This window comes from Mustela erminea, chromosome 2 (genome assembly GCF_009829155.1).
Source record: "Mustela erminea isolate mMusErm1 chromosome 2, mMusErm1.Pri, whole genome shotgun sequence".
Lineage (NCBI taxonomy): Eukaryota > Metazoa > Chordata > Mammalia > Carnivora > Mustelidae > Mustela > Mustela erminea.
Window position 1 is genome coordinate 40,561,855 of NC_045615.1, and position 144,179 is coordinate 40,706,033.

At 38.3% G+C, this 144,179-nt stretch overlaps 1 protein-coding gene and 1 pseudogene across 5 annotated transcripts; one reads left to right on the forward strand and one right to left on the reverse strand.

The window, feature by feature from the left end:
• Nucleotides 1-12,891: 12,891 nt before the first annotated feature.
• GUCY1A1 (guanylate cyclase 1 soluble subunit alpha 1) lies at nt 12,892-75,446 on the reverse strand. Of its 5 annotated transcripts, none has more exons than XM_032332709.1 (9): nt 75,146-75,446; nt 42,602-42,960; nt 38,962-39,023; nt 35,489-35,547; nt 33,421-34,130; nt 31,370-31,855; nt 27,690-27,833; nt 24,012-24,166; nt 12,892-14,901 (listed from the first exon to the last, which is right to left on the reverse strand). In XM_032332709.1, exons 2-9 carry the CDS (start codon nt 42,854-42,856, stop codon nt 14,700-14,702), a joined length of 2,073 nt encoding a protein of 690 aa, XP_032188600.1. In that variant the 5' UTR covers nt 42,857-42,960; nt 75,146-75,446; the 3' UTR covers nt 12,892-14,699. The 5 variants fall into 5 exon arrangements, with proteins under 5 accessions (XP_032188600.1, XP_032188601.1, XP_032188599.1 ...); XM_032332710.1 differs by lacking the exon at nt 75,146-75,446 and adding an exon at nt 74,881-74,979; XM_032332708.1 differs by lacking the exon at nt 75,146-75,446 and adding an exon at nt 74,829-74,907.
• A 17,037-nt stretch (nt 75,447-92,483) lies between these two features.
• On the forward strand, nt 92,484-93,010 carry LOC116583139 (annotated as a pseudogene).
• Nucleotides 93,011-144,179: the final 51,169 nt, after the last annotated feature.

The window sequence follows — 144,179 nt, forward strand, 5'->3', positions numbered from 1 at the left end:
TGCATATCCCTTGCCTCCGTAAATATCACTATGGTCCAGGAAGTAGGGGAACTGTGGGTTGAAATGTTTTCCAAGCAATCCCTGGGGCTAGAGAAATTTTAGTTGTTAGCACACCTTGACACCTAGAGGTAAACCTTAAGTGACCCCAACCGGTTGGGAACAACTATAATAGGTTACTAGGACTGAAAATGCTGATAAAAATTTCTTGAGAATTTTGTGTAAAATATAGATCCTTGGGCCCCAATCCTGCTACTCTAATTGTTAGGTCTGTGATTGTTTCCCTGAGATTCTGCAACTTGAGCAAGCATCCTATTCCTCCAACGATTCTAAAGCAAGTGGTCCACTGTCTGGATTCCAGGTGAAGTTTAATGCATGGTCCTCTTGGTCTCCTCTCACTTGCTATCAGGCTTGAAAAATGAAAGACACCCAATGTTCAGGGAACACCTTGTGAAAAACTATAAGAGATTCCTATGCAGGCTGTGTCGGCCACAGGAAAATTCTGTACAGACTATTTCCAGCTCCTGTTAGCGGTTGTTATATGAGATTTCTGCTCTTAGTGTAAAACTTGCCCTGGAAAAAAAAAAATTGCCCTTAGTGTGCAAATGATTGAGTGGGAGAACATGCAAGAACTGATTAGCCAGAGCATCTGATTAAAGGAGAATGAACCCCTCCAGAGTTCCTTCATAGCCTATGCTGTAGCAAAAAGTGGTGACACCCATTATCTGTATAAACAATCTATGAGTCAGAGACATTTCCTTGCCTTTGCTGGGTGATAACAGGACTCATTATTTGAATTTCTCTTTTAGCATGCCCTAAGAGCCCCCACCTGGAACCAACAGGGAGGGTGGCTTTTGCTCCTCACTCAGATGTATTTCATCTGAGATAAAGGGTTCTAGGCCCTGGTCCAATAGGTTCAGCAGATAATGGACCCGGTCCAGAGAGCATCATCAATTGTCCTGTTCTGGGAGAGGGATGAGGGGATATTTTGTTCTTCCCCTGGAGGCTTCATCGTCACCTATTTTCAGTGCTACATTGCTTCCAGATCTGAAGGTGGGCCTGTCGGGGCCCAAAACATTCAATCTCCTGACCATGTGGAACTGCCAAATAACATGTGGTACAAAGTGCAGAACACTGCCCAGTACTAAGTAGCTCCTCCATAAATCTGGGTACCAGGAACTGTGCTGATCACACATGTGATCAGTTTCTTCCACTTCCTTGCAGTGAGGCTGGTCATGTCACTTAGTTGAAGCTAACAAAATGTGAACAGAAGGGACATGTGTCACGTCCAAGACCAAGTATAACAACCTGCCACACAAACATTTTCATTTTCTTTCCCCATGTGTCCAATGGCTGTCTATGCTAAGGGTGTTGCTGAAGATGAGAGGGTTGTCCATCTGGGCCTTGAATGACTAGTGAAGCATCACCCCCCCACCCCACCCAATTTTTTAAGAGATAAACAGCTCATGTGGGCTACTAACATTTTAGGTTTTATTTATTTGAGGGTTAGCCTACTTTAAATAATACAGTACTAGCTGAGGGCTCGCATACTTGACTGCTCACTCTAGTAATACTTGTGCCTCCTGTATCATATACAGGCTTCACAGGACAGGAAGCTGAGGAAATTATTTGCTTTATACACTGTCCATCCAAATGGGTGTGGGACTATGCCTTACCCTTGGGTTAAGAATCAAGATTCCAGTTATGAAGATTACTGCTTCCGTAAACAGGAAGACAAGGTGTAATGTGGACCTTATCTGGTCTCAAAATCATCAGGCAGAAATACCATCATGAGTCATCATGTTCAAGTTATTGACACAACAATTCTGTGGGGACTGAATCCAAAAGTTAATTAATGTTTGTACTACTGGGCCAGCTCTAGGATGCAAAGCTATCACACTGTGCCATCTACAATTTAAATAAAGACACACAGCTATCTCATATCAGAACTATGAGAGAACAGTACTAACATAAATACCACTTTATAGAAACTGTATTCTCGACAACTACATACAGTTCTGGAGACCATACATGAAATCACATTTAGAAGTATCAAGGGTAGATATTTAATGAAATCCTAATATGAGCTATGAGTTATAAAGGAAAGACTCTTTTGACACAGTGAACATTACATTTTATCATAATTTTCTTAAAGCAGGTATGCTATCCTATCCTATGCTATGCAACAGCCACGTCGCTAAAGCCCACTGAGTTGGCTAAGTAATAGAAAATGAGGGACAGATTGGATACATTTCAGACAAAAGGAATGCTGGGGAATGCAGTGAGCTGGCGAATATCTTTCTAGACCAAATGAGGCAGCTACTACTAAGGGACAACCTTTCATTAACAGGATAGATTGTGGGCCAGTAATGCTAAGTATGCTGAAATTCCTTAGTGAGATCTATGATCTAGATTTCTATGCAGAATCATCTAATTTTTAAATTTTGGCATTCTGTTCTAACCTTTTCCTACTGGCAAGCTAACAAGTTAGCCTGAGGAAGTTCCAAGGATGCTGGCAGAAGACATCACACTCTTGGGACAGTGATTAGGAATTGTGACTAAGGACGGTATTACCCATAGCAATGTCAACAATCGGTTTCTTGAGTTCCAGTTCCCACAGGATAATGCACAGTGGGCTAGGAGGCCCTTGGGCATGCAGTGGGTTATATTATGACCTAGGAACTTTGACTTTAGGGAATCTGAGTATTTTATCCTGGACTGTAGGCATGCCTCCCTCTGCTCTAGAGGGAGATACTATTTGTACCTTCTGAGGTAGTTTGCAATACAAATGACCTTGAAAAAGGTACTGGGGAAAAAAAGGCAGTCAGAGCCTCTACTCATAAGATACACATAAGCATGAGGTGCATAGAAAATTATCTCACAACAATATTCACTGCTAGTTTCTTTTTTTTTTTTTAAGGTTTTACTTATTTATTTGACAGACAGAGATCACAAGTAGGCAGAGAGACAGGCAGAGAAGGGGCAGGGGAAGCAAGCTCCCTGCTGAGTGAGGAGCCCAATGCAGGGCTCGATCCCAAGACCCTGGGATCATGACCTGAGCTGAAGGCAGAGGCTTTAACCCCCTGAGCCACCCAGGTGCCCCTCATTGCTAGTTTCCAATCCATCTTGGCTTCTGGTGAATTTTATAAGTATAACACCCTGATTGATCTTATTGAAAGAACTGAGTCCAATTCTGTTCAATTTGGTTCACACAACATTTAATTATAGTTAGTATCAACAGCACTCTAAGCAGCAGAATGAGGCCATGCTGAATACTGACCTCAGCCTTGCACCGGCATCCCAGACCCAAACAGCTGAACAAGCCCCATAAACCACCAAGTCTAATTTAGAAGGCCAAGTGGCCTTCTCTTCAAGTTTCTGTAGTGACCTCTCCACTTGGTCATGTTAGAGATTGCATGGACTCCTGTTTGACCTGCAAGGGGATTTTTGGGGCAATTTTGTCATCATTCATAATCACCCAGACCAGTGAGGCTGGGTGTGAAGCCTTCAAAGGTGTACGTGGTGACTTTGACTTCAGCTAACGTTGGGAGAAATTTTACTGCGCTATTCTAACTGTATGACTCCTGTCTGTTTCCAGGGTATGCATAAATAATTAGCCTGTTATCCCTCCAGGAAGCTTCCCTGAGTAATCAAGGATGGGCCCACTTTGGAAAGATCTCTGTACTCCTCTGCAGGTGTCTACTCTTGGTATTGCAGGGTGCCATATTCCTTCCTTATTACCCCTTACCCCTACAGTACAAATCACTGTTTTCAGAACAAAGGAAAATTAATTCTGGGCTTCCACATGAGGGGCACAGTGCCAGGTGGCATGTGGCACCCCCTGGAAAGAAAATGATTTTGTTTACTGTTCTTGGAATCTCTCAAGTGAAACCTACTTTAGTCAGGGGAAACAGGTCGATAAAGCTTCCTCTGTGGCTTCCCAAAAAGCTAGTAGATTGTGGGGTTCCCAGTTCAATTTGAACACATAAGTCTATTCTTTGTTTGTGGAAGCATTGAGTGCCTTTGGCCCAATTTGTCCCATAAATCCATGCCATCAGCCAATGGTATTCATTTGGGCCATGATATGACTGAGTAGCGGCTACAGGAACGGGGTGGGAAAGATGGTTTGTGTAGGATATGCATGGGCTGGAGTCATCCTCTGTGTCTGACGGATTCGGTAATGTTAAGGGAACGGTAATTAATTCATGTTTAGAGTTGTCTCCTAGGAAATGGCAGGCCAGTAGTCAGCAACATTTAAGGCATTTAAAACAGTTTGGAGCCAAATTAAAGCATTTTCTTTTATGAGGAAGGATCCACGGGTGGCTCTGGATGATAAAGATCATTAATACACTTCCCTTGGCCCACATCTCCTGGGGATCAATGTGTTTACGCCCCAGGGGCCATGGTTTTTGCTCCTCCTTCATCACCATGAATCTGGATCCTATTTGAGTAGCTATAACTTCACCTTTTGTAAATCTTTCCCTAATTTCATCCATACCATTCACCTGGAAAGGCTAGATGGTGAAAGACAAGTGCATTTTTAAATATAATTTAGAGAAATTGATTGAATTCTCCCCTTTGGCCTATATGGGGACTTCGTAAAAATTACACTCAATCAAGACGTTGTCCTCTGATATAGGACCATATTAACCCCACAAGGGAAACCAAGTAGCCAAACCTAAATTCAGTCTGAATTTCCTAGGTCCCAAGGTATCTGGGCTACCAGCCTGGAGGCTAGGAAGCTATGATGGCCTGGGATTTCTGTTAGGAACAGAAAGATCATGGCCAGGGTAAAGTCAGAGCCAAAGTCCTGAATTTTTAAATTAGGTCTCTTTGGCAGCTCCTTCTCCTTTTCATTCTGCTCATTACTCAAGAAGCAGCCTAGAAGAGATGATTCCTTTCTTGAGACAACCACGTCCAGTAATGAAACTTCCTTATTAAGGTGTGTAAACCAAGAGGAGGTGTGGGAGCAGAGTCAAAAAGATTTTAGTCAATTTTCGAGAAGTTCATTCTAGTGGTCAATGATACAAGTACTTGAATATACAAGTACATTCTAGTATCAATGATACAATGATACTCAAATGGTCAATGACACAAGGAGTTGAATAATCACCAGCAGCAGATTGTTGAGTAGCTTTTGCCATAAAAAGTACAGCATTGTTACACTGTAAATGTTCCAAGAAAGCTAAGACAATACAGAATGTATTTCCAAGAGCTACAATAATGTGACTGCTGTGAGCTGATCCAGCTGGAACGCAACTGTGATCCAAAAAAAGTGTCAACATTGGATCCGTGATGCTATCTATGATGCATCATGGATAGCTTCATGAAGGGATGGAAGGTCTGAAACAAGTTGCTGAGCTTGGCCTGTGATGATGAGCATGTTGCCATGTTCACTACGATGATGGATCCAGGGTGCTGAAGGTGGAAGTGTGAATGGTGCAGTTTCATTCAGTCTCTGCATTCTGTTCCATATTTTTAGAGAATTGGTTCTTATCACAGGCATTTACAGGAATGATTCAGCAATTGTGATTTGTTTGACTGTTCGTGGCCGCAGAGACGGGTATCTTTAGTCTGCTAATATATAGCAGTTTAAAGAGCTAGGCCAATAGCAACAACCCAGGAATTATTAAAACTCTACCAGGGCACCAGCAGATTTTAGTTTAGTTGAACCATCAGCGAGCTAGGCCCAGACACGTAGGAAACCTTTGGGGACCAAGGGCTCCGCTGATGTAGCTGTGCTCTAAGCAGCAGACTAGGATATGAGGTTTCCCCTGTGGTGACAGTTGCCACGTTCCCATGGAAAGCTGGGGTTAGGCTGGCTGCATGCTTGGACATCCTGTTTCTATTTACCAAGTGAAGCTGGTGAGCCATCCTCACCTTGTTAATCACTGAGTCTGAGTCAACGTATTCTGAAGTGGGGATATCAGGCTGGACAGTCTCAAGACCCTCATGGGTAAGGCATTCTGTTTTGACAAGAACCTAGTAGCAAACCAATAGAGGCTTGAGAGTAAGAGTTGTTTAGTAGCTCTGTCAGGGATGCAACGAGTCTCAACCTCAGAGAGGACTTCTGGGGAAGGCTGACTCCTCTAACCAGAGGCTGTACTCAACAAAACTGTCAGAGGAGAGACTTGTAGCTCAGAGATGTGGTTCAAGTTGCAGGGCACCAAATTACTAGAACTTAACCACGTGCTGCTTTTACTGATCTGGAGAATTCCTTCTGGCATTTAAGGAACAAGGAAGTATGATCATATAATGCATCAATTCCTACTATACATTCAAACATTGATGTGACAATAATGCACTGAATTAGCCTGAAAGGCCCCAAACACAAGGCACATTTGTTTCCCTTCTCCACTATGATTCCTGCCTGAATATCATTAATTGAATTCACTGCCCCATTCTAGCAAGGACAGGTAGGATGGTGACTTGTGTACAACACAGGTATAAATTTTTTATTTCCTTTTTTAACCTTCCCTAAAGACTCCCAACGCTCAAATATTTAGATCGGTGCTTATGACCTTTGACTCTCCATGGTTGCGGGGAGACTTTGGTGTCACCCGTAATTGTCTTTCTCCTTAAAGCTGCCGAGGTCAGAGTAGAGAAGGATGGGTAAAGGGGTAAAGAGGGAAAGAGTGGCTGTAATCCCTAAGCGAGGAGCATTTGCTTTTAGTTTGGAGCAACACAGAGCCAGCTCATGGCTTAACAGTGAACTTCCAAAGTCTGACCTGGACTAGCCTGACTGGGAGGAGGAATTCTCACTGGGAGGAGTACAAGCAACAACCAAGACACTGTTCAGGCAACTGGCTTTGAACATTCTTTCTGATACTTGACATACAAATTTCTCCCTACTTCTTCCTCACTAGCAGACAACAAAATGGAGGACCATTTATCACTCTGCTGAACATATGATTTGTTTACCATACTTGTCACCAATTCCCAGAGACTCTTCTCTCTAACCCTGTGGATCAGCCCACAAGACCTTCATACTCACTCTTCCAGGAAGTCGTATCTCTGTCAGCATCCCATTTGCCTTGCTGAACCTGTCAATAACTATGAGGAGTGAGATTTTACTTTGGTTACAAATTAACAAGTTAAACTGCCACAGTTTCATGGATGTTGGCAGAAGACACAAGATTCCTGGGTCAGAGATTAAAGACTTCACTTCTCACAACAATGATAGCAGACAGAGAGAATCAACTTGCTCTTGCACTGGTTCCCTGGACCCCAGTTTCCACAAGACAATGTAAAAAGAACCAAGTGACCTGCACACACAATGGGTTGCATTATAGGAAAGACACCCTGAGTTCAGGAACACAAATTTTTATAACAGTTACTAAATATGCCTGTCTTTTTGCTCAAGGGAAACTTCATCTTGATTTTCTAAGGCAGTTTCCTCTACAAACATCCTGAAAAGATAGTGTAGACCCAAGGCAGATTGTACTCTTTTTTTCTCTACAAAATACAAAGGCACTGATGGAAAATTGTTTTTTAGCAGAATGTAGCTAAGACAAATTGTCCCCAGAGCTTGTGCTACTAACCATTACAATTGGATAGGCAGAAGAGAGTTTTGTTCTTAAATTCAGGTTTTTGTTTTGTTTACAAGTTGATTTGATGGGTGATTTGAAAACTTGGGTATGGATTTTGCAGAAAATAGGAGCTTTACATATCTAAAGAAATGTGTTTTGGTTATGTTAGTGCCGTATTTGACAGTAACTTTTTGAAAAGGGGTAACAGTTGTTTGTCCTGTTTTTCCACATTATTGTGTTGGAAGTTTCTTATATCTGTAACAGCAAGACCTACATCAGAACAAATGTGTTTGTGTGACTTGGAACAACATTGCCTTTACTTGACCTGACAGTTCATTTTTTCTTTTTCTTTTTTTTAAAGATTTTATTTATTTATTTGGCAGACAGAGATAACAAGTAGGCAGAGAGGCAGGCAGAGGGCGGGGAGAAGCAGGCTCCCTGCTAAGCAGAGAGCTCGATGTGGGGCTTCATTCCAGGACCCTGGGATCATGACCTGAGCGAAAGGCAGAGGCTTTAACCCACTGAGCCACCCAGGCACCCCTCATTTTTTTCTTTTTAAACAGCACTCATTTTAAATTTTAGAAACGTTTTTATTTAACACTTTTCTTGTAATATTTATGTGGCAGCAATATCTAACAAGCTTCTGAGACACAGGATAGCTTTTTGATAGACTTTGCAACTCTGCCAGAAGCCAAACTCAAAATAGATGTGTTATTTCAAGCGACTATGAAAGTAATAATAAAAGGAGTGTTATTAGTTTCAAGGTTTTCAATGCAAGGTCCAACAGTGATTCTATTTGACACAGAAGGAAAATGAAAAAAAATATGTAAATTAGAAAAAAAATTGGGATACCTGTAGCAACACATGTTTACCAAAACCTGGAGAAAAATAGGTTGATATGTTAAATATTTGATAAAAAGAAAACTTTAGTTGCCTATATGTGAAGCCCCATGAATCATTCCATAGAACAGGACCAACTAAACTAATTCCCTTTATTTTTAAAAAATCAAGTGGTTTCACCTAAAGTAAAAGTCACTGATTTCTCCTAGTTACACACTCATTTTACTTTATTTTTTTAATTTTATTTTTTTTAATATTTTAAAAGATTTTATTTATTTGACAGAGAGAGATGCAAATAGATGAGGGAACACAAGAAGAGGGAGGGGCAGAGGAAGAAGCAGGCTTTCCGCTGAGCAGGGAGCCCAGTGCAGGACTAGATCCTAGGACCCTGAGATCATGACCTGAGCTAAAGACAGACACTTAACTACTGAGCCACCCTGGCACCCTATTTTATTTTATAATTTTTATTTATTTATTTGACAGAGAGAGCACAAGCAGGTGGACTAGCAGGTAGAGGGAGAAGCAGGCTCCCCACTGAGCAAGGAGCTCAATGTGTGTGGGGCTGGATCCCAGGACTCTGGGATCACGACCTGAGCCAAAGGCAGTGGCTTAACCGACCCAGCCATCCAGGCGCCCCTACACTTCTCATTTTGAATATTATTCACATTTTTTCCTTTCTTGATAATAAGTTCTAAAATTTGAGGGTTATGCTACTTCATAGGGATGTTCTAGCTCTAGAATCCAGGGAGCACTCCCAAACTCTGGGAATACAGATAAGGTCATATGTACAGTTTTGGAAGGATAATGGTCTGTATCCTTCATCTTTTATCCTGTATTCATAGTGATAATGTGACTCAGTGAAAATGAAGACCCACTAGCCTATTGTAGCAGTTTCCAAAGTAAAATATAAAGATAATTCACTGGGGCTAAGTGAAGAAAATGCTAGCATTTTTATTTGTATTCATGCTCATTTAGACAATAAAATAAGCTTCACCACTACATCAGATTGAGGGCACCATATTTTATTTATAAATCACAAATCTTAGTAATATTTACATTTATGCTTATGTATATGTAATATATTGTCAGTCTGCTAAAATATTTTACGGATAGTGTGCAGGTATCCAAAGATTGAAGAACATTGCTCTAGATGAGTGAATATCAAGTTGTCATAAGATTTTGCAAGGCATCTTTAATTAACATGTGGGAGGAGGTTAAGGAACAGTACATTCTCAAATACTAACATATTTTTATTCACTTCAACTTTCCAAGACACAATTTGTTTGGAAAAGAAGGTAGCTTATTGTAACTGAACTGTGCCTAGATGCTGCATATCCCTGCTTCACTGGGCATTGCTATTACTGAAGGCATAGAATTCCATGACCACTGTCACTGTAACTTTCCAGAAGGCTTCAGTTTTGCCCCTCTTATTCCCGCTGTGTAATACCTGATTGTCCAATTGCTGTAGGTGCATTTTTGTTCCACTTTGTTTTAATTTTCTCTGGGACTACTTCAGAGATCTTTCTTCAATACAAATGGATTTCAGACAAAACTACTATCTTAGTAGATACTTTCAAGTTTGGACATTACAATTACAGAAAGTCTTTTTTCTGCCAAGCAAATTTCTTCACAATCTGTAAGGTTTATTTGCAATGTAATATTTTGACATTAAATACTAAAAAAACTGAAAGGCAAAATCTTCTACTAGAATATCTGAGAAGTCCTAGACCTGCCATTTAAATTTTGTCCTGATTTTTATTCCAGTTTTAAATCTAAAATATTAGCATTTTCCTGAAATGAAGTTCATTATGGTGGAAAAAGAGTCTGCACTAATGTGAAGCCTGGGTGGCTCAGTGGGTTAAAGCCTCTGTCTTCAGCTCATATCATGATCCCAGGGTCCTGGGATTGAGCCCTGCAACAGACTCTCTGCTCAGTGGGGGAACCTGCATCCCCCTCTCTCTCTGCCTGCCTCTCTGCCTACTTATGATCTCTGTTTGTCAAATAAATAAGTAAAATCTTAAAAAAGAAAGAAAGAAAGTCTGCACTAATGATAAAAGAAACCTGGCTTTTAGGATATCACCTCCACCCCCCCGACCAAAAAAAAAAAAAAAAGAATATCACCTTTTTCCTCCTTTTGCTTGGTTTGTTTTTATTTTTTGAAATGAGAATCTATGCATTTATGATTCTATGCTATTTCAAAAATATATACATTATTTATTTATTTATTTATGCAGGCACTGAATAGAAGAAATGGGCACAGGTAGGAGAATAGCTTTTGATGAAAGAGTGCATAGGTTGTGTGAGCTATAGTCAAAACAGATGCAGGTGTGATAGGTTAAGAGCAAAGCTGCTTCATAGGAAATGTATAGATGGCAACAAAATGTAAAATGTTTGAAGTGGCTGAAAGAAAGAATACCAAATGATTGCACATCATCAACATAATAAAAGGAGCGCTTAAAAGGAAGCCAACTTTGTCTAAAATCTGGAAGCACACATACTAAGAACAGAAGGAAACTGAGTTCAACAAAGACAAAGAAGGACTAATTACTCCCATAAGCATATGCTTTTCAGGACAAGTGTGATTCTTCCCTTTCTCACTAGAGAATGCAAAGATTCCCCAGACTTTGCGAAGAAGCCTAACCACAAATGTACATTTTAACGCTGTAAACTTTGATTAAAGTACATTTTGGTGTTCTCTCCATGATAAAGCAAGTTGGCCCTGCTTTTAGCTTGTATTTAGACAAGGGATGGCACTTGTCTATGGTGTTTGCAGCTTTGCATTCTTGCTTTGCAGAAGACGGTTAAGTCCATCAACACAGGGATTGCAGCACCCCGGCTTAGCTCCTCGCAGTAACCGCCTTCCCATCTCACACACAGGTCATATCCCCAGTCTTCTACCCTTCAGCTCTACCTTCACTGAACTCTCCAGGCACAGCCACTTAAGAGTGAAGCAGCACCAAGGTGCGCAGACAAAATACACTTCATGCTTTATTGTTCAGTGAAGGTGAATAATCGGTCAAGCCACCCCAATGAGTATGTGCAAGAGATTCCTTTCCACTTTTTAATAATGCTTATCTAGGTAAAACCCATGCACTTAAACCTACTACAATAATTCATTAATCCATTCTTCTTGGGACCGTTAACTGTTGTTTCAACAGAGACTTGAAAGTTGCGTTAAGGTGTCATAAAACCCCATGCCTGGGTGGCTCAGTTGGTTAGGCGACTGCCTTCAGCTCAGCTCTTGATCCTGGATTCCCAGAATCGAATCCTGCATCGGGCTCCCTGCAAGTCTGCTTCTCCCTCTGACCTGGCCCCTTCTCATGCTCTCTCTTTCATTTTCTCTCTCTCAAAGAAATATATAAAATCTTTAGGAAAAAAAGTGTCTTATTAAAAAAAAAAAAGCATTATATAGCCCCAGAATAGCCCCAGACTTCACTGGGGCTTTGCATGTAAAGCTCTAGTTGGGCACCTTCGCATTTGGGAAGTCTCAGGGAGCCATGTCTAACCCTCAGACACCATGTGGAGTAGACACTCCCCTTCGTTCACCTCATTCATTTGCTAGACCCACCATACAACACTCTGTTCCATTCTATGACTGCTTCTGACTTAACCATAGGACATGCTCCGAAGGGTCTGCCTGAGCTTGACTGGCAATATGAGGGAGAAGTAATTTGGAGGAAAGGTTAGTAAAATGTTAAAGCAACTTTTCCTTCCTTCCCATCAAAGGCTCTGAAGGACTAATGGCCTTTAGAGTAATACGAAATTCCATACCAGACATGCCAGCTTTACGCTCATGCCTGTTTTCAAACCCAGGAAAAAGCATGAATCATTTTCTTTTGGGATATAGAAGGAACGAGAAGCCATGGATGGAAACAGTAAGACCAGAACAGAAGAAATTATTCCTGGAATTCCAGATATTTGGAGAAACAGACTGATTGGGAAGCACTCTTAGGACCTACATTTCTTTATAGAATAGTTAACCTGGCAACAATATTCAGGACCCGCATCCCCCAACTCTGCCCAAAACCCTCTGTCCATTCTTTCCTCCATCCTCATTTCCATTCCTAGCTTCAGAGCTGCATGTTGGATCCCTTACTTTCCTTGAAAACTTACCCTGTAGGCAGTCTGTCTCTGGCTACATTCAGAGGTCTAGATTAGAAAATGTATCCATAGTTGCTACCCTCCAAAGTGGATAAGCTTGAGAGAAAAAAGGGAGTCCTTAATTTTTTTTTTTTTTTTTTTTTTGGCATCCACACTATGAATTTTGAATAGATCCTATCATGGAAATGTATGTTCATCATAAGAGCCATAAAGTATTCCATAATTAATGAGCCTTTGTAGGCTGGCCTGGGGTATCCATCACAGATGATTTAATTTCTCTGTGAAATTACATTTTTGGTAACTTTTATTTAGATAAGATTTCAAAGTTATGGACTAGTTACAGGAATAGTACAGGGAATTCCCATATAGCTTTTACTCAACGTTGTTTACATTGTATGTGTGTATACAGAGAAAATATTTTTTATGAATTTTAATTAACTTACAAACTTAGAACACAAATTATTACTAAATTGGGGTCTGTTTAAAAATTTGATAAGGAAGATCAAATTTTATGCTTTTTAATTTCCTTTAATTCATATCTTTTTTTTGTAACTTTAAGGGTTCAGTTACAGAAAGAAAAATGTATTTAAGTCTTTATTTTTCTTTTAAACATGTTTACTAACTCCATATAATTGTGAGTCTATAACTCTATTTTCCCAAGGCCTATGGCACTTTCGAATAATAGGATTGGTATTTAACAAGCTACAGTCAGTGCTTCAAGATCCTGGGCTATCATTTAGTACATAAATTGTCATATAGCTCTCATAGTAAACCTGGGATACTAGAGGCCAAACAATAATGACTTTTTATTCCTGAGGTCACCAGGCTAGTGTATCTAAACTCTACAAGTACTGATTTAAAAATTATAATGTTCATCTTTCTCTTGTTTTGAAATCGAGCTCTTTTTAAAAATCAGATCCGTATCCCAACCCAAACTTGCAGGTTATTTAGCTCTTCAGAGAACTTAGACTAGTATTATTAAAAACAGAAGTTCCAACTCCAGAAAAATGTTTAAGAATTTTCTTAATGAAACCATAGCATCATCTTCTTCATCAATACTAACATTCTCTTCAAAAAAAGATTGAGATCATTCAACTAGAGTTAAAAAAATTCACAAATGTGTACTTTGAGAAAAAAACTTGATGACTCTTAGGACATCTGTACACACCAAAGTGTCCAACACAAATTTAAAAATAAGCTATTAGCAAAAAGAACAAGTCTCATTTCCCACTTCTGAACTTAGGTTTTCTCACTGGAACTTTGTACAGCTCAGCATGGCAATGCAGGATGTCTGCTGATATAAATCCAAATTTCTGGGTGTGTGTCCTTAAATGTTTTACTTCTGGACATTATGGTATATCCATATCCCTCTTTACTCTCATGTTGATTCTCATTAAATTAAATTAGAATGATATTATTGCATTTTAATATAGGCTATAACCCTCATTTATCCCAAATATCATGACACAAAAATGAATTACTAGGAATTAAACTACTAATAAGAATTAATATAGCCTTCACCAAAGTGCAGAATAGAAAAATGTCAAACAAAAGGTAGTATTTATTGATATGACACATTACATTATGGCAGATATTTTTATAAAACAAACTTTGATATTTATAGAAGAACTACTTTATAGTCATATTGCATCTAACCCATAATTGCTTATTTCCTTAAAAAAAAAAAGTGCAACAGAAAAAAATACCCAACCTATTTTGTTACATACACCAACAGTGAAATGAAGAAATATAATAAAATGCAGAGCTGAAAGGTTCAAAGAGCTAATGGTACTAAAGACTCTAATTTCTATTTGGAAAGCTTTTGTGGGGGCACACTATCACAAATGCACTTTCACAACCACGGCATTCCACCAGGACACAAGACTACAGGTCACTCCATCGGACCGTGCAGGTCAGGGCACTACACCTATCTGACATATGTACAATATGCTAAATTGTGAGTACAGGTGATAAGTGATGGAGATAGTAACAGAAATATCCCCCAGAGGTCATTTTTGAGGTTCCTTTCCTTTTTTTTTTTCTTCTGAAGACTTGAAGTGTTGAAGTGAATACATTTTTATCATGTTAAGTGGAAGAGAAAGTAGATTGTGATTTAGCTCCTAAAATTTTAATACTGTTCTTAGTCATCCGCAATCATAAAGTGCTTTCAGAGATTCCGCACCTGCTCATAGGAGTCAAAACCCAAAGACTAATAAGCAGATATGTATTTTGCTAATCTATTCCTGAGGCTTTGCCCAAGAAATTGGCATTGCCATCTTCGACATCTTTCTTCTGGAACCACGGTTTTGAATTTGTTACTGGTTGATAAGCTTCCAGAAAATGACAGATTCCAGGAATTTCACTGGGGAAGTTTGGTGGAAGTTCCTCCCTTGATCGAGGGGTAAACACAAAACCAGGGCAGTCTTTGAGTAATCTGAAAAGATTAAAATAAAAATATTAAAATTAGAATCTAATACAGATGTAACCGTCTACTCAAGAAAAAACAACTTAACTAAATCAATATTCCTGACAAACAGATCTTCCTTGACTTATGATAGGGTTACATCTTCATAAGTTGAAAATGTCATAAACTGAAAATACTATAAATTGAAAATGCATTTCATACACCTAACCTAGGAACATCATAGCTTGGCCTGGCCTGCCGTAATGTGTTCAGAACACTTTTTTTTTTTTTTTAATATTTTATTTATTTATTTGACACAGAGAAAGAGAGAGAAAGAGTACAAGCAGGGGGAGCAGCACAGGCAAAGGGAGAAGCAGACTACCCACTGATCAAAGAACCTGATGTGGGACTCGATCCAGGACCCTGAGATCATGACCTGAGCCAAAGGCAGCTGCTTAACCAACTGAGCCACCCAGGCATCCCTGTGCTCAGAACACTTACAGTAGCCTGCAGTTGGGCAAAATCCTCTAATACATGGTCTATTTAATAATAAAGTGTTTAATAGCTCATGTAATTTATTTAATATTTTATTGAAAGTGAAAAACAGAATAGTTAAGTTTATCAGCTGTTCATCCTCCTGATTGTGAACAAGCCTGTCATGTGGCATATCATTAGTTAGGGAAAAGATCAAAATTTGAAATTCAAACTATGGTTTCTACTGAATGCATATGGTTTTCCCACCACTGTAAAGTTAAAAAATCATTAAGTTGCACCATCGAAAGCTGGGGACTGTCTGTATTAATAAACCAACCATTTTCAGTGTGATTGGCAGAAAGATCCCAATGATTTTAAAAATATCTTCACAGAAGAACAAAGAAGAATTGATTCACAAAAACAAAAGAAAATTCTCCAAATAATGTATTTCACTCACATTAGGAAATATATAAAATATTTTTGTAAAGATAAAATCAATAATTAATATAACAGTAAATCCACAGTAGTGGGAAAAAATGCAAAATAATCCAAAAGTCTAATAATAGCAAAAAAACCCCAACCCCATCCATAAAAATAGTGTTCTAGAATAAGGCTTCCTAAGTTGAAAGAGAAAAGACATTGTTCATTTATTGGCTCATTTATTTTGTATATATGATGGGGAAGTAATCTAGGATAAGAGGTTGTGAAAGAAAAGTTCTGTATAAGATATATTACATATAGAAGCCTGGCGGCTCAGTCTTTAAACGTCTGCCTTTGGCTCAGGTCTTGATCCCAGGGTCCTAGGATGGAGCCCCACATAGGGCTCCTTGCTCTGTGGGAGCCTGCTTCTCCTCCTCCCACTCCCCCTACTTGTGTTCCTCTCTTGCTATGTCTCTCCTTGTCAAATAAATAAATGAAAATCTTTAAAAAAAGATATACACACACACACACACACACACACACACACACCATATATATAATGTGATATATATTTCTATATATAATGTGACATACATATATATGATATGAAAATAACATGTGAATCTCTCGATAGAATTTTTATGAATTGTAGTTTAGTAAGACTAAAAGGAAATTTAATTATACAAATTAACACTCTTCTTACTGTCTGGTATTTGAAATATTTCTTCTTATATTTATCTGTTTACCACATTTTATTATTTGCTATTAACTACTTGTCCACTGCAGTAAACTCACTTTATTGTATTTGCTCAGTTTTTTAAAAGGTTTTTATTTATATCCCAAGTAGTTAACATACAGTGTAATATTAGTTTCAGGTGCATAATATAGTGATTCAACACTTCCATACAACAACTGGTGTTCATCACAAGTACACTCTTTAATCCCCATCACCTATTTCCCCCACTCCCCCAACGACCTCCCCTCTGGTAACCAACAGTTTGGTCTCTGTGGTTAAGGGTCTGTGTCTTGGCTTGCCTGTGTCTTGGCTTGCCTGAGAGAGAAAGGCTCTCTCTCTCTTTCTTTTCCCCTTTGCTCGTTTGTTTTGTTTCTTAAATTCCACATACAAGTTAAATGCATTTTAAGTTCCAATCCTACTAATGAAGTTACTTGTTCCTCTTTCTATTTCCTTCCTTAGCTTTCTGTCAAAAGCAAACTTTTTTTTTATTTTTTTAAAGATTTTATTTATTTATTCATGAAAGACAGAGAGAGAGAGAGAGATTGAGTCAGAGGCGAAGGGAGAAGCAGGCTCCCCGCTGAGCAGGGAGCCCGATGCAAGGCTAGAGCCCAGGACTAGATCCTGGGTCATGCGCTGAGCCAAAGACAGACGCCCAACCATCTGAGCCACACAGGTGCCCCAAATGCAAACTTAGTAAGCATTTCTCTAACCTATTATTCAGGTATATGTATTCAGGACAGGAAATGTTGGTAGTTCTGAGCCCTAAACCAACTTCCACAGAAAACCACATATTATACATTCCCGACCAGACCATGACCTCCGCCTCATCAGCTTGTGACGTCATGCCTTAATGTAACAGAAGATGGCGCTGCATTAGATTTGGTACCGTGACACCCTATGTACTGAAGAAACTAACCAAATAGAAATCTACGTTTCAAAAATGGCAGAACTCAAGTAGAGAAGAACATGTGAATATTCAATTAGCTAATTTTAAAAAGCTTCATCAATAAATATGCAATCTGCAAAATAATTAATGAAATGATGCTTTAGTCATGATCCATAAATATCTGCATGCCTATTATTTATAAGACATAATATTTGGTAATACATAATAAGAAGTTTCTAATTTCATAGTATTAAAAGTATAAGCTTCAAAGTCTGGTGGCTCTAGGCTGAGGTAGCAGCAAAGATGTCTGTTTTCTAACCTTTAAGATGGAGTAAAAATAGTACAGTTCTCTTAGGACAGCTGTGAAGATTAAATAGATTAAACATGATGGGATAAACGTCAATTAGTTATAAGTTCACACTCATCATATTGGTAACATCTGGGGAACAGAAACCTTCATATACTGTTGGTGGGATATAAATTGGGAAGACCAATTTGGACAGCGAATGGATGGTTAGTGAAGCTGGGCTGGACGTAGCCTATGGTCTGGCAATCTGTGGGGTGTAGTATAGCTCTCCACGGCTTATTCAAGCTCTAGAGTACACAGACCTGTACTGCTAGACGTGGCTCAAACTGGCCTATGAGAGCCAACTGCTAAACATTCAGGGATTTTTATTGGACAATTAAACCATCTGTGGCTGAAACCTGCTGTGGTGGGAGTACGTACGCCACAGAAATGGGTCAATGCTAAAAATCAAAGACTCTCCACTTTCCTCCTAATGCTGGTTTACCCGCAAAATGCTGCATTAGGACCAGCTTAACTGAATGAACTAAGTTTACAATTCATCAAAAAAAAAAAATCTCAAAAACATAATAGGCAGCAGATTTAAGGCAAGTCGTGAAAGGATATGGACAAGTCCGACGGGCATCTGTTTTTCTCTGGTCTTGTTTTTCTACCTGGAGGAACCTAAATGAGAGTGACACTCTTGGCCTCTCTCTGCCCACTTTCTTTCCTGGTAGTGAGTTTGGGAGAAGCTGCTGAGCCTGCTCTTCTCGGTGCCTTCCTGCCTCTCTTTGGGAGCCCTCCTATCTGTGGGAAATGTATGCTCTCAGCTGCTCCTACAAACCCTAAGGGGCACAGAGTCCAGCCTGTGAGACAGCGTGGGTTGCGGGGAGAGGGGGAAAATTTTCTTTCTTTCTTTCTTTCTTTTTTTTTTTTTTTTTTAATATAACAGGGATCTGGGGGGCCCTGGGTGGTTCAGTGGGTTAAGCCTCTGCCTGCTTTGTCTCAGGTCATGATTTCAGGGTCCTGGGATCGAGCCCCGCATCAGGCTCTCTGCTCAGTGGGGAGTCTGCTTCCCCCTCTCTCTCTGCCAACTTGTGATCTTTCTCTCTGTCAAGTAAATAAATAAATAAAATCTTAAAATAAAACAGGGATCTGAAAGAAAAATGACAGAATACTGACATTTATTAAATATTAGTATTGGTCACATGGGTGGCCATGGGTGTCATATTTTCTTTTTTTTAAATTTTTATTTCTGTAGGTTTAAAATGTTTAAAAATTACTTATAAAGTGCATAAAACTATAAAGGTTTGATAAATAACAATATATAAAATTAAGACCTTTCTTTTTTCTGTCTATATCAACCCAGACTTTCCTAATGAATATGGTGATTATAATCATAACCTTATGTTTAAATGTATGTAAAATATTCAGCACTTGGAAGTGGCTTTAAAGTATACCATTTGAATTTAAGTGCCTTGGCTCACGAAGACTCCTCTGAAAAGCTCTGTGTTTAGGACTGTACAGCCTGTCTTCTGAATACAAATTCTATCCTTCTTAAAGAAACTTACAGGTAAACACAATTAGAGTGTCACGGAGTTAGAAATGTTCATTAAATCATCTTTAAGAAAAAATCAGATTTTTTTTTTTACAGATTTATTTATTTATTTGAGAGTGACAGAGAGCATGCAGGGAAGAGGGGCAGAGGGAGAAAAGAATCTTAGGCAGGGACCGTGCTCAGCGTGGAACCTGATGTGGGGCTCAATATCCAGACTCTGAGATCACCACCCTGAGATCACAACCTGAGCTGAGACTCAGAGTCGGATGCTTAATCATCTGTGCCACCCTGGTGTACCAAAAAGATCAGAATTTTTAAGGAAAAGAGGTTGGAAAACTAATACCACTTAGATGACAGTCTGATGGAGGCCAGAGCCAAGAAAAGCAACAAAAGTTTCAGGGCAGATATCCACATATGGTGGGAGTTTCCTTTACTCTCTCTTGACCACATACCATTTTCCCCAAATTGTTGTATTAACTCTCCTTTTTTCTGTCAGCTCTCCAGAATCTCTTTCTTCTCTTTGTTCCTTCCTTTACAGAACTGAAGTCTTGTCTTTTATTAGGTTTTCAGATCTTTCTTGCAAACAGCAGTTCCTGGTTGTACTCCCCACCCACCCCGGGCAGTATCCATTTATATCCCTCAGCCGCCATTTTTGTCTTTAATGATCCCTGGATCACCACATAAACCTGTCTCATTAATCCACTGACCTGAAACTTGGACAATATTTAGTCTCGTCCCAGTTTTCTGCACTTCAGTGAGATCAAACAAGAGGGCAGAACATTGTCCCTGAAAATAAAACTCCTGGTCCCATTTAGAATGGAGGAATGTGTAACTGTCGTAACACAGCAACATTCTAAATTACTAATTAGACCCGGGAGTGAAAGGTAAGATTTGAAGTTGAGGATTTTGGAGGATTTTTTGTGCGTGTGGGGTACGTATTCTGTGTCCTGAATTTACAAGTTTTATAAGTGTACCAAGGATACAGTTACATGTGTACATATAATTTTTTTTGACAAATGTCACCCCAGATTTCAACTGTGAAGTTCTCCAAAGAAATAATTAGGTTTTATATTTGTACCACTTCTAGTGGAGTCTACTGTTTGTCCCAAACTTTGATAGAACTGGAATTATGTCTCTATTTCACAATCCAGTTGTTAAATTTCACAAAGCCTGCACTTTTGATTGAAATTTATATTATCAATTCTAAATTTCCCTATCATTTGGGGAAAAAATAAGATAGTTTTTAGAAGAAAGACTTTTAAAATGTGGCTAAACGTATTTCACATTAAATACTTATTTCTTGCCTAAATAAAGCATTTTAACTACCACTTGCCCTTTAGAGAAGACATATATATTTCTTATATGAAAGCAAGAGGTAAGTAAATTAAAAAAGGAAAAAAAAATACCTTATGTGTCTACAAAAGATAGAAAGAAATTTAGTAAAAACACTGATGTTCAGTATCGATTAAATTTTCATTATCCTTTATAGATGTGCATAAAAATACATACTAAGAAATAATAAAAAAAACACAAAAATGTGAATAGTTACTGTCTCTGGATAGTGAGATTATCAACTGTTTTTATTTCCTTTGTAACTTTCTGACATTGTAAATTTTCTAAAATGAGAGAGCATATATTACTATTATAATCAAAAAATAATTTATTAAAAGGAAGGTGGCACTATGTATGGTGTAAAATCTTGTACGTGCATGTCCAGTAATATTGCCTATATGATGAACCTAAGCATTTAAGCTATGAGCCTTCTCCTGTTGCTGAAAACGTATATCGAAGTGTCATAATATTCTGTTGGAAGACACGAGATCTTAAAGTACATTTTGGGAGTAAAAAGAGTAGCAGATATCAATGTCTCCTATCAAGATTTAAGACAACCAGACTTTGAAAAATGAAACAAAGGAAGAATTTGAAAAAGTTTTGTCTTGTAATTCCTGAAAACAATTAAAATAGAAGAACTAGAAAATACCCTTTTTTCTATGTGAAGGTTTGGTTTTAAGGATACATACACACCCAAGGACTCCTCATGGTGTCCATACACATATATCACATTATTGAACACTCAATAGCAGTAAATGACAAGAAACTACTCAAGTTATCTCAGGACTATCAGCCTCACTTCCTCCAGAAAGCAGAGTCATATCCTCTAAGGACTTGAGTTCCTCTCCTTACATGGCTTATCTGGGAAGACTCTGAGGCTATTACTATTACAACTATCTCCAAGGACTTTTCCAATTCTCATGCTAGAGTGACTCATTTTCATATCAAAGAGTGGTCCGTCAATCAATAAATACTTATTGCTTTCCTACCGCCTCCCAGGTACTGATCTGGGAACTGGGGCTATGAAGTGTAGACCACCAGAGGCTGACACACTCTGAGGGGAGGCAGGCAATAAACACGGAAAGAAAACACCATTTCAGACACAGGTGTGAGCTAAGAAGATGAAAAAATAAAATAACGTGAGGCGTGTGAGGCTAAAGTTGTTCCTCTAGCTATGGCAGTTAACTAACCAGTGTCTCTTTGAAGGGGTGACATTCGACTTAAGCTCTAATTATGAGGAAGAAGATGACGCAGGATGATCCAGGGAACAAGTAGAAAGCAGAGGCACAGCCAGTATCCTCAATTCAGGAATGGGTGTAGCAAGTCTGAAGGGAAAAAGGAAGGCCAGGGTGGCAGGGTGGCAGTGAGCGAAGGAGAAAGTGGAAGAAAATAAAGTGACACAACACAGGCTGGCAGGACACTGATCAAAGAGGACATTTTGGTCTCATTTGGTAACATACTTCAATTTTATTCTGGCTGCAATGGGAAGCCATTGCCGGGGTTTTGACGCAGGAGTGACGAGACTGGGTTTATAGTTGAGAGAGACGATCTGGCTGCTGTGTGGGGGATGGACTGCGGGGAGGAGGTGGACAAGAAAGCAAGCAGAAGAGTGAGGGTGATCCTGGGTTGGCTGGGGTGGGACAGAGGAGGGAGGCGTGCCTTGGGGTGTGGTGCGGAAGAAAGTGAAAAAAGATATATTCAGGATATAATCTGTGGGTGGATGTGGTAAGCTGCGAGGGGGAGAAAGCGATGACCGCCCTGAGATTTAGAGTCTAAGATGGTGGTGCCATTTTAAGGAGATTGATAAAGCAAGCTAGGCTGGGCGGGGAGTGGATTTCATCAGGCTACTGTATGTAGGAAATTACTGGTTCTAAGATGATCAAGATAATTTAAATTTGTCAATTAGCCATCTGAGCAGAAATATAGAATAGGATATATGAGTCTGTAGCTTAGTGAAGAATTGTGGGATGGGCTAAGAATAAAACAACAAAAAACAACAGAAAACAAACAAACAAACAAAAAACCTGTGAGTCAATAAAATTCAGACACAGAAGACAATGGGGACAGAGCTCCGGGCACTTTGAAGGTATGGTGGGGAAAAGAGCAACAACACAAAACACTGAGACGATGAAGTCAGAGTAATGAGGAAACGAGGGGCGTGTGGAGTCACAAAAGCCTAAGGAAGAAAAGTCACAAAAGCCTAAGGAAGAAAAGTCACAAAAGCCTAAGGAAGAAAATGTTCAACAGAGGGACTGCTCAAGCTATTTCAGCTGCCATTGAGATGTTGAGGAAGATAAGGGGGAGGAACTGACCATGATTTCAGCAAGGAACACGGATGACCCCATTAAGAACCATGTCAGTGGAGCGCAAGGGACACATGCTGATTGGTGTGACTCAGAGAGCCAATGGGAGGTTAAAAAAAAAAAAGATAGAGCCAGTGAGTATGAAGAACTCTTGCAATGAGTTTTGCTGGAAAAAGAACAAAAATATGGTGGCGGTGTTGGGGGTGGGTAGCCGAAATATGCTTGGAAACAAGGAAGATACTATTTTAAGAAGTCTAATAGGAAGACACGCCTGTTTTCTGATGGGAATAATCACTTCACTAGAGAAACTAATCATAGAGAGAAGCCAGGTATTTTCAGGAGACAAGTTCTTGAGAAAGCGAGAAGTGGTCACACTCAGAGCAAACTTGGGGGGATCGTCTGGAGGAGGAGCAGGCAAGATGGCGGCACTGTCACCAGAGCAAGAGTCTGTGACCAGGGCTCTGGAGGGGGTGGGTAACTAGCCTGATGGGGTCTGCCCCTGGGGGAAGGTGGTGATGCACTTATCAGATGCATTCCTGTCTTCTCTGGTGAAACAGGAAAAGAAGTTATCAACTCTAAAAAGAAAGGCTTGTGGAGTTTTCAGGAAAACGAAGATGCTATAAAATAGCTTTCTCTGAGAACAGGAATGATAACTTTCTGGGTATAGTTTGGTACGTTAGCTACCACTTATGTCTGGAACACATTTTGCCATTCAAGCTTTTCTGTTAGAACTGGATTCTTAAAATGAGATGGAACGTCTCCCCGTCTGACATCTGAGCTAAAGGCATGTTGAGGACCATGCCCTGTAAGTTGTGGGGCCCAGGCTAAATCTGGGTGGCCAGCGCCAGGAAGGTGCTGCTGTCAGAACGGCCAACCAAGTATGGAGAGCATGAATCCGTGCTTTGAGAAGAACAATGGAGGAAGATGGGACATGAGTCAAGGAGCCCCCTGGGCAACAAGCACCTCAGACTTCTCATGAGGCTGAGTAATTTTTAAAAAGGCGAGGATAGTAAAGTTACTGCTTTTCTCTTTCTTGTCAGATTATCTAAGCAAGAAAATGCTATGGAGGATAATATAAACCAATATAAAACAAGACAACAGTGTATAAGTGAAAAGAAGGGATTTCAGGCATTTAGTGCAAACTGTACCTGTATGTTGTTGGGCTGACATTGATTTTCCGTGGAACACTGCAGGACTCAAATTTGTTCGCCAAGGTGACGTTGTTTCCAAAAAGACAGTAACGAGGCATTTTAACGCCAACAACGCCAGCAAAGACTGACCCGGAGTGCAGTCCAATTCGCATCTGAAAGCCCAAAGTCACACAATGTCCTCATCATTGGTAAAACACTTCTCGATCACTGGTCCATACCAGATGAATGCCCTTCATATGATTTTACCCTCTGCTGTCCCTACACCATTCTGCTCTTCTGCAAGACATCCTGCCTGCTTCCCTCTACTCACATCCAGTTAAAAATTACTAGTACAGGGCGCCTGGGTGGCTCAGTGGGTTAAAGCCTCTGCCTTTGGCTCAGGTCATAATCTCAGGGTCCTGGGATCAAGCCCCACATCCTGCTCTCTGCTCAGCGGAGAGCCTGCTTCCTCCTCTCTCTCTCTCTCTCTCTCTCTCTGCCTACTTGTGATCACTGTCAAATAAATAAATATAATCTTTCAAAAAAATATTCCTAGTACAAAATCTGTCAGACTTCTTAACTCTTCTCCACTATGCAATTAGGTCTGTTCCACAAAGCATTTTTGTTTCAGCTGCCTTCAATGTCTGAAACATATTTCTATGCATTCCTATCACAGTCACCAGAATGACAAGGCGAAGCGTCTGTGCGCTTCTGTTTATGGGAACCTGCTCTGTCCATCAAGGGAGACAGACAGAATCCTGGCCCCCAAGGGTTGTTTCCCAGCGCACGGTCAGAGAAGGGCAGGAGATGCCACTCTTAGAATATAAAGGATAAAAAGAACTTTATGGCAAACATTTCCCCCCTCTTAATGATGAACATGAAAGGAGAAAGGAATTGTGATACTTAAGTAGAACACACCACAGACAGAGGAAGCAGAGCTGAAGTGGCTTAGACCCGCATCACTATGACTACATACACATTTTTGTTAAACCCGCCCAAATGCGTGGAAAACCAGAGTTGGGCCATATCCAGAAGTAAGGTGAGGTCTGGGATATGCTGGGGTAAAAGTTTAGGAATTCTGAAGGTTACCAGCGATTTGGAGAACAACTAAAACAATATTTTAAACTGGCATCTTTTATAAGTTCTGAATTATTGATCTCAGGGGATGTACAAATTCTGAAATCGCTGCTACAATACAGTAAGCTAAAGTCGGGATATTCTGTATGACAATTGGGTACAGCATTCATTCTTTTCAAGTCCTCTGTTCAGCTGACAATTTAAAAAAAGTTTTGTTAGGTATATGCATTTTAAACAAAGGCCAAGTACTCAACGATTTAATGTTATTCAGAATTCGGAAGACTCTAGTTTTGCCTAGTTTTACAACTGATTTTAGGTATCTGCTAAGAATGTTCCAGAATCATTTGCTTATAAAATGTCAAATCATGAATTTTGCACAATTTTCAAACAAAAGCACTATAGTATGAATTAGGAGACCTGCATCTGCCACAAAAATCTGTGACTTTCTGTGAGTCTCTTTAGGTCTTGCTCAGTGTTTCCTCATCTATAAAATACAGGATTGAACTAGTTTTAGAGTCCCTTCTTTGTCACAATTTCATCTTAATCAGCAAAGCTTAGACATCGTTACATCTGGTATTTTCTTCTTTAGGAGAATATGGTTTTCTACATGTACCAACTGATCAATATAAGCAAAAGTCTATCTTCTCTGTAAAAATACAATTTTAGTTTATAATTTAGATCAGGCGCCCCTCTTTGGGCACTCTCCTGGTTAAACCTGTTTCTCTCTCTGTACTTAGTTATTCTAGCTTTGTCTTGATAAATTTGTAAGACTTCCTTCTATTTCATAATCAATCAATCCAAACAAGGCAGAGAAAGTAAATGGCCTTTAGTTCCTCCCATGCCACCCCCCCACCTTCTCTTCCCTTCTCCCGTTCTGAATTTCACTCTCAACTCCACAACTTTCTTATCAGGGAACTCTTCATATTCACCAGCAAATTCACAAATTTCATTTCAAATTCATAAGAAAAAGATGCACAGCACGTCCTGAACGGAAAGCGGCTGGTGCAATCTTCCATTTGGGGACCACGTTTGACACAGCACATGTCTCCTCACAGATGCCTTGAGAGGAGGAAGGAGGGTACAGGAGTCCTTTTCCGAATTTACTTTGCACTGACCGACTTCCCCTGTCGCATTCGGCCCTCTGGTTTCTATCAACACTCCACCTGCAGCTTTCTAAGCCAGAGCGTGTGGACGGTAGTAAGGAAATCAGCAGTGATAGGCGCTTTATACAAATGGCATGTTGGAGACACAACATGCCTTTTGAAAAAAAAGGAAACATTTCCAATTCTTTCACTTTGATTCCATTCCATTGGGTCGTAGGGTAAGAAGGAGGGAAAAGGCTGGGTTCAACATATGGCTTCTATTATGAAGAGAGCCAAAGCTACACTTGTAAGTATTATAGTTTTTTATTTTACATTTTTTCTTTCTTTTCTCTATTATTTTATAGCATGCCAGATAGGATTCTATAGGACTTCAAAGTCCCCTTTCCTTTCATTTCTTTTTATTTTTTTTAAGATTTTATTTATCTACTTGAGAGAGAATGAGAGATAGAACAGAAACAGGGAGAGAGGAAGAAGACAAAGTGGAGCTCAATCCCAGGACCCTGGGATCATGACCTGAGCCAAAGGCAGACGCCCAACTGACTGAGCCTCCCAGGCGGCCCTCAAAATCCCATTTCTGAACATCATCAATCGAGGACTGTCTTATAAAAATTAAGTGGCAGATTCACTACAAGTAGGACAAATAAAGGTGATCTTGTATTCTCTGAAATTAATGCCTAGCATGGTCATTTTATCTTCTCATCTGCAATAAGACATTATTTTGAGATAATGCAGAAATTTTAGAGTGTTACATGTTTTGGAAAATACTGGGGTGGATTAGCAGTCAATTTTCATTAGAGTGTAATGTCCTGCCCTACAGGGGAAATGATGTTTTCTAAACTTGTCTGCATTTTCTAGATGCATTTTGGTTGGTGAATCAGATATACTTGTAAGCGATTTGGAAGCCAGGATTTCTGCTGTGACTGCACCTCTGGGGCTTCCAAGAGCATGGACAGCTGTGGCAGCCTGTGGGTTTCCTACGGCGTGCTTAGCACAGAGTCCAGCTTCCAGTCACTCGTCTTGTGAGGGTCGTGATGCAGGATTTCCATGTTACTGATTCAAATTATATTAAGTGCAGTTTTGTCCTGCAGCCAGTAATAGAGGCAGCAGCTCTCTGAGCACAGTGGTTTCCTGCTACGGCTGGGGCGGTAGAGTTCTGGAGCCAGCTTCTCCATCTCAGAAAAAGCAAGGACCCAAGTGTAGCTCTGGGAGTCCTTTTTTTTGAAGGTTTCACTTATGGATGGCTTTGTTAGTCCTCTCAGTGATTCTGCACACCCCTTAAGACCCTATCGTAAATTTCTTCCGGCTTCAACAACTTCAGAGATTTTGCTCTCTGCAACTGACCCCAACTGATGCACTATTCTTTGCATTTTTAATTATAATTTTATATATAAATTATATATAATTATATATAAATTTTATATATATAATTATAATTTTCTTTTCATCTTTAATTATAAATAATTAATAAGCATGTACTCTCCATGACATTTGCTGGACAATATATGATCTGCCTTACCTTGATAGGTTCTCCGTGGGGAGACATGACTTCATCCGAGAGCTCCATCATCTTCAGGGCCATCAGCGCTATCTGAACAGCATGGGTGTCACTTTCTTTGTGTAGTCCCCCAGCCACACAGTACGCATCGCCAATGGTCTCCACCTGCACGTAATAGATTTTCGGCATTACAAATACAAGTTCGGAAAGAATCATAGTGCGTGTCATAGAGCAGACACCGTAGTGTTTGGGCCCTCTGGAACATCAGAGTAAATCAGATACTCTCAGAAATGGCTTTCCCTTTCAGGAAATTCATCAAGTGGAGATGCCTTACATCAGGTGCTGCTCTGGAAGGCAGTGTGGTCCTGGGAGCACAATGTCAGGAGGCGGCGTCTCCTACCAGACTAGCTGAGCGTTTCACTCCCTCCACCTCATGTCAAGTGCTCTGTAGAGGCCAATGATGTAATGTAAATGATACTGCGTGTTTGTAACAGTCTACTTAAAGATATTGGAATCACTTGCCGATTTTATAGCCTCTTAGAGTACAGTGTTTTGAACAGTCGCTGCTCAATCATTTCATATGAATTTAGTAAAAATGTATGCTATAAAGCTAAGACATTCTAGTTTTTCAAAAGGATTTGGGGATTCTCATAGTAACTATAAGGGGGTCTACAGGAGTATTAGTCACGAGGGATAGAAATCAAGATGTCGAACAATGGTGCTTGGAAGGCTATTGAAAACCAAGCTGCTATATAAATTCAAAGTGTTATCATTGTCATTACTGTTGTTGTAACAGAATTTTTATCTGTCCGCAATGCTGATGGCAAAGCTACCGGTTCATTTGAATCCACAAATAATCCACCAAATCATAATCACTGCGTTTTTCTCCTCCTCTAAATACTTATTGTAACTTACTAGATCGCATCACTCCTCTTATTCAAACTTTCTAGTGTGGAGGGATGGAGATGAGAAAGGAAAAATGAGAAAGGGAGACAAACCTTCAGTGATTCTCCATGTCGCTCAGAATCAATCCTGAAACTCTTAAAATGCCTCTAACGTCCTTTTCACCTTTCTGCTAATCTCTGATTTTACTTCATCCTTTCTCTTGCTTACTTTGTCCCAGTGCCATTGACCTCCCGTTATCCCTCAAACATACCAAACATGTTCCCACTTGCTATTCCTTTGTCTTGAACAACCTCCTGCACACGGTCACTTGGCGTGCCCCTCATTTCTTCCAGTGCCCACTAAAACATTACCATGTGAGAAATACATATCCCACCTGCCCTCTGTAAAATAGCAATCACCCTTAGCTTCTGCTCTTCTCCTCAACTTTATCCAGAATAGCACACCCACTGGAATGCTAAAAGTTGACTCATTTGCTCATTGTCCCTTCTTTTCCCCAGTAGAATGTCAGCTCTCTCAAACTGCCTGTTTTACTAACTCCTAAATTACCAGTGCCCAGTATATTTGCTAACAAGTGAACCAGGTGGCAGTGCCTCTTGTAAGATTTTCTTCATCAATGAATATATAAGAAAGTGCCTAAAATAATGGCTGATGTATCTCAGGTGCCCAATAAGTGCACCTTATTTAATTAAAAGAAGTGGTGCTCTCACTCCTACTAGATGCTTATTCTCTCTGCTATCATAACACCTGTACACCTGTGTTCCCAACCAGGCATTCACCTTGTCACATGGAAATCTGGCATTGGTCAGCCCTGCCCTCCTATCCCCCACATATGAGATCTTCTCGCTCAAGTTGACCAATCCTGGATGACAGTAAATATCTGCTATAACAATCAATAAATGAAAGCTGAATAAATTGAAAAATGAAAAGAAGACGAAAAGACAATAAGCAAATGAGATTAAACGAAATCCTGGTATAAACAGGTCCTAGGGTGTGGCGGGGGAAGCTAGACTATTCCTTGGAAGCCACCACACTCACAGTCGAGCGTATGATTACACATACTGTGCATCTTACGTTTATCTCCCGGTGAAGACCCTTCCTAATCTACTCACAGCTGTCTCCAGGTATTTGCATGCAAAATCAGAAGTGAAGAGAAGGTGGAAATAAAGACAGAGCAGACGATTCACTATTTAGCTGGGGTTGTGGCTGGATTAGCTACGGAACTCTGTGACTACTATCCACATGGTAAGGAGCACAGATTCCGAATACTTGATTGGAATAACTGAATTGTTTTAGCTTCAACAAGCTGAAATTTGTAGAAGAGGGCCACTACCTCTGCTAGCCACCGTAGCAGTTGTAAGGGAGAGTGAGGCTTTCTTCTTACAATTCCGAGAGGAGACAATGTCAAGATAGAAACTATCTACAAATAACTATAGTAAATTGCACAAGAGGCCATCAAGCTTAACCTAACTAAAGCCAATTATTTTATCAGTAATTATACATGGAGTTTTGTGGGTCCCCCCCCCCCAAGGGGATCATGGCTCTGTCTGGAATTTCCTGCTGGAAATTTTTAAAAGGAAGGTTTTAAGTTGGACATCTAGACTGGAACAAAGCAGAGGCTTATGTAGTCTCATAAATAATATTTGTTTTCTCCTCATTGATGTACTTATTTCATGTTGGGTGAATCTCCAAAATGCCAGATTGTACGTGGTGAACTAAAATGGGATTCAAGCCACACAAATGAGAGGGGTGCTTTGTTCTTAATGCCAGTGGCTAGAGTAATGTGAAAGACTTTAAATTAGTAAAAAAAAAAAATAGGGGGGGGAGAGGGAGTTAATTCTAGAAACACAGAACACAAAACACAAAACTATTTCACTAGTTCTCTTATAGCCAATCAAGTTACATTTTTAAAAAAAAGGCTAGTACACATTAGGGATAATTACTTCCCTAATGAGCATCCACGTGCCTAGAGTGATGCCCAGTTTGCGGTAGACTCATCCAGTAAGTCCTGCTACATCATGAGTAACTGATACGATTTACCATCATCTTTGCAACAGGCCTGTTCCTGAAGCTTTTGGGATATAATGTATGTTATTCATGCGTATAAGCTCCATAGGTGGATATTACTTTCTCTGTTATAGAAATGAGAAAGGCTATTTCACTTTCTCAGCTTACCGAACAAGCGGAGAACTAGATTTGAAGCCAGGCCTCTCTGTGTACCTATGTCTCTGCCTTTGGCCTCAAATCTCCAATAATGCCTTAAGTCAGTGTTTTCTTCCTCTGACTCAGCCATTAAAAGCATCACATTAACTCCATACTGAGTTAACCTATTTGAAGATAATTTGTATAAGACCCATGTTTTTTTTTCTACTTTTCCTTTTACAGAGGATCACTTTTCTCCATACAAGTCATACTTGGAATGATCCCATGCTTGATAATTCAGCTCAGTTGCCACCATCAAGTGTCCCATTTACTGACTTTTAAATTGTCCCCGTTCAGGGGTCCTATGCCCCATCTTCCACTCAGCCTATCACCCCTTCACGCTATGCTTATTCTTTGAGAAGACAATGGGGGCAGTCCTTTAATGGAATAATGATCTCAGTTTCTGAGCAGATTCGGCGCTATTTCTGGCTAGAGCACACCCACAGGATTAAGGCACAATGCCTGCTCCCAGGACGCGGCTTGCAGAGAAAGCCTTTCATCTGCATGGTAACTCAGTAACTAGGGGGTCCTGGCTCTGGTGCTTTTCCTCAGCGACTTCTGCCTGTCCCATGGGCCTCGCCCTCCTCTGCCCCTACCTTGTAGACATCCAGCTCGCCGCACTGTTGGTCAAAGCGAGTGTAGAGTGCGTTGAGCATGGTGATGACCTGCAGCGGTGAGCACTGGGAACAGATGGCCGTGAACCCCACGATGTCAGAGAAAAGCATGGTGACGTCACTGAACTTCTTGGCTTGCACAACTTGCCCTTGCCACAGCTGTTGCGCAACTTCGGAGGGAAATATGGAGCACAGGAGATCCACCGTCTTCTTCTTCTCCTCCTCCAGGGCTTGGTGGGCTTGCTCGAGGGTGGCCTTCAGCTTGCCCAACCTCTTCTTCAGGCCATCTTGTGCTCTGGCCTGCTCCCCTATCAAGACTACATCCCTCAGTGCGTTGTGAATCGGGATGTCTGACAGGTAGAGCCCACGTCCTGTAAAATCTTCCAATCTGTCCACGCAGGGTGACCCCAAGAACAAGATCGCACTCGATTCAACAATGTAGATCATTTGGCCTTTGAGGTCCATAACCTGGGAAGTAAAGGCAAACCAACTGTGGTTTATTTCAGTTTCCAACATCTTTTTAGACAAAAGTTAAGGTAGAGATATGGTGATGATCTCTTTGTGTTTAAACTCGATTTTTTTTTCCCACCTGCTAAAAAGGAACAATATGCTTTCTTATAGTTCCAATTGACTGTGCATTGTAAAATGCACATGGACATTTGGAGAATGGGTAGAGTGGAGTAACTCTGCATAGAGATCATGATTTTCAATAAACCACACAAAAAAATCTTGCTTCAAGTTTTTCTCACTAGGGGGAAGGCTGATATTTCTGCTATTATTTTCTGTTAGTAGTAGCAGATAGGGTAAAGGATTGTACCAAGGAAGCCTTGAGAGATGTGAGGGGTAGGTGATCATCCTGGTTTACTGTATGAGTGAGAACAAATATGTGTAAGTGTGTTCTCTGCAGCAAAGAGTCAAAATCAACCCAGATGCCCTTCAGTAGGGGACTGGTTAAATAGAGGATAAGCATACAATGGGATTCTACACAGTCTCTGGAAAAAGGAAACAAGCCTACACACCATGACGTGGAAGAATACCCGAAATGTGTTGCTTAGTGAGAAAAAGGAAGTTGCAAATAGTATTTTGTTTTGTTTCACACACAAAAATGTATCCAATTAATGTCATTGATTTTTTGGCTGCAAGGAATACCTCTAAGTATTACCTATTTTGAGCATTTAGCTACATTGTTTTTGTGATGAAGAGTGTTAAAACTGTTTTCACTTTTGGAACAAACTGCACATCTCCTGGAATTATGCATGTTTAAAAGTTATATACATATAAGCCTGAATGTTAGCTTTGCTCGTGTAATCAACTATGATTCTGCAAACTCCTTCCTTGGACTAAATGACCACCCAGATTCTCTACCAGGAGAAAAAGCCCCACAACATTCTCTAACAATTAAAAAAGTTACTGATTTTCCAAGTCTATTAAAAATTGATTTAAAGGGGCACGTGGGTTGCTCAGTGAGTTAAAGCCTCTGCCTTTGGCTCGAATCATGGTCCTGGTGTTCTGGGATCGAGCCCCAAGTCGGGCTCTCTGCTCGGCGGAGAGATTGCTTCCCCCTCTCTCTCTGCCTGCCTCCCTGCCTACTTGTGATCTCTGTCCGTCAAATAAATAAATAAAAATCTTTTAAAAAATTGATTTAAAAATCCATTTAGTTGTCTCCTCTAAGAAACAAGCAGTTTTTGTTTGTTTCTTGCAGAATAATGCCTCTTGTTAGGTATTGACGACTAAAAACACATTTTTATATAAATATTTATCTAATTCGGTTTATAAAATACCCTGAGAGGATTTTAAAAGGTAGACCGCATCCAATAAATATTTTTGAAGTAATGAATCAAGTAACCAGCACATGAATGAAGAAAGGATGTTAAGTTTATTTCAGCCCTAAAATGCTACTAGAATTGTCTTAAACGTAATGGGTGTTTTATCAAAATATATGAAGTGATGCATATCTCTTTACTTTTTTGTTTCTAGTCCTTAAACAAGAAGTGATTTTCTTCATATGCCAACCACTATGACATTTTCCTTACCCTTGAAGATTTCTTCACAGAATTGTCCCACCTCCTCACTCGGACGACAAACTGCATGTTCAGCATAGCCATGATCCCACTAAACGTTTGGTTGATTTTGGGAGTCAGAATTTCAAAGTATTCATCAAAATTCGGCTTTCCTTGGAAGTCCTTCCTGTTCATCAGCCTTCTAATGCCATTGCCAAACTGCAGAATCGTCAAGTCCTTGTCAAACATGAAGTGGAAAGGAAAGGTCTTGCAGAAGAGGGACGCGGGGATCACCAGCGAGGACTGGGGCTTCCCCGGGGACAGGGATGGTTTGGTGCTTTTGATGTGGAGGGAGTATAACAGATAGGGCTGATTGACGAACTCGCTGCCGTCATTCCGGAAGCAGGGAGGCAGCAGGGACACCTCCACTTCGGTTTCGTACAACACGCGAGCAGCAGCCTTCATGATGCCAGGAAGAATCAGGGACGTGATTCTCTTAGGGAAAAAATAGTACACATTTAAGAAATCGTGGTCTTTATCCAGGCACAGAATGGAAGCGTCCTCAAACCTATCTCTCTTTTCTGCTTCTTGGCAGTGGCTGCTCTGTTTCAGGAGGGTGCTGAAGCTATTTAAAAAATCTTTGAGGGTTCCTCCAACCACACCTAGAATGTGTTCATCTTCCTCGTAACATATTTTGAACAGCTCTTCGCCGAGAGACTCTTTGACGATTTCCACTGGAACTCCTGAAAGCAAAGAATACATTTTCTGCCATATCTGGATCATTCTGGGAAGAGCTGCACGGTTACTACTATTTTTTAACACTGTTTGATTTGAGGATTTAGTGCCCTTTACCTCTGGTAACAAGAATTTTGACCAAAATTAACCATCTATATTCAAATTACCCACATCGATGAGTTTCCACAATTCTGGAAAATCCAAATAAAAATTCCCCATCAGTTAATTATGAAACCATGATAAATTAAGTATAATACACAACTTTTAATCTCCTTGAAGAGACTGTTGTTCTTACAAAAGAATAATCAGTACTACAGAATCAAGTTCATTTCAGAAAAAGCTCTCCCGTCATTCTGTTAATGATAAACACAGCACATTTTGATGAAGGGGCACTGTCCAAACCTGGAGGGCCTCCCGCCCTCAGTAGGAATGTTAACAGAAATGAATTTGAAATCACTGGTCATGAACCTCAATTTTACCATTTTTCTCTAGAGATGATATAAAGTCATTTAATTTTTTTTTTTAAAGCAAAACAAAATTCTTGTTTAAATGTTACTGGAATGAATATTTGTTTGGAATTCATTTACTTCCTGTAACTTCTCCTTCCCTAATCTTCCTTATTCTTTAAATTCTGTGTGTCATTTTTTTCCCCTCATCTATAATTTGGGAAAACAATAGTGCCCTTTTCATAGCACTGTTGTGATGTGTAGAGACTATTTAGAATAGTGCCCAGCTCCCGGGAAGGACTCAGTATATACTGTTAGCCATCACCATCACCATTACCATCATCATCATCATTAAATTCTTAATATCTTGTACCTTTGGAAAGATTTAACCCATTGGTCCATGTCCTCCAACTTCAAAAAGGACAGTACAACAAAGTTACTCATCTACTTCCTTCCCATAAACTAATTATTAATACTAGAACACTGCTAATCCTTTTTCCCAGGATTGCTTCCAACCTTCAAAAAATTTCTTTATTTTACTTTGTTGAATAAGATTTTTCATGAATAAATAAGGAATACTTAGTTATGTTCAAGGCCAAAGCATGTAAATGTCTATGAGTCAGCTTCCCATGCAGCCTTATCTATGTCTCAGCAAATAAACATTATAAAGAAGAGGAAATGTTTTCAGTGAAACAAAAATTCACAGCATAAAAAAGAATTACTCTTTATGTTAACACAATATATTATACTGAATACTTCATACTGGAAGTCACCAAAAATAAATATGAATATTTTAGGAGAAAATTTTAGTTCTACAGGTAAATATTTTCTACCAGTATAAAATATTAGTTTACAGGTAAAATATTAGTTCTGTAAGTATAAATACTCCCTAATTACATATACTTAAACAATTCTATTACCTGCTGCAACTGCTTGGTCTGTAATTATTTTTTCCAAGTCTTCTCTTTCCAAAGATTTCCTGAAAATATGTCAACATCTTAAATTATAAACTGACAAATGCGTGCTACAACTTCTGATTGTAACATACAGACATGACGACAGAAAATAGTTTGAGTTGCCTTTTCTGTAGAGGCAAATCTCGACTATCAAGTTTACAAGAAAGGAGCAATGACATGTGCAACCCCAAAATACACCTGATTTGGAGTGTTTCCTCATTTTTTGAAGCATATTTACCATATTTATCTTACTTTAGAAAGCTAATACTATAGAGGTTTACACTGGCAGGGAATCAGAACAGGGGATGGTAATAAAGCTGCCCAGGGTTCTTCCGATAATATAATCAAGAAGAAAAGTTCGTGCACTGATGGATTTCCCTTTTTAAGTTCCATTATCTTTCTTCTTTGCTTTCTTTCTTTCCCTCTTTCTTTTTTTTTCCAAGATTTTTAAATTTATTTATTTGACCGAGAGAGAGGGGCACAAGCTGGGGGAGCAGGAGGCGAGGGAGAAGTGGGCTGAGGGAAAAGCAGACTCTCCACTGAGCAGAAAGCCAACTGAGGGCTGGATCCCAGGACCCTGGGATCATGAACTCAGCCAAAGGCAGATGCTTAACAGACTGAGCCACCCAGACACCCCCCCACCCACCCCCGGCTATCTTCTTTTCTAAAGCAAGTATGTAACATATATTGCTGAGTTTAAGGTTCTATATATTTAACTCTCAGGCATTATTACATTGAGCTATGTGTATAAAAATTAGTAACTAAAGAAAACTATTCTTTATTCAATCACTGCACTGGTTTTTACAGCATAGAAGTTGATAATACATTTTGACCAATAAAAAGTATTAGTAATTTCCACTAGATGACTTACCGATTGATGTTTGCCTAATTAGGTTTTGATGATTTCTGACAGAGATGACTTATGATAACCAAATTGGCCAAATTACTAACACATGTTAAAAGACACCTAAGATTCTATCTGTAGTTCAGTTTGCCATTAGATAAGCCAAGCTTACAAACAGACAAAAATCTAAATTTTAAGCAGATTTCAATAAAACACAATACATGTACAGAAGTTTCAAAAGGAAATATTTTCAAGAAGGAAAACTGCTCAGTCCACTACTTTATCACATAAAGGTACATCGCTTATAATTGTTTAAAATGCTAGGTAGAAATACTTCCTTATCTAAATTGGTTGAGGCTCACTATCTAATTTTCTATTTAGTTTGTGTCTAGATATCCCCAAACCTCTCATTATATTTTATATTAATCATCTTCAGACTTGCTTATTTTTCTCATTTGCTCAATTTCTGATTTGTTTTGTTTGTTTTCCTAAAGAAATGAAAGCCTTTCTGCTCAGGGAACCCTAATTCTGCCAATTTCCTGAACCCAGGATATGAGATGTGAGCAAAACTTAGTGCAAACAGCGAATAATGCAATTAAAAATAAGTCCTCTAGCTTTACTTTCAAAAAAAAAGACTAAACTTTCATATGTGACAGCAAATGTGTGTGTGCTTGTACACACACACGTACACATACACACCCAACCCTTGCACAGATATGCTGATGTGATCAGAAGATCCCAGGAAAAGAAACAAAGCAAAAGCTCTCTGTGAAACCAACCCAGAGAGACATCACAATGATATCTGTATTAAAATTAATTCACTTAAAAGGTGGGGGGCAGAGGGCACCAGTCTTCATTTAGGGACGGTTTATTGTTTAATATATTGATTTTTTTGCTTTTCAAATAATATTATAAACAGTCCAAAGAAAGAGTTATGTTCAGTGGTTGGCAGGTTGAGACCAGTAGATATGACAGCACACTTTCTAAAACGAAGATGGGGGAAAAAAGGAAACAAAAAATATATCCACGCACTAAAAAAGCAAAGCAGAGAGAAGCCATTTAGCATATCAGCAGGAAGTCATGAGAAAAAAGTTTGTCATCTTATTTCAACAACTGAATAATTATCATTAGCACAATTTAAAAGTATGATCAGCTCTTTAAGAAATCAAGGAAGCAGTAAAAAAACTTCAGCTTTCCAAAAAAAAAAAGTTTTTTTTTTTTTTTTTTTTTTTTTTTAAGTTTTGAGGTATTTTTAAAGAGCTGCACAACTGGGAATACATCCTAACTGAACCCCTGCCGCATCCAGCTTAGGAACATTTCAGAACACAAAGCCCTGAGAATCAATTTTGAGCCAACTGGCTGCCAAGGATTTAAGCAGACAGACACAGTAGCGTAGCTACAATGACTTGGCTATCTTATCAGCTTGACTGAGAATTAAGGTCAGAGGCATTCGGGAATGCTTTTCATATCACTTGTATAAACAAAGCTTCTGTCAGACACATAGAATCACACTCTCTCCTTCTGGACTCCTCCTGACCCTTTCTTGGCTTGCCTCCTGCCTGCAGTCCGGGGCCAGTTAGTCAACAGGGAAAATGAAGGACAGATAATCCACTCCTGAGAAATAGATGAATGAATGTGTAAAATATTCCCGACAATGGCGTTGGTTTGCAAAGCTGCAATGCTCAATTCTGCGAATTTGAACACAAGTATTTATTTTATTATTTACTACTGAAACAATCCTTGAGATCCCAAGGAATCAAAAACAAGGCCAATAAAATGACCCTCCAGCAGTAAACACACTAAGATATTTATGCAAAATTAACTCTATAAAGCAGCTTAAAAAAAAAAAAACAAACCCTTATATATTAACCCTTTACAGAAAACTTTCTTCAAAAAAATTTCAAAGACGGCATGCAAGAGAAAAGTATAAAGGGAAGATAGCCAGCGCATACAAATAGAATCAAACTGGTTATGAAAATGTGGAACCACTTCCCTTAGGACTGATAAACAGCTGTTGCCTCAAGCCTCCTGAGTCAACCCCTCCCTTCTAAGCACCCTCCCAACTTTGATTCAGTCTTCAGTCTTCTCTGGCTGTGGCAGCTGAAGTTTAAAGTGTGTGGGAATTCGTTTCCCCACTCCCGCACTGGGCACTGGGACCCTTTGCCACCCCTTGGCTGTATCCTTCAGGCAGGAGTCTGTACTGATCACCTGGGACCCCTTCCTTACCTGTGAAGTACTGACATTACCTCTAGTAGGAAAGAGCATGTCTTATGGCTTGTTAAAAGCAGCAGTATAGGGAAACATGGTTAAGATCACGGACTCCGGAAAGAACAGGCTTAAAACTCAGCTCTGCCTTTTCCTGAACGGCTGTAAAATCCTAAACATTTTATATAAATCTGAGCTCAGGGATGTATTCAGTGTGAAAAATAAATGCACTAATTTTCAGATTAGTGGCAGTTAAAACACTTAGTCCAGTTTCTCCAATACCACACCGATTCAAAACATGTCATGGCCTTCACTAAGGGGTGGTTATTTGTAGTGGTATCAGTTAAGTGTCACGGGAGGGTCACACAACTAAAGTGGTTCAGTTTACCTGCTTTCTTTTATTTTGTGTTTCGCCAATGTCCTCTGAAGTGCAAGGTTCAGCCGTTCCAACTAAAAAGTGAAAAGAAAAGTTTTAAACATTCCCTTGAATAAAAATTTACTTGAAGACAGATATTTTAAAAATGTGTCCTGGAAGTTTCTATCCAGCAGAAACATGATCACTTTACTGATGAGTGTGGTGAATTTACGTTTTGGAAACGGAGACTGATTTTCTAGAAGTTTCTCAGCTCTGGGAAGAAACAATGCCCTTTAACTAATTTGAGTTTGGATGATGTGGGCTAGGCCTTACAGCCTTCGCCCTTTGTGGGTGGTCTCACTGACAGCCACAAAACAAGGTCAGGCTGAATCGGAATCCAAATAGAAGATTCCAGTGGGTAATGCCAGGTCTTCCATGAAGGAATTGTGGGCACTACTTCCGCTGGGTCAGGAAATCCTCTTGGATGTGCTGCCAAGGCTTCAATCTCAGCATGGCTCCAGCCAAGCAAATTCCTGTTCTCTTCACAAACCCTACACCCAGCCCCCCCTGCTGATTTTCTCAGCTACAAATACAAATTTATATTTCGTATTTGATTTACAGGTCCTGGCCTAGAAAACTTGAGCTATCTCTGTCTTTCCCCTTTCTCTAAACCCTTAAATCCAAGCTTTCACCAAGGCCAGCTGATCGTTGATTTGAAACAAATCTCGCATTTACCTTACTTTTTTACTATCTTGATTTCTGTGTATTTCATGAGTTTTTCCACATTGTAAGTTATTTGTATGTAAGCCTCCATACTTCATAGATACTTGATGATCTATTAATCTCTCTTAACAGCTTGTTTTCTCTAGTTGGTAAGCTGGACGTAGAGTACTGGTTAGTTAGACTGCCAATGTTTTGCATTCCATATAAAAACCATATGTATCTATATGTGTATATATAACTGTTGATCCTTTCTGTGGTAGCCCAGAGGAAAGGGAAGAATTTTCTGGTTGTGTTCCAAGTTGGGAAATTCCTTTTCCCCTAAGAACTATTTATATCCCTCTTACAGTTTCCACTGGTCGAGTGAGGCAGCAAAGTTAAGCAAAATAGAGCAAGCTTCTGTTTTAATAAAATAAGTTATGGAAAGGACTTTCAGTTTTAAAGAGCAAATCGAGCTTGGGGGGAAAAAATCTGGAATTTAGTGAAAAAAATAAAAAAAAACCGAAATGAAAATTTTGCATTGGATGAGCAATAACACATTTTCAGGTCCTTCTATTCCACAACTGGATGACATCTCTCTGTTCTAAATCGGCTAAGGACACTGTCCCCTCCCCCGCCAAAGAAAACCCCCAAACAAACTCAAAACACCATGACTGCGGAGTTAAATCTAATTATCTAAAGCAAGAACTACAATGCTGTCCAATGCTATTTTGAGTCCCTCCCTTAGGTTGCTGATAGAATTGAAACTAAACTAAACTGAGCCAAACTAAACGCTCTACCTGCTACTTACCAACAAGTTAGAGAAAATAAGCTGTTAAGAGAGATTAGCAGATCGTCAAATATTTATGAAGTATGGAGGCTTACATACAAATCTATACACATGAAAAAGAATCAGTGAAAAAAAGTTATATTTGACATGCTGATGTTTGGACAGCTGAAGTAATCCACACTGAACACCGCCCAGTCCAAACGCATCCAGCACCGGGACATTTTACTGTTAAAAGACAAATGGCCTCAGTTGTCAGAGTTCTAGTTATTAATACCAAATGTACCCATTTTACCCCCTAGAGTTCCAACAGCTTTGCCTTCCCTGCTACATGACGCTGTAGTCAAATTTTGATGTTTTTTCCTAGGAGTTCACAAACAACAGAGATTATTCTAAATGAAGAAAAAGAGAAAAGGTAAAATATCATTTAGAGTTGGTATTCAGAATGTTTTGTTTTTTTTTTTTTTTTAAAGATTTTATTTATTTGTCAGAGAGAGAGCGAGCGAGAGCGAGCACAGGCAGACAGAGTGGAAGGCAGAGTCAGAGGGAGAAGCAGGCTCCCTGCGGAGGAAGGAGCCCGATGTAGGACTCGATCCCAGGACGCTGGGATCATGACCTGAGCCGAAGGCAGCTGCTTAACCAACTGAGCCACCCAGGCGTCCCGGTATTCAGAATGTTTTTAAAAGCGATTCCAACATTTGTCTGACTTCAATGGCAGGAATTCAAATTTATCCAACAAAATAATAAAGCCAACATGGTAATGACAGGATCCAGGGAAGGCATGGAAGCTCTCCAGCTTTCCCATCCTCACCATCTGTTCATCTCTGCGCATCTCACTCTGTTCTTGGAAATGAGAGTCCCAACCACTTCCCAGAGGATGATGCCAACCGACTCGCTGAGAAGGACGACATCGCTCATCCCAGCCAAAGCTGGCTGTCTAGTAACTGGGGTGGGGTGAGAATAATGACATATTTCCGTTTCAAAGGCCATTAACCGAAGTATTATTGTGCGAATACTGTATCTGAAGTAAATTCCCTCAACTTTCTGTTCATTCTAATTTCTCCATCTTCAAGCTTTAATGCTAGTCTCTTCTTTCTCAGTCACTCTAGCCATACCGTTGGCAACAGTAGTGCTCTACCTTTCGGAAGCTGTGGGACTTTAGTCATTTAACCTCCCTAAGTCATTCTGGGACTGAAACAAGATTACCTCCGAAGTTCCTTTAAGTTTGAAAAGTCAGCAGTCCGTGTTTTTTTCAGTGCTCCGCACAAAACAGAGTGGGTGTTGGGTGAATTTAAAATGTTCAGTGAATTCTTATAGCTGGAGTCGGATCAGGTCAATGTCCAATCTCCCAGATAAAGTGAGTTTATAGAAAACTGTGAATACTGCCAGAGGGAGGAAGACATCATGAAGACTTGTCAGCTACTCTTCTTGTTAGCCCTGCAGGGGGAGAGGAGCTCTCCACATACCCTTCTATTCTAAGATATGTGACCTCATTAGGTACTGCCCTGTCCCCAGGTTCTCTTATAGGTGGATTAGCAGAAGGTGCTCCAGATATCAATGTGACACAAGGCTATGAAGCTCACAGAGCTACATCAGGAAGAGTCTAAGCTAATGGGCAAGCAAGCACAGGGCGATGATACTGACTCAAGGAAGCAGGTCAAGAACTGGCTTTTGCAGAGACCTCAGATGCAGAGCTAGAGAAGGAAAACGGAGATTTTCCCAACTCAACAAACTGGCAGCGAACATATGATGCTCTCTGTAATTAGAAGAAAATGGACAGGAGGTAAGTTATTCTTCCAGGAATTTAATTTTAAGAGAATAGGTAATAACTACCAGGCACTTATGGTATGGCAAGAGCCGTGGATTAAGTCCCTTCGTGCTCATTAACACTCTAGGAGCAGGTACTCTTATACTATCATTTCACAGACAAGGAAGATGAGGATAAGAGGAGTTAAGCAGTTGCCCAAAGTCGTAAAGTTCATCAGAGTGCAGGATCCTGCTGAAAAGAATTCAAGATCTTAAACATTTATTAAGATAAACCCAATTTAAGAAAGCGATCACTTTCAAGAAGTGTGTTTATATGTTATAGCCTTGCAAGTGAGAAAGCAAGGGTTAACATTTTCCTTAAAAAATATTCTTTTACCATTTTCACAATATCAGTAAAATCTCAAAAGTTAAAGCACTCACCTCGGGAAAAATCAGTTTGCAAATACTCTCCGCTAATGTGTGAAGATAGACTCGGCTCCTACTGGTCTTTCTTTGAGGAGAACTTCTTTGTACATTCTTCTCAAGGACATCCTGACAGATGGGCAGAGTTGCTTTGCCACTCTCTGAGCTTCCTGCTACCTCTTCTGCTGGCTCCTGGGGAACCTGCCCGGGTGCCAGTAAGGACAAAGGGCACTCCCCTGTGATCTTAAGATCCTTCAGCTTGGTGCAGAACATGGTGTTAGTAGCTGCTCAGAGTACTTCTGGGTGAGCCGTTCTTCTTACGTGGGACTGACCAATGGATGCCACTAGCAGATCAAGGATACTGGTGACTGGGGTGTCTATGGAAGTAGAAAATCAGAATAGAAAGGTAAATCATTTTGTATACTTAGGAAAACAGAAAAATATAGGTGTAAAAAAGCAAAGACGATATATTCAAGTGTCATTTTCAAGAAGAAGAAAATTCTGGTGGATATGTCAGTTACAGAATGGATGAACCATTTGGTGAAGATCTTTATTTAGTATCTGTGCATTTTAGTATACTAGTGAAATACTTGGTTTTAGTAGTTTTCAAAAGGAGCATAATTTTCTCCCAACTGTCCCTACCACAAATTACTGATTTACATTTCTATAGCCCATTTGGTCTAGTTTGATTCCACAAGAATGGAACTTTACAGTTTTATGACAAAAGCCAAGTATAAATAAATCTACATCTCAGTGCTAAGCACTACATTTTCATTATGCTCTCCTTTCTGAAAAATCAGGATAACAGAAACCAGTGTCTCCCAATATTTAAAAGAAAAAAAAAAGTGTATGTAGTGCTGCTCAAGGATATGTTTTGGGATCTGAAATTCTGAATTTCAGATGAAAAAAGATTAATTAAAATGATTACGGCAAAAGAAGATACTTGTTTCTGTAAATAGCAAAATAATTTTAAAATAGCATCAAAATTAAAAACAAATACTACTTTTTCAAAATACTCCTGGGTCTCTGGATCTGAGTCTAGATGACACTGGAATAAACTAAGAAGGCATGTCCTCCCAGAGGCCAGCTGAAATCATACGTATAGCTATTCCAACATATTTCTCTTGTTTGTGTTGATGTTGTGACCGTGAATCCCCACACACAATCCACAGCCCACTGATAATTAGTTATCTGTCTCTTGAAACTGTCTGGTTGGGAATTCAGTTTGTCAGTAATACTAATGATCTTGATTGACTGGGATCATTGTTTCCATTCTTTGAAAATTAAAACACACACACACACACACACACACACACACAAAGAGTGCAAAAGAGCCCTAGTTTACTTCCTTCCAGTGATATGGCTGGCACAGTGCTGAGGATTCTGTATTTACAGTTAAGCCTCACAGCAACCATATGGCACATTATTATTATCCCCAATGTGCCAGAGGCTCAACAATTGAGGTTATTTTCTTTCCTTTGATGTGCTGGAAAAGTGACAGAGCTAGGCTTCAAACTAGGGTCCATGAGACACCAGAGCCAATGTATTTTCTATGAACCCAAGTTCTTAGACCAGTTTCTACATCATCAGGCTTAGTTCATAAACCAGGATTCATTTAAAAATATGGTTTACAAGTTTATATTAAAAAGCAAATAAGAACATAGTTCTCCTGCTCATAGGCTGGGAGTAGCTGAATGATCCAGGATAAAGCCTTGTATTTCAGTCTTTAGAACTGGAGTACAGTGACTTCCTTTCTGTGTGCCTCAGTGCTTTTAGTATGTTGTTAACGCGTACAAGCCGTAGCTTATAATTTGTCACAGATAAGTTCTCTAATAAGTTTAGGACAATGGACAATTCATTTTCTTAACTGGAACAACTAAAGAAGCTAAATTTGTCATCTGCCTGCCCTTGGGGAGTGTCATGGATCATTAGGTATGGGGGAGGATTACGGATGCTGACAGGTCAGTAGAAGCTGCTACTACTCTCTGTTACTTGAAGTCCTCCCCCGAATCTGTGATCACATGTAATTTATGAGTCTTCAAGAAGATACAAGGAAGATCCTATCTATTCATGAGCAGGTGACATTTTTTGCTAGAATAGAATATGGAGTTCTCTCAGCAGGCTACTGAGTGACCAAAGGTAATTCAGTGACAGCGGGAATGGTTACTTGGGAGTCTGAAAGACCTAAAAATCCCAGGTTTTCAACCACATTTATTTTGAGATTCAGTTCGGAGAAAATAAATGTCACTCAGTCTTAAATGCATCTGAATCCAACTATTACTATTCACTAACTCCCACCCTCATAAATGCTTTAGATCAGTGGGCAGTGGACCTTTCTGTAAAGGGCCAGAGAGTAGATAATTTCAGTTTTGTGGGTTTTTATCAGTGATTTAATTCTTGCCATTGCTGCACGAAAGCAACCACAGCTGATATACAAAGGAGGAATGGATGTGTTCCAGTAAAGCTTTATTTGCAAGAACAGGCTATGGATTTGGCCCTCAGATTCACCCTATCAACTTGGATCAAGCCATAGGTTGCTGACTCCTGGTTTTAGAAAGCTGAGCAGGTTAACTGAAGCATGTTAATCCAAACAGAATTCTGCTATAGGGCCAGAGTCACTTTCTCATCTCCTCTACCCAATTCACTCCCCAAACATAGCAGCCTACGTGGATTCAGTTTGGTACAACTTTAAAGTAAAAAAGGCAGCATAGTGGATAATATTAAATAACTATAAAATTATAATACCATTATTTTATATTAATTTTCAGGAGGAAGAGCTATAATAACTGAGTGCCATGATTTCAGTTATATCAAAATTAACTATAATCACTAGAAGAAGAGAGTACTCAAAAAAAAAAAAAAGGAAAGAAAGAAAGAGAAAGAAAGAAATCAAGCAAGAACAACAACAAAAAAATTAGAAGACTTTAGATTGGATCTGATGAAGGTATAGAACTCCTCCCTAGAATAAGTTATTCTGGAACATATCAGAATTTCAATTTGGGACTTAGGAGTCTGTCATAAAACAGTTCATGATAAAGTCTCCCACTAAGTTTAACTTCTCATTAATGTTGAATTTCAACCCTTGTCCCCAAACCCAATATTTTGATTCTCAGCCTCCTATTCAATCTTGCTGCAAGATAAAACTCACAAGTCAACCTCGAAATTCTTTTTTCTCCTATATTGCACAACATTATAATTCCCAGAAAATGTGTCTAACACTGTTTTTTATTAAGTGAAAACAGGAACAGGAAACAAGTTGTGCTTACTTTAAGATCAGTTAAGTGTTTAGTCTCATTAAATCACATATGTATAAACAAGCTAATTAGCATTCTTCATCTGCTCAGCTGATGAAATTACATTACGAAACAGATGCACTCAGTGCTGATACCTTGGAAACCTATGCTTGTTTTGTGTTTGCCTGCTAGGAATACAGAATACGTTCTTCAACTAAACAAGTGATGATTTTCAGGTGTAACATTAGCAGTGACTTTGGAAATGGCTTGGTCAGTGGCTGATTGGGGAAGTGAGAGTAACACGGTAAGGGGAAAAAATTAATTAAAGTAATAAACTTGGTGACAAGGCCTTGGTGAGCAGTGGGATGTATGTTCGCAGAAACTTGGAGAGGTATCTGCCATCCTCAAGGTTGATGATTAAACAGCCCTCAAATGTATTAAATGTTCTCTTCCTTTTACTAGTAAGTGATTAACTCTGCTATGGTAAGAATAATGACCCAGCTGTTGGCCTCATATTAATAGCCAAGAGGTGTGATTGTTCAGGTGAGGGGCCTGTCCATGATTCCAACTCCAGAGTTACACATAAAAGTCTTGTTTTCACTCAGCATAAGTCAAGCAGAGAGAGTCTATTATCATATGGTTTCACTTATTTGTGGAGCATAACAAATATCATGGAGGACAAGGGGTGTTAGAGAGGAGAAGGGAGTTGGGGGAAATTGGATGGGGAGGTGAATCACGAGAGACTATGGACTCTGAAAAACAATCTGAGGGGTTTGAAGTGACGGGGGGCGGTGGGAGGTTGGGTTACCAGGTGGTAGGTATTATAGAGGGCACGGATTTCATGGAGCACTGGGTGTGGTGAAAAAAATGAATACTGTTATGCTGAAAAGAAATAAATTAAAAAAATTTTAAAAAAAGATTAATGAAAATATACAGACAAATAAATCTAATGTTCACACACACACACACACACACACACACACAAAAGTCTTGTTTTCTACTTATAAAAAGATCTGAAAGAAAATTCTGACACGGAAATCCTCTTTTACGACAGCAGGTCCTAAAGAGCAGATTTCAAATTAGAAACTGGGGTGGGGGGAGGAGCCTAAGAACTAAGTCTCCATAATAAAAACAAATAGTTATTATCTGATTTCCAATTTCAGGCCTAGCACCTAGCCAGGCCACAATCTGTGTGAAAGGGATGTGTTTTAAGAGCGAATTCCAAAGTCTAAATTTTTAAGAGTAGCTGAAAGAAGAGAGCTTAGAAACAAAAACTGCCTTCGTGAGGATCAAGTTTGCATCCAGCAGCACAAAGTTGTTACCGTTTTTATAAACTGGTGTCAAGCTTAATTTTCAGGTAGACCAGAAATCTAAAAACGTTTTTTTCTTCAAAAAATTGAAATAAATAAATAAAATCCCATAAATCAGCCTTTTACAATGTGTTTCTTTTCATTTTGCAGTGAGAATTATTTATAGAACTTTCCCCTGTGATCTATCAGGAAAGCAGACCAAAGTATTAGAAAAACTGGTAAGAATGTCCAAGTTACTCCCAGGACTAAGGTTTTTTTAAAAAAAAAGCAAGCCAATGTCCCTTATGGTCACACTTCTTAAAAGATCAGGACTTAGGTACCGTGTTCACTTCCTTAAAAAATAATTTATTCCTAAGTCCACAATTCCCTGGCTTTTGCTTCTGCTGCGTCACTGACACCCAGACACGATAACCTCCGAAAAGTTAAAGCTCATGAACCTTTTGGCTTTTAACATACTTGATGGATCTCAAGTGCCATTTGCCTTTTCTTTTTCATCATCTCCACTCCCACAGACTCTTTGATACTTCACCTTCATTCACTTTTCATTCTGTTCAACAGGTTATTTGTGGTGGCCTACTATGTGTCAGGCTTCTTCCAGGCACAGGGACAGAGCAGTGAATAAGGGACATGGCCTGCCCTCTTGGAGCTCACAGTCTGGCAGGAGAACTCTTTCTGACATACCAGTTCCCCAGAAAGGGGAAGGACAAGTGAGTGCTCTCAGAGCAAAATCAGGGATCCAAACCCAGTCCCGGGAGGAAGAGACATCTGAGCTGAGCTGTGACCCTGAACCAGGTGAAGAGAGTTCCAAACAGAACAGACCTAGCCATGATCTAAGAACTGAAATAATTCCAGCATGGCCAGAGCATGGGGTCAGGGAGAACAAGGTGATGGCGGAGGGAGCCAAGACAGGTAGAGGTCAGGATTGTGAAGGGCTCTCTAAACCTCGTTAAACAAAGAAAAACTATTCTAAGAGCAACCAACTGAAAGACTAAGATGTAAGAATGTGAATAGCTTAGATTGTATTTTTAAAGGATGATTTGGAATGGAGAATGGGAAATGTGTCAGAGCAACCAGGAGGGTGATCCGGTTTGGACTAAATAATGACCTTAGCATGAAAAAGTGGATCAATGCCAGAAGTATTTCAGGTAGAGAATCTACAGCCCTTAGCTACTGACTGGATATGGGAGCTGAAGCACCGTGAAGGCGTCTTCCTCTGAATTTTCTTCTCAATACTGCAGCCAAGGAAAGACTCTAGGGCTCATGGAAAGCAATCAAAGAGTCCACAATCCATTTCCCATGACTTTGGTTATTCAATCATTTTGAGCCCAGAATTTGGGTTTTCACTATTACATAACACCTTGTGGGAGTCATTGTGCTCCAACTCTTTTGCTAAAATCTCCTTTGGAAAGTAATTTCTCCTTCTTCAAAAGCCCAGAGGTGGGAAAGCTGACTCCAGTTTATGTTATACAACAGAACGTTCCCCTTCCAAGACTGCATCTGCACACCAGTGTAAGGTGTCCTCAGCTATTTTAAGAAGAGTGCAGGGTACTTACCTTGAATTTTGTAACTAGAGAGCCCATACTGCCAACCTTCCCAAAACAAAGAAGTCAACTCTAAGGACAACAGCAACCCAACTGAGGTTGGGTCAAAATGCCAGAAACCCCCCTCGCCTGATGGCAACTGCCTCCCTAAAGCTAGAAGTACCCATACAACTTATGTTTAATAATAATTATAATGAAAATAATATTTAATACTGATAATTCTAGTTTAATAAACTGTATTTTCTTCTTTTTAATGATTTATTTATTTATTTGAGAGAGGGAGAGAGAGTGTGAGGGGCAGAGCAGAGAGTGAGAGAGAGAGGCAGACTCCGCTGAGCACAGAGACACACATGGGGTTCAGTTCTAGGACCCTGATATCACCCAAGCCAAAATTAAGAGTCAGACGCTCAATCAACAGAGCCACCCAGGTACCTCAAACTGTACTAATTCTCTATTAAAAACAAGACGGGTATGATTCACAATTTTTTTTGCTGGAATTGGGAGCAATTCTCTGACATCTCTGAAGTAATAGGAGAGTTTAGTATCATCTATAGTAGAGAGATTTTAACTCTAAGATTCTGTTTTTATGACAATACAGAGTGTTTTATATGATTCTCAGTTTTTATATCAAAATGTTCACAGAATGTTTTATAACTAAGCAGCAAAACCTCTGGGATTATAAATCCTAAATCTCTATGTTTAAGACTTTTAGTGTGACTATCACTGAAATTTGAAGACATACAGTTAGTATGTCTTCGAATTAAATATAATTACCACTTAGAGCAAGTCATGTAGGTCATAAAGAAATCAGATAAATATTTCAATATTCTGCTCCTGAAATATATAAAACAATTTCCTGCAGCTATTTCTGTGATTCCCATCATTGTTTTATTACTAAAATAGTTCCTTAGAGACTTAGTCATTTAAAAATACATTTACTGAAAACATAACAATTAGTATGAAAGGAATTAAATGCAAAATGGAATTCCTTTCTACACCATAAAGAGCCATTTTGTTTTTATCTATTTCCAGCTAAATATTGTGTATTTCTGTGATGTGAACCGGCTCAGACGCAGTCATAAAAAGGGGAATAGCATCAGTTAAAGTAACAGTTATGCGGCATCTCTGACTACCCCACATTCTTCCTCCTGGCTCAACTGACCTCATGTTCCATCTTGGAAGTACTTACTATGGTGGTTTTCCTCTATTTTCTTCCTTGGCACCCTAACTCAGCAGGCTCTGCACTTCTTATAGTTCCTTCCTATCAAGCTACTTTCACCCTTTCCCCTCATGTCAGACCCATCATTGATTGCAGCAGTCCAGTATTCCTTAGAATTCCATAGAATGCAACTGGTTTTGTTTTTGTTTTGTTTTGTTTTGTTTACCTAAGCTGGTATATATAGTTTTTACGATTGTTACTGCTTTTGTTGGTGCTCAAACTTTGGGCTGGTTTCACCCTAACACATTTTCCTCCCACAAGCTCTTTTATTTTTAGTGCAGTTTTACAGCAAACAAGGTTTTTCAGGAATACATATATGGTGTTGTTTTAGAAATGCCCGTACTCTCAACAATGTTTGATTTAAATTTGCAGGTAAGGTAAAAAGCTGCCTGAACTATCTGCAAAACAGCACTCAGTAAGGTCACATTCTTGAACAGCCTATAGAGTCCATTATGATATAGATAATACAGCCTGATGAAACCTGTAGAATGAAAACAAGTCCATGATGCTTAAACAATTGGGCTGACCGATAAATTTCATTTAAGTGGGAAAATAAAACTAATGACCATGTGATATCAGAACTTCTCTGATTTCTTTTCTTTTTAATTTTGGCCAGCCAGGAAGACCTGGAAACACTTCTTCCATTTCATATACATGCACACATACATGTACACAATTATTTGCCCTCTTGCTCAATGCCGACTTTTTTAAGTGCCTGAGATTTTATATTTACATCTCTATCTCTGGAGATGAGTGGTAGGAGACAGACTTCATGCTTGGAGACATCAGTTCACACCACTGCACCCTCAGGTAGTAGAGTTAAGTGGAGCAGTGACGGAGCTCAGGCTCGGGGACCAGGTGGTCTGTGGCTGGCCTTGCCTCTACCATCTCTCAGCTCTGTGACCTTAGTTAAGTTCTTAACTTCACCTCCACTTTCTCCATTTCGAAAATAGGGATCCTAATAGCAACTGTCTCATTAATGTGTTTTGAAACTAAACAACATGATAAATGCAAAGCACTTAGGAAAGTGCCTGGTACCCAACACATAATGATTAATGTTGACTGTCACAATTTTTACTTAGCAGTAGCGCAACAATGGAAAGGTTTCTTAATTTCAGTGAGCTTCTGTTACCTCAACTGTAAAATGGTAAAATGACGATGAAACAAGGATGTATGAAGGACTAGGAAAGATAATCTACCCAAAGGTGTTGTACAAGAGAATCCTGCTAAAAGTCACTAAATAAAAGACTGACAAATTTATTCTATTTCCTCAGAAAGACTGAGTCATGTTTTATACCTATGACACCTTTCAAAGCCAGTTTAAGGGAACTCTAATCTACACCAACTGCTTGGTCCTGTACAAACTTGCAAAACATTCTCCACTTGAAGAACATTAATGCATACCAAGAAAATAATATCTATGTCAGTAGTTAGGGTGCCTTTTATTGGTTTATAAAATAATAGAGTTTACAGTATAGTCCAGAAGAGTAAGATTCTAATTTGGTTTTATCTTATATAAATCCATTAGCTGAGTTGCATGCCAAGTTTCTTTAATAAAATATTAGAATTAAAAACTGATGGAATGTGCTAAATTTTACATGTTTTTCCACTCATGAAACCAAACCTGTGATATAAATCAAGCATGCTTTACATCAGTGAGGTACTTACTACTTTATATAAGCCCACCTTACTCCCAATGTGGAAAATTTTTAAACAAAATAAACCTGTAACAACAAAGTTGAAATAGAAATTCTGTGGTATCTGATTTTCTTTTCCTAGAATGCTAGGTTGGCAAATGACTCATATTGTTATATGACCAATCTTGCCTTCAATCACTGCTTTCATATGTCAACTGTTCTCCATATTGACTCAGTGTTAGCTTCTTAGTGTGTACTTCTTTTGTAGAAAGGTTTAAGAGATGGGTAGGGAGAGATTAACTAGCATGTTAATTTTAGGATATTTGTGAAATCAAGTTAAGTCACCCAGAGTCTGTTGGAATTCCTAACAAGAGTAAAGTGGATTCTGGTTTTGACTGTCACACCTATGGGGCATTTGAATTAACATTTTAACAATGAGGAGATATCATAACAAAGTGGCCTCATATTTGGTGGGAAGGAAGGGGTAACTGGACTAGTACAGAACTCACCATCTGGTGGAGGAAAATAGATTTAACCTGTCATATTTGGAAAGAAGATTCTGAAAGAAAACACAATAGTGACTCTCCTGAGTCTTCTAAACCAGCCCATGAAACTTTTCTCAAGATCCTTGAGAAAAAGGGCTGCAAACTATAAAGCCATGAAAACTTAAGACTTGTAAGTACCTTCTACCAACAAAGAGAAAAAACAAGAACAGGAACAAATATATCAATAGTAGAAGCACAGGCACTGAAGAGGTCTACACTGGGCCAGCATTGGGAAGGTCAGAGAGCTAAACCACCACTCAGGAAAACACTGGACTTTCAGGAATTCTCCCTCACTTTTTTTTTTAAGAGAAAGAGAATGTGTGAGTGTGGGGGTGGGGGAGACACAGTGGGCAGAAAGAATCTTAAGCAGGCTCCATGCCAACACAGAGCTTGAGGCAGCAGGAGGGCTCAATCTTGGACACTGAGGTCATGACCTGAGTTGAAATCAAGAGTCAGATGTTCAACTGACTGAGACACCTTCTTGGGACCTCTTAAGGCAGGGGTTGGCAAACAATGGCAAAAATCCAACCTGCTGCCTGTTTTTGTTCTGCCCTAGAGCTAAGAATGGTCTTTATGTTACTAAATGGTTGAATAAATCCAAAGAATATTTCATGATACATGTACACTATATGAGATTCAAATTTCAGTGTCCATAAAGTTTCATTGGAACACATCCACGCTGGGACAGAATAAGAAATATATATTTGGCTTCTGCCTGTTGTTTCCTGGCACACAACTGCTGAAACCCAAGGAATCTCCAAAGTGATAAGACTCCTAGATAGCTTCAGGATGGGGCCTGGTTGCCAGGGGAACCAACCATATGATTAGAGAATCAGAATTCTCTATCCCAGCCTGGTCTCTAGAGAGAGGAGAGAGTCTGAAGGTTGAGTTAATCACTAATGGTCAATGATTTCATCAATCATCCCTATCTAATGAAGCCTCCGTAAAAAAGCCTACTCAAAGGGGTTTTGGAGAGCTTCTAGGATGGTGAGCACATGAAAGGGATAGGTGGGTAACACACGAGGAGAAGGTATGTAAAGGCTGTATTTTAAAAAGACCTCTCTCTTCTACAATTTACAATTCACCCCCAAATCCCACCCTGGAGACCCCAGGAAAGATGTTCCCCTGGAAGCTCCTGGGGACATGATGGATAGTCAGCAGCCTTCCTGAGTTCTCAGTTCAGCAGCTGAGCTCTTCTGATTCTTGAGACAGAAAATGATCTTCTGTCACCAGCAATGGGGTACAAATCCTTGATGCTCATGCTTAGAACCAGGCCAGCAAGGGTCCAGCACAGATTCCATTCCTTTCGAATTTTACATAATGATGAAATGGAAAGAAATCATTACCAGAAGTAAATTTTGGCTTCTGGATGTGTCCTTTGCAGGTAAATATTCAGATACTCACAAAGTTGCATGTTGAGAAAGGCTAAGTTCTTTCCCATTAAATCCAAAACCACAGCCATATTATTTTAATGATTTTTACATCTAATTGATTCAAAATGGGAAAAATTAAAAGAAGCCTTCCTGTTCATAGTAAGCCCCAAGCAATTTTGAACAAAAACTGAAAGTGAACCTAAAGACATAGGTATTTACATAACAGAAGATTAGAACTAGGAAAGATGTTAGAGACTATGTATTATAACTCTTCCTACTTACAGATGGCAGAACAGAAGTCAGATTTCAATGAGTTGGCCCAAACCCCAAAGTTACTGAGGTAATGGGGTCAGACGGGAACTCAGGCAGATGGACAGCCCAGAATTTACTCCAATATACACGGAACTTTGAGAAACATGAATCTGAACTACACTGGTCCGCTTATGCACAGACTTGTTTTTCAATAAATATGATACATTACTGTCCATGTAGTTTCCTTATGTTTTTTTTTTTCTTTTGTTGTTTTTTGTTTATTTGTTTTAGATTTTTATTTATTTATTTGAGAGAGAGAAAGCATGAGAGGGAAGAAGGTCAGAGGGAGAAGCAGACTCCCGATGGGAGCCTGATGTGGGACTTGATCCCCGGGCTCCGAGACCATGACCTGAGCTTAAGACAGTGGTTTAACCAACTGAGCCACCAGGCACCCCTTTTTAACAGTAATTTTAGTTCAAGTTCCACCCTTAATAATTTGAGAGTTGAAAATACTGCAGCTTAAAAAAAATTTTTACTGGGGCACCTGAGTGGCTCAGTAGGTTAAAGCCTCCACCTTCGGCTCAGGTCATGATCCCAGGGTCCTGGGATTGAGTCCCGCATCAGGCTCTCTGCTCAGCAGGGAGTCTGCTTCCTCCTCTCTCTCTACCTGCCTCTCTGCCTACTTGTGATCTCTCTCTCCGTCAAATAAATAAATAAAATCTTTAAAAAACATTTTTTTTTACTTAGTCCAGAGGCTTACATCTCACCCATACATCATTATTAATAACAGTAATGAATTAATACTAACATACCATAACATTGCTTTGGCTGTCTGTAGTTTCTACAGTATTTCCCCAGACTCTTTTTCATGATTTTCTCATCACCTTTTGCACTTTCTCAAGAAGCTATCTTTAGCCCTTTTTCAATTACCTAAAAATATTTTCTAAATAACCTTACTCATGATCCAATCTTTGCCACTTAATTGAAAGTAGGTATGGGAGGGGGGCACCTGGGTGGCTCAGTCCTTAAGTGTCTGCCTTCAGCTCAGGTCATGATCCCAGGGTCCTGGGATCCAGCCCTGCATCGGGCTCCCTGCTCAGCAGGAAGCCTGTTTCTCCCTCTCCTACTCCCCCTGCTTGTGTTCCCTCTCTTGCTGTGTCTCTCTCTGTCAAATAAATAAATAAAATCTTAAAAAAAATAAAAGAAAGAAAGAAAGAAAGTAGGAATGGGGGCACCTCGGTACCTGGGTGGCTCAGCTGGTAGAGCATCCAACTCTTATTTTCAGCTCAGGCTGTGATCTCAGGTTTGTCATATCAAACCCCACCTCAGTTCCTCGCTCAGCATAGTCTGCTTGAAATTCTCCCCCCACCCACTGCTCTCACACTCTCTCTCTCTACAATAAATTTAAAAATTAAAAAAAAAAGATTTTTTAAATTTATTTGAAACAGAAAATGAAAGACAGCACTAGCATGAGCAGGGCGGTGGAGCTGGGAGTGGGGGGCAGGGGCTGAGGGAGAGGGAGAAGCAGGCTCCTGGCTGAGCAGGAAGCCTGTTGCCGGTCTTCATCCCAGGACCCTGAGATCACGACCTGAGCCAAAGACAGATGCTTAACTGACTGAACCACCCAGGCGACCAAAATCTTCATTAATAAATAAATAACAAGTAGGTATGTTTCCAGGCTCAATCTAACTGGTCCATGTAGATGGCAATTTATTCAATTTTTGACTTCCAATGAGTTATTTTTTTTAAATTTTATTATTATTATTTTTTAAAGATCTTATTTATTTGCCAGAGAGAGAGCACAAGCAGGGGGAATGGCAGACAGAGCAAGAAGCAGGCTCCCTGCTGAGCAAGGAGCCCCATGTGGGACTCGATCCCAGGATCCACAGATCATGACCTGAGGCAGATGCTTAACCAACTGAGCCACCCAGGAGTCCCTCCAATGAGTTATTTTATGCTGTAATCAAATGACAGAACGACTGGCTTGAACTCATCTGTTATAAACATGGAAGGGGTTAGGGTCGCTGATTAAATCTTTATTATCAAATTCACTCAATCTTTTCATTTTATTTTCACTGGATCTTGTGTGTTTGTGCTGATTATATATGATTATATATATGATATACAAATTGAGAAGAAAAGTGTTTCAAAATGTTTTCCTATATATTTTCCTTTTCTATTTTATTATTCTACCTTCACCAACTTATTTATTTTTTATTATTTCTTTCCTTTTTTCTTATTTATTGCTTACCTTTTTTGGAAAGGAGAAATCTTGTTATAGATAGAAATTTATGAAGTTTACTGAAGTGTGACAAAGAAGCCAACAAGGTTTAGGTAATTACCTATCCTCTTTTCTCAGTTCTCTGTGAGAGTAGCTAAGTGAAAAACCACACATGTTTCCTACAGTTCACTGCTCTTCAGAAGCACTGAGCCCAGCATCATATATTATTTGGTATTCAATAAATATGAGCTAATGTCAATAAAATATACTAATATTAGGCCATTATTATATCTAATATAAAAGACAAAACAGTTAAAAAAAAGTTACAAAATTGAAGTAAAATAAGGCTAATAAATTGGAGTCTATAAAATGTGTTGCTTCTTGAAAACAAGTTTTATAATGAAAGATTAATAAATGAACTTATAATTCAATCAATATTTATTGAGTTTCTGAAAAAGACAAAATTATTCCTTTCTTTAATTTTCTTCAAAGTCTAGTATGGGTGATAATATATTTTCATAAATGGCTATAATAAGAAGTGGAGGACAGGCAGAAAAATAATAATATTTATAAGAAACATTGCTTTAAGGCAGTGGCAGCAAAAAGGAAGGGATAACTTCTTGGAATGCATGGAATTTGAGCTTAGTTTTGAAAGTAACTAGAGTTTGGCCATAAAGTCGTTAGCAAAAACTAAGCCCAGAGAGGCAAAACAGTGTAAGTCAATGTGCAGAGTGAAGAAAGCTGTGGGAAGGGGCAGGAAAGGATGGGTTTTAGAGATATTATAAAATTAAAGTTGGCATCACGTGGCAAATGACTAGATCCGAGGAACAGGATGACTTTGAGGTTTTGTCTGGAAAGATAATGGTGCCATTAATAGAAAGAGGGAATAGAAGAAGGCTTGAGAGAAGGAATACTGAATTCCATTTTGTACACATGGATCTTGAACTATTAGCAGGGCATCTAGGTAGAGATATATTTGAAAATTGGAATTTTTAATTAAGCATTAGAGACATGAGTGTGTGGTTCTCCACACTGAGGAAGCTCTTAAAGTTCACTTCAATTCAAACTGTTTAATGTCAAGGGCTGCAAGTAGAGAGAGAAAACTGCCAAATTCATTATCCTGGGGGAATATTCATATTTAAGAGTTAGAGAAGAATTGTTATGACTAAGACTGAGAAGTAGCAATCAGAAAACTGTGATGAGAATGGAAACAGAAGAGGACACATGTCCAAAAAGAAGTGTTATTTTGCTAGTCTGAAGAGGGAAAGGGGGTCTATTAGCTCAGTCCAATATAACAAAATATCATAGACTGGGTGGCTTAAACAGAAACCATTCATGTTTCACAGTTCTGGAAGCTGAAAACTCAACATCAGATGCCAGCATGGTTGGGTTCTGTAAAAGCTCTCTTCTCGGCTTGTACATGGCTACTTTCTCTCTGTAGCCTAACATGGTGCAAGAAGAGAGAGAAAGAGCAAGTTCTCTGCTCTCTCTTCTTCTAAGGGTACTAATCCCATCATGAGGGTCTCACCTTCAGGACCTCACCTTATACCCAATCATCTCCCAAAGGCCCCAGCCTCCAAATACATTGGGGATTTTTAGAGCTGCAACGTATGACTTTGGGTGAGGACACACTTCAGCCCATAGCAAAAGAATTGAGAAAACGTCATTTGATTTTTAGATTAAAAAGACATTTATAGCTTTTATGAGACAAGTTTCCATAAAAATAGTAAAGGTGAAAGGAACGAGGAGTTATGGTGAGGAGATACTACAGTGTGATTGATTACAGATGACATTGAGAAATCCCAAGTTTGAAGGAAGGATTTTGAGAATGGGAAATCTCTTGTTCTTTATTTATGTATACTGGTAGTCTTCTATAAATAGAAATACTTGTCCACATCTGTATCAAGTTAGCTTAGTCAAAGTACAGAGTCTTCACTTCTGATTAGATTATAGAAAATCACAAGAGACTCTCCTACTCCAGCCCCAAGAATGAAAACTTGCTAGATAAACTACATAATTATAGTTTTAAAAACTCTATCAGAGGGGGTCTGCATAAACTACAGTAAAAGTCGTACCACAATTAAAAACTTAACACTTTCTACTTTGATCAGAAATAAGGCAAAGATGCCTCCTCTCACCACACCTAATCAACTGTATTGAAGTTAGATCCTAGTCATTGCAATAAGAGAGAAAAATAAAAGACAAAGATTAGAGAGAGGTAAAATTGTCCCTGTTTGTTGTCTGTATCAATGATAACTGTTCATGTGGGAATTCCCAAGGGATCCACCAAACATAAGCATATCTAGTGATATTGAAAGTTTAGGTTCAAATAATGGCAATAAAGCAAAATTGCAATAAAGTGAGTCAAGTGAATTTTAGGTTTACCAATGCAAATAAAAGTTATGTTTATACCATACTATAATCTATTAAGTATACAAAAGCATTATGTCTAAAAAATGTACACATCTTAATTGAAAAGTACCTTACTTTTTTAGAGTTAGATTTAGATTTATTTATTTTAGAGTGCAGATGACCGAGAGGGCAGGGTTTGGTGGGGAGGGGTGGGAGGAGAGGGAGAGAGAGAATCCCAAGCAGACTCCCTGCTGAGCAAGAGCCACCCCCCAACAATGGAGAGCCTAATCCTGCCACACCACAATCATGACCACAGCCAAAATCAACAGTTGGCAGCCTGACTGACTCAGCTATCCAGGCACCCCTGAAAAGTACTTCATTGCTAAAAAATGCTGTCATTTGAGCTTTCAGTGCGTTGTAGTCAATGATCACAGATCACCATAACAAATATTAATAATGAAAAATTCTGAAATACTATGATCATTCCAAAATGTGACACAGATACACAAAGTCAGCAAATGCTGTTGGAAAAATATCTCTAGAAGACTTCTGGATTTGGGGTTGCCACAAACTTTCAGTTTGTAAAAACACAGTATCTGTGAAGCACAATGATGTGAAATGTGTCTTTAACAGGTAGAACTAAGATGTGAATTTAGCAAAGCTGCAAAAACAACTACGTATGGAAGTATGCTAATCTACAAAAATCTGTTGTAATTTCTGTACTAATAGTGGACAACTGGGAACTAATATTTTTAAAAATCCATATACAGGGGGAGCCTGGGCGGCTCAGTGGGTTAAGCCTCTGCCTTCAGCTCAGGTCATGATCCCAGGGTCCTGGAATTGAGCCCCACATCGGGCTCTCTGCTCCTTGGGGAGCCTGTTTCCTCCTCTCTCTCTGCCTGCCTCTCTGCCTACTTGTAATCTCTGTCAAATAAATAAATAAAATCTTTTTAAAAAATCCATATATAATAATATCAATTAATATGAAATACTTAGGAATAAATCTAACCAAAGGTTTGCAAGACCTCTATACTGAAAACTACAAACCGTGTTCAGATAAAATAAGGAAGGCCAAAGAAATACAGAGGTATATTATGCTTAATATTGTTAATGTACCAATTTCCCTAAATAGTCTATAAATTTAAGGCAATCCCAATTAAAATCCTAGCTATCGTTTTAGGAGATATGGAAAAAATGATACTAGGATTTAATGGAATACATGGAATACATAGAATAGCTAAATCAATACTAAAGAAGAAAAAAAGCACTTAAAGATTTATATACCTTATTTAAAAATTATTATAAAGCTGAAGTAATTGAAAGAGTTTGGTCTTGGTTTGAAAGGAGTAACATAGAGATTAATGGACTAGCAAGCCCCCAAACAGATCCAGATTTATGTATTCAATTATACAACCAACATATCAAGGCAATTCAATGAGGAGGGGAAAAAAAGGCTTTTTCTATAAATGATGTTGGAACAACTGGATATGCATATGGAAAAAAAATGAACATGGATCCATATTTCATACCACATACAGAAATTAATTCTCTATGGATCACAGCCATAAATGTGGAGATTAAAATGACAATACTTGTAGAAGAAAACAGGAGAAAATATTTGTGATCTTGTATGAAGCAAAGATGTTTAAATTAAAAAAACGAATCATGAAACATCAAAGAAAATAACAAATTAGACTTCATCAAAATTTTAAATGTTTTACTCTTCAAAAGATGCCATTAAATAAACAGAAAGCTAAGTCACACACTGGTAGAAAACATTTGCCACACATACATCAGCAAAGAAATTAAATCCAGAATATATAAATTTTACCGCTAAGAAAGCAAACAATTCAATTAAAAACGGGCAAGAGATCTGAACAGATATTCCACCATATATATATATATATATATATATATATATATATATATATATGAATGGCCCATAAATATCTCTTCCTGAGTTCAATAATATTAATTATAAAGCAAAAACCCATTGGAATGTCTAAATTTTAAAAGTCTGACAATGGCAAGACTTAGTGATGATGTGGGATAACTGGAATTTTTTAAATGCTGCTGGTGGGAATGTAAAAAGGAACAAGCACTTTGTAAAATAGTTTGGTGGTTTCTTAAAATGTTAAACCTGCTTTCTCATACCACTCAGCTATCCCATTTCTAAGTATTCACCCAGAAAGAAAGGTAAACTTATTTTCAAACAATGACAGCAGTTTTGAGGGGGTGGGTGGTAAAAGTCAACACCTGGTAACAATTTAAATGTCTCCGATCATGGCAACAGATAAAAAGAAGTGTTGTATAGCCATACATGTAAAAGACTATTACTCTGCTGATACACACAACAAGGAAGATAAATCTCAAACTGTGTGAATGAGACCACACATACAAGAATACATTACCTTTCCATAAAATCTAGATACTGCAAACAAACCTGCAGGAACACAATGCAGATCAATGATCACCTGGGGGACAAAGGAGGAATGGGGAATTGACCGCAAAAAGACACAAGAAAACTTTTAAGGGGTGATAGAGATCTTTTTTATATTGATGCTGGTGGTGGTTTCACATGTGTATACATCTGTCAAATCGTATCCAACTTTGTATTTTATATATTTGAGATTTATTTATGTAAGTTACACACTGGCTAAGCTGTTAAAAAAAAACAACAACAACTCAGTGGAGAACTCAGAGAAATCTAAATAACATAAGTTCCAAAAAAATAAATAAATAAAATAACAGGCCTAAGGAGAGATGAAACTCATAGCTATTTTCATCCCAGATGAAGTGGTGGAAGGTGACAGAATATCCCCACGGCAGAGGTCAAGAAAAGCTGATTAAATGTTTACCAACCTTTTAACTGTTGCAAGATAGATTAGAACTCAGTGATGCCCCACAATTTATACTGACTCAGCTCCATACTTGCAGTTTAATACACATGGGTGCATGTGTAAATAAAGCGTATCTATTGAGAAATGGCTAGCAAAGAATATGAAACAATCGGAAATACTAAAAATGAAAAATACAATAGCAGCAATAAAAAATTCCACTTAATTGACTTAACATCAGAGGAAAGAATCAGTGAACTTGAAGTCAGGCGAACAGAAACAACCACAAGAGAATCACAAAGAGAATAAACTACAAATAAATAAATAAATAAATAAAAATAGGAGAGCACCTGAAATCTATACAGAAGTATCAAAAGGTCTTTAGAGTCCCGGTAGGGGGGGCAGGGTGGGGAGGTGAGGGGATGCAGGAAGAAGAAATATTTGAAATGGCTGGGAATAGTCCACATTTGATAACAGCATTAATTCACAGATCCAAGAAGTTCAGCAAATACCCATTCATGATAAATACAAAGAAAATCACACCTAAGCATTTAGTTACCAAACTTCTGAAATTCAAACATAAAAAGAAAAAAAAGAAGAAAGAAAAAAAAAAAAAGGCAGTCAGAGAATCATGGAAAGTAGCGAACAATGAAACAAAAATTTAAGAACCGAAGAAAGAAAACAAACAAGTTTGTTTCTCTTAAATTATACACCCAACAACAAAAAAATATTTTAAGAGTTAATACATATGAAAAAAAGAGTAGCCTAAACATTACAAGCATAGCAACTTTAGACTGGTGGGAAATTTAAAGATATATTATTTTAATTTCACTGAAATTCTTTTTTGCCTTGTTTTGTTTTAAAATTTATTTATTTATTTATTTTTAGAGAGAGGGAGTGGGGTTGGATGGGCAGAGAGGAAAGAGAGTCCTTTTTTTTTTTTTTTTTTTAAAGATTATTTATTTGTCAGAGAGCGGGAGAGAGAGTGGCAGACAGAGGGAGATGCAGGCTCCCCGCTGAGCAAGGAGCCCATCCAGGACTCCATCCCAGGACCCCTGGGATCATGACCTGAGCCCAAGGCAAATGTTTAACCGACTGAGCCACCCAGGTATCCCTAATTTAACCTAATTTCTATCAAAATTCTTTCAGATGCCTTAATTATCTCGTTTCATGCATATTTTTGGAAGTTCACAAGTCTTCGAAACCTAACTCTAGAGTCTAAGTAGACTACTGTATAAACGAATACGCTATTGATCATAGGCAAAAGTCATTTACAAACCACCAGAAAATCTTTTCTATAGCCAGGAAAGCTGGTAAAACATAGTATTTAAGAGCATGGACACTGCCTACAAACACTGGTTCCACCCACCCCTAACTGAAGGTATGACACTAAGGAAAATTACTTTTCCGCTTTTGACTCCATTTCCCCATCTGTACATTAAGTGATAACACAGAATATTTCTCAGGGGCTCAATAAAGCTTTCATTATAATTCAGTTTTAACAATATAATACGTATTTAATGAATGTTGACTCCTAGTTTCTGTAATTAGGTATAAAACTATTCTAGCACCTGTATGTTACATTGTTACAGGCTTGGTTGGCCTAAAGCAGTAGCTCTCAGAGTATCATCTGCAAATTCTTGTGGATGCCCTGAGGCCCTTTAAAGGATATGCAACATCACAACTCTTTTCATAACAGTACTGAGGTACAGGTGCCCTTTTCATTCTCATTCTCTCAAAGGTAACGAGTGCATCTTTCTAGAAGCTATACAACATCTAACAATGTCCTCATTTTATCAGCTAACCAAATGTGTGCTTGTGTAGAATACTCTAAGGTAGTAGATTTAGTATAAAAATGTATGTATGTTCAGGGATTAACTCGGTTTGTTCTCAGAACTTCTGCTGTGTTCCTTCTGTGTTTCCCAGAAATCCACGGTTATACCTGCTATTATCTCCAGTAACTTCATCACTGTCCAACAAATCACTATTTTGAAATTTCTGAGTTTTTCTTGCACGTAAACACAAAACATAACTACACTTTTCTGTTTTGTTTTTTGGTAATATTAAATTATGTTGTTTTCTAACTTGTAAATTTTCACTTAACCTGCTATGTTAGAATTTAATAATACGTATTCCAATTAAAAGGAAAATTTATTGGTATTTTTCATATATTTATGGGTGGATTCTTGGCTTGAAGACCTTCTCAGCCTCCACACCACACCACAGCTGTATCTTCTACATCTGCCATGGTGAATTCGACAGCTTCCCAATACTTAAAAATTTTTCTGGATGAGATCCATGGTGATATTGATGAATGTGATTTTTGGTTACTATATGATAAAACATAAAGTGTGTCAACATGTTAGGCCTGGCAAAGCTCAGTGAACCAGTATTTTCCAATGACCATGATGTTTCAAAATCATGCATTAATAAAGATCCCTTCACAGAATATAGATTTTAATAGTTTCACGTCCCATACTGCAAGCAACCTTTACGTTATGATCATTTTTCAAATTTTGAAATTTTTATACAAGAAAAATCTATAATTACCCGAAAATACTACTAAATGACTCCTCCCTTTCCAACTATGTATCAGAGGAAGGCTGGAATTTTTTCATATACTTCAACAAAAACAACCTGAATTTGTTAAATGTTAAAAAAATATATTACTTTTGGGGCACTCGGTTGCTCAGTTGGTTCAGTCCGACACTTGATTTCTGCTCTGATCAGGATCTGAGAGTCCTGGGATCAAGCCCTGCATCAGTCTCATGCTGAGGGAGGAAACTGCTTAAGATTCTCTCTTTCCCTCTCCCTCTGCCCCTCCTCCCGCTCACATTCTTTCTCTCTCTAAATAAATAAATAAATAAAATCTTTAAAAAATATATTACTTTTTACGTCAAAGAAGTATATAATATTGTGGGTTCTTTTACCAAATACATAGTTAGTGCTTATAAATAATGTACTTTAGGTTTATATTTCACAAATCATTTGGGTAACACCACTTCTTTCTTCCACAGCATTTACCTTAATGTCACACTAATCTTTATTCAGTATCCTTGTCTCTGATACTGGATAAGAAAGTGTATTTCCTCTTCAAAGTCTATGTACTGTTCTGGACTCCATCACAACATGCTTTCTCTAGGACCTTGCTTTATAATTACTCGACCTAAACTTCCCTTAAAATCTTCCCTCTTTCTTCTACCTGAATTCTTCAATTTATCCATCCATCCATCCATTTGTTCATATACCCTAGAAATATTTGTTCAGCATCTATGACTACTTTCTAAGAGATGAGATTTCAGAAACCCAGAACAAAAAGCAATAAAAATAAACCAGCTCTAGACCTTTAAGGAATGTTTCATGTAGGGAATCGGATGTGGATAGACAAAAAGCACAAAAATTCAGTTAAAGTGTGATCTGTCATGACATGTGATAGGAAGACAGAAAATCTGCACCCATTTTTTTAAAAGATTTTATTGATGTATTTGACAGAGAGAGACATAGTGAGAGAGGAAACACAAGCAGGGGGAGTTGGAGAGGGAGAAACAGGCTTCCTGCCTAGCAAGGAGCCTGATGCGGGGCTGGATCCCAGGACTCTGGGATCATGACCTGAGCTGGAAAGCAGACGCTTCACGACGGAGTCACCCAGTGCCCCAGAAAATCTGCATCTAAATATGACACGGTACACTGGTAAAGGCTTCCTCAAAAAAAAACTTAATCTGCATCTTCTAGAATAAGTATGAAACAACAAGGCATAGAAAACAAGAAAGGTATTCCAAGAAGAAGAAAAAGATGTGCAGAAGACAATGACAGAAACAAACAAAAAGAGCCTGGTGACCAATTCCATAAAACAGAATTCAAGTAAGAGAATAACCAAGATACTGACCAGCAAAGTTAGACAGTAAAGTAAGTAAGGCTGGCAGACTACTTGAAATTACGAACACCGCATGATCTCTACAGCACTTAACATGGTTTTTAATACATGGCATGCAGCAAATTCTTGATACTCAAACAATGATCAGTGATTATTTACCAAGGACAGTTAATGTAAACAAACAGAGCTAAACACCATTTTACCGTGTGTAAAACAGACTGTGACAACCTACAGCTACCAATTTCCACTATGTACTGAAACAGATACAATATTAAGATAAATATAACTAAACTGATGTTAATCTGGTTTGATGTAGGTGAGGAAAACATCCTAAGCACCCCCAGTTAGGATAGGGAACAAAAGTGTAAAGAAACAACTTTTTTCAGGACCCTAAACTTTTTTTTAACCTCCAGCTTCCTGTCTGAACACCAGATTGTCCCCAGTGTACCCTACTTGTATCTACCTTTCTCATTTAGGTGCTACATGCTAGGTCTTTGAGTTTTCTTTTTCTCTTGCATTTGAAGGTCTATGGTCCAAGAAACCATACTCTTGCTTGAAGGTAGAAGGCAACATGATAAATGTGACTTTTGCTATTGGGGAAACAAGGTAATGCTGTTCTTTCCAGTAAAAACAGTTATACCAGGACCTCCTAAAGATAAAATCTAAAGGACTACATTGATCCAAAGCAGTTATCCCTAGCAGACGACCAGTGGAAGAAAAACTTTTGTGATAGATGGCCTTATGATACCTCTCAAATGCAACCATCTTACCCTTGGCCAAGCTATCAAGTGAGTTGCAGGTGGTAATCCAGTCTAAATCAGGATAAATTCTTATAGCTTCAAAGGGTGGCAGAGAAAGAGGAGATGAGGAAAGCTAACAAATTGGGTTCGGATAATTTGCTATCGATCCCAGGAACAGGCTGTCTGAAGAAAGATCGCAGCTCTCCTATATACGACAGCTGATTTTTCCAAAGCATAAGACGACACACGACAAGAGCTTAAGAGTTCCTCTAAGCCAGTCACTGGAGAAAAGAACCAGAAATAGATGCGCACGGCATGTTAAATTGGTGTTTGGGAGTAGAGGCGGACAAAGAAGAATGTTGCTTACGATTAGTGACTGTGAATATTTTAAAACACTTAAAAAATGGAATTTTAGCCAAAGAGTCTTCACTGGGAAAAGTCTTTTGTGAATCACATTTACAAATTAATACTAATCTATTGTAAGAATATCTTGTTTTAAATTTTGACACATCAAGTACTGACAGGGTTAATGTGTTTATCCAAATCTCTTCCATGTTACAGTTCTAATCCCCTAAATACTCCACCCATTGTGCTATCTTGATTAAATTTTATGCTCACAAATATACGACTCAGAAGTTTATATTATACCAATGGAACACTGGAATTCCTCACCCTGTCTGTGTGTTACTAACTCAATAATATAAACCACGTAACATTTCACAACTTTAATAATAGAAAGTATCTGAAGCTGTAAAATGATGGAAAATTGAGCACAATTAGCAGCTACAATGTCCTTCAAATAAAATTAGACTAGTAAAAGAATAAAACTTCTCTAATAAAACGAATGGCATTAAAGTTACAGGGTCTTCTCAACCTCACACATGGAAACACCGGTTGCAAGGTAAGGAGCCAAATAATTTCCTCGTTAAATCTAGAAAAGCATATCCAATTTTGAATAGTTTGAATTGATTTACGAAGGTTTAATTAAAAGTCATGTATGTGCTGAATCCTGTCCTTAAACTCAAAAAAAAACAAGATAGTTCTACATTCCCTAATAAAGCCAAAACCCAGCCTGGCATCCTGGTCTTTTGTAATCTAACCTCTCTTTACCTTAAATCTTTTTATAAATATGCCCCAACACAGCCTCATCACTCCAAGCAGGCCTGTATCATATGACACATTTTTACTGAGTGCTGAGGATCCATGGGGCACTTCTATTAGGTGTCTGTGACTAGAATGAGCACTAGGCAGAAATGGTACCTCCTGCCACGAATAGGAGGGTACTGGTGAAAACAGGCAATTCAACAAGCAATTACAGGGCAGTATAATAATATGATGGGAAAGCACAGGGCATTGAAGGAAAAACATAATAAAGCACTTAACTCAGGCTGGAAGGTCAAGAAAGTTTCTGAGAAGTAGAGCCTAGTTTGAGATTACGAGGTTGATTAGGAATGGGCTTCCCGAAAACCGAGCAAAGGAAAAAGAGATCTAGAAATGGAGGGAGAGGTAGTAATAGTATTTCCCACAAAGGAATACTTCAAAGCTGTGCTGGAGGAGACCTGCTGTTACCCCTTCTCCCTCCAGACCCCGGTTCCTCATGGACATGCACGCACGTGGACGCACACGCGCACACCCCACGCTCAGCCCACTCCCCGCTTGCGGCTCTGCGCCTTTCCTGTTCTCTGCCCAGAGCACCCTTCCCACTCTTCTCTATATTTAAATCCTACAGGTCCTGCAAAGTCCCACATCAGTCCTCTTTCAAAATCTCAACGAAGAGCCAGATCTTCTCTAGAGAGCCTTCCGTAATTCCATCCTGCCAAGTTCCCTCCTTTAAGTTCTTCAGACCTCCCTAAAAAGGCACCACGGATATTAAGCTCATTTGTAAATGTTGCTGTGTGAAATTTTGAGACTACTTCTGGGTTCTGTTATCTCTACATGCAGACTTCAAATTCCCTCAAGTCAGCGACTGTGTCATAAACTGTGCTGGTATGTGGCCCAGTGACAAACATAATCCATAATAAACCTTATTGTGAGAAATACCAAAAAGAGACTGAGACTCTGAGAAGACTGTCATAAAATATAAAATAACCTGAATCCTCCAAAAATCATAAATTAAAAAAAAAAGTTCTTCCAATTCTTTTAATTTATCTTTCAGATAAAGTGGAGGTAATGGCATTTATTTGGGTAAAGGAAGAGTTCAAGGACTTGCAGGGGAGGTGAGGAAATTCAAAAGACGGCACAGAACTGGTCAAGCAGAATTACTCTACTTTTGTTTTGTTTCATCTCCGTTCCTCAAGAAAACAATATGCATACTGGCAAAAGTAAGACCAAAATCAAAATAACAAATTTAAGGCCCAAGGTATAGAATGATATTAAATATTCTAAACGAGTTTAAATCTACTTATGTGAAGGAACCGCATTACAAAGTACTGAAAGCATCTGTGGATGAAATAAGGGACTAGTTAAAATCATCTTTAAAAATATTACAATGAAGAGAAGGGTTGGCAGAAAAGGAAGAATCCAGCCATTGTCTCAATTTTCAAAACAGAGAAGGTGATTCCATCAACTCTAGCCTAGAGAGCTTGACATTCCCTATAGGTATGATTTGCAAAAGATTTGTAAAACTATGGTATGTGAGTATTCAGAATGTGAGGTGTTGTTATCTACAAGCTAGTGAAGGGTCACAGGGAGCATATCATTACATAAAAATAATAATTTGGTATCTATTCCGCAGAAAGTGGAAATGCATTTTTCCAAGGAATTTGACAGCATCTGTCACAGTATACTCCTGGGCTACACAAAGGAATGTAAATGCCAAAGATAGAGAATTAGTTGAGGATATAATTGGGAGGACATCCTCATAAAGAGGACTAGTAATTCACAGACTAATGTAAAGCAAGAAGAAGGTGTCCAGGATCTAGGATAGTGCCAGATGTCCCTCCAGTGCAGCATTTTGCAGTTATTTGGATGAAGATCTTAAATGGATCCTAATCAAATCTATTAATGCCACCAAATTGGGAAGAATGGCTAAACTTTATCAAGGAATTAGAATCCAAAAATACCTTGACCTTTTGGAACAACAGACTAAAGGTAAAGATCAAATTTAATTGCAGTAAGTATTTTTAAAAATCCCAACTCAAATGGCCAAATGCACAACTGGGGAGAAGTATATCTGCATCAGAGTATGGATAAAAGGATGCATAATTAAACAGTGTAGTGTGGATGCAAAAAAAAAAAAAAAAAAAGTGGGGGAAAGACAGATTAGAGTTAGGATGAGTAGTATACAGTATCCAGAGGATGTAACCATATATATTCAATGATATCAGTCCACTCATCTATGTTCAGCTCTAGGGACCACACTTTAAGAAAAATAGGAGGGTATCCAAAAGAGAAATTCCCTGATGATGATGAGACTTTCAAGGCATGTCAAATACAGATGAGTTGAAGGAACTGGATGGGACCCATAGAGACCCAAGAGTTGTCATATATAAAAGCCTTTTGTATTAGTACTCTAAGAGGTAATAATCAGCACATAAATATTACAGAGATAAATAATATTGTTCAATATAAGAAGAGAGTTCTTATGCTCAGGATGGGTCAAATAAAGAAATGCCTCCTAAGTTCCAAATGAATCTTGATAAATGGTTTGCCTAAGTTGAACTTAATATTCTCTGTGAAGATGGAAATAAGGTCATCTGCTAAGAATGAAAAGAGTAAGGCTAAAGTGGGCAGATTGGAAAATCTGGAAAAATCTGGAACAAGTACTATGGGGAATTTGATATGGAATTATCCAAGAGAGAATAAAATAGCTTCCTAGCACTATTAACCATCTCTCTTTTTTTTTTTTTTAAGATTTTATGTATTTATTATTTGAGAGAGAGAGACTGAGAGGGATGTGAGTGGGAGGAGAGGAAGAGGGAGAAGCAGACTCCTGTGAGGCAGGGAGTCCGAGGTGGGACTTGATCCCAGGGCACTTAGTTTATGACCTGAGTCATAAGCAGACACTTAACTTATAGAACCAACCAGGTGCCCTACTAACCAGCTCTTAAGCTGAAGTTAAGAGTAAATCAGATCCTGGTAGCTCTGGTGGCAAGAGATCTGAAGTCTGGAGCAGAGTTGACATTGCCGTTCAAGATGAGTGTGGTAAGTAAAGAGGAAAACATGAGAAAATTGGGGGTGCCCAACTAACAGTGATGGGAGAGAAGGGTGTTGGGTGGTAATGAGTGAGTGGAATTAGGGGAGGGGGAGGGATAAGATGTTGTTGTTGGTAAGAAATATGAAATGCTTGACTTTTGGTCCAGCTGGGGCAACCCTGAGGGATGAGAAGGCCTGAAGGGGTGAATACTAGTGTGGACCCCTTCCAGGAGGTCGAGCAGGTTGAATCATAGATGTTGAATGAAGCCCTGAACAAGCTCCCATTATTTTAAGATTCCCAAGGAAAGCAGAATATTCAGGAGGTCAAAAAGCACTGGTAATGGGGGCAGGGTAACACAAGTTAAAGATGTAAATTAAAAAAACAAAGGGTAGGGGCGCCTGGGTGGCTCAGTGGGTTAAAGCCTCTGCCTTAGGCTCAGGTCATGGTCCCATGGTCCTGGGATCGAGTCCCGCATTGGGCTCTCTGCTCGGCAGGGAGCCTGATGTCCCCCTCTCTCTCTGTCTGCCTCTCTGCCTACTTGTGATCTCTGTCTGTCAAATAAATAAATAAAATCTTAAAAACAAACAAACAAAGGGTAATTGGACAATGGTGAAAGAAACAGCAGTTTACAAGCAGTTCTGAACAGGCTGAAAGCTATATGAGAAAAGAGCACAGCAAAATCTCTCAATGATCAAGACCAGAATATTCCACAGGGCGTCAGTGCAAGACAAGTATTTCTTTTAAAAAAATTGTATTCTTGAACAGAATTTAAAAACAAAAACAAAAACAAAAACACCTTAATGCAACAAGTACAAAGACAACACAATTAAGCTTATTAGACACCTCCTGTGTGCCAGGCTATGCACCCAGTGATGAGCATCCTGAAAGAGATATGAGTTTGGTAGGCAATACAAGGCATATTTACAGGTATTTTTAATGTAATGCCCCATAGAAAAAGGAGACCTGTAGATAGGTCAGACCTGGAAGAAAATTCAGGATTAAGAAGTTTTTTTTTTTTTTTTCTGGTCTGCTCAACTTCCTTTCCCCCCCAGGGTGTTCATTCCCAAAGCCATTGTCTTCTGTTGGCTTCTTGCTAATTCCTACTGTGGTGAGTAGGAGGAGGTGGTATGTGAGTTAATTAAATTGAGTTGCCTTTGATTTTCTGAAAGGGAGGGTTCATTTTATAAAACTAGTATTAATTTCCAGAAAGCATTTTGGGTAAGTGATAGGAGTAACTACAAGTAACTACAAGAAGTAGTTGTAGCAAGGGGTAACCATGCCCCAGAGACCCTCAAGTTTTATAAAGCATTCATTCTTTCCTACTGTAGGCTGAGGAGGGAGCTTACCTATAGCTCTACACTCCTTGCAAATAATTCTATTCATACTGTATAACCCTCATGACTATAGGAAGATAAAATCTGTTGGCCTGAACACAGGAGAGAGAAAATAATATGAAATAGGTCAGACACTTCCAAACTGTTTGAGAGAAATAAAATAAGCAAATGTGATTCAGGATAGTCAAAACAGTATTCTAACCTCAAATAAGTCAACGAGTCTATGGACAACCAAATTTGTTCATATAAAGACCTAAAAATTGTCAAAAATTCTCCTTGTATCAGGTCAAGGTAGAGATACTCAAAACTATTGCATAGGGCACCTAATAAATACTTATTGAATAAATCCAGGTGGCCTAGAGACTAAAACCTAAAATTATTGTTATTTTATGAAATAAAATATCTTTTTCTATAAATATGCAGAAAAGTAATTAGTAGTATTTAAGAAAAGTAGCTTGGGTGAATATCTATAATTAAATGGTATAAAAATCAGTGCCATAAAAGTTATGTATTTCAGCAAAAAAAAAGAAAAGCTAAGCAACTTTCTGGCAGATCAGACATATAGAAAATATTCTCAATATCTAATTTCCCCCCAAATTTTTTCCCAATAGTAACATACTTTTTGGTTTATTCAAAGACTGCTTTAGCTTTCTACTTCTCCTGCCTTGAAAAATTAATTTTTTTTTTTAAATTTTTTTTTTTTAAGATTTTATTTATTTATCTGACAGATAGAGCTCACAAGTAGGCAGAGAGGCAGGCAGAGAGAGAGAGAGGAGGAAGCAGGTTCCCTGCTGAGCAGAGAGCCTGATGCGGGGCTTGATCCCAGGACCTGGGATCATGACCTGAGCCGAAGGCAGAGACTTTAACCCACTGAGCCACCCAGGCGCCCCGAAAAATTAATTCTTAAGGCAAATTTGATTTTAACTAGAGATTTTTTGGGTACTGATCTTATTTTTTTTAAAAATCAATATTCTCCTCCCTACAGTCATTATTAATTGTTAGCAAATGTAATCTACAAATGTAAATACAGGATTTAATCTCCCTGATACGGTTTCTGACAAAATTCAAGGTTATCCAATTTTAATTTATAAGAAAACAAACAAATCTGCTATTAACTAAAGATTTAAGTCTTTTTGTTTCAAAAATATCTATGACACAACAGTTGACATTTAGGCACAATAATATTTTATTGATGTATTTATAACAGATGTAATTTAATTTTAGTTATTACTTCTTTAGTTTTTGGTGCAATATTAAAACAGTTTTTCACAATAATGCCTTAAAATAAGATTGTTTCATAAACCATAGTTATAAGAACTATAAGGACTAAGGCTTATGAAGTTGCCCACATTGCTCTTTCCTTTGCTGTTGCCAGATGTAAGTCAAATACCTTTACATTTTCTTCCACATTCTCTAAATGACAGAAAACTATCTTAGATATGTTATACCATCTAAAACAAGACATCTAAAACCAAGGCCTCTAAGGGATTACTTATATTCACACACTTTGAAACACCACACCAAGTATAAGTATATTTCTGTTTGGTTTCAAATAGAGAAAAATAGAATTTTTTAAAAAAATTTTCTGTGTCATACTAGCAAGAGATCTTACAGTACAAGCAGAAACAGAATATACCTATTTATGCATCACAAATTTCTACTAAATAAAGTTCCTCTACCTAACTTTCCTGATACATTTAAAAACACACAAGAGGGCCTATCTTACATGAAATGTTTAATTATTGTAACATGAGTTATTCAAGATTTGTTCCTACCATTTTATGTCTGCAGGCTTTATGTGGAAAGCCTATTGTTTTGACAAGAAAAAGTAAAGCTTTTATATTTTAACTTTGTGGTTAGTTTCCTGTTGGGTCAAAAATCCCTATGGATATCTGAGGACTCTGGACTACCGCCCTAAAAATGCAGGGACTCAAATGTTTACATACAATATCAAGGGCTTCGTGACTCCTTGACAGAGATCTACAGACTCAGTTGCTTAAGAACTTAACGAACACAGACTACACAGATAGTCTCACCTAAGGAGTATTGAAGCTTATAGGGCTTTTTGACAAATTAAAGTTTGCTTTGGAATTTCAGATTTTCAGATTGTTGTTATATTTTTACTGTTACTGATTTTTTACCACTCTTCATAGTAAAGCACTTGACAGTACCACTCCTGAAGAAAAATACAGCCATTTTAGGAAAAGCAACAGATTACTTCCACACTATGAATCAAGCTATAAAAACCTCTATCATTAAGTGCTTCAACGTTTATGTACGTAACCAGAGGGTTAATGATGCTCCCACCAAGACTAGTTCAAGTATACTTACTTGGGAGACATTTAAAGATATCACCATCGGAAGACTGATCCTGGAAAATCACTACTGATACAGAATAAATGCGCGCGAGCGCGCGCACACACACTCACACACACACACACACACACACACACACACAATATGGCCTGTTGTATTTAAAACTCAAGAGTTTTCAGAACCTTGGAAACCCGGTGCCTCTGACCGGTTACCATGAAGGCGTCCAACCTATATTACTTCGGAAGATGAAAACTGCTCATCGAGTGCAAAAGGAAGAACCACAGGAAATAAGTGAGCAAAAGAGAGACGCATGAAATCCATAGCCTGAAATCACATGACCACGAAGCACTGCAGCCCCTCACACAAAAAATGCCACCGTGAGGCCGCTTAGCTCAGCAGGAACAGGCTGCATGCAGGCACAGCCTCGACGCGCAGAGACAGCCCTGATCCCCAGTTCACCATTTCCCCAAGTGCTGCGGTCTTAATGAGAACAGAAAATTGGTCTGCCAGATTAGACCGCGCCCGCGCCCGCGCGCGCGCGCGCGCGCGCACACACACACACACACACACACACACACACTTACTCTTCGGTTCAGCCCCGAGCAGCCCCGCTGGAAGTTTGCTGGTTGCTTTCTCTAAGCAATTCTGCGATCTTAGCGGTTTGCTCCCTACAAGGGCGAATGGCTCGCCCACGCAGCAGCCGGCGGGGTGAAGTTGCGGTGAAGCCCGGGCGCGGCCTCGAGCCCCGGCCGGCTCTAAGGTCCCGGCCGCCCTTTGCTGCCGCAGCTGACCCTCGCGTGCGCCCAAGGCCCCGGCACCCCGGCCGTGGGAGAGCAGCTGCCCCAGCGCGCCCCGCGCGTTCTCACGCCCTGGCTTTCCGAGCGCCGGCGCTGGCGCTGCACTGCCCGGCGCCCACCCCCTTCAGTCCTCTTCCCTCGGGCCCCGCAAACCGCCCCCCCTCCCGAGCCCTGAGCAGGGCCCCCCGGGCGCCGTCTGCTTTGCTCCTTTGCTCCTCCCCAGCGTGGGAACCGGGCTCCGGCCCCCAGGGGCCGAGCAGCTGGGAGCGCACGGAAGTCTTCCCAGGGAGGGGTAAGGGGAAGAGCCCAGGCCACCGGCCGGGGGAGAAGGACTGCCTCTCTGGGGAATCCCGAGCCGCGTGGGCATGCAGAGACCACTTACTCGTTGGCTTCCCAGACCCGGCGGCTGCGTTTCCGGATCTCGGGCAGCTCCCGGGCGCGCCCGGCAAATCCCCACTGCGAACGCGGAAAGACAGTGGGCGTCAGGGACAGGAGAGGATGAGCGGGAGAAGGGACCCTGCAGCCGCACCTGTCAGTCCGGGCGCGAGTGCATCCACCAAACGCGCGACCGCGGTACTCACACTTGGGCTCACTCCTGTCTACCTGCTCAACAGGCTGGGCGGGACGCGACGTGCCTTGCAAACCGGATTCCCCGCTCTGCTCCCAAACACTCAATCAGCTCTGGCCGGGGTCCCTCCCCGTCTCTGTTATCTCTCTCCCTCTCCCTGACGACTCCAAACGATCCCTTATAATCCCTTTCCCTACTGCATTCAATCAAGGTCTTGTCAGAATCCTTCCCTTCCCTGCACGGAAAGACTGAAAAAGAAAGTAGCGACTAAAACCAACCATGGTGAGGTCACTGGGGTCTGGGTCCTGCTGATGTGCTCATGACGCTCCCTGCCCCCTGTCCCCACCCTCCAGCCCCCCAAATCCCGGGCAGATGTCCGTCGCCTGGGGCGGCTCCAGGCTGCTCTTGGCCTTTTGGCCTCGCGTTTAGCGCTGCCAAAGAGTCGGTAAACTGCAAAGAAATCTGCTCTGGAAAATCTGCTCTGTGTTAGAGTCCCACCCACTACGCCCAGGCTAGGGCAGGGGAACTGAGTCCTGGCCTCTCTCCAGCCGCCCAATCGCCAGCCCGGCAGTTACAGTGCGGAGACAGAGAGAAGGGACAGGGACAAAGGAAAGGAAACAAAAAAGGGAGGAAACCCAAGGAAAATTTGGCTTACTTAGGAAAAAAAAAAAAAATCTGCACTATGCACTCGTCCAGAAAGACTGTCGTTTACAGTAGTTAAAACCTCCAACATTTCTACTGGGAAGTTAATACCAAATGGATGGTTTTCTTTTCCTGTTTTACAGGTTTAAAAGCCAATCTAAGGCTCTGCAAATGCGATTCTGCGGTTGCAACGCTTATGCATCTTCCCAGTAAAGTCCTGATTCTGCTTGGTTCAGTGCACTTAATTCTATTGGTGGTGGTGGTGGTGGTGGTGGTGGTGGTGGTGGTGGAGTGTGTGTGTGTGTGTGTGTGTGTGTGTGTGTGTGTGTGACAGAGAGAAAGAGAGAATTCCAGCACAGAAAAGTGAGTTCTGATATTCATTTTGGGTCAGTTTTCCGACTTAAAAAAATCTCATTATGCTGTTTCATTGTGAATCCATAATTAATGCTGATTATTATGTGTTCCTTCCTTAAACTCAGGACCACCACTGTGCACTAATTAAATCTGCAGTAGGTGACTATGTCAGCCTTGTGGGATTGTCTCAGGTTATCTCAGGGAGAAATCAAGAACAGGAAGAACTAGAAAACCAGTTAAGTAGAGGCATGCAAACAATAGTGTTAAATAATCAACTATGAGGGAAACATAACATATTAAGAGGACTAAGGGTCTTTCTTGTGTCTATTTAAAAAGCAGAAAAACTTAATTTTTACAATTGTATTATATTTTACAACTGCATATATATTTTCACAACCTAATTATACCTTATAATGTGTAAGTATTTGGAGAACAACTACATATGCACCCTTCGCCTTTTGTATCTATAATCCCCTGTAGCTCACAAGCTTTGAAGAAGTTTTTCAGAGCAATCTGAAATACTACCCAGGCTATAGTCCTCAGGGAGACAATGAATAACGAATGCATTGACGAACCTACCTAATGAGCGTGGCTTTCTTTCAGTGGACAACACAATTGAGAGAGGATTTCTTACTATTTTTTAAAAATAAATCCAGTGATATAAAAGCCCAGAGGAAGAAGAGATATCTTATGATAGGAGAAACACTTCATAATGGAGCAACATTAAAGTTAGTTCTTAAAAATTTGGTCATTATGAAAAGATGAAATAAAGGAGATTTTCCTTTTTTTTTTTTAAGATGTCTTTGAAATTTAGTTCCTGATTAAAATGCTTCAAAGTATAGGGATAGAGGGAACATTCCTCAACTTCATAAAATCTATCTATGAAAAACCCACAACAAATATCCTCAATGGGAAAAAGCTCACAGCCTTCCCATTGAGATCAGGAACACGACAAGGATACCCATTCTCACCACTCCTGTTCAGCATAGTATTAGAAGTCCTAGCAACAGCAATCAGACAACAAAGAGAAATAGAAGGTATTGAAATTGGCAGTGAAGAAGTCAAACTCTCTCTCTCTTCACAGATGACGTGATACTTTATATGGAAAACCCAAAAGACTCCACCCTTAAACTGCTACAACTCACACAGCAATTCTGTAATGTGGCAGGATACAGAATCACTGTACAGAAATTAGTTGCTTTCTTATACACTAACAATGAAAATACAGACAGGGAAATTAGAGAATCGATTCCATTTACTATAGCACCAAGAACCACAAGATACCTGGGAATAAGCCTAACCAAAGAGGTTAAGGATTTATACTTGAGGAGCTTTGGAACACTCATGAAAGAAATTGAAGAAGACACAAAAAGATGGAAGACCTTTCCATGCTCATGGGTTAGAAAAATAAACATTGTTAAAATGTCTATATTGCCTAGAGCAATCTATACTTTCAATGTCATTCCGATCAAAATTCCACCAGCATTTTTCAAAGAGCTGGAGCAAACAATCCTAAAATTTGTATGGAACCAGAAGAGACTCTAAATTGCTAAGGAAATGTTGAAAAAGAAAAACAAAACTGAGGGCATCACGTTACCTGATTTCAAGCTTTACTACAAGGCTGTGATCACCAGGACAGCATGGTACTGACATAAAAACAGACACATAGACCAGTGGAACAGAGTAGAGAGCCCAGATATGGACCCTCAGCTCTGGTCAAATAATCTTTGACAAAGCAGGAAAAAATACACAGTGGGAAAAAGAGAGTCTTTTCAATAAGCAGTGCTGGGAAAATTGGACAACTATATAAGGAAGAATGAAACTTGACCATTCTCTTTCACCGTACCCAAAGATAAACTCAAAATGGATAAAAGACCTCAATGTGAGGCAGGACTCCATCAGAATCATAGAGGAGAACATAGGCAGTAACCTCTTCGATATCAGCCACAGCAACTTCTTTTAAGCTATGTCTCTAAAGGCAAAGGAAACAAAAGTGAAAATGAATTTTTGGGACTTCATCTAAATCAAAAGGTTCTGCATAGCAAAGCAAACAGTCAACAAAATAAAGAGGCAACTCACTGAATGGGAGAAGATATTTGCGAATAACAGTACAGAAAAATGGCTGATATCCAGGATCTATAAAGACCTCCTCAAACTCAAAACACACACAAAACAGATAATCATGTCAAAAATGGGCAGAAGATATGAACAGACACTTCTCCAATGAAGACATACAAATGGCTAACAGACACATGAAAAAATGTTCATCATAAGTAGCCATCAGGGAGATTCAAATCAAAACCACATTGAGATACCACCTTACACCAGTTAGAATGGCTGAAATTAACAAGACAGTAAATAATGTGTGTTGGAGAGGCTGAAGGGAAAGGGGAACCCTCTTGCACTGTTGGTGGGAAAGCAAATTGGTGCAGCCACTTTGGAAAACAGTGTGGAGATTCCTCAAGAAATTAAAAATAGAGCTTCCCCATGACCCTGCATTTGCACGACTGGGTATTTACCCCAAAGATACAGATGTAGTGAAAAGAAGGACCATCTGTACCCCAATGTTCATAGAAGCAATGGCCATGGTCACCAAACTGTGGAAAGAACCAAGATGCCCTCAGCGGATGAATGGATAAGGAAGATGTGGTCCATATACACTATGGAGTATTATGCCTCCATCAGAAAGGATGAATACCCAACTTTTGTTTTTTTGTTTTTTGTTTTTTTAAAGATTTTATTTATTTATTTGACAGAGGAAGAGAGGTCATAAGTAGGCAGAGAGGCAGGCAGAGAGAGAAAAGGGGAAGCAGGATCCCTACTGAGCAGAGAGCCTGATGCGGGCCTTGATACCAGGACTCTGAGATCATGACCTGAGCAGGAGGCAGAGGCTTAACCCACTGAGCCACCCAGGCACCTGCCAACTTTTGTATCAACATAGACAGGACTGGAAGAGATTATGCTAAGTGAAATAAGTCAAGCAGAGAGAGTCAATTATCATACGGCTTCACTTATTTGTGGAGCATATAAGAAATAACACAAGGACATGGGGAGATGGAGAGGAGAAGGGAAATGGGGAAGATGAACCATGAGAGACTGTGGACTCTGAAAAACAATCTGAAGATTTCGAAGCGGAGAGGGTGGAAGGTTGGGTGAGCCTGGTGACGGGTATTATGGAGGGCACATATTTCATGGAACACAGGGTGTGGTACAAAAACAATGAATTCTGGTACACTGAAAAGAAATTTAATTTTTTTTAAAAAGGTAAAAAAGGATGTCTTTGAAATTTAAATTCAATTAATTAACATATAATGTATTATTGGTTTTTCAAAGGTAGTGATCAATGATTCATCAGTCTCATACAATACTCAGTGCTCATCACATTGTATGTCCTCCTTATTGTCCATCATTCAGTTACCTATCCTCCCACCCCTCTCCACCAGCAACCCTCAGTTTGTCTCCTATGATTGAAAGTCTCGGGTGCCTGGGTGGCTCAGTGGATTAAGCCTCTGCCTTTTGCTCAGTTCATGATCCCAGTTGGGCTCTCTGCTCAGCAGGGAGCCTGTTTCCCCCTCTCTCTCTGCTTGCCTCTCTGCCTACTTCTGATCTCTGTCTGTCAAATAAATAAATAAAATAAAATAAAATAAAAGTCTCTTATGATTTGTCTTACTCTCTGATTTCATCTTGTTTTATTTTTCCTGTCTCTGTTTTGTTTTTTAAATTCCACATATGAGTGAAATCATATGATAATTGTATTTCTCTAATTGGCTTATTTCACTAAGCATAATACCCTCTAGTTCCATCCACATCTTTGGAAATGGTCAGATCTCTTTCCTTTTTTGATGGCTAAGTAGTATGTGTATGTATGTGTGTGTGTGTGTATATATATATATATATATATATATATATATATACACATATACATATACATACACATTTATCTTCTTTATCTGTTCATCTGTTGATGGACATCTGGGCTCTTTCCATAGTTTGGCTATTATGGACATTGCTGCTATAATATAAACATTCGGGTGCACATGACCCTTCGGATCACTATATTTGTATCTTTAGGGTGAATACCTGGTAGTGCAATTACTGGGTCATAGGGTAGCTCTATTTTCAACTTTTTAAGGAACCTCCATATCGTTTTCCAGAGTGGCCACACCAGCTTGCATTCCCACCAACAGTGTAGGAGGGTTCCCCTTTCTCCACAACCTCACCAACATCTGTCATTTCTTGACTTATTGATTTTAGCCATTCTGACTGGTGTGAGGTGTAATCTCATTGTAGTTTTGATTTGTATTTCCCAGATGCCGAGTGATGTTGAGCATTTTTTAATGTGTCTGTTGACCATTTGGATGTCTTCTTTGTAGAAATGTCTGTTCATGTCCTTTGGCCATTTCTTGATTGGATTATTTGTTCTTTTGGTGTTGACTTTGATATGTTCTTCATAGGTTTTGGATACCAGTTCTTTATTTGATAAAACGTTTAGTTCTATCAGATATTATTAGTTTCTCTTTGTCTTCATTTCCCTGGTATTTGGAGATGTGTCTAGCAAGAAGTTGCTGCAGCTGAGATCAGAGAGGTTGCTGTCTGTGTTCTCCTCTAGGGTTTTGATGGATTCCTGTCTCACCCTAGGGTATTTCATCCATTTTGAATCTATTTTTGTGTGTGGTGTAAGGAAATGGTCCAGTTTCATTCTTCCGCATCTGGCTCTCCAATTTTCCCAACACCATTTGTTGAAGAGACTGTCTTTTTCCCGCTGGACATTATTTCCTGGTTTGTTGAAGATTAGTTGACCATAGAGTTGAGGGTCCATTTCTGAGCTCTCTGTTCTGTTCTGTTCTGTTGATCTGTGTGTCTGTTTTTGTGTCAGTACCATACTGTCTTAATGATGACAGCTTTGTGATAGAGCTTGAAGTCTGTAATTGTGATGCCACCAGCTTCGGATTTCTTTTTCAACATTCCTTTGGTTGTTTAGTATCCTTTCTGGTCCCATACAAATTTTAGGATTATTTGTTCCAGTTCTGTGAAAAAACTTGATGGTATTTTGATAGGACTTTCATTGAATTCGATTGCTTAGATTGCTCTAGGTGGCATAGACATTTTAACAATATTTGTTCTTCCAATCCATTGGCACAGAATGCTTTTCCATCTCTTTGTGTCTTCCTCAATTTCTTTCATGACTGTTCTATAGTCATATCCTTTGTCTCTTCAGTTGGGTTTATTCCGAGGTATCTTATGATTTTGGGTGCAACTGTAAATGGAATTGACTCCTTAATCAAAGGAGATTTTTCTTTGTTTTGTTTTGTTTTGTTTTCAGGCAGAGGGAAACTTGTGAACAAGGGCATGGAGGTGAGAAGGCATGAAGACCAATAGTCAAAAAACAGAGAGTGATGTCAATAGATTTTCAATGTTTTCAATGAAAAACAAACAAACAAAAGTCCAAGAAGATAAAGTGGAAAAATCAGTTGGGGCCAAATGGCCCCACTGGCCTGTCTTCCAGTTACATGACTGTAAGCTTGTATAAAATCTGTGTTTTTGTTTTTGTGTTCCTTTACTCTTGTCAATACTCCTGTCATCCTGGCACATGACTTGCTTAACCCATTCATTTCTGCCTTCACCATCTTTATATCCCAGTGCACACCAAAGTCCTTCCCAAGTACTGCATTTATCCTCAGTAATCTCTATCCCCCAGGCTACTCAGTTTTACCAAGAATAGACTCTCAGCTAGAGAGAGGGCTTGTATTCTCCTTCTCCCATCCTTTGTGACTGTCAGGCAATGCAGAATGTGGGAAAAATAACCAATCTAGGGTGCCAGGTGGTCATGAAGCATATGCTCTACTCTGGATGTTTGATATGCCCTAAAAAATTGCTAAGAGTTCCTTGTTGTTAGGGAAGGAATCTTTGCAGCCTAAGTGCCTAGCAATGAACATGGTTCACAAGAGGAATTCAGTAAAATAACTATAGAGTGGATGAATGAATATATGAATATTTCATCATCTTCCAGGTCCATTCTTCTGTCTTCTAGGTAATGTGTAGGTTAAAACCCACTGGCCTCCACTTTATTGAGAATAGGAAATTTGTCATGACAATTTAATAAACTGTTAACAAGTGTTGGGTTGACAGTAATCCTTGGTAGCCCTGGCATCTTTGGCAGAAAAACAAGTTTTTCTTCTCAAAATGTTTTGGCTTTAAAAAAAATGCTTTGGTTTTTTTCCTGTGCCCATAACTGACAATGGCACAAAAGCATTCAAATGTGTATTCTTTTCACACTCCCAAAAGACAATGGCAACCAGAGATGTGATCTAATGTCTTGCTACTCAGAGTGTAGTCTGCATATCAGCAGAATCAGCATGACTTGTCCTCCTCTCAGAAATACAGAGTTATGAACCTCATTCCAAACCTACAGAATCAGAATATTCCTTAACAAAGTCTTCAGTTGATTCCCATGCATATTACAGTTTCAGAAGCACTGATCTAATATCAACACATTAAGTATGCTAGATGTGGAAACAGATTCAATGAAATCTTTTTAAACCCAGAGATTTTTAGGACTAGTATTTTCTCTCTTTTTTTTTTTTCCGTGAAGTTATTACCAAATCAGTTTTAATCAAGTAATGGGACTAATTGATTCATCTCTAAGAGGTTCTTGGTCTAATTCATAAACCAAACACAAACTGATCAACCAAAGGGAATTGAGAGAGAAACAAGGATGGGAGCAATGTGGCAGGAGGGAAGATATGAAAAACATTGAACATTATTGTACACTTTTTTAGTGTGTCAGGGGCAGAACTTTACTTTATTTTTTAGCAAACAGACAAACCACTTGACGGTACTGTTTATCAAGTCAGGATAACTTGTCAAACATAAGAATGATAACTTCATTATCTGTTTCCTCTTTATGACTTCTTCCTGTCCTTTTCTTCTTAAGATGATTTACTTTCAATTTGTTTTAAATACAGCTAGTTAGATCAACTTCACATTGTTAACTTGTCATTACTGGGACTGTGTTAGTGCTCCAAAATGTCTGTTTTAGAATGTGAAGTTTCAGGACGCCTGGGTGGCTCAGTCAGTTAAGCATCCGCCTTTGTCTCAGGTAATGATCCCAGGATCCTGGGATAGAGCCCTGCATAGGGCTCCCTGCTCAGCAGGAAGCCCGCTTGTGCTCTCCCACCCTCTCTCTCTCTCTCTGACAAATAAAGAGGTAAAACCTTAAGAGCACCTGGGTGGCTCAGTCATTGGGCATCTGCCTTCCGCGTGGATCGTGATTCTCAGATCGTGATCAAACCCATATTGGGCTCCCTGCTTGGCGGGAAGCCTGATTCTCCCTCTCCCACTCCCCCTGCTTGTGTTCCCTCTCTCATTGAGTCTCTGCCTGTCAAATAAATAAATAAAATCTTAAAAAAATAAAATGTGAAGTTTCAATTAGGAAAAACAGGTCATGTAGGGTTGGAGGTCCCTAAATGTCTCGTCTTGGTATCGACATTCATGAAGCAGTTGCGACTCTAAGAGATTCTGATGATGACAGAAATGTTTATACTTTTTTTCAAACAAGTGGTGTTTGTTATCAGTAAATAGAGTGGTAGGCAAAATGATGTGCCCTCCCTGCCCCAAGGTTCCCATGCCACCCCAGAAAACTATGACTATGTTATGCCACGAGGCACAGGGGGAGGGGAAGCTAAGGTGGCATATAGAACTAGGATTGCTAGTCAACAGAACTTGAGATGTGGCAGGTTATCCCAGATTATCCATATGGGCATACTATAATCACAACGGTCCTTATAAATGAAAAATGGAGGCAAGAGAGTCAGGGTCAGAGTCAGAGTGATGCAACATGAGAAAGACTTGACCAGGAATTGCTGGCTTGGACGATGCAAAAGAATTATCACCGAGGCATGTGTGTAGCTTCTAGAAACTGGAAAAGGCTGGAAAACCTATTCTCCCTGAAAGCCTCCGGAAAAGAAGCAGCCATGCCAGCACTTTGATTTTAATCTGGTAAGACTCATCTCAGAGTCTTAACCTGTGTTACTTGAAGAAACTGAGTCTGCGGTTGTTTGTTACAGTGGCGATGGGAAATGAGTGCCAATTTTGGTACTGGAGTGTGAGGTGCTATTGTAACAAACACCTAGAAATGTGAAGGCAGCTTTGAAATGGGGCAGTGACAGAGGCTGGAAGAATGATAACTTCATTATCATTTTCCTTAATTCCTAAATTTCCTTTAATTCCTAAATTTAAAAAGCCTAGGTTACTTGAATGCAGTGTTAGTGGACATATGTATGTTAACTCTGCTAGCAAGGACTCCAAAATGTGGTAGAGAAGTGGGCCTGTGGTAGAGAGAGCCTGTATCATTCTGGAGAATACTTAATATGTCATGATCTGACTGCTGGTTTGAATTATGATGCTAAAAGTGATACCAGGGACAATATAGCTGGAAATGAGGAATCTGTTACTGGAAACTGGAGGAAAAGCCGTATGGCAGGAAATTTAACTTTCTGCAAGTACCAGAAAGGCAGAATCTGGATATGTGGCAAGAAATTTATTTTTTAAGATTATATTTATTTATTTGGGAGAGAGAACGAGAGCAGGAGCACAAGCAGGGAGGTGGGAGAGTGAGAAGCAGGCTCCCCACTGAGCTGTGAGCCCAATGTGGGGCTCAGTCCCAGTGCCCTAGAATCATGACCATGACCAGAGCCAAAGGCAGATACTTAATGACTTAGCCACCCAGGCACCTCTAGTGGAAGAGATTTCTAAGAAAAGTGTTGGAAGGCATGACTTGGGTTTTTCTTGCCGCTTACTATAGAATGTGAAGGGAGAGAGAAATTGAAAGGAAGAATCACGAAACAAAATGGAACCAGGATTGGTGACTTAGGAAATCTTCAGTTTATCTAGACTGTGAAAGATGCCTTGCCATCATTTTCCAGATAAATGTAACATCCTTGTACTTGGGTGAAAACGGAGAGGACTTACCGATTCTTGTATTCGAAAAATTTGCTGAACATACTGATATGGAAGATCCCCATATCTTAATTTCATATCTTAAAGTACTAGTCATTCTGACTCTTTTAGCCCGATATAATTATACAGCATCGATAGTATTCCAAGAAACGTGCTTCGAAAGGAGGCCAAAGTAGTAGCCTATTTGACCTCCAGATATTTCCTGCTGTTGACTTTAGGAAATTGAAAAGAAAATGTAGAAAGGAGACATTGACATGGAAGTCCCTAAGATGAATGGGTTAATGGAGACTGCAAAAGAAAGACTTGAAAAACTTACTCAAAGGTATTTATTGAGTGTAACTCTACCCGGTAAAAAATATTTCCCATGAGTAAAAATTGACACATTTAAAAGGAACAGTTCAGCCCTACAAAGACATTATGTTTATAAAAACAAAACAAAAAGTCCATAGCTATGGTTAATCTCTCACTGTAACTTAGTTCAAAACACACTTAATTTTCAATATTGCAATTTCTACTCTAGCTTGGTCTCCACCCCTACCCTGTATTTACAAGATTTCTAGGCTTTTCAAAATAATTGACCATATACAGACAGATTCTGTTTTCTGAGTCTTTTACTTTTCTATCTTTCGAATAGGAAAATTAATGCCAACCAAATTAATAGATTGTTTGGACTATTTGTAATAGTCCCACACTGGAAACAACTCAAATATCCAGCAACAGATAAGTGGGTGAACAAATTATGGTACATTCGTATTATGGAATACCACTCAACAGTAGAGAAGGAATCCCAAGGATGAATCTCAGAAACATTGTGCTGGGGGGCAAAAAAAAGACATAAAACTATACATACTGCATGATTCCATTTGTATGCAATTCAAGAAAGGGCAAAGTTAATCTGTGATGACCGAGGAGCTGTTGGCAGCCAAGATAGGAAGATGCCAGAGGGGCACACATGACTGTTTGGGTGATAAAAATGTTTTCTATCATGATTGTGGTGGTGATTATTGTGTGTGGTCATTAATACATGTATTAAAACTCATCCAACTACACACTTAAAATGAGTGTATTTTTTTAAGATTTTATTTATTTATTTGATAGAGATCACAAGTAGGCAGAGAGGTAGGCAGAGAGAGAGGAGGAAGCAGGGTCCCCGCGAGCAGAGAGCCCGATGCGGGGCTCGATCCCAGGACCCCCAGATCATGACTTGAGTTGAAGGCAGAGGCTTTAACCCACTGAGCCACCCAGGCGCCCCATGTGTATTTTCTTGTATGTAAATTTATTTTAGTGAAGTTGATTTGAAAACAATGTCCACAATCAAAGTCATTAAAAGAAGGATGAATGACTTCTTTTCTGGGATTGTAACATTTTAATGGTCTCGAAGAATCATAAGAGTTGGCATGGTAGGATGTTAAAGTTAAATATGAGCCAAGCAATTCTAAATACATTAGGTCAGTCATTTCTTCCAGTAATCCTTCGAGGTAAGCACTATTATTATATTTGCTTAACACGTGAGAAAGTTGAGGAATAGGAAGATTAAGTAACTTTCCCAAAAGCACACAGCTAGCGAATGGCTAAAGCAGGACTCAGTCTCGGGCCATCTGGCTCGTAATCCTGAGGTATGAATCATCCTGGTCATCTGCAAAGAGCTTCTTAATTATATGAAATAAAGAGTCCTAGTTCGAACAGATCAAATCAGACTCTTTGGGTATTGGTAGGTCCTAGGAATCTGAATTTCAACAAGCACCTATAGATCATTCTGATGGTTAAGTGTGAGAAACAGATATTTCAAGGTAGTAAAGTTGTCTTATTGAGAATTCCTGGGATGGGTACCTCTTCCTGACACAATCATATAATAGGCTCCAAACTGCTGCACTTCAAACTGTTTATATATTCTCTTACATTCTTTGCTTGACATGAGTTTCAGCGGCCAAGTAAGGAGTGGAGAATATGAGTTTCAATAGTTTTAGCTTTTAATAGAATGGTTAACTAAATAGGGGTAGTATGTTTCCATTTAATTATGTATTTATAGAAAGGAAAAGAGAGACAGAGAGAGAAAGGAGGAAGGGAAGGACAGAGTGAGGCAGATTACTGAGGAGGTAGGCAAAGCCCTGGAAATCTACTCAGCAAAGCACCTGACAGAAGAAATGATTAAGGAAAACCACGCTCAGGTAATTTTCTACCAGTTCTTCAAATGTCATACAGGTTGAGTTGTTCCTACTTCCTTTCAAGGCAGGGCATGTTAAAAAGTAATCACTGATTAAATGAATGCCTTATACAGAGAGTTGGAAATGCTTTAACACTTTTTATCTCTAAGCACCCAACATGGAAACAACCCCAGAGCTCCTGTGGTTGAAGTTCCCAAGAATCTTCCTTGACAAGGATGACAACACTATTTCAGGGGGTTCCTGTAGAGCAGAGTTAAAATAGAGTTTAAAAACATCACCGTCTTAATAGAATATTACTTGTAAATGAAAGCATTTCCTCAGGATGAGAATTTTTATATGCAAATATAAATATGTGAACATCTAGCAGCTTTAAATTTTAAGAGATATATTCCAAGGCAGCATGACCTACTGACCTATTGAAAAGCAAGCTCTCTGTGGGCAAAGCTGCGTTTGTAAATTTTTCAAATAATGGCCAATGAATGAAATGTATACTTCAGTCAGTAAAGCACCCTCTTGCCTTTCAAATATTGTAACACATGAAACCTTGTCTTGATTCCTCTGGTAGTTCTTCCTTTTTTATAACTTAAAGCTGCAAAATATGGTGTGAGAAAAATAATATGCCTCTCCCGAAGGAGCCCAGTGGGGGCATGTCCTGGTAGTTTTCCTTAGTCTAACACAGGACACATCCCCTGGGGATGTGTCATGCTAATGAGCTAGGTGAGGTGTGTGTGTGTCAAAAACCTCCAGTGAATGGACATCAGTTTTGCTTTGGGTTTTCAACTTACTTCCCAAGCCAAGATGTTTTCTTAGAGCTTTGCTTATCATGTATTCTGCTCCTTCTGGGAAAAGTGAAGCACATAGATCTCAAAACTGAAAAAAGCAGCCAGAGAGCATGATGCTCTTAAATAATAGTCCTGCCAGTCGGGGCCTAAAGGCATGTCCTGAGCCAGGGATTAAAAAAAGAAACTGCTTCCAGGGGCACCTGGGTGGGTTAGTTAAGCATCTGCCTTCAGCTTAGGTCATGATCCCAGGGGTCCAGATGGAGCCCCTACATTGAGCCCCCACATTTGGCTCCCTGCTCAGCAGGAAGCCTGCTTCTCCCTCTCCCACTCCCCCTGCTTGTGTTCCCCCTTTTGCTCTCTCACTCTCTCTGTCAAATAAATAAATTAATAAATTAAAAAAATCTTAAAAAAGAAAAAGAAAAAGAAACTGATTCCAAACTCAAAGCAGAGAGAACTCTGTTTTGACCTTAAAAATAAAAATAGGAAAATTATGTACAGGCAGAGTTGTTGAAAGCTCATTTGATGAAAATGACAGTTATGGCTGCTGCTTTTATATTTATGAAATAATTTGTTTGAGCAGTTGGCAATATTACCTAAGGGAAATGGTGCCTTACCAAATCTCTTTCTTCTTACTTTTTAAAATATTCTATTTTGGTCGGATTATAAAAGTAATGCAAGTAATAAAAAGAGGCCTTCCCTTTCTAACACCATAGCAGATGTACATAGACACCCTTCCTGTGACAGAACACTGGATGATGCTGGAGAAAAAAATTAAACACGATTTTTGGGTTTAACCAGGCTGGAGGCCCAGAAAGAGCGACGGACTGAAACCAGACTCAGTGAGAAAGGAAGACTTCCCTGGTAGGGAAGCATGGTAGTTGGCGTTTATTTTGAGGTCATGTGCCTATTCACAGTAGGCCAGTACCTGGGTTATGGGGCAACATGGGGAGAGCACCTAAAAGCCAAAACCAAAGGCAAATAGGAAATGATAAGACACATAATAGAAATCTTGGAGGCAGTGTTTTCACAAGGTACTTTTTCTCTCATTCGATACTGACTCAGAATGGAGCAGGGTGGTAAAAACAGGTCTTTCCTAAGGTTTCCTGATCCTTTGCTTGAACTTCTACAGTTTGGAATTGGAAGCAAAGACAGATTCGGTGGCTTGAAAATCTGCAGGCAGAACCTTGGGTTTAAAGTGATCGTACATTGGGAAGGCTGCAGGAACCTGGCAGAAGCAAGTGAAAATCCTCACTGCTGGGAATTCACTTTAAAGAAAGTCTTCAAAGAACTTCTACAGATAAAGTCCCGGGAAAAATGAGCCTATAATAAGGGAGTCACCAAATACCTGAGGAAAGATGCAACCATAAATGATAGAGAGAACTCAATAAATTAGAAATCAGACCTATAACACAGTAAAAGTAGAAATTATTCAAAGAAGAATATAAAATTAGTATGTTTTATATATTTAGATTTTATTTATTTATTTCAGTGAGAGAGAGAGAGCACAAGGAGGCGGGACAGATGGAGAGAGAGGGAGAAGCAGACTCTCTGATGAACAGAAAGCTTGATGCAGGGCTTGATCCCAGGACCCTGAGATCAGCACCTGAGCTGAAGGCAGACACTTAATCGACTGAGCCCCTGTTTAATATATTTTATACATTAAAAACAGTCATTGTGTAAGAAAGGAACCAGAATATAGAATTTAACCAGTTTGAAACAAGAACCAAAAGGAACTTTCAGAAATACAAATATGAAGATTGAGAATAGCCCTTCTGTTGGAAGAGTTAAGTAGCAGATTAGATAAAAATGAAGATAATATTAATAAACTAAAAAATAGATCTAAAGAAATAACCATAATTTACAAAACAAGTTGGATGAAAATATGAAAGTGAGTGAAGATTTACAAAGGATACTACCAAGAAGGAGTAGAGAGTTAGTAGGAAGGTGATATTAAAAAGGACAACTGCTAAGATTTTCCAGAATTTAATTCAATCACTTCTTCTTAGTCCAACAACTCAAAAAGAATAAATACAATTTAAAAAAATTCACTCATAAACATTTGATGAAATGACCAAACCAAAGATAAAGAGATCTGCAAAGTCACCAGAAAAAATTCAAATCATCCACAATGGAATGACAATTAGGTTGACTGCCAATTTTGCTAGCTTCTTAACGGAAACAATTGAGAGTAGAAGAAAATAGGTTATTACCTCCAAGGTGCTAGAAAGTGCTTAGAGAAAGAGGGCTGTCGATTCAGAACTGTATATTGAACAAAATTGTCTTGTGAGAACTGGCGGTAGGGTGAGAAGCGGGTGATTTTACAAGCATCGTCTTATCAATAAAAGAATTTCTAAAGATGTACTCCAGTTTTAAAATTTATTTACTGATTTGTTTGTTTGTTTGTTTGGGTGTGGAGCCCAACAGGGTGCTTGAACTCATAACCCTAACATCAAGACCTGAGATGAGCTCTAGAGTATAACCAACTGAATCACCTTGGCGCTCCAGGTTTACTCCATTTTTAATAGAAAACATTTTGGAAAAAATGGTATTTCCAGTCGGATGATCTGAAAGCAAGACAGAAGCAAAAGAAAAATAATAAACACGTCATATGTTTAAGGTAAATGTGAACAAAGTAATTGATTGCTAAACTCTATTTTTAATTTAAGAAATTCCTTTCATCAAAGACACTATAAAGAGAATAGAGACAAGACATAAATGAACTGAAGTTATTTGCAACATAATTAAAAATGGATGAACAACTTTGTAAGTAAAACTGGTTTGTTCACATGCCTTATATTTTTCTTTGAATAAAGAAAATTCCTAGGACCCAAATTCCCAGGAATCTGGGACCTAAAAAATGAGTTATTTTATGCTTGTTAATGTCAATTGCCAGATCATTTCATAAGTTTTAATCACCGTATAATATGAATTTTATATAAAGAATATTCCACCTGCTTGCTATTATTTTAATTAGAGATTTATTTTACATTAAACATTTTCATGGAAAGTGAATCTCAGATTACATTAGTTTCATAAATGATTCTGAATATCTTATGTACTCATTTAGTCATTATTACTACCACTATCCCTTATTTTTTGAAATGTCAGTTTATGCCCTTTGCCCTTGATTAAGGTATTAGTGCTCTATTCCTAATTCATTTGAAGGAAATGCTTAAATATTTAGAATATTCATCTGAAGTATCAAAATTATCAACCCCCAAATTAAATTCTTCTTGACTAAAATTACAAGCAGCCATAGATCACAATGGAATTTAATGATAAATCATGAGACAGAATGCTATTTAGTGCTGGGCTGATTTTTACCCTTTCCAAGGTAGTTAAAACTTACAGAGACGGCAGTAGACAATGAAGGAAGAGCAAAGCTGGAGGACCAGTCAAATAGGACAAGGACTTATTTAGAATTGAATATGCATGCTCTGTTTCTTCTTACCATAATTAGTGGCTGTCCCCCCCCTTTTTTTTCTGATCCTGACATTTAGAAAAAAAAGAAAAAACATTTTCTCAGATTCATTCATTCATTAAAATATTTTTATTGAATAACAATCATACAACAGGCACTGTTCTAGAAACTGGGGACTCTACAGTAGGATAAACATGGCACTTTTACTATGATGGGCAATTAAAAAGATGAACAAGGGTGCCTGGCTGGCTGTCGGTTAAGCATCCAGCTCTTGATTTCAGCTCAGGTCATGATTCGGGCTTGTGAGATGGAGTGGGCTCCAGGTTGGGTGTGAAGCCTGCCTAACATACTGTTTCTCTCCCTCTCCTTCTGTGCCTCCCCCCAACCCCGAAAAAGAGAGAAAAAGAAAAAGAAAATTAACAAATAAAATATATAGGGTGTCAGTGATTTCTGCTGTAGGGAAAAATAAAGTAGAGAAGGATGATGGAGGTGTGGTGAAAGGGTAAGGAGAAGTTTCAACTGTTCAAATTCAACCAATAAGCCCCCCCCCCATATCTCAGCTATCGAGTATTTAACTTTTATTATGACCACTATATCAGAATATTTTTCTTCAGGAAAACAGACATCACTTCATGCATTTCAAACAGAAAGAGGTGCTAAGAGAAGTACTGGAAGGGCTTGAGGAGAAATGTACAGATCAGAGGAAGATACCACTGATGAGGTCAGCTGCCTTCCATGAGCAGGTGGGATACAAATCTCTCCAGGCCCTTAATCAGTGAAGGCGCCTGCTGCTGCCAGAAGGAAATAGCACTTCTCTTTTTCTCAGCCTTTTGAAGCTCACACATTGGAACTAAAGCCTGTTGGTGAGGGATTCTGGGAATTATAGTTTCTACACTCCTGCTTTCATTCCAAGAATATTCCGGAAGGGGCCTGCTGAGCCTCAATGGACAAGACTCTCTGATATAACAACAGAGTTTGAAATAAATTTTATTATTGTAAATACTGCATAGGTGTGTTTTTGATCAATTAGCCCATACAATATATTTGCTATAGGATATTGCATTTACTCATCTGAGGTATAAATAAACCCACCAGTTTTGAGTTAATTAGCCAGAAGTTCAGAGCACAGAGATGGTATTAGAAAAAGAGCACATCACTCATGTCATCGGTCATCGGGGGCATTGGAAGGGTCTCCTGGAGCAAAGAGGAGATACAAATCACGTGAGGATGGCTTTCAGAGGAGACGGTCTTTGAAGCTTGTTCCTGAAATGACAGTTGAGAGAACATGGCAGCCCAGAAAACCAGCCATGGAGATTGATCCTGAGGGAGAAAGTGGTTCATCATGGCGGATGACCTAAATCGATTTTTGTATAAAGTATTACCAAGTGTTGAAGGGCTCCATGCTATCTTTGTGTCGGATAGAGATGGAGTGCCTATTATTTAAGTGGTCCATGGTAATGCTCCAGAGTACACCTCGGGACCGGATTTTTTATCCTCTTTGCCTTTGCAACAGACTAAGAGAGCAAACTTGGACTTAACGGGACTCATTGTCAGCCTAGAAAAGGAACTTGTGGGCACCTGGGTGGCTCAGTTGTTAGGTCGTCAGCCTTTGGCTGGGGTCATGATCCCGGGGTCCTGGGATCAAATCCCCTGTGGGGCTCCCTACTCAGAGACGAGCCTGCTTCTCCCTCTTCTCCTCCCCCTGCTTGTGTTCCCTCTATCATTGTCTCTGTCAAATAAATAAGTAAAATCTTAAAAAAAAAAAAAAAAAAGACCTTACTCCATTATTTGAAGAATTGACAAGTTGTGGAAGTTTCTTAATCAGGCAGTGGTTTTGATATACACCCTATTTTCGTTATAACAGATACAATCAATCCAACAATCTTTAGACCACAATAATACTTGTATCCATGTATTCAAGAAAGGGCCCCTTTTTCCAACTTAAAGACAGAGTTTATGGACAGATTGATTGTTATCTTTTCTTGTGTAAGGTCTTTTCTTATGTAGGAAGATCTCAGGATATCACAGAAATGGTTCAGTACATCACAGCTCCCATGAAGTTAGCCCAGTCACCAAATACGCATGAGATTCTGTTTAGTGGGTCAGAATCAAAAGGGTGCTTTGATCTACTTGAGCCATTATGTTCTTCTTAATCTATAACATGCCCAAGATTGCAGAATGGAAGCGGATCCTTTTTATTGCAAATAATTACAAGGACATATTCTTCTTTATATTGTTTTACTTCCTTGCATTGAATGTGAGGAAGATGAAATGGCTTAGTAGAAGTAATAAAGTCAGTACAACCACAAAAGAAAAGAAAGAAGGAAGAAAGAAAGAAAGAAAGAAAGAAAGAAAGAAAGAAAGTAAGTAAGGAAGGGGCAGGTCAGAGGAGAGCACTGAGGAGAGGTAGAGTTGAGGCTGAGAGAAAAGGCAGCTCTATAGGCATGCCTGAATGAGCTGGCTGGTATACCAAGAACTTTTAAAGCATCAAGAGCAATAGGAATGTTAATTTAACCCACTGTATTTCAGATTTTTTCATTAAGTTCATATATTGAAACATTCTACCATTTCAGGAGATTAATGCCATTAATGATAATGTTTCAACTAATTGATTGATTCTTTCACCTGATTCAATAATATGTCATTAGTTGCCTATTGACCTAACTGTTGGGAATTATCCCGCACCCCAAAAACCTGATCTAATTATGGCCCTCCAGGAGTTTATGGTTTAAAAATAGAAAGGAAAATCGAAAAATAGGTCATGATCCCTGGGTTCTAGGATTGAGCCCCACATCGGGCTCTTTGCTCAGCAAGCAGTCTGCTTTCCTTCCTCTCTCTCTGCCTGCCTCTCTGCCTACTTATGATCTCTCTCTGCCGAATAAATAAATAAAATCTTTAAAAAAAAAAAAGAAAAATAATTGCAATACAGGAATACAAATACTATGGTAGAAATGTTCAGAGGGTGCTTTAATAACCCATGAAGGGTCATGAACAATTTCAAAGAGTTGATGATATTTGAATCTGAGAATTTGGGGCTATCTGATAATTTTCTAGGTGGAAGTGTAAATTTTTATTCCAATTTTATAGACTAGGAATTGAAGCTCAGAGAGGTTAAGTAACTTTATGAAGTCATACAGTATCCAGTATAGTGCCTGGCACAGAAAAGGAACTCCTAATTATCCTTATTTATTGAATGGATAGAAGGATGAAGGATGATTTAGATCACATTATTATTGTATTTACTGAAGTTTTCTAAGATCTGTATTTTCAAATTTCAGAAAATGCTTCACACTTGATTCAGATTCTTTTTTAAAGTTTCATGATGTATTTTTTTTCAAAAAAGACAAAATTCTTAATGTGATGATAACCTACCAAACAATACCAATAATAATAGAAAGAACAAAGAAATTGGACCTGCTTGAAAGGCATGCATAATTATGTTAGATGATCATAACAAAGGGAACCAAAAAGGCAAGGCAAAACCTTTAAGAAAATTCACAAATACATTCACACATTTTAATTATGGTTTTATGTAATTAAACAAATTTTATTAAGAATTTCCAAATATTTTCTGTCTGCTTTCCCCATATATTTGTTATCTAAGATAGAGATCAAATATATAAGAACCAGGGATGCCTGGCTGACTCAGTCTGTTGAGTGTCTGCCTTCAGCTCAGGTCATGATCCTAGAGTTCTGGGGTCAAGTCCTGCATGGGCCCCTTGCTCAACAGGGAGCCTGCTTCTCCCTCTCCTTCTGCCTCCTCGCCTACCACCCCCCGACCCCCGCTTGTGCTTTCTTTCTTCTTGTCAAATAAATAAATAAAACTTTTTAAAAAGCAAAATAAATAAATAAATAAATAAATAAAAGTAAACAAATACATAAGAACCAACTGAGACTGTTACTTTTACAGAATAGTTATTTTATCCCAGAGGCCATGGAAAGTAAATAGCCTATGTCCAGGAAGTTTTGATGAATTATCAAGTAAAATTAAGTATTTATTTTTTAAAAAAGGATTTTATTTATTTATTTCACAGACAGAGATCACAAGGAGGCAGAGGGGTAGGCAGAGAGAGGAGGCAAAGCAGGCTCCCTCCTGAGAAGAGAGCCAGATGCGTGGCTCTATCCCAGGAACCTGGGATCAGAATGTGAGCTGAAGACAGAGGCATTAACCCACTGAGCCACCCAGGAACTCAAAATTAATTATTTTAATCATAGTGGAGCAGCAAGAGCATCTTTATCTTATTACTTATATGTGTTTCTTCTACAAATAATGACTATTTTATTTTGGGTGTTAAAATCGGTAAATTAAAATGACTAGAAATTTGCTATGCTAAAGAACAACTGTTTGCTAGATAGAAAAACATAATAATAGTAGTAAAATTGCTGTCTTAAGTTTTCCTTCTAGATTTAGAATGGTCTTTAAAACTATCAGCTGAAATATGGAAATAATTTATAATGCAAAATAATTTAACATATTTGATAATAAACTTGAACTGGCATTTCTGTATGGAAAATGAGTAAAAGAGGCAGTTATAATTAGTAAATAGAAATCTTGGCTATATTAAATTATTTAAAAAACAGAAGTGGTGATAGGTCCTTGGTTGGCAGGATTACTTGTCTAAACTGAGTCATTTATGAGAATGAAGAGGTTACTAACAATTATTATGTTGGAATGGTAGACATAAAGCAAGAACTTATCTGGGCCAACTTTCCCTATCTCCTTCCCCCATTAGCACTCCTGTGCCCCCCACCTTCCACTCTCTACAGTGTGGTAGGATTGTCAGAGGATAAACTTATTGAACACAAATCCTCTGCTCACGTCACCCACGTGCTCTTCCAGACTGTCAGATGTTTCAAATTTGGAATCCTTTCTTAATTTGCCATCTCTCCAGTCTTATCATGGCGGGTTCTTTCATCTTCCATTCCACTCAGGACGTCTTCTTCCATCTCTACAATGTCAAAATCATCATGTACCAGTTAGCCATATTGTTCTTGTCTATGGTTTCAGCAGTTAAATGAAGTGAGATTAGCAGCAGCTCCAAACGCTACATAAATGTGGCTCATAGAGATTTGGGGCTTTGTGGTCAATGGATCTGAGGAAAGGGAAGATGGAGAAACAGGAAACAATGGTCTCTGGAGAATGGGATTTTCTGTGTTTGAAGTCCACGGTTCAAGAGGCCAAGAGTCCAAAGTCAAGGTGTTGGTGGGTAGGCTCTGAGGGAGAACGCTTTCCATGCCTCTCTCAGAGCTTCTTCTGGCTAGGAAGGAGCAATGCTTAGCCTTGCGTGGCTTTTTGCTGCCATCACTTCAATCACTGTCTCCATCTTACTGACATACCCCCTGTGTCACCATGTCATCAACTTTTCTGTTGCTGATAAAGACACTTTTCCCTGGATTTAGGGCCCATCCTATTCCGGGAAGTTCTCATTTTGAGATCCATATCTTAATTACATCTGCAAAGACCCTTGTTCCAAATAAGGTCACATTCTGAGGTTGCAGGTAGACCTATCTTTGGGGGGCTACAATTCAACCCCCTATGACAGAGTTAACAGTTGGAAAATTCTCATGTAAACTCTAGTTTGCTTGAAGGTTTGGCAGAGTGTTCCAGAACGATTTTGTCATAAACACAAGAAATGAAGAATTTAGGAAAGATGACATCTAACTGTATCCTATTCATCTCTGTATCACGTTGTGATAATGTGATAATAGTTACTTTATGCATTTGTAGTATTGATAGTCGTATAAAATTATCACTGCATTTTGTGCTATCTACAAACAATAGAAATAAAACATGTTCCTTATTTTTTTCCTTCTCAATGGATTTAGTTTGTTATTTTATTGGAAAGATCAATGTTGTTCTAAGAGATACTCTCACAGAGTATTATAATTCTAAAGAAATTAATCAGCTTCAAATAAACAAGTTAAAAAATTTAAAAATGAGGAAAAGAGCAATTTTTACTTAATATGAACACATTAATTATTACAATATATTTCTTATTAAAAATATATATTCAAGGTGAAAATGGACAATAACTTCAGTTTTACTAAAATGTAAAAAAAATTGCAACAGTGTCAAATCTTGGGCCTGAATTTTATTTTGTGGCATATGTTTTTTGTATTATTTAAAAACAAACAATTTTTATATATATTCCCTTTAGGAATAAAGTTGTTTAAAAATTCCTAAAATTTTAATTAACCAGCCTGAACTAGGGAAATCCTGGCAAAGGAATTTGTATGCAACAAAATTTGGTTTATTCTTAGGCATCCACTTATATTGATGTGTTTCTTTGTGCATCAGGATAGGTCTGTTTCTATATATATCTATTTATAATATGTATATTTTACTACATTTGTTAATCTTTGAATATTGTAAACAAATCTTAGTGGTACTGTGTTTACCATAGACTGATATTTCTTTTTCAAACGACTTGTTATAAATCTCCTTTTGGGCTCACAGCTCACTCTGTGTGTATGTCTGCCGGTTTGTCTCTCTTTCCCTTTCTACATCTATTTCTCTCTCTCATCCCACACACTATGTATAAAACATATTACATGTGATTATGTAATTCAATATATGCCTATATATGTAACTTTCTGTTAATGTTTATAACCCCATTGTCTGTAACATATATGTATATATATACACACATCTATATATTTGTCTACTTAATTAACATTTTCACCAATAAAACATTAAACTTCATTAAAGCTTTGCCAGAATGCTTTTTAGCTACTAGTTTCTTTTTTTACTTTAAGATTTTATGTATTTATTTGAGAGAGAATGAGAGAGAGAGGAAGAGAGAGGAGAGGTCAGAGGGAGAAACAGACTCCCTGCTAAGCAGAGAGCCCAACGTGGGACCTGATCCTGGGACTTTAGGATCATGACCTGAGCCGAAGACAGAGGCTTAATCAACTGAGCCACCCAGGTGCCCCTAGCTACTTATTTCTTAAAGCTATTTTTGCAATTATCTTCAAAGTAAGCTTTTAATTTTTTTCTCTGTTATAATAGTTTTCTTAATAGTTCTTACTTAAAAGCATATTCCCTTAATGTATTATCAGAAAGCCAGATTAATAATTCATCTCTTTCACATTTTTTAAGAAAAATTTATTTTTTTTCATTTATTTTTAAATTTTATTTATTTATTAGAGAGAGGGAGAGCGTGTGCACACAGAGCAGACTCCCCATGGAGCAGGGGCCCAATGAGGGACTCGATCCAAGAATCTTGGGATTATAATCTAAGCAGAAGGCAGACGCTTAAGCGACTGAGCCACCCAGGCACCCACATTGGTTTTTTGTTTTGTTTTGTTTTTGTTGTTTTTGTGTTTTTTGGCTGCTAGCATTTTTCTCTGCATTTTAAATAGGAGGCTTGGTCAAACAGTTTATTTTATAATCTGAGTTGTGGTAAAATGGTCACTTCTGTTAAAGTAAATTTTTGAACTTTCTCTTGTTCAACTTTTAAGTACTTATATTAACCCTTTAAATATTGGGCAACTGTATATGCCAATGAAACATTAAGTTGGATGGAAAAGCCGAAAACTGGTTACCTAAATTGATTTTGATCATTTTAATATCTTTTGCTATATACAAAAGCATTCCAACTTAAATTCTGATTATTTTTATTGAGATGATTAGTTTTCAAGAGCCTCTCCAGACAAAGTGGTTCTTACCAAAGTGAAAAATCTCTCATACAGTAAATCATAATCCAAAATCATAATGGAAGAGCACAGAACCTATGAAGTTTTTCACTGGAAGTAATACCAACACATGCTGGCTTGCCCTCTGTGAGGACTGCTGGGTTGTACTGGGAAGGTACTTAGGAAAGGTGAGATCCAACTATACCCCATCCATCTCTGAGAATCTGTAACTGTGATAATATATTTTGGCTATACCAGCATTTCAGTAACACCTTGAATTTCAATGTAACACTCATTTATTATTTAATAATAATGCAACACAAAACTTTTGGAGGAAAAAAATGATCAATAGAGAGAAACTTAAAAATAAAAATTAAAATCTCATGGAACATTCACCATTCAGAACAAACCTGTATCATATTTTGGCAGATATATCCTTACTATTTTATTCATTCACATGCCTACCATAAAACTTCAAATAATGGATAAATAAAACCATATTTCCCTTCTTAAAATGAGATTACATTCTCCTTAGTATTAATTACTCCAAATATGTCTAACCACTCATGAGTAATTAATGCAGATAAATTCCCAGGAATATAACTGTTGGGTCAAAGATTATTATTGTTTTTAAGCTACAGTTGTTTTTTAAACCACTTACAGATTTTGAAAGAACTATTTCCTCTAGTATTAGCAACAGTCCTCCTGTGGAAATGGGAGCACAATTATCAGGTATAATAATGTTGCCATTATAAATACATAGTTAATTATTTAGATAATTTTTTGGAATAAAACCAAAGCAAGAAGTCTGTGGACAACAGTTGTTCAGAACCCATGCTGAGTAAAGTGTCACTAAATGCTTCTGCATATGCCATCAGAGGGCACAGAGAAAGGAACAAGTTCAAGGCTCATGGGTTTCAATATTCTTAGAACAAACCATAGTCTGTACAATGCTTTGGGGACAGTTATAAAATAAGATGTGTGACACATGAGAACGAAAAAGGAAATAAAACAGATTTGTAAAACTCTCTGGACATAATCATCTCCTTCACATGAACCTTGCCATTTCAAAATCATGTCTAGTTTTCTAAAAATTTGTAATCTTTTTTTTCTATCTGTCCTGACATATACAAAACAAAACTAACAAACAAAAAGTTAAAGGTAAGCTCAGGTTTTTTGTTGCTGTTGTTTGTATTTTTGTTTTGGGATTTTATTTGTTTGAGAGAGAGAGCATGAGACAGGGGAGGGTCAGAGGGAGAAGCAGACTCCCTTATCAGCAGGGAGCCTGATGTGGCCTGGATTCCACAACCCCAGGATCATGATCCAAGGCAGATGCTTTTTTTTTTTTTTAAGATTTTATTTATTTACTTGACAGACAGAGATCACAAGCAGGCAGAGAGGCAGGCAGAGCGAGAGGGGGAAGGAGGCTCCCCGCTGAGCAGAAAGCCCGATGAGGGGCTTGATCCCAGGACCCTGAGATCATGACCCAAGCCGAAGGCAGAGGCTTTAACCCACTGAGCCACCCAGGCAGCCCCCCAAGGCAGATGCTTAACCAATGGAGCCACTCAAGCACCCAAGCCCAGTGTTGTCTTGACACCACTTTGCCTAAAGAACAGAGAACCTACATCAGCTTTTCTCAATTGGAACTAGGACAAAATTAAATGGTGAGGCCTTAAATTATCCATGGTATGTAATGAATGATCTTTCCTAGGCATGGAGAATGATATTAGTTATAGAACATTCTTTGGAGACTAGGGCTTGCATGGAATACTAGTGGAGAAAGGCTAGCCTACGAGATTCATGTGCCTATGTGACCCAAGCACAGGACTAATGCACGGGAATAGAATGGCCACATGGAAACATGAGGTCACCACATTAGCCCTGCAGATGCCTGCGCAGGGCGATAAGGGAAGGAGCAGGCATGTTCTGGCAGCCTGTCTGATTATCACCAAAGGAACTGGTATTAGCACGACTTGCACAATGGCCCACCCCTGTGCTTGTCCCTGTCCAGAATAAAGAATATCCTTAGTTGTGGGATAGAGAGACATAGATTGTGGAAAGGTCAAGTAGCATGTCTTGTTTGTCCCTAGAGCCGGGGCACAGCAAGGGTACACCACTGGAACTCAGGAAACATGGTGTGGAGGACAACAAACTATTAGACACCTTCATTCTTTAGTTTCCACGAACTGGTCACTATTTGAGCCTCTTTTTCTCCACATATAAAGTGGAGAACATGATAACATTTACTTCAAAAGAGCCTCAAGGATAAAATCAAATTCTGTCAGTAAAGATATTTTTGTGAACTTTAGAATTCTAAATAAGGGATTAGAAAACAGCTTCCATGGGATCTACTTCTAAAAAAGAGAATAAGTTAATTCTTTGTTGTCTGGCTAAATTGCAGTACACGTTTCCTGACTGAAATGTTGTGTAATCAAGTACAAATAATCTGTACCATAAAAACATAATTTTCCCCATGAGATTCAAAAATGTTATGTTAATTTTAAATGAAAAAATGAATCCCACAAAAAACCTTATTTTCCAAGAATAAACTTTGTTCTAAATAGGTGGTCTTCAGGGGCACCTGGGTGGCTCAGTTGGTTAAGTGTCTACCTTCGGCTCAGGTCATGATCTCAGCAATCTGCAATCAAGCCCTGCATTGGGCTCCCTGCTCAGTGGGGAGTCTGCTTCTCCCTCTTCCTCTTCTTCTCTATCCTGCCCATGTTCTTGTTCACTCTGCTCTTTCTCTCTCTCAAATAAATAATCTTAAAAAAAAAAAATAGAACCTTCAAATAGGTTGTCTTCAGTTGGTTTAAACAATTTTAAGTTGACTGGTTTTATACGACTGGAAGAATTTTAAATGGGTTTATGACAAATCCCTTAACAACTAGCAGTCATATTGTCAAATGCTGACATTTTGGACGTAAAGGGAACATCACTATTGCAAAAGTATAGCCTCAGAGATTACATGTATCACTAGATCCAAAAAATGTCTTCCATAGATAGACTCTCTCAAATTCAGTCTTCAAAATGTAAACAATTTTGTTTCCAAGTAATAAATGCCTTTGTCTCATATGTTAATTTTGCATAAGATTTAAACAAAGAAGACGTTTATGTTTAGCAACATTATCTAACCTGCATTTGTTTAGCTAAGCATTGTGATCTTTTATGAAAATTTTAATATTTTAGAATTTAAGTGTGATAATTTTTAAAATTAATTTTTTTTAGATATTATTTATTTATTTGACAGACAGAAATCACAAGTAGACGGAGAGGCAGGCAGAGAGAGAGAGAGGGAAGCAGGCTCCCTGCTGAGCAGAGAGCCCGATGAGGGCCTCGATCCCAGGACCCTGAGATCATGACCTGAGCCGAAGGCAGCGGCTTAACCCACTGAGCCACCCAGGTGCCCCTAAAATTAATTTCTTAAAGACTGTTTTTTTAGAATGGTTTCAGGCTCACAGCAGAGTGGAAATGAAGATATGGAGATTTTTATTTTTAAAGATTTATTTATTTATTTGAGAGGGAGAGCAAACAGGGGAAGGGGCAGAGGAGAGGGAGAGACAGAATCTCAAGCAGACTCCCCACTGAGCACGGAACCGGACCTGGGGCTTGATCTCACAAACCCGAGATAATGATCTGAGTCAAAATCAAAAGACCAGTGCTTAACCAATTGAGCCACCCAGGAATCCCCAGAGATTTTCCATATGCCCTTTGTGCCTACGCATGCATAGACTCCCCCGTGTGGTTCATGCCCCACTCCAGGGGTACATTTCTTATAACTGATCAACGAACATTGCCACTGCAAAGTGCATAGTTTCACTGGGTTTCACTCTTGGTGTTACATGTTCCATGGGTTTGGACACATATATAATGACATATATCTGTTATTATAGTATCACCCAGGGTATTTTCCCTGCCTTTGCTGTGCCTTGACAGACAATTTAAATCTTTAGACAGCAATTTTAAAGAGGTCCATCAGGGGCACCTAGGTGACTCAGCCAATTTTGTGTCAAAGTATTGATTTTGGCTCAGGTCATGATCTTGGGGTCCTGAGATTGAGTCTGCTGTCGGGCTGGGTGTGGAGCCTGCTTGAGATTCTCTCTCTCTCTTTGTCTCCTTCTGTGTCACTGTCCCTCTCCTTTTCTCTTTCTCTTAAAATAAAAAAAAAAAAGTTGTCCATCAGTACCATTCTTTTGTCTGCCATCTGAAAGTGCATCATGTCAGTTTCCAACAGCTATTGTTGAGAACGGAATAAGAGTTTTGAAGCAGGAAGAAGTAAAATTTTAAGCACTTAAAAATTCTATACCCTTTTGCATTTGTTGTATATCTGTTCATACTTGGAAAGTGTAAAAATTGCTTCATAACAACTGTAGCTAAAAATTCAAGAATGTCCAAGTATATTCTACTGTAGTTAATGCAAAAAATAAGTTGTGCACATGTGTTGTAAATAGATCATAAGTGTTTTACTGAGCTTAATTATACACAAGATTTAAGACACTGCAATATGTGTAGGTGAGATTTTATTCCTGTGATATTTTTAATTCTATTCTTGAAACTTTATATGAGGCATTTTAACAGCACAATCTCTAAGCTTCAGCTGGATGAATAAATCCTATATTCAAATATATTGTTATGTTATTTATTCAGATAGGAAATGTTATTAAAAACTATTATAGTGTGGAGGACCACAGGGGAAGGGAAGAAATCAGAGAGGTAGCCAAACTATGAAAGACTCTGGACTCCAGGAAACACACTAAGGGTTACAGAAGGGAGGAGGGTGGGGGATGGGGTAACCTGGGGTGATGGGTGATAAGGAGGATATGTGTTGTGATGAGCACTGGGTGTTATATGCAACTAATGAGTCATTGAACACTACATCCAAAACTAATGATGTACTACATGCTGGTTGACTGTAATAAAAAAAATTAAAATTTAAAAAATTGTGGATTTAGCTTCATATGCTTAATATTTATAAGAAAGCTTACTTCTTTTAATAAAAAACCATTGTTGTAAACAACACAAAGCTTCTTGATCATGCACATCTCATAGATTCTTTTTTTGAAATAGGTGGAGATTAGCCATTTTTCTACAACCTTACCACAGGTCATAATGTAATGCACTCTCATTAAACATATATTTATTTAAAAACATTTATTATGTAATGAGCACAAAAATAGTTATTATCAATTGGTATATAAATTTGATGAGTCCCAGTTTTCTTTTGTCCTGGAAGATACTACTACCTTCACTAGTTTTTCAAATGTCTCCTTAGAGGCATTTGTTAAAAATATTCTACAGGTAAAATTCTCTTACTCTCATAGTTGGTATCAGGCAACTAGAATACAATCCCGTGATAGACACAAAGTTATTTAGAGGTTAAGCCTCAAGCCCCACCCTTGGAGAATTAGGGTTTGCTCAGAGAAGAGTGGAAAATGTCTGTATGCTATTAGGCAGTTCACTTAGCTTGTATATTATTGACTTTGCCAATGAGAGTCCATTTGTGGCATTAATTAGAAAGTAGAATGTAGTACATAGGAAAACCACAAGTACAGGTTTACACAGGAGTGTTCCACATGACCTATGACTGTTCCTGTTTATTCTTATAATCCCTTTGTCGCAACTGGATTCATGTCATTATAGAGTTCTCATTTTTTAAAAGTGCAGTATTATTATTAATAGTTGCATTGCACTAATCAGGAACTGGTTTGACAGACTTTCCTTTGTGCTTACAGCTCCCGCTATGCTGCCCTGTAGTATTGGATATTCTACAGCAAAAGAAAGACTTAACATGTCAAAAAGACAATCAGTGATAATTCATCTCCCTTTTCGAATGCAGTATAACTGGCATCTTCCTATTAAAGAGCACATAAAAGGCACTTGCTGTTAAAGACATATGCTCAGCCTAGAAATTGCTACTTTGAAAAGGATTATATGCAATTTTGTAAGGAATTAAATATAGAAATAACATACTGAATAGGTAAATTGTTTAAAAAAATTACCCGGGAACATAATAATAGAAACAAAGTTACACAAAATTGACTTAAATGGGGAGCCTGGGTGGCTCACTTGGTTAAGTGTTGGACTCTTGATTTTGGCTCAGGTTGTGATCGCAGGGTTGTGAGCTTAAGCCCCACGTAAGACTTCACACTGGGTGTGGAGCCTGATTAATATTCCTTCTCTCCCTCTGACCCCACCCACCACCTAAAAAAAAAAAGTATATCTATACACTAGATATTGGATAGATAGATAAACAGATACTTTCTTGTTAACTAAAATTTGTAAATTATTAGGAGTTTCTTGGCTTTTAACTGCCTTTTTGTTTCTGTTCTAGGATATTACATTACATTTAGTAATGCCTCCTTAGGTTCCTCTTGGCTGTGACCACTTCTTACTTTCTTTCTTTTTTTTTTTTTTAATGACCTTGACAGTTTTGGCAAGTACTGGTTAGGTAATTTGTAGGATGTTTCTCCGCTGGAATTTGTCTGATGTGTTTCTCATGGTTAGACTGAGCTTACATGTTTTTGGAAAGACCACAGGCACAAAGTGTCACTGGCATCACATTATATCAAGGATGCACATTATCAACGTGACATTAGTGTTGATGATAATCTTGATTGAGGTTGAGGTAGTGTTTGTCTGTTTCTGTGCTTAAAAGTTATTCCTTTTATACCCTCTCCTTGCCATACAGTGTAGAAGGAAGGCTGCAGCTCATACTTATGTAGTGGGACATTAGGCTGCATTTCTTTGAGGCTGGAGTGTCCACATTGATTATTTGAAACTCATCTGCAGGAGAAATTTGTCTCTTCTCCATTTACCCATTTATTCAATCAATTGTGTATGTCAGTGTGGACTCAGATATCTCTTATATTTGGGACTGTAATCCAATACTACTTTTTTTAATTGTTCAAGTTTTTCCAGCTTTGGCCATTGAGAACTCTTCCAAATGACTCCTTTATCTTTTGACTCATATCTATTGTTTTGTTTTTGGAGCACCTTTTTATTTTCTAGCAGTGGAAGATGATACAAGCTAGTGTTATAATGTTGTATATTTCCTGTCCCCATCCTGGATTCAGTAATCCCCTAGGAGGCTTGATTCCTTTTACTGAAGAAAGATATTAAGAACCAAGATCTGGTGTTGGGTTTGTTCATTGAAGGAGGGTGTTATTGTTTTTAGGTTCCTGAGCTGACATAGCATGGAAATATATGCATGTATCTTAACCACTGTCTGTACTTATATCTATTAATATTTCTCTATGTAACCACCTGTATCTACATTAAGCTAAACATGAGTTCACGCTGATATCTCTGACTCTTAATCTGATCTGTGGATCATTCTAGTCTCTTTCTCTGGCTTAGCTGTAACTTCCCGCTCCAACAGTGAGAAAGCTGGCTCCCTGCATTTGCTATCCACTTGCTTTATTGCTCAATTCCAGTGTACATGTATGGTAAAATCAGAATTATTAATTTTACCCCAATAGGAAACAACTTTATCAGCTAGAATATAATGTGCATAGTTTCTCCTGCCTCATCTTAGAGATTCTACTCATATCCAGATTTACTTAGGTCAGCAGCTGTATTTCCCTGATTCCATTCAGTGAGGTCTTTTCATATATCTGTAATGCAGTTAGATAATTTCATCACTTTGCGCAGTCCATCCTGGGATTCCCCATCCTCCTAAACAAATTTGTTTTATTTTTGCACGCATTAAGATTTACTTTTGCTGTACATTTCTGAATACAGAGTGAAAACTGGAAATACAAATTTGCAGAAGCATAATGTCATGTATTTACCATTACAATAGCATACAGAGTAACTCTAAAAAAATCCCCCTGTGCTTTACCTATTCAACTCTTCCCCTGGAAAGTACTATCGTTTCTCTTGTTTCTAGAGTTCTCCCTTGTATAGAATGTCATGTGATTGGAATCATACAATATCTAACCTTTTCAGACTGACTTGTTTCATTTCACTTAAGATTCATCCATTCCTCTTTTGCTTGCTTGATAGTTCATTAGTTTTATTTCTGAATAATGTCTCATTATATAAATGCACGGCAGTCTATCCATTTTGGTTGTTTCTAGTTTTTAGTATTATGAATAAAGTAGCTATAAGCATTCATATGAAGTTCTTTGGATATGCCTAAGTTTTCATTTCAGTTGAGTAAATACCTAGGAAAACAATACTAGAGTCCATGGTTAGACCGCTTAGCTTTGTAATTGCCCAACTGCCTTCTAAAATGGCTGTACCGTTATGAATTCCAAGCAGCAGTAAATAAAAGTTCATGTTGTTCTTCACTCTTGCCAGCAACTGGTATTGTCAGATTTTGGATTTTAGCCATTATAATGTGTGTCTTAGTATCCTGATGTTTTAACTTGTAATTCCTTCATAACAAATAATGCTTAGCACTTTTTGCATGTGGTTATTTGCCATCTGCATACCTTCTTTGGTAAGGTGTCTTATTCAGATATTTTATCCATTAAAAAAATTTTTTTCTGTACTCTTGAGATTTAAGTTCTTGTATTCTTGAGCATAATCCTTTATCAGATATATGATTCACAAAAATTTTCTTCCAGTTTAAGACTCATCTTTTCATTCTTTTTGTGGTGTTTTTCATAGAGCAAAACATTTTCTTAAATTAAGCTTATTTTAAAAACTAGTTTTATATGTCTAAAAAACTACAGAAGTTATTACAGAGTTCCTATATACCTTACATTTAGTGTCCCTTATTAATAACATCTTGCATTAGTAGGGTACATTTGGTAAAATTAATAAACCAATAATGACAAATTATTATTAACTAAATTCCATAGTGTATTAATATTTATCTGATAGCCTGCTTTTTTCCCAGAATCCCTTCAGCATGCTCAATTTGCATACTCACTCACTCACTCACTCACTCGCTTTGCACTCATTCATCATTTTCTTTCTTGTAATGTTTATCTGGCTTTCATATTAGGGTAATACTGGCTTCAAAAGGGTTAGGAGATATTTTCTCTGCTTCTATTTTCCAAAAGAGAATTGTTGAAAATTATGATCATTTATTTCTTTAACGTTTTTTCAGATTCATATGTGAAACCATTTGGGCCTGGTGATTTGTTTTCTGAAAGGTTATTATATTTTTTATGCAATTTCCTTAGTAGAGATAAGACTATTCATTTTTCCTTGTGTGAGTTTTGGTAATTTGTGTCTTTCAAGGAATGGATCCATTTCAGTTATCAGTGGGCATGGGGTTGTTCATAATATTCCTTTTTCACTTTTTTTTTTAATGTCCATGTGATCAGTAATGATAACCTTTCTCTCATTTCTGGTATTAGTCATTTGTATCTTCTCTATTTTTTTCTTCATTTGCCTGGATGAGAGATTTATCAATTTTGTTTATCTTTTCAAATGGTCAGCTTTTGAGTTGATTTTCTCGATTGTTTCCTGCTTTCAAATTCGTTGCTCTCTGCACTAATTTTTGATGTTTTTTCAACATGTTTTCACTGCTTCTACAAATTTTGACAGCTGAATTTTCACTTTTACTTAACTCAAAATTTTTAAATTTCACTTGAGACTTCTTTGACCCATCATATTCGGAAATGTGTTGCTTAATTTCCAAATATTTGGGGAATTTCCCACTATCTGTCTGTTAATGATTTCTAGTTTAATTTTTTTGTGATCAGAGAAAATATGTCCTATGATTTGTATTCTTTTAAATTTATTAATGTGTGTTCTGTGGCCAAGAATGTGGTTTATCTTGGCAAATTGTCCACATGGGTTTAAGAGGAATGTGTAATCTGTTATTGTTGGATAAATTATTCTACAAATGTCAATAAGATCAAATTAATTAGTGGTGCTATCCAGGTCAATTTTATCCTTATTGATTTTCTGCCTGATTAATCTATGGATTAATAAATGAGAGATGTTGAAATCTTTAACAACAGTAGTGGATTTGTATATTTATCCTTTCGGTTCAGTGTTGCCTATTTTGATGTTCTATTGTTTTGTACATTCACCTTTAGGATTGTCATGCTTCTTGGAGAATTGACCCTACTATTGTCAAAAACCTTCCTAGATCCCTGATAAATTCCCTTATGTTGAAGTCCACTTGGTGTGAGATTCACACAGCTACTATAATTTCCCTTTGATTAGTGTTAGCATTGTCTATTTTTCTCCATTGTTTTACTTTAGCCTCTGCATTTGTATTATTGTATATAAAATACAACTGAGTTTTTAAAAAAAATCCATTCGTATAATTATTGTATTTTAATTAGTGTATTTATACAATATAATATATTTATTGATACAGTTAACAGCCACCCTGTCTGCAACTGTTTTCTATTCATTACATTTGTCCATTATTTCTTTTCCTTTCCTGCTTTCTGCTTTCTCTGGGTTTAAAGAGCATTCTACATGATTCTATTTTATTTCCTATCCTAGCTTATCAGTTATACTTATGTTAAAAAAAAAATTAGGGTTGCCCTCAGCTTTCCAATATATATTTTTAACCATTTAAAATTACTTTTCAACTAATACTAGACTGTTTCACATGTAGTATGGGTGACTTATAGGAGAATATCCCCAAAGCCTGCTCTTATCCCTATGACACTGGTATCATTCAGATTATTTATCAATGACTATAATCACTCAATATACTTTTAACATTGTTACTTTAAAGAAAAAAACATCTTTTAGATAAATTACACTAAGAAGAATTTAAAAAAAAACCTTTATCCTTTTCCAACACTTTATTTATGTGGATCCAAGTTTCTGACCTATATTATTCTCTTTCTCTCTGAAGAATTTTATACATTTCTTATACAGGTCTGTTGACAATTAATCTCTTCAACTTTGCCTGTTTGAGAAAGTATTTCCATTTCACTTACAAAGATTAGTTTTGCTGGATATAATTCAAGGTGGGTGGATTTTTTTCACTCAATACAGTAAATATTTGACTCTACTCTCTTTTTGTGTGTTTCTGATAAGAAGTCCAGTATAATTCTTATTCTTATTCTTCTACAGTTTATATTCCCTCCCGCCCACCCTCTCTCCAGTTTCTTTAAGGATTTCCTCTTTGTTTTGTAGTTTTGCAGTTTGAATATTGTTATGCCCAGGTGTCATTTTTTTTTTTTTTGGTATTTATGCTGATTGGTGTTCCCTATTTTTCCTTTATCTGCGGTTTGCTATCCTTAATTTTGAAAAGCTTTCAACCATTTTAATTTCAAATGTTTCTTCTGTTCTCTTTCTTCCCCTTCTAGTATTCCAAATATGTTATATCTTTTGAAGTTTTCCCATTGTTCTTGAATGGTCTATTCTATATTTTCATTCTTTTTTTTTTGTTTTGCATTTCGGTTTATAAAGATTCCAATAACCTATCTTCAAGTTCCCTGATTCTTTCCTTGGTTAGGTCCTGTTCTAATCAATCAGTCCAAGTCATTCTTCATTTCTGTTATCCTAATTTTTATTTCTACTCTTTTCTTTTAATTCTTTCTTAAGAATTTCCATCTCTCTGTTTGTATTACCCATTTGTTCTTGCTTGTTGTCTACTTTTTCCATTAGACCACTTAACATACTAATTTTGATTTTTTAAATATTTGCTCTAATAATTCCAACATTGGTGTCATATCTGAGTCTCCTTCTGGTGCTTGATTTTTTCCTTTAGACTGTGGAGTTTTCTGTTTGTTTGCTTTTATTGTTGTTGTTTTCTTTTGCATTTTACCATGACTTGTAGCTTTTGGAAATAGCTGCATGTCTTATACTGGGTAATAGAAATTGAAGAAAAATAGGCATTTAGTGTGAAAATTTATGTTATGATAGACATTGAACTGTGCTTGATGTTTGCTTTATCTCTGGGTTCCAGAGGCTTCAAATTCTTTTAGTTTCTTGTTTTTATCTTCCTTCTTGACTCTGGACTTCCCTAAGTATACCTCTTTCTGGAGAATTTGCCTCTTGTGGCAATTTCAGCTGTGATGCACTATTGTTATACAAGGGTTCTGTTGATATGGTGGTGAGATGTGGAAGATAGAAAATGTCCTATAATCTTATCATTGAATCTCAGTTTTGAGTATGTGACAGTCATAGTGTTTTTCCAGTGGTTGTATGTGTTCCTCCCTTAGGTAATGCAGAAGGTTGGAGTCGGAGAAATACCCTTCCCTCAGATAACATGGTTTTGGTAAAATCTTTTCCCTATAATATGGGATTGTGCTATGGAAAATGTAGTGGGCATATTTCACAATGATTTCTGTCTTTCCCCCTACCGTTCTTCTTGGATCTCCACTATGAGAACCTAGAGAGATGCCTGGAAGTAAAATCCTCAAGTATGGAAACATTTCTAGACTGTGGCCTCCAGGACTTTCTCACTCTCATCCCAGACCTTTCTCAACATCCAGTTATTAATCAAAATAATTATTCAAATGTTTCTACCAGTTATGTCTCTAACGATTTCCACTGTTGGTAAGTAGATCCAAGCTGCGGTCTTCTTGATTCTCCTATCTCTTCAGATTTTGGGATTATGGTTTTCAATGCCACCTCAGTTCTCTGGTAGGTTTAAGAAAGTAGTTGATGTTCAGTTTATTCAACTTTTTTTTTTTTTTTTAAATAAGAGTGACAACTTCCTAGTTCTACATTTCAGAGCTGAAACTGACAGTTTGGCTTATATTATATTCAAAGTAGTCAAGATAAAAAAAGAATAAAATATCATTTTGATTTAATTTATATAAATATGTTACTTTTAAGAAGAAAACACTTTTGAAAATAGGCATAAAATTATATGTATATATACACGATATACTAAAACTTTCTTAAAATTAAAGAAAAAAATTAAATGTTTTAGAAGTTATATGATTTTAATTACTTTTAGTATCCTCTTACACTCTCAAAAGTGTTTGATTTGGAATATAAATTATGTGGGGAGACTCAAGCACCCACAGTTATAAAGTCTTATGAAAGTCTTCAACTATAATGCTTTTTGTTTGGTGTAAGAAGACTCAATGTCTAGTTATCATTACCAATTCAAGTATTTGATAAACATAAAATCACCTGCCTTAGCAGAAAATGGTGTAGACTTGTCAATAACTAAAATGTACTTATCTATATTAGGTACAAACAGCAAATATTCCTGTCAAGTTAGTAAGAATGTTGTTTAACGTCTATTTCTCTAGATCAAGCAAATAAATTTCTGTGATGAGATATTCTCTTGTATTTGTAATTAAATTTCTTTTATTCCTAGGTGGGAATATATATTAGCTATAATAACTTTCTTAGAAGTTATGGAAGAGGAAACATCCGGTTTCCTCTGTTTATAACAGAAATTTCCTATGCCTCACATTAGAAGGGCCTGTGGCTCAGAGGTCTTTTCTTTCTCAGAGGAAAATTTTTATAACTGCCGAGTTAGAGGCATCAAAAGAAGAGCAGAAATGAAAAAGTGGAGATTAAAGATTTTTCCCTTATGCCTTACTCTGAAATAAGTAAAGATATTTTTCCTTTGGGTTTTTGAGATTATACACTAGAAGGTGCAATAGAAAATAACTAAAACATTTTATTTGTGTAGTCTATGTTGAGGTTCAGAAATGAAGGATACCACTGAAGTAGCCACAACAATGGAGTGTATCAAAAGAACATTTTCAGATTGGTTTAAGCATATATTCTTATTTGTTAAATAAAATTGAGACTAAATACACATTAACAAAATACAGTGGCGAGCAAAACAGTTTAATATTTTGCCCTCTGCTTCATAGTTAATGAGATGGGAAACAATAGCCAAATATATCATTAAAAACAACCTAAGTGCTATGAATAAAAGAACAGGGAGGTCTGAGAACTTGTAAATGGGGAATCAGATGTGAAGTAGAGATATGGTCAGGGAACCTTCCAAGGGGAATGAAGTTGAAGCTGAGATACAAAGTGTGCTTGGCAATTTAGTAGAGTGTTGGGGAAGGAAGAGTGTTCCTGATGGAAGGAACAGGAAATGCAAGAATCCTGAGGATAGGAAACACGGCATGTTGGAAGAATGAAAGGGAGATGAGTGTAGCTGGTGTGGAAACAGCAGAAAGAAACACATGGCCTTGGCAATGTGTAAGAACAATTTCTGATTTTGATTTGTGTTTAAAAGCAGTGGTTCATGGGCATGCCTGGGTGGCTCAGATGGTTAAGTGTCTGACTCTTGGTTTTGGCTCAGGTCTTGATCTCAAGGTCCTGAGATGGGGCCCTATCTTAGACTCTGCACTCAGCAGGGAGTCTGCTGGAGATTCTTTCTCTCCCTGTCCCTTTGTCCATCTACTTCCCCCTCTCTCTTTCTCTCAAATAAATAAATAAATAAATATTGATGTTTGCTTTAGCTCAGGGTTCCAGAGGCTTCAAATTTTGTATCTATATAAGTGTATATATATATATATATATATATATATATATATTTATAAATATTTGAATATTTATATTTATGTTTATAAATATTTATAGATATTTTTAAAAAATAAAGAAAACACAGTGGTCTGGGGAGGAGCCAGAAATCACATTCTCTCAATTCCATATCCACTTTGGACTCATGTTACTCTCTAGTCTCCTAGGAATTTGTATTTCTTCCCAGAAGGTAATCACCATCTGCAAGACACAGGAAAACTTAGCTCTGTTGTGAGAAAGACCCAACTGCAGCCCCTTGTAGACCATTTCACGGAGATTTCTCCTTATTCCAGAGATTAGAGAAGCCAAGATTGGTATTGACATTCATATGGGTCTTTACTCCTTCCCCTTGCTGCTCTAACTTTCTCTCATCTGTGAAGTCTCTCTTTTCTATGCCCAAACTGTAAATAAAAGTTGAGCATGCTTCTTCTTTCTTTTGCTCATATTTAAGATTTAGGATACTATAGTGCAGTATTTTGTTTACATCTGTCTACATTACTTGACTATGAGCTGTTTGAGAAAGGACTATGTCATATTCATTAGAAATTAATATATATTTATTGAACAGATGAGTAAAGTAAAGCTAAAAAGTTGCTAAAGAATTAGAACTTTGACACTGAATTCATTCCCTTTGAGGCTTTACCTAAGATGAGTGGTCTAGTTAGCAGGGGGGGTCTTCCCTTACAATAATCATGGAAAGGTGGCTAAAGGGGCATTGAGTTGGATCAGAAACAGCTGACAATGCTGCCCTTGACTCTGGGTCTCAAGGGGTGTTTTTATTTTTCTTTCTTTCTTTCTTTCTTTCTTTCTTTCTTTCTTTCTTTCTTTCTTTTTTTTAAAGATTTTATTTATTTGACAGAGATTATAAGTAGGCAGAGAGGCAGGCAGAGAGAAAGGGAAAAGCATGCTCCCCACCAAGCACGGAGCCTGATGCAGAGCATATAGCCTGATGCGGGGCTTGATCCCAGGATCCTGGGATCATGACCTGAGCCGAAGGCAGAGGCTTTAACCCACTGAGCCACCCAGGCACCCCTGTTTTCTTTTTCTCATTCTCATTATCAAATGTCTGAACTTCCCTTGACTAGTCTGTATTTGTGAGATTTATTTATTTATTAGAGAAATTTATTTTTCACAGCATATTTCCTCTTTTCTCATCTCCCCAAAGCAAAAAATGACTTGCATCATGCCCCCACATTCCTGGTCTACCTCTAAGAAGGACTGATACAGACAGGCAGGAGCTGGTTACATGGATCCAAGAGTGCTTACTATGATGTCATTCCTCACCTGCTACTCAAGAAAACACTTGGAGATACAAATGAAAGTGCCACTCTTGCAGTGATAACCTTGAATCTAATTTATTTTTCAATCAAATCTTGCACATAGTTGAGGATTCTGTTAATATTTGTCAAATTTTGAATACACAACGAATCTTAACAAACCATAATTTAGAACTTCTAACTCATTTAATACAGTCTCTCTGAATGGAACAGAGTGAATTTTCTCTTAGCAAACTTAGGGCTAATCTTGACATAAAGGTAAGAAATATTAATCATCAAAACCATTAATCACATTAATATCAAGCCATTTGCACTTTGGAGGCAACTGAAGATTGTAGAAGTTGCAGACTGCCCAGCTCTGAGAATACCAGCCACATGCACCATTCAAATCTGCGGCTTAACCCAGAGCTATACAGAGTCTCTGTGGGCCTTCCCAGGGTATCACGTGATAGGTCATTCCCAAGTTACTGATCACTGAGTGACCAATAATTGGATTTCAGACATTTCCGAGTCCATTCATTAGGTTAGTTTCCTATAATTTATTGATAAAAATATCATTTGAGAAGAATTCAAATTATTGACTATAATCTACTCAAATATATCTGTGAACATATTAAACTCTACTTAAATTTCAAATAGTTCTTTGTTTAAATGATTCCCATACACCAACATTTCATTAGTTCTATTGTTACCTAATAAAATCTTTGTAGTGTGTCACAGAGTTAATCGAAAATACCTCAAATTATTGATTTATGGTTCTGAGAGAGGGAACATATATTTTCCCTGACCATATGTTTGAATCATGGAAATTGGACCTGTTAAGTGTTCTGGGGCTTATCAATGTCACACAAATTGTAGCATATGCCACTTTAATTCTCATTTGAGATTTATGGTTATTCAAGAGAAATTGACGATGCTATGATCCTAATCATGAGTTGTGAGATCTTGGGAGTGGCAGGATATTTTCTATAATAGGATCTATAAGGTACTTTCTACTCAATTGCTTTACACCTGCTGGTGGTTTGTTCAATTAATTTTTTAAAATTTTTTATTTCTTTTCAGCATAACAGTATTCATAGCTTTTGCCCCACACCCAGTGCTCCATGCAATCCATGCCCTCTCTAATACTCACCACCTGGTTCCCCCAACCTCCCACCCCCAGCCCCTTCAAAACCCTCAGATCGTTTTTCAGAGTCCATAGTCTCTCATGGTTCCCCTCCCTTTGAATTTCCCTCAACTCCCTTCTCCTCTCCCTCTCCCCTTGTCCTCCATGTTATTTGTTATGCTCCACAAATAAGTGAAATCATATGTAAGTGACTCTCTCTGCTTGACTTATTTCACTCAGCATAATCTCTTCCAGTCACGTCCATGTTGCTACAAAAGTTGGGTATTCATCCTTTCTGATGGAGGCATAATACTCCATAGTGTATATGGACCATATCTTCCTTATCCATTTGTCCATTAAAGGGCATCTTGGTTCTTTCCACAGTTTGGCGACCGTGACCATTGCTACTATAAACATTGGGGTACAGATGGCCCTTCTTTTCACTACATGTGTATCTTTGGGGTAAATACCCAGTCGTGCAATTGCAGGGTCATAGGGAAGCTCTATTGTGGAGAGCCATCCAGCAGATGCAAGGAGTCACGTAGACGAAAATGCCTGAAGATTAAGGAAGTGAGAATGATTGGCTAGGTAGGGTATGGGTGCGCTCGTGGCTGATGCATGAACAGCACCAGGAGCCAAGAGAGAAAAGCATGATTACTGCTTGAGAACAATAGAGCCCTCTGTGGTTACATAAGGGTTCACGAGGAGACCGAGTGCACAGGGCAGTGACTAGATAACTGGGCTGGACCGCCTACATGTATATATTGCCAGAACTTGCTTGAGAGAGTAGTAGAAGTAAAAGTAGAAGTAGAAGTAGAAGTAGAAGAAGTAGTAGAAGAAGTAGTAGTAGTAGAAGTAGAGACGCTAATAGAAACCCTAATAAAGAAGTTTGCTCCTCATCACGTTTGCGGGTCGTTCTTGCTGGCGAGAGCGACAACTGGTGCCGAAACCTGGGAAACTGTCCGCATCGCAAAACGGAGATTGAGATAGAGCAACGATAAGGTAAGGAGTGCACCTATTTCTGTCTAGTGAGTGACAGGGAAAGTTCCTAGGATTAGGACGATACAAGTGAAAGTTCCCTCGGCAGGGACGATACAAGTGAAAGTTCCCTCGGCAGGGACGATACAAGTAAAAGTTCCCTCGGCAGGGACGATACAAGTAAAAGTTTCCTCGGGATGGGGAACGAGCTTAGTAGACGTAGAATGGAAGATCCCCTAAAAGACGTTCTCAAGATGAACGGTACCCCCTTAAAGGCAAAAACAGCCCGAGCCTTTTTAAAAGAAGTAGCAGAGATTGCCCCCTGGTTTATAGAAGAAGGGCTCCTAAATTTGCCACAATGGAAACACCTGAGCGAGGATTTAAAACGCTGCCCCTCTACATCCCCGGGGACTCTCGCCGTGTGGTCCCTGATGAAAGTATGTTTGCATTCCCCCCGAGAGCCCCTGCAGCGAGCAGTACTACAGGGAGGGGAAGTTTTTTTGCAAGTGAAAGAAGAATCCCGTAAGGGCTCCTCCCGAGACTCTGACCCCGAAAGCGAAAGCTCAGAAGGGATGTCAGAAAGCGAGTTGCAGGAGCTAGGAAAGATAGAGGCAAACAACAAGAAGGAGGAATCTCCCGGTCTCCAGACAGACTTGGAAGCCATGAGGCAACGACTTGAGGATAAAGAGGCGGAATTGCAAAAGGTATTAGGAGAGTTAAGAGTGCAGGGAGAAGTAATGGCGCAGCTGAGAGCAGGGGCGGAAGCCGCAGTTGTGGCACAATCGAAATTAAAAACGAAAGTTACGCCGCTTCCGCATTTTAGCTCCACAGCGCCACCCCATGAGTGGCCCCCGCCTTATAAGCCCAGCTGCACCAAGACGTGCTATTGTTCGGGCTGCGCCGTGGAGAATTGAAGAGAGGTCCTTGGCCCGGGAAAAGGTTTTTTTTCCAGTGTTAGAAGATCAGAATCAGCAGAGATATCACCAGCCACTAGATTTTAAGTTGGTAAAGCAGCTGAAGGAGGCAGTTAGCAGCTATGGGCCCCAGGCAGCCTTTACGGTCTCCCTTGTGGAGTCGCTGGGAGCACTCTACCTCGCTCCCGAGGATTGGGCCAACTTGACCAGGGCGGTATTAAGTGGAGGACAATATCTAGAATGGAAAATCCAAAATCAGGACAATTGTCTGGACACGGCACGGAGAAATGCAGCCGCAGGTAACCCGCAATGGAATTTGGAAATGCTGACAGGCACGGGGCCATATCTCGGGGCCCAAGTGCAGAGTACATACCCCCCTGCGGTGTATCAACAGATAGCCACGGCGACCCTCAGGTCTTGGAAGACTCTGAGAGGGGCAGGAGACTTGCAAGGCCAATTATCCAAACCCGACCCGGTGCTTAGATGGCACCGAGGTTCCCTTTGTGTTTTCCCACAGGATGCGCCTGCTCCACTCTGGGTGCCGGAACACCTCACCAGGCTGATGGCCATGGAACCTGTGGAGGGTGCTGGTGATGGTGATGATAGCGATGATGACTGTCCTGCAGCCTGTTCCCGTAAAGGCGGAGCCGGTTCAACTGTGGTCGAGAACAAGAGACTGCCCAGCTTCAAGCCCTTCTTCAAATGGCTCAGCATAGAGTGCAATCTTCTCACCCTAACTCATGTTTGTTACTGACGCTTAAAGCTTTGTGAGCTCTTTATTCTCTCACTTCCCTTCCCTGACGCACGCATGGTATGTTGTAGGAACAATTGTAGGAGTACTAGTGGTAATTGTTCTTTTCATGTGCCTCCTGCCTTATGCACTTAAAATTATATTCGCAGAAGTTTATAAGGTAAAAGCTATTGTACGTAACCACCAGTTAATCACTCGCAATAGGCTCAAAGTACCACCTTGAATGCCACTCAAGTATCTCTTGGCTCCGTCAGCAATTGGGTTAGTATGTCATAACAATCAGTCTCATTCCTCAAAACCTGGGCAGGCATAAGAGCCCTGATCATGTTGATGATTCTGGCTCAAGTACTCCTTCTAAAATGCATCTGTAGAATTGCGCGACAATAGCAGCTATAGCAATGGGCTTTGGTCTAAGCCATGATGGCTCTGGAGGTCGGGACCTCCCCCCAAATATGGCTTAGTATGCTGGATCGGTAGCCAAAGACGGGTAAGACTGATCCCACACCATAGCAACCTAAGACAGGGGCTCTTCGACCCGGGAGAGTACCCGATGACGGGTAAGCATGTGTGCTGAGGATTGGCAACCTAAGACAGGCACGATCCCTGCCATGTAAACAAATAAAAAAGGGGGAGCTGTGGAGAGCCATCCAGCAGATGCAAGGAGTCACGTAGACGAAAATGCCTGAAGATTAAGGAAGTGAGAATGATTGGCTAGGTAGGGTATGGGTGCGCTCGTGGCTGATGCATGAACAGCACCAGGAGCCAAGAGAGAAAAGCATGATTACTGCTTGAGAACAATAGAGCCCTCTGTGGTTACATAAGGGTTCACGAGGAGACCGAGTGCACAGGGCAGTGACTAGATAACTGGGCTGGACCGCCTACATGTATATATTGCCAGAACTTGCTTGAGAGAGTAGTAGAAGTAAAAGTAGAAGTAGAAGTAGAAGTAGAAGAAGTAGTAGAAGAAGTAGTAGTAGTAGAAGTAGAGACGCTAATAGAAACCCTAATAAAGAAGTTTGCTCCTCATCACGTTTGCGGGTCGTTCTTGCTGGCGAGAGCGACACTCTATTTTTAATTTCTTGAAGAATCTCCACACTGTTTACCAAAGTGGCTGCACCAACTTGCATTCCCACCAACAGCATAAGAGGGTTCCCCTTTCTCCACATCCTCTCCAACACATGTTGTCTTGCCAATTTTGGCCATTCTAACTGGTGTAAGGTGGTATCTCAAAGTGGTTTTAATTTGAATCTCCCTGATGGCTAGTGATGATGAACATTTTTTCATGTGTCTGATCGCCATTTGTATGTCTTCATTGGAGAAGTGTCTGTTCATATCTTCTGCCCATTTTTTTTTTTATATGATTGTCTGTTTTGTGTGTGTTGAGTTTGAGGAGGTCTTTATAGATCATGGATATCAACCTTTTGTCCGTACTGTCATTTGTAAATGTCTTCTCCCATTCCGTGGGTTGCCTCTTTGTTTTGTTGACTGTTTCCTTTGCTGTGCAGAAGCTTTTGATCTTGATGAAGTCCCAAAAGTTCATTTTCGCTTTTGTTCCCTTTGCCTTTGGAGACATACCTTGAAAGAAGTTGCTGTGGCTGATATCGAAGAGGTTACTGCCTATGTTCTCCTCCAGGATTCTGATGGATTCCTGCCTCACGTTGAGGTCTTTTATCCATTTTGAGTTTATCTTTGTGTACGGTGTAAGAGAATGGTTGAGTTTCATTCTTCTATATATAGCTGCCCAGTTTTCCCAGCACCATTTATTAAAGAGACTGTTTTTTTCCCACTGTATATTTTTTCCTGTTTTGTCAAAGATTATTTGCCCAAAGAGTTGAGGGTCCATATTTGGGCTCTCTACTCTGATCCATTGTTCTATGTGACTGTTTTTATGCCAGTACCATGCTCTCTTGGTGATCACAACTTTGTAGTAAAGCTTGAAATCAGGTAACGTGATGCCCCAGTTTTATTTTTGTTTTTCAACATTTCCTAGGTGATTCGGGGTCTCTTCTGATTCCATACAAATTTTAGGATTATTTGCTCCAGCTCTTTGAAAAATACAGGTGGAATTTTGATCGGAATGGCATTAAAAGTATAGATTGCTCTAGGCAGTATAGACATTTTAACAATGTTTATTCTTCCGATCCAAGAGCATGGAATGGTCTTCCATCTTTTTGTGTCTTCTTCAATTTCTTTCATGAGTGTTCTGTAGTTCCTCGAGTATAGATCCTTTACCTCTTTGATTAGGTTTATTTCCAGGTATCTTATGGTTCTTGGTGCTATAGTAAATGGAATCGATTCTCTAATTTCCCTGTCTGTATTTTCATTGTTAGTGTATAAGAAAGCCACTGATTTCTGTACATTGACTTTTTATCCTGCCACGTTACTGAATTTCTGTATGAGTTCTAGTAGTTTGGGAGTGGAGTCTTTTGGGTTTTCCATATAAAGAATCATGTCATCTGTGGAGAGAGAGAGTTTGACTTCTTCATTGCCAATTTGGATACCTTTTATTTCTCTTTGTTGTCTGATTGCTGTTGCTAGGACTTCTAATACTACGTTGAACAAGAGTGGTGAGAGTGGGCATCCTTGTCGTGTTCCTGATCTCAACGGGAAGCTGCAAGCTTTTTCCCATTGAGGATGATATTTGCTGTGGGTCTTTCATAGATAGATTTTATAAAGTTCAGGAGTGTTCCCTCTATCCCTATACTTTGAAGAGATTTAATCAGGTACAGATGCTGTATCTTGTCAAATGGTTTTTCTGCATCAATTGAGAAGACCATGTGGTTCTTCTCTCTTCTCTTATTAATTTGTTCTATCACATTGATTGATTTGCGAATGTTGAACCATCCTTGTAGCTCAGGGATGAATCCCACCTGGTCATGGTGGATAATCTTTTTAATGTGCTGTTGTATCCTGTTTGCTAGGATCTTGTTAAGAATCATAGCATCCATATTCATCAGGGACATTGGTCTGAAATTCTCCTTTTTGGTAGGGTCTTTGCCTGGTTTGGGGGTAAGGATAATGCTGGCTTCATAGAAAGAGTCTGGAAGTTTTCTTTCTGCTTCAATTTTTTGAAACAGCTTCAGGAGAATAGAAGTTATTTCTTCTTTGAAAGTTTGGCAGAATTCCCCAGGGAATACATCAGGTCCCAGGCTCTTGTTTTTTGGGAGGTTTTTGATCACTGCTTCAATCTCGTTACTAGATATCTGTCTATTCAGGTTGTCAGTTTCTTCCTGGTTCAATTTGGGGAGTTTATAGTTTTCCAGGAATGCATCCATTTCATCTAGATTGCTTAGCTTATTGGCATATAACTGTTGATAATAACTTCTGATGATTGTTTCTACTTCCTTGGTATTAGTTGTGATCTCTCCCTTTTCATTCATAATTTTATTAATTTGGGCTTTCTCTCTTTTCTTTTGGATTACTATGGCCAATGGTTTATCGATCTTATTTATTCTTCCAGAAAACTGGCTTCTAGTTTCATTGATACGTTCTACTGTATCTCTGGTTTCTACCTCATTGATCTCTGCTCTAATCTTGATTGTTCCCCTTCTTTGTGTGGAGTTGGTTTGATTTGTTGTTGATTCTCCAGTTCTTTAAGGTGTAGAGACAGCTGGTGTATTCTGGATTTTTCAATTTTTTTGAGGGAGGTTTAGAAGGCTATGTATTTCCCCCTTAGGACCGCCTTTGCTGTATCCCATAAGTTTTGGACGGAAGTGTCTTCATTCTCATTGGTTTCCATGAATTGTTTCAGTTCTTCTTTGATCTCCTGGTTGATCCAAGCATTCTTAAGCAAGGTGGTCTTTAGCTTCCAGGTGTTTGAGTTCCTTTGGAACTTTTCCTTGTGATTGAGCTCCAGTTTCAAAGCATTGTGATCTGAGAATATGCAGGGAATAATCTCAGTCTTTTGGTGTCCGTTGAGTCCTGATTTGTGACCCAGTATGTGGTCTACTCTTGAGAAGGTTCCATGTGCACTTGAGAAGAATGAGTATGCTGTTGTTTTAGGGTGGAATGTTCTGTATGTATCTATGAGGTCCATCTGGTCCAATGTGTCATTCAATGTTCTTGTTTCTTTATTGATTTTCTGCTTCGATGATCTGTCTATTTCTGAGAGAGGCATGTTAATATCTCCTACTACTAATGTATTCATATCAATATGATTCTTTATCTTGATTAATAGTTTTCTTATGTAATTGGCTGCTCCTATATTGGGGGCATAGATATTTACAATTGTTAGATCATCTTGATGGATAGTCCCTTTAAGAATTATATAGTGTCTTTCTGTCTCTGACTACAGTCTTTAGTTTAAAGTCTAATTTATCTGATATGAGAATTGCTACCCCGGCCTTCTTTTGAGGCCCATTGGCATGAAAGATGCTTCTCCATCCCTTCACTTTCAGTCTGGGTGTTTCTTTAGGTTCAAAATGGGTTTCTTGTAGACAACATATGGATGGGTCCTGTCGTTTTATCCAATCTGCAACCCTGTGCCGTTTTATGGGCTCGTTTAGGTCATTCACATTGAGAGTGATTATTGATAGATACGTTTTTATTGACATCGAGTTACCTTTGAAGTCTTCCTTTCTGTAGACTGTGTCTATATTTCTGTTCAATGCTATTCTTAGGATTTTTCCTCTTTTATAGAACCCCCCTTAATATTTCCTGCAGTGTTGGCTTGGTGGTTGCATAGTCTTTTAAGCCTTGCCGGTCTTGGAAACTCTTTCTCTCTCCATCCATTTTGAATGTCAGTCTTGCTGGATAAAGTATTCTTGGCTGCATGTTCTTCTCACTTAGTGTCCTGAATATATCTTGCCAGCCCTTTCTGGCTTGCCAGGTCTCTGTGGACAGGTCTGACATTATTCTGATGGGCTTTCCTTTGTAAGTAAGGAGCCTTTTTGTCTTAGTGGCTTTCAAGAGATTGTATCTACAATTATGATTCCTCAATTTGACTATCAGGTACCTTGATTTTTTTTGGAATCTATAATCTTGGGGGGAGACTGTTCTGTCTCTAGTACATGAATGCTAGTTCCATTCATGAGATTGGAAAAATTTTCATGAAGAACTTGTTCCAGTATGTCTTCTAGACTTCTTTCTTTCTCCTCCCCTTCAGGGATTCCAATAATTCTGACGTTGGAACATTTCAGGGCATCATTTATTTCCCTGATTCTGTTTTCGTGGCTTCTAAGCTGTTTGTTCCAGGCTTCCTCCTGATCCTTTCTCTCTATCTGTTTCTCCTCCAGATCACTAATTCTATCTTCTGTCGCAGTTACCCTAGGTTTTAGAGAATTTAGATTAGATTGGAACTCATTGAGAGCATTGTGAACCTCATCCCTGGTGGCTTTCAGTTCTGTCCTAATCAATTCCATTTGGTCATTTATGGTTTTCTCCAACCTAGCTATTGCCTGGATAATTGTTAGTCTGAATTCTCTTTCTGACATATTGTCTATGTTGATAGCTGTTAGCTCTGTTGCAGAAGGCCCATCCTCTGTATTTTTCTTCTGTTGGGCATTCCTCCTCATCATCATTTTGGTGAGAGATAACTGAACGGTTGTAGCTGGATGTATCAACTGTGGTGGAGTCAAGGTGCACCCTGGAACGCTTCTGAGCAATCAGGATTCCCCACCCAAATGAGAGAAAAAAGAAAAGAAAAAGGAAAAAAAAAAGGAAGAGAGAGAGAGACAGGAAAAAAAAGGAAGATAAAAGAGAAGGCTCAGCCCAAATGGGCCCCAAGGTAAGATTTATGAAGTATACAAACAAAAACAGACAAACAAAAAGACTGATAAAAGTATATGACAAGAGAAAAAAAATACATATATAAGCAAATAAAGGAAGACCCTCATCAAAAAGAACCCCAAGTTTAAGATTTATATACTATCAGGACAAACACAAAAACACAGAAACACTGGTGGAAGAAAAAGATGGGAGAGTGGTTATAAATTCTCAGTGTGGGCGAGGAAGTTTGTTTTGATTCTTCCTGGATGTATCTTGATATCTTTGTTAAAGGACTCAATTTTTCTAAGATAAAGGGGGACTAAAAATTGGTTTACCTATTGGGGTAGCATTGACTGGGGAAAGAGGATTACCTTGAAGTTTAACTCTATATGAATATTAGAAAATAAAAATAAAAAAGGAATAAACTAGACTAAACTAAACTAGAATTTAAAAAAAAATTAAAAAAAAGAAATGCAAAATAAAAACACAGGTGTATGTATCAAAAAGTTCAGGTTAGAAGGTTATTATGGAATTTGATGTACTGGACATCTCACTGTGACAGTAAGTAGGTTAGTAGTAGTTAATTAGTTAGTAGTAGTAAATTATCTATATAAAAAAAAATGAACCAGAATAGTGGGAACAAGGTAAAAATAAAAGTTGTATCTATGAAGTAGTAGTGGTTGTTCTCTTGTAGTCTTTTCTTTTTTTTCTTTCCTGGTTGCTTTTCTGGGCGAGGGACAATGATGTTCCCTGAGTTAAGTCCTCCCGCCCCCCTCAAGGGGGTGGGCTCTGAGGAAACTGTTTTTTTCAGGCATTTGTTCTCTGGAGGTTTTTATGTTTGTTCACTTTTTTTCTCTCACCTTGACTGCTTTTGATGGTTTTTGGAGGTTTAGAGGAAAGCAAACAGCATCCCGACCTCCCTCTCAGAGAGAAGCCTCAGTCTGCTCCCCTGTGGGTGCTGCAGAGCCCATGTAAATTCCCCCTTGGCCGCTGACAGAGCAGGTTCTGAGTCGCAGTCCCTGGGGACACAGAATCTTCTGCTTGTACCCAAAATCACAGCAGGGGCAGCTGTCTGGGCAGCTCCAGACCGCCAGAGAGGTTCTGATGAGGGAGCAGGAGGCTGGCTGAGGATGAAGCAGGGGCTGGTGCCTTGCACCCCCTCTCCACCCACTCCCCTCGGTAATATGTGTGACATTCCACAGGCACCCCTGACTGCCCTAAAAGAAGAACAAATAGTTAACTTGCAGAGATCATAGTCCTGCAAGGCAGGAGTCTCTCTTGGTTTATAAATGTCCTTGAGATTTACAACAAAGAAGTTGCCTTATCAATAGCCCGATTTCCAAAGATACATAACTCAGTTCCTCAAGCCCTAACGTCACCCTCCCCTAAATAAAAAACCAAAGGAGACGGAGGTAGAAGGAAAAGTAAATAAAGTTAAATTTCTTTTAAAACCTAAATCTCACTAACAAGGACGTTTGATAGCAGGAATGTAACATTCCACCAGGAGACTCCCAATTGTCTTTATGTTAGTGCCTCATTAGAGGGAAAGTGGCCTTGGCTTGATAGTAACCAGGCCTTCAATATCCTGACAGTCTTCTTTATCCCAATAGCCCTTCTGAACAACCCTTTGTCCTCACCTACCCAACTCCTGTGTATATAACCAGCCACTCCTCACAACCCGGGGCAGCCGCATCTCTGCCTGCCCACGGGTCCTGTCCCCGTGCTCTAATAAACCACCTTTTTGCACCAGAGACGTCTTAAGAATTCTTTCTTTAGCCGTCGGCTCCGAATCTCACCCCACCAAACCTGACTTAGGTTCTGGGACTTCATCAGTTCCAAGCAGTGATCGCACACTGAGATTTTCCCACTGGCCCTGGGCTGGAAGTGCCTGGTCTTTCTGGGTCTAAGAGCTCTGGACTTGCACGCACATCTCTCAGGGGAGGCTGTGGGGTGCGCACGCATCTCAGGCTCTGATAGTAAGTCTAAAAGCACCGGGCTGGGCCTTCGCACACCTCTCTCAGGGGAGGGTGAGGGGCGCGCGCATCTCAGGCTCTTTTGGCATGGCTCTGATTTCTGCGTCTGGTGAGGCTCCCAGCCCCTCATAGGAGCTGGACCCCACGTGTTCTCGGGTATCCTGGCAGCTCAGGGACCTAGACCTGGTTTCTCCGCCGCACTCTCTCTGGCTCAGCACCAGGGGAGGCTCTCCTGGGTCCAGGGACTTAAGCCCCTGTCCCTAGTCACCCAGATTCCCTCAATTCTCCCCCCCCACCCCCCCACCCCCGCCACGATCCTTTGCTCTTTTTTAGTGCTTTCAACCAGTCTCCAAATTAATGCTGGTCCCCAGACACAGAGCACTCTCGTATTGGTGTATTACTTTCCAATCGGTCGCCTCTGGTGGCTCCCTCCCCCTTTTGTTTATCTTCTGATATCAATTCCACGTTCCCACTCCACTTTACCTGCCCACTGGCGTCTTCTGCCCCTGTAGAGATCCAGACGTGTATAATTCTGATCTCAGGCTGATTTCATGCGTTGGTAATCAACTCACTTTAGGGTACAGGTTGAAACAGCGCCTCCTTCTACTTCCCCACCATCTTGTCTCCCCCAATTAATTTTGTCAACAAATAAGTTAAGTAGATGAATCAGTGTTGATCAAGGTTTTTTTGAACAGGCTGATTATTTGACTTAAAGACCCACCAAACTATAAACTCCTTGAAAATAGGAACTGTGTCTCATATCTATGTATCTCTAAATTTAGTGAAAGAAGATGTATGTGGTCGGTGGTTGAAGTTTTGGGTATATGTGAAAATAGGCAAGTATATGTTCAAGAAATATTGTTAATAAAAATCACTTAACATTGAATGAATATATAGTCCATTTATTCAAGATGTTTAGTGATTTATATAAATAATCTAAATGTATTTTAACGACTATACTACTGCATATGACTGTATGCATGATAAAAAACCAACAAACATAAATTTATGATAATTATAATTACTATTAGTTTTACTTAAAGATTCTTTGATAAGTAGCCATAAAAGATTTTCATAGCAAGGATTTATTAAGTTGATTCAAAGTGAGTTTTAAATGGGGATTCTCTAGAAAGCTATATATTAAGTATTGGCTCAAAGCCAATATATAAAGATGTATTTTTAAGGAACTACATTTCTAAGATTTCACATCATAATGCTACAGATGATGAGACTGCATTTTTTCATAGCAGCTGGAAATCTGTTTGATGCTGTCAACCAAGAACTATGCATTATAATAGAATTCCCAAAGGTCCCAGCCAAGAGGTACGGTATAACACTGAACAGCTTGCTGCATATATCAAAATTACAAATATCAGACATCTATTGTTAAGTAAATAATAGCTAAAAGATGAATCTGTTGAAGATTTGAAAAAGGGACAGATATAAAATGTGGTCCAACAGGTGGAATATTTAAAACAGAAACAGCTGCTTACCCTCAGTCGACCCGTTTTCTTTAACAAATGTCATTTCCCAGTCATTAAAACACTTTTTTCAAGACAATGTACAAAGTCTGAAATAGCTATTTTGTCAACACACATCTGCGTGATCTCAAGAGCTACCTGGTGTGACTTTACAATGCAGTTAGCAGAGTTTCATTTAGAAGAGTCCAAAAGAATGTAAAAAAGAGGGAAACGCCTTTCTTCAATAAGAGGTAAAAGGATGTATTCCAGAAAAATAATGATAACTTTCCACATTAGTGTATTAAAAATGTCCATTTTGTTATTGCTTTGCAAACAGCAATGAAAAGACTAGTTGAAATATGGAAAAGTAGGCTGTGGTCATAGATGTGATAAAGAAGTTTGTGTAAGATCTAAAATCCACATGTTCTCCCTTTCCTAAATTAATAGTTTGTTTGAAATGAGTGTAGTGATAATTGCTAAATGAGCATTTAGTGGTTAACAATTAGCAAACACTTTATTATTTTTGGATGATATGAAGGATGACACAGAGGGTACAGATAAAAGAGAAAGAATCTGTTATACTGTAAGTAGTGTTAATACCTATAAAAATAGTTGTATGAAAGTTTCATGTTTATAGTATAATTTAAGTTACAAGAAAAGGTTTTTTTTTTTTTTACATTCAAAGATCATATCTACATACAAGCTATATCTACTATAAAGTAGGATGAAATGCATTTATGTTTTAGGATACATCACTGAGACTGTTGGTCTCAGAGTGGCAACTCTGTTTCATCTTCTTTGCCAAGCCTAAGTGACTGGAAGTGGCTGCCTGGGGCACTGGGTTGAGGAAGATCCTGAGGACTCATTGAGAAAATATATAATGACAGGTTAGTGATTTTGGGGTGGAGGTGGTAAGTGATGCCCCATATACCTAATATATATTATCTTTAAAATTAATACAGTTTAGAAATTAACTGCAAACATCATAATTTCTATCAATACATCTCTGAAAATATAGTTAGTTTTATTCTACAAAACTAAAATTTAATGAAATATATAGTAAAGTTTTATTTCTTTTTCTCTCTAAATCACAGTGCTTTCTGTGGCATATATTTCCATATTGCTTTCATGTTTGGGGCAATTTTGGGTTATGAAAATAAAATGAAGAGATTATAGTAAATTGAAAGTATAAGTCCTACTCTTGACATGAGTATTCAAAATAACACTTAAAAAAAAAAAAGAAAACACTTGATGTACAGCCAAGAGTCCAAACTTTCTCATAAACTGCTTGGCTAGTGAGCACTAAAGAGTTTTTACATTAGAGTTTACAAGAACAAAACACATAAACAGTGACAGTGAAGCTTGGCTCTAACTTAAATAAATGAAAATTGTTGAAAAGGAAGTTGTAATTACTGTTTGAAAACGTAAGTTATAGAAAACACATTCACTGGGCCATTGGCAGTGCAAACACTCAGCTCCTGGTTTCTTATCTCCAGAAAAGTCTTCTGGAATTAATTTTTTTAAAAGTGTAATGATGTTCAAAGTTTTTGGTTAATACAGAAAGCTTCCCAAGAAAGATTGCTGATTTGATAACATCATTGGAAAATTTAACTACTTTATTACCATTCAAATGTATCTGCTTGAGGGGAAAAAAGGACAAAGATTTGGGTTAAGGTTAGGGCCAAAGAGCAACTCATATATAAATAATGGACACCTCTGAAATGAGCAACCTGAAAAACAACAGCCCTCACATGGAAAAGACTTCTTACAAGTTTTGTTTTCCTTCAGTTTCTATTTAAAAGGAGTTGACCCTTATCTGATAGTTGGTTTTCAAAGGAAGAATGAGTCATGTCAGAAATGTTGTCAATTTTTCTTTTATGAGGTTTGGCAAAGAACTTTCTATTTTCTCTATATTTTATGAGACCTCGAAATAGATTTAGGAATTTCCCCTCTGAGAGTGCACATTATAATACCAACTTGCGTTTCGAAGATAGTTTTCGGCTTCCAAAGAGCTTTCCGTCTACATCATTCAGCTTTGCCAGTCCCGACAGCCTTGCCCAGTGTGAAATAGAGGCATTAGTATCCCCGTGTTGCAAATGAGAGAATTAAGACAGGGATGATTAGGGGGTTTTCCAAGGGCACAATGTTGCTATGAGCAAAGCAGGGAACTGAAACCCAAACTGTGGGATTCACCACTGCATTGTTCTTCGGACCACTGTATACTGAGTGCTGTGGGTGATCCTGAAGAAGCACCTGTGGACCTGCTTCAAGAATGAAGGCCCTTCCTCTTCCGGCAGACTAATAAAGGTATTGGGGAGAGTGCTTTTAATAAAGGCCATAGAAAATCCCTTCACAAGAAAAATGTTTGTGTTGTGCTGCACTAACTTTTAGTCCTTTCTCCTTTCATACCTTGGATTTTCCTTCCTTCATAGCTTTAGATTTAAATGTGTACCTATCTACTGGATTCTTCCAGTGGAATGTGTTCTAGGAGAGCCAGCCTCAACATGTCCCCAAACGACTTTCCCATCTTATTCCCAAACATAATCCCTCTCTGTTTTCTGTGTTGAGATTGATACTACTGTACCAAAGAAACAAAACTTGGGCTGCATCTTTACTTGCTTCCCTGATCACCTCCAAGCATTCTCCAACCACTGCAGAGTCAGTTTTCCAAACACCGTAAATCTTAGTGTCTTTTTTCATTCCTTCTGCCTTTATTCAGGTCTCATGATTTTTCACACCGATGAAGGTCCGCACTTTCTAACTGGGCCCCTCTTACTGCAGTTTGCCCCATTTCCAATCTACTTTCCATATTCCGGTCAGTCATCAAAGGCTACCCAAAGCATTCATGATGAAGTTCTCACTTTTTAACTGGCCTGTAGAACCTGCCTAATCTGGCTCATGCTCGCTGACCAGCATTATGCCTGATCACTTCCTGCTTCTTCATCTAAGCTCAAGCTAACTGAAATTGATTTAAGTCTCAAGACATATCAAGTTCTGTATTGGGTCTATCCCTTTGTTTAAACCATTGACAGGTGATTTAATTCTTCAGCCATTAAATCCAGTTCTCAATATGCTTCCCTCCCTGCCCATTGGGAGATTATACATCGTTGCCCTGTGGATTGGGCCACACAACTTGCTTTGTCCGGTGAAATGTAAGCAGAAGTGGCACGTGTCACGTTTGGATGATAACTCTAAGAGCCATCTGTCTTCTGCCACAGATAGTGTTTCAGCTGGAGGATGATTCATCATCTCATGTCCTGGAGAAAAGAAGATGTAGAGCAAAGCTGCAACCAACCCATGATGGGCACATAGAATGAAAGCAAAACAAGCCTTCGTAATTGTAAACCATTGACACTTAGAGATCTTTTTTGTAATCTCAGCATAATTAGACTATTTTTATTGATACATCTGCCTGGAAGAGACTGCTTCCTCTTTGTCTATCTAACTCCTTTTGTTTCAGCTGAAATTGTATTCTTTTCAGAATTCATTTCTAAATTCTTGAGTGGGTGTAAACTCTTGTGTTCCTACAGCATTCTGTACCTCCCATAATAATAATGTTCATTGCATGCAATTAATTGGTTATTGTTCATGTCCCCTACTAGGTGGTCAACTCTGTGAGGACATGGCATTTGTTGCTCTTTTGTCATTTTATTCCTCTTTCTTAGTACCTAGTGCATAAATGGTGTGCCTTATTCATGCTGCATGAACAAATGATAAATAAATCAGTGAAAGAAAAGTAGTCAAAGCAGTTCTCACATACCTAAGTAGTATGGAAGGTTGTGTGAGCACCAACGATACATGGACATTTTCTTTGCTATGGTGACAGATGGAATTCTAAAAGGAAAAGATGTCATCACCAACCTCTAACACACACCAGTCTCATTTTCTGTTTATCACACATTTTTAAACTATAGAACTCTGTGAAAAGTTTTAGTCATAAATTGTAGCTTGGAGTACAGTATTGCCTGATGAATCCCCTGAGTGTATTCAGTTTCATTGTGGTAGTCATGACCCTAACAACTCCAGACTCCATGAACAGTTCATCCTGGGGTCACAAATGTGAGACAGCAAGGCCATCTTATTTCAGGCAGACCTATAGAAGTTTTCTAAGATTTGATAAATCACCATCTTTCTTAATCTTCTTTCTTCTTTGTGATGTGTGTTTTCATCAGAAATGTTTGGCAGTCTAAATTTGGTCTAAAACTATGATAATTTAAGTTTTACATTAAAATCACAGCGCAGTTTTAGGTTGATGTTTGTGATATATGTTACTGACTCTCTAGAATTGTGCCATATGTGCACCAGGTTTTTAATAAGTACCTTTTCCCAATCTTTCTCTTGCTACTACTTATATTTTTTCCCTTCATTATCAAACATCTTAAAATGATTAAAGGAATAATTTATGAATTTTCACCTTTACTTTCTAACATTTCATAGACATTTTAGCCCATTGCTTTTTAATTTATACCTTTAATATTCTGTGCACACACACACACACACACACACAGTAGGAGCAGCAGCAACAGCAGCCAAGTCAAAGATTTTAGCTTGAGATCATGAAGATCCTGTGTCAAGTCTCCTAAGAGAAATTTCCTAGAATCTTTCTCCAACTCCTACATATTTTTCTCCCTTCTGCCTAACTCTTTTAGATTGGTTTGCACAGTCTAATTAGCCTGTGATTCGGATTCTTCCCAAGATGATGTTTTAGATTATCCTTCTGTGCTACACACTGTAGCCCATGGATGAGAGATGCCTATCCTGTAATTGACTCAGATTCCCAGAAACTGCACCCCAACTCTGGCTCAGCATTTCAGATTCAGATCCTGATTTCTTAGGAAGGGGAATTGGAGAATGATAGACTCTTTCGCTCCTCTTCAGCAATTTTGAGCACCACTTGGGGGGCTTGTTGAGAACTCTACTTAAATCCAGGGGCCTCTGATAATTTAGCTTTAATACCACCAACTGGAAAACAGGGTCATCTGAAGAAAAATCATAAAGTGTTAGGACTAGGAAAGATCCTATGCCACATAACCTAATGCCACATCTCATAGACTCAGATACTGAAATCCAGGGGATATTTAATGGCTGACTAGAGGTAATTAGTGGGAAGTACAGAAGTAGAACCTGGATCTCCTCAAGTTCTATTGGTACTTTTTTATTTACAGCCTGCCTTCCTCCCTGCTTTCCTGCCTTCTTCTTTTTCTTTTCTTTCTTAACAATTTTCTTAAACCAAACACAAAAATAAATTCAAAATGGATTACAGACCTAAATGTAAGACTTGAAACCATAAAAATCCTAGAGAACACAGGCAGTAACCTCTTTGACATCAGCGTTACCAACTTCTTTCTAGATAGGTCTCCTGAGGCAAGGGAAACAAAAGTAAAAATAAACTATTGGAACGTCATTAAAATAAAAGACTTCTGCACAGTGGAAGAAACAATCAACAAAATTAAAGGCAATCAATAGAATGTGAGAAGATATTGCAAATGATGTATCTGATAAAGGGTTGGTATCCAAAGTATATAAAGAAATTATACAGGCACCTGGGTGGTTCAGTCAGTTAAGTGGCCAATTCTTGATTATGACTCAGGTCATGATCTCAGAGTCCTGGAATCGAGCCTTGCATTGGACTCTGTGCAAGGGGGGGAGTCTTCTCTCTCTCCCTATCACTGTGCCCCTCCCCCTGCTCTCTCTTTTTCTAAAACAAATAAATGAATATTTTTTTAGAAGAACTTATACAACTCAACACCCAAAAAATGAATAATCCAATTAAAAATAGGCAGAAGACACAAACAGACATTTCTCCAAAGAAGACACATAGTTAGCTAACAGACACATGAAAATATGCTCAACATCCTTGATCATAAAGGAAAAACAAATCAAAACTACAATGAGATATTACTTCACACCTGTCAGAATGGCTAAAATCAACACAAGAAACAATAAATGTTGGCAAGAATATGGAGAACAGAGAACCCTCTTGCACAATGATTTGGGTGGTGGGAATGCAAAATGGTGCGGCCACTGTGGAAGACAGTATAGAGGTTCCTCAAAAAATTAAAAATAGGGGCACTGGGTGGCTCAGTCATTAAGCATCTGCCTTTGGCTCAGGTCATGAGCCCAGGGTCCTGGGATCAAGCCTCTCATGGGGCTCCCTGATCAGCGGGAGGCCTGATTCTCCCTCTCCCACTCCCCCTGCTTGTGTTCCCTCTCTCACTGTGTCTCATTCTATCAAATAAATAAATAAAATCTTTAATAAATTTAAAGATTTTGAAAACTAAAATTAAAGATTTTGAAGTTTATTCAAACTTCAAAAGTTTGAAGACTTTTGATTTATTTAAAGATTTAAATAAAATCTTTAAAAAATTAAAAAAATTAAAAACAGAACTACCCCATGATCCAGTAATCTCACTACTGAGTATTTACACAAAAAATATGAGAACACTAATTTGTATATATGAGTATTACTCATCCATAAGGAAAAATGAACAACACTGCAGAACTAGAGAGTATAATAGTAAGGGAAATAAACCCGTCAGAAAAGAAAAATATCATAGAATTTCAATCATATGTGAAATTTAAGAAACAAAACAAATTAGCAAAGGGGAAAAAAAAGGACAGAGAGAGAGGCAAACCAAGAAACAGTCTCTTAACTATAGAGAACAAACTGATGGTTGCCTGAGAGGAGGTGGGGGATGGGTGAAATAGGTGATGGGGAACAGGGAGGGCACTTGTGATGAGCACCAGGTGTTGTATGGAAGTGTTAAGTCACTGTACTGTACACCTGAAAACAATATTACACTGTGTGCTAATTAGTGGAATTTAAATAAAACTTAAAAACAGTGTCTGTTTCTCAAATAGTTTCTGAAACTCCTTGCATTTACTATTGACATTTCAAACAAAGCCCTTCAGAGAACCTGTTGCAGAACCCAGGCATTCTGTATATGGCTTGACTAATGGATAATAAATTAAATAAATTCATATCTCAGATGAACAAGTTGAAGAGAACATGGGATGTGGTTTATTAAGAATTAAGAATAACTCAAGGTAGAAGGCTGACATTATGTGTATGCTTGGGATAATGTGGTATTAAAGTTTTTTAGAAGAGGAGAGGGAAGATTATAAGTTTACATTTAAATATATTGAATTTGAAGTTACAGTAATATATCCAAGTAGAAATATCTAGCAGGCTGTGGAGACTAAAAAGAAGAAGAGAAGTCAAGGCTGATAAAAGATGTAGGCTAGGAGAAGTATTCTTTAAGTATGGAGTGTGACTTTGAAGAGAAAATTTAGAGACAGGCAAGAGAGGGGAGGCTATATCTACAATTAGCACTTCCGGCAAAGGAAGCAGAGAAAACCAGCCAGAGGCATTCCCCCTTTCTAAATAATAGTGAAATAGTTTCCTGAAAACAAAGAGTGGAAAGATTCTGTGGAAACAGTCAAGCCTGCAAGTAGGAGGAAGCACAGTCCTCCGTGCTTGGCTTGTCCCTCAGATGCTCTCTCTGGTGTTTGGCTTGTCCCTCAGACGCTCTCTCTAGGACTTTTGACTCTTGAAGAGTGACACTTTGACTCCTATACAAAGAAGCTTGGAAATTGAAATAAGCAAGGTGTCTGGAATGTGAGAATAACATACTGTTTTAGGAGTGGGAACTGGGCAGTCAGTGAATCCTGCTGCCAAGATCTCTTTGTTCTTGCCAGGTTTCGGGGGCAGTTCTGCAGCTTCCCAGTGATCATGAGGTCCCTGACTCTGCTAAAAATTCTCTTTCTTATTTCAGATGGCCAGAACCAGTTTCTGTTTCTTGTAACAAAGCACCATGTCTGACACACAGGGTGACTCCATATTATTCCTGGGAGCCTAGAGAAGTATTGGTATCTCCAAGTAGTCCTAGGGGTAGCAAGGAGGAAGAAAAGGCTATCTTTAAAGTCAAAAAGTCATCGGTGATCTTTAAGGGGTCAAGTTTAATAGTCTGTGGAAGGTTAAATATTACCCTGTAAGGATTTGGGGAATGAGTAATTGGTGAATTAAAGGAGGCCCTAAGTACAGACAAGTTTGAGCAATTTGAAATTATTACGAATCTCAAATTTATTTATGGGTAGGATGAGCATGTATGAAAGGTGGGGTACAAATGTCATGAGGAGAAATATGAGGAAATTAAACATGGCACTCATAGGGTAAATTAACCAAACGTGCAATCAAGTATGTTAGTGGGAGTGTGCTGACAGGATGGAAAAGGAAAGCATTATAGCCACAGAACTGAATAGGATTATTTCTATGTATTAAATGAAAATGTCATGGGATTTTACTATTATATTCTTCATCTACACCAATATCACAATTGAGATAAATTATATAAAAGAAAAACTAGTCAATAGATTGTTGTAATTAACTTATTTGATTATCACTATTGTTGACATAAACCCAAACATCAATGAAAGTAGGCCCAAGATTATTGCTTAAGAGGGCATTTTCCCTAGTTTTTTTCAGGTGTCCTAAATTTTGAAACACTTTCAACATCTGATAACCTTTTACCTTGGATTATGGAACTGTGCCCTGCTAGTGTATGAAATTCATTGTTGATGTACTGATTCGTTTTCATCAACATATTTTAGTTGGCCTTATTTATTTTTCCATCAGAAATTATGTTTTGATCATATAGAGGTTTAGAGGGAATACGATTAAATATTGAACAGCTTTATTTTTTTCCCTTGCCATTACTACAGATAGATTAACCATAGTGTGTGTGTGTGTGTGTGTGTGTGTGTGTGTGTATGGAATGATTAGCAAATTTCACAGTTGTCAACAAGTTTGTAAAACATTTCTTTTAGGACTTTCATAAAAAGATTTGTTTCTTTTATGTTTCAAATATACTTTGAATTAATTTGAAGCAAAGAAATTCTAAAGTCCAAAGAAGATTTTTAAAAATTTTATTAAATTATAGAATCTTAAAAAAAGCAAACACTGAAAAGACACATTGATGCTTTTGTTCAATTTCTTGACAGAAAACATCAACATATGGGGATATATGCGTAGAGTAGACTTCATAGAACCCATAGTGTCTGTTCACCGTTCTACTCTTAGCACCTGGCTCTGAGCTTGCACATGGTAAGCACCCAATAAATACTGGTGTGTTCATGAATGAACAGGAGGATGAATGATATCTATGGAAAACGCTTCGATTATATGACTTATACGTATCTATTTTCTGTAATTTCAACTCACTACACAAAAATGTCAGGGTTGGAAGAAGTAGTAATCTCTGTATCTCTATAAAACTGTGAAATCTGAAGGACACCAAAGAAGCTAACACTAAGAATCTCTTCATTAGGCCTGGAATGCTAACCTTTCAGTGGGAGGCTTTTGGCATCAGATTAGCTTTAATTGACAGATCTATATATACATCAATATCTATAACATATCCACGTGTATGCCTATATTTATAAAACATATAGTATATTTATTATATAGATAATATATATATACAGTCTCACACAATTTAAAAAGATGTGTGAAGCTAAAAAAAAAACTTGTTGAAGAATCTTGTAGATACTCTGGACATGATAAGTTAATACAATGAAAGGTGCTTTTTTTGATAACTTAGGAATAGCTCAATTTTTGTGATAGTAAATTTTTGTGTGTATGACAATTATTATTTCATGACCCAGGACACCACACATTTAAGAACAAGTTTGAAGACTTTTGAGACTGAACAAGTTTTTTACTTCTTTAAAAGCATTTGCTTTTCTGTGAATTGAATATTTTTGAAATTGTGCTGTTATTTGATCAAACAGAGTCAAGAACATATAATGAGGAAAAGAAAAAAGTGCCATTTGGTGTTGTTCTAAATTTGTTGAAGAGCTTTGATTTGATACTATCTTAAAGAAACATAGCAACTTGATTTTTTTCAAAATGTGGTTCATCATGATGAAATTTCCACAAAACCACATGTCGTAAGATGAAAGCTATTGTCTCTAGTCTAGAAATAAAATACCAGACTACATGTCTATTAAATGTATACCTGTTATGTGCACTTTATTTTCTTATTTCCTTACATACATCTTATTTATATGCCCTGTATCTTCCTATTATCTCCAGTAATGGCAGTGAGGACTCTCCTGACTTTGATATGAATAAAATTTTGACAGCATCATTAAATGACTGCCATATCCAGGTCATGGTGTTAAATGTAGAAAGACATTTAAATATGGTTCTCCTGCCCTCCCCCAATAGCAACAACAACAAAATGGATGTTTTTGTTACTAGTAGCAGGATTGCTCATTTCCCAGCTACACTGTGGATCTTTAGAGTATAAAGATAACATAGAAAATTAAATAGCCACAAACAATGGCATATAATTGTTATTTTATAACTTTTTTGTAACTTATAGGATTGGGCAGTAAAATACTTCAATTCCAAGACAGAGGAGTCCTTTCAAAGATTTCAAGAGTTCCATTCTTTCCGACGTCGTAATACCTTCAATATCCTCAATATCCTTTCAGTTCTGCATTCTCCAAACATCTATCCCATTCTATAGTATATAGAAAGAGGCAAGGATTATCAAAATAAATTTTTCTAAGGACTGTTTTTCATTTTTATATACTATATGAAACAGAACTGACATATCAATTGCACATAAGAATATTTGTGACTGAACTAAGGGTCGGGCTAGGTTATTATGAGCCTATCTAAATTGGGAAAATTAGTTTTCTGTGAGAAAGAAGAGGGATTATAGCTATAGAAAACATCTAACTACCTAAAGGAGATGTTAAAGTCAACTAATTAGATTAAAAAAGAAAGAAAAACCTTTAAATACCACTCCCTATAATAATTTGAACTTGAACAAGAATAAGGTACTGTGCACAGAAAAGAAAACAATCAACAAAACGAAAAGACAACCTACTGAATGAGTGAAGATATTTGCAAATGACATATCTGATAAAGAGTTAGTATCCAAAATAAATAAAAAATGTATACAACTCAACACCCAAAAAACAAATAATTCAATTTAAAAATGGGCTAAAGACATGAACAAACATTTCTCCAAAGAAGCCATATAGATGGCCAACAGACACACGAAAAGGTGCTCAACACTTATCATCAGAGAAATGCAAATCAAAATCACAAGAAAATAGCACCTCACACCTGTCAGAATGGGCAACAAGTGTTGACAAGGATGTGGAGAAAAAGGAACCTTTGCGTACTGTTGGTAGGAATGCAAAATGGTACAGCCACTGTGGAAGACAGTATAGCGGTTCCTCCAAAAATTAAAATAGAACCACGATATGATCCAGTAATCTCACTACTGAGTATTTACCCAAAGAAGATGAGAGCACAGATTTGAAAGGATACAAGCACCCCTATGTTTATAGCAACATTAGTTACAATAACCCAATGCCCAGGTGTCCATTGATAGTCTCATTAGTGGTGGGGTTAGGATCTCTCTATATATGACTGTTACTCAGTCCTAAAGAAGAATGAAACCTTACCATTTGCAGTGACATGGATGGAGCTACAGAGTATGACGTTAAGTGAAATAAACCAGTCAGAAAAGAAAAATACCCTATGATTTCACTCATATGTGAAATTTAAGAAGCAAAACATACAAGAGAAGGAAAAAAAATAGAAAAACAAACCAAGAAACAGACCTTAACTATAGTGAACAAACAGATCATTATCATGGTTACCAGAGGGGAGGTGGGTAGGGAATGGGTGAAATAGGTGAAGGAGATTAAGAGCATACTTATCATGATGAACACCAAGTAACATATGGAAGTGTGGAATCACTATATTGTGCACCTGAAATTAATATAACACAGTATGCTAACTACACTGGAATTTACATTTAAAAACATAAAAAAAAAAAAGACTGTCACACGTCTGTTTTGGATACAGAGAAAAATGGAAAAGATGTCATTTTTCTGCAGTCAGCATACTCTAAATAATTGAATAAGTTCCTACCTGATTAATTTTAAGATCCGAAAAACACATTAAACCTTTGAGCTTTTTTTTTTTTTTTTAGCTTTTGTTAATAGTATTAACAAAATTAACAATTCCAAATTGTTAATTTGGAACTCTAAGAGTTCCAAAATCCTTTGTATTTTCTTCCTTCTTCACCAATACACTAAATCCTTGGTTCAGATGCCTGGCAATGATGAAGACCACTGAAGATCATTTATGAACATATATTTGTGCAGGATTCTTATGTCCTTCAGGTTGTTAAGAATTTGGTGTGTGTTTCACCAAACACATATGGTGAGGGACAGAAAACAAAGTTACTTGTTGAAGTAAACTTGGGCAACAGTGGATTGAATAAAGTTAAAGCTTTGATTTAACACAGGAAATTTTCAAACTGTTAGTAAATTAAAAGCATTTCTAAATCATCTGTAAGCATACAACACTGTTACCTTCAAACAAGCAACCCCACCACTATGGAATCATGTGAATATTTCTGGGAACTTCAGTGTTTCATTCACTTGAAAAATGCTGACCCAGAAACGAGCCAGCTGCTTGCCCAGTGTTGTGTTTAGTCCCCTTGCTCCATGAAGGAGACTCTTGACATATTTCCTGGCTACCGTTAGCCTATCAAATGAAGAAGGCAAACCTGAAGCAACATTGAAATAATCCATCCATAGGTAGTGTCATGTTCAATTTCCTTATGCAGGATTAGACTGTCTTGCTTCTTCAGTGTATTCTCCTAGCTATTCTCTACCTTCTAACAAAAGCATCACAGATAAGTTTTTCACTCTGTTCTCTTCTGATTTAGGAAATACAATTACTGCTTAAATTCCTGTATTTTCTCTTTGAGACCTATCAAAAAAAAAAAAATCAAGACATCTGACCCTTTCAAATTTACTCTGGAAAAATTACAGTTTCAAAGTTTTGTCTGTGGTCCTTTGTCTAGTATCCTATTACTTATTGGTTATTTATGAAGGAAAAAGGTGTATTTTTCAAGATCACTTGATATTATCTCCCACATTTTTTTTCTTGGTTAGGATCTTCCCATGACTAGGAATTTTTGCTCAAGTGCAGTGGGAGAGAAAAAAAATGACTGATAAGAATACAAGTCAATCGTTGGTTGGAATTCCTAAATACTTTCTCACCTAAAAAGGAAATGATATCTGAAGTTGGCCTTTCATCAGGTTAACTGGCAAAATGACTGAATTAACCACGGTAAGCGTATTGTTAAAATTACAATTTGTTCGAAATTAGGCTGTGGGAAAGAGGATTTTCTACAGTAAGTTAAGCCAAGTTAAACAGAGAAGGAAAAACACAACTGTTATTCCCTTTACTCCAAGTCTGGGTTAAAGGGTTGATTATGTGGGAACATGCCAAAGGGTCAGATATTCCAAACCCATGGAATCTGGCTTCTTGACAAATACCCAAATATAACTTATGTCTTTAAGTACTTTTTTCTATTTTGTTCCACTAATTTGGAAATTCTGATATAGATCATTATCAAAACCCAAGAAATTAGTTTATTGTTCTTACAAATGATTTCAATATTTATGAATTAGATAAAAATTGATGTAATACATTTCTGCCTATGAGCATGTATGGTTTTATAGACATCATATTTTTCAGATGAAATGGGCTCTTTATGTAACTAACCTTAATACATTTATATACATGTATAATATCATGGTTTCATTCAATCTTTTCAGAAGATTCTTAATGGAATATACCATTATTTCATATAAAATTCTGTAGTATTTTCTTTAGTTTAAACATGAAACTACATTAATTTGACATTCTTGTGTATTAGGAAAATTACTTAAAACGGCATCATTTAATCATGTAAATTATTGAAACCAAAATGTGAGAAGAATTGGTGCATCTTGAATCTGGTGTTAGTTTGATGATATGTATCTATATTGTTATTAATGGAAGCTTACATTGTAAAATAAGTCTTCTGTGGTTAACCACATGCTGCGTTGCTTTCTTTTAGCATGACTTTGGTCCAATATATACACTGCTTGATTGCAGCATCAATATAAATATTATGGGATTGTTGGTATAGTAAATCCCTCATATATACTGATTATTTTATTAAAAAAAACTTGATTCCTTTCCAAGAATCATAGTGTTGTTATTTTTAGTTAAGCTGTATGTCCCTTTGGTTGTGATTTTTAGACTTGAAAGAAATCCCTTAAACTATCTTGAAACTCAAAACAATTTTTTCTTTTCCTTTTCCTCTTTCCAACCCAATGTCTATGGCTGCTCTGATTTAAATCTGTTTTGAATTAATTGTTCCTTTGACCAAGAACTAATAATTTTTCCCCATAGTTCATTCACCCGACTTTAGGAAGGTCAAGATGTTTCTGGAAAGAACTGAGCAGTTTTTCTTTCCTTGCTAAGCAAGAATTGTAGTTATTTATCTTCTGATGGTAAACAAACAGAAATGTCAGTGAATGTGGAGTTATGATCAGACCCTAAGTGAACAATTTAATGCGAATGAACAGGCCATGCACATTGTCTTACTGAAAAATCTTCCTTCGGCATATTTTATTTAGGCTTCACATGTTGCTACTCTGGAAGAGGTACAAAAGGATCTGGTCTTTTATAATATATAATATATATATTTTATATAATATATGTTATATATAATATATTATATAATATAAAACATAAAACATGTAATATATAGTGTATAATATATAATCTATGATATATAATGTATAATATATAATATATGTTAGTTTCATTGAAACAGTGCAGTTTCAGGAATGAGTTATTGACTCTGATATAAAGAGTTTTTTTAAATAAACGTAATAACCAGTTAGGAGAAATGGAAAAAAAAAATTTTAGTTGGGTGGAGAGAAGAAAATTAACAAGTAGAGAATTCTGTAGTTGACTCTCTAGAATCAGTTTTTCTGTCATGAAATAGAAAAGTAAGGAATTTGGAACTGTTTCCATTCTAAAAGTAGGTTGCTGAATCTTCTAAGAGATATGAAACTTAAAAGAGAATCTGACATTCTATTTCTTTTTGTGATGATTTTGTATAATTTATTTATAGAAACTTAATACATGGGGTTTAACAGATAACTGACTCTAATTTTGTCAATTTTGAAATGTTAGAAAATAATTTTCAGTCAATATAGGAATTTAAACCCCAGAAGACAAAATGTACTTTGAATGGTAGTAAAAAAAATAAAATAAGATTTGTTTATACAGTTTAATTTTTATTTCCTTCTTAGAAAAATGTAGTTTTTTTAGAAAGAAATATAAACTACTCTTTGCCACCTGAGTAATGTCTAACATTCTTATTACTAAAAATTAATAAACATTAAGCTTAATTTAAAAACCTTTAGATCAACACAAAGTAGGTGTTATAAAGAGGCAATGCTGAAATAGAAAATTCCGTTAAGTGGAAGACTTTAGACTGGTGTGAAGCTATTTTCTGGCCCTTCTTGAACACACAAAAACAGATCAAAGAAACTATTCAATTAGAAGATTTGAGCTTGTAGGCTCTGAATCATATTTGTGTCCTTACCCACCAATCTTCCTTTTTTAAAAAATATTCAGTTTATATATATATATATATTATATATATATAATATATATATATGATTTTATTTATTTTGGTTTGTGAGTATAGTTTACATGCAATGTTACATTTGTTTCAGGTGTACAACTTAGTATTTTGACAAGTTTGTCAACATTATGCTATGTTCACTACCAGTATAGCTATCATCTGTCCCATTACATCACTATTATAATATCATTGACTGTGCCTTTAGGCTATGCCTTTTATTCCCTGCTTATTCATTCCATAATTGGAAGCCTGTATATCCCACTCTCCTACACCCATTTTGCCCAACCCTCATCCTGGCAACCATCAGTTTGTTCTCTGCATTTATAGCTCTGATTCAGCTTTTTGTTTGTTTATTCATTTTTTTTTAAGATCCCACCAATGAGTAATCATATGGTTCAATTACCAAGCAAGATGGAACTACCATTGTTTATTTATCTGGTGCGTTGTTGTCCGAGATATGTTCATTTTGTCAAGCCAAAGTATCAATAACAATGTTAACACATATGTAAATATTTAAAGTTAACAAATCCAGTCACTTCTTCCCTGACCAGGTAAGTCTCTGGAATTTCTCTGTTGCTGGAAGCCTCAAGTCAGTCAGAAACAATTAGGGCTAATGTTCTTCAGGTTTGCTTGTAAGCTTAAGGTTCCATAGCATTACATGAAGAAAAATCTAATTAACTTACTGGAATTTTAGAAGGCCTAAGCCAATTTTTGATAGAACACAGCACTGGTCATCAATAACACCAAAGGCAGCTCATTTTTACTATGGCTTGGGATGATCTGCATAATCATCTTAAATGGATTTAACAATAAGCGATTAAAGACACAATTATTAATATCCAAACTTTCTGTATGTCCATGCTATAGTCATTGCAATGTTCATAAAAGCTCTTTCTAAATCTTGGAAAACATTTTAATTAGATCCAAAATCATCATCATCAAATTGATTTCATTCTTGTAGGGAGAACTTGGTCTTGATGAGCCTTAGCCAAAAAATAGACAAATATTTTCAAACTCTGGCATAAAAATATAAGAGCTTTCCTGCAACTATGATCAAGAACTTTGACCCTGGAAAAAAAAAGATATCTTCTTCAATAGATCTCTGATTTATTGATAAGCATTAACAAAATCTTTCTCACACTAATTAGGTCTTATCAGAAAAAAAAAAAGAAATAACAGCAGTAAATTACAGCTATTATATAGGTCTTTTTAAAATTAATAAATCTTAAGCAAATAATTGGTTGAAAAATTAAATAATGCATACATGTTAAAGAAAGAAAAATAAGAGCTG

Excerpts from the sequence above, each read along its gene's own strand:
- GUCY1A1 (XM_032332709.1), bottom strand. The coding sequence starts at position 42,856 with ATGTTCTGCACCAAGCTGAAGGATCTTAAGATCACAGGGGAGTGCCCT. Across the intron at positions 39,024-42,601 it reads GCAAACTGATTTTTCCCGAG|TTGGAACGGCTGAACCTTGC; the intron begins GTGAGTGCTTTA and ends TTCACTTTTTAG. Across the intron at positions 24,167-27,689 it reads CCCACGGAGAACCTATCAAG|ATGCGAATTGGACTGCACTC; the intron begins GTAAGGCAGATC and ends TTGGGCTTTCAG.